This window comes from Rattus norvegicus, chromosome 19, assembly GCF_036323735.1.
Source record: "Rattus norvegicus strain BN/NHsdMcwi chromosome 19, GRCr8, whole genome shotgun sequence".
In the NCBI taxonomy this organism is placed as follows: Eukaryota; Metazoa; Chordata; class Mammalia; order Rodentia; family Muridae; genus Rattus; species Rattus norvegicus.
Genome location: NC_086037.1, coordinates 69,371,648 through 69,496,667, shown reverse-complemented (window position 1 = coordinate 69,496,667; position 125,020 = coordinate 69,371,648). Strand labels below are relative to the sequence as shown.

Sequence of the window (125,020 nt, the reverse complement as noted above, 5' to 3'; positions counted from 1 at the left end):
ATACTATGCCAGCTGGCTCTGCTCAGAGATCCCCGAAGCCAGAGATGATTCTAATGGGGTGACGTGTCTGGTTCAGAGGCTCAGGGCACACACAGTACGTTGCAGACATATGGGTTACAGCTGGTCCTCCTCGACTTGGTTTCCTCTTAGCTGTGATGCAGGACAGGCAGGGTGAACACTGCTCTGTCCTCAACCACAGCCAAGGTCCATGTGGAGACAGGCAGACCTGTGACCTAGAACCTGAGAAGGCTTGTGACAGCCAGGCCCTGGGTGTCATCTGCACAGATGGATCAGAATGTTATGGGAACTGTCAAGGTCAATCAATCTGTGCCCTAACAAGCCAGCTCAGCCACCTGTCCTCAACAGACCAATTATGGAAACAGACACGTGACAATGAGAAGTGGCTTTGGAGAGCTGACTTAGTGGGTAAGAGTATTTACTTTGCGAGCCTGAAGATCAGAGTCTCAAGGCAATAGTGTAACTCACCTGGCAGAAAAGGTACCGGCTGAGGGGAACTTGTCTCCCAGAAAGAGATTTCACACAGTTCTAACCATCATCAGACCACCTTACAGAATGAGATTGATACCTAGACAACGATGGATCCGTGGTGGGCAGTGCTATTTAGAAGTTCATGTCCTTGGCCCTCTATTTAAATGTTGATCTCACTTCAAGACCAGGAAGTTGGACTTGGGGAATGTGGCTTGCTGGGTCTCTTTGTCCTTGTTCCCAATGTGACTACATTTGATACTCTTTTTTTTTTTTTTTTTCCTACTTCCTTTTTTGGTTCCTTCAACTGGTTTGTGAGGATGGATGGCCAGACCTCACTTGGAGGCACTGGTTGTGACCCTCAAGTTGGATAACAATAACACAGATATTGAGAGAAGATACCCGGTACCCTATTCTGACCTCCACATATTCACACACGCGCACACACACATGCACAAGCATACACATGCACACACACACACACACACACGCCATGCCCATACACACATATCCCACACACTAGTGAAAAGCAGAGAAAGATTTTTCATGGTGGCCACAGTGGAGTCTATGGTCAGGGTTCCTGACACGAGCCTTGAGTTCGGGTAGCTTTTTCTTGGTTTCTGCAGCACTGGGCACCAAGTGCTGGGCTTACAGTCCACTGGGCAAGCGCTCTACAGGTAAGTTGCACTCCCAGAACTCTTTTTTATTTCCAACTTGGATACAAGGTCTGTAGTGAGAAATATTAAAAATCCTGACGTGGGGTTTCTTCCCTGCCTTCGATCCTTGAGTCCCAGATAAAAAGCACACACGCAGCCCTTGTATTTTTAAATATGCCTTAGGCAGCACAACAGCTGGGCAGCTGCCTATGGCTCAGCTAACCCATGGCGGCTCTCCTTTCTCCTCTCCTGCGTGTTCTTCTTCCATGGTGGCTTTTCTCTGCTTCCCCGAAACCCACCAAACCTTAATCCCTCCTGTGTCTCTTTGGCCCAGTTATTGGCTGTTGGCATCTTTATTCACCAATCAGAATTCACGTGGGGGCTGGATCCCAGGGGCCACTACAGACTCTAGGTCTTAGGGGCCCACGCTTAGCGCTTAGCGTTAGAATGAGAACAGCATTAGGTCAGCCCACTACACTTCCCCCTTTAAGTTGCCAGGCTGGTTTTGAGTTAGTGACGCCCCCTACTAGTCTCCTGAGTAGCTGGAATGACAGGCTGGTGTTACCAGGCCAGGCTCCCTCCAGGCCTCTTGTTCCAGGGAGATCCAAGCCACAGAATGTGTTAACAAATGGAGAAAGCCTGGGGTCTGGAATCGGGGATGGGAATTGTGAGATCCCTGCCACAGACCTCATCATGGTGGCACTTCCAGAGCTACAGGCCAGTGAGCCTCTTCCTAGGCTGAGGCCAAGCCACCTTAGACAAGCAGTTTCCTTGCTAGACTTAAGCTAGGCTATTCTCACTCCACCGGGAGCCAGCTCTTCACTGGCTTCCAACAGGCTGGCCTCCTGGATTGCCACTGTGGGTTGAGAGGTGTGAGTTTTGTATTCCACTCTCAAGCTATGAGCCAATACTACCCTGCAACCCTCTGGAGCCTGGTGGGCCGTAGTTTCCTGGGGCAGGTGAATCAGAGGACCCTCTAGGACGGTCCAGAACTTGTCGAGATGGCTATGACCTCTACACACTATTGATGCACACGACCTGTTCTGGCTTGTAAAGTCTTCAATCTTCTCTCCCTGCCCCTTAACCCCCTCCTGTTTTTTTGCCACCCTGGCTCCCTGCCCCCATAAACTGAAACAATAGTATCTTCTATTCAAACAATGTATCCATTTCTATTGCTTCAAAAACACTTTACAAAACACGGCCAGAATCCCACACTAGACACAAGCAAGCATACTGAGCTCTCTGTCCCCTGGGTCAGGGGCTCAGGATCCAACAAGACTCTCTGAGTCTCCCGAGCGGCTCATGTGGCGGTCAGCTGGCTTGGAACATCAGTGACTAGCTGTATGCCTCTCCTGTTCCCCGGGGGAAGGAGAGTCTACTGGGTGAGCGGGTTCTCAGGGCAGTGTCCAAGGAGAACAAGGCCACCCCCATCTTCCACTAGGTCCCAGTGGCTGGTCCCAGAGCCAAAATGGGGCCACTCTAACGTAGCTCCAGGAACTCGTGGGGGAAGGGTGGAACCTTGTGCACAGCCCCAGGGAGAACAGGTCCCAGGGAGGAGGCCCTAGTGTACCCTATTAAGTACCTGCCCCTCCACACTCACTATGCTCCAGTTCCCAAAGCCAGCCAATACCTGCAGGCGATGTCATTTTCAACCAGCAAATTTGTTTTTAATCCCATTTGGCTTCTCTCTGGGCCTTGACAACCAGCTGCTGAGTTCTCTGTCTGTGGCATTAGGCGAGTTCTCTTCCTAGAGATTGGAAGACTCAAGCTCAAGACTAAGAAAGAGCTGGGCTGACGGCTTGCATTTTACCCTGGAAGCCGGGAAGGAAAGTCGGGGACATGGATTCAAATAGACCACAGTTGTCATGTCTTCCTTCCACTCCAACCAGACCCCAGGCCTGTGACCCTTCTCGGTCATCTCAGCCAGCCCCTTACTTTAGCTAATCCCATTTATTGTTTTTAGTTTTAAAATTAATTTATCTTTATGTGTGTGAGTATTTTGCTGGCATGGATGGCCACACATCATACCGTTGCAGTGCCCAAGAAGGCCAGAGGAGGGCATCAGATCCTCTGAAACTGAAGTTCCTATCATGTGGGTGCTGGGAATCAAACCCAGGTTTTCTGAAAGAACAGCTAAGGGTTATTAAAATTCTTATCACATTTATCAAATGTCTCCATCCTGCTGGGGCTGATGACATCAGCTACTCAGGAGACTGAAGTAGGAGGATTCAAAGTTCGAGGCCAGAGTTTAAGACCAGCCTGGACAACCACCTCAACATGGAAACAAAAAAGAGGGTTGAGTTGTGGATATAGGTTCATGGCAGGGTCAGAGACAGAGAGAAACAGGAAGAGAGAGAGAGAGAGAGAGAGAGAGAGAGAGAGAGAGAGAGAGAGAGGAGATAAAGAAAAACAGAGAGACAGAAAGACAGAGAGACAGACACACACCCACAAGAGAGAGAGAGACAGAGATAGAGAGAGACAGAAAGACAGAGTGACAGAGGCAGAGAAAAACAGAGAGAAAAGAGACAGACAGATAGACACACACACACACAGAGAGAGAGAGAGAGAGAGAGAAACAGAGAGACAGAAAGACAGAGAGATGGAGAAATAGACAGAGAAACAGACACACACACAAGAGAGAGACAGAGATAGAGAGAGACAGAAAGACAGAGGCAGAGAAAAACAGAGAGAGAGAAGAGACAGACAGATAGACACACACACATACACAGAGAGAGAGATACAGAAAAACAGAGAGACAGAAAGACAGAGAGATGGAGAAATAGACAGAGAAACACACACAAGAGAGAGACAGAGAAAGAGACAGAGATAGAGAGAGACAGACAGAGAGACAGAGAGACAGAGAAATAGACAGAGAAACAGACACACACACAAGAGAAAGACAGAGCTAGAGAGACAGAAAGACAGAGTGACAGAGGCAGAGAAAAACAGAGAGAGAAGAGATAGACAGACAGACAGACACACACACACACACACACACACACACACACACAGAGAGAGAGAGAGAGAGAGAGAGAGAGAGAGAGAGAGAGAGATTTTGATAAAGGTAGAAGGAAAAAATGTGCCAAGGTTAATCTAACAAGGAGAACCTGGGTGACGAGTAAATGAAATCTCCCTATGGAGGCTGTGGCTTTGCTGAGTGACACTTCCCAGCGTTACCGGGCTCTTTGAGACCCTACTCCATCAGAGTTCCCACTTTACACTCACTGTGAAAGCTTGGCTTTTCCAGGGTTTACCTGAATTGCGTGACTCCCATGTCCATCTGTCTGGAGGCTTCACAATGGGTGTTGTGTAAGGAACCATCTGTCTGGTTCACCCAGTCCCTAGGAATTGCCGTTCTCCTGTCTGATGGTCACAGATCGGCTGTCCTGTTCAGCCCCTGTTCTCTCCTCTCTCAGCTAAGTCTGACTCACCGTGAATTCTTTCCTCCAAAAGGCAGAGACCTCAGTGAGCAGACCCCCACCCCCAATCCGGGCTTTTCTGTGGGGAGCTTGTCCCGGACAGAATTGCTGCTTGATTTCCTCTGCCCTTCTGTGAGGAATCGTCTCCTCCTCGCTCCATTTTGTTAGGCATTCACAATTCTAAAATGTCCCACCTAAACAGCTAGCCATTCTTCAGTGTTCCAGAATCCTGGAAAGCTGGTGACCTCTGCAACAAACACCTCTCCCTATTCTTCAGTTCTATACAACAAAACTCACACAAAACTTGCAGTGAAGTTCAACTTACAGAAAAGTAACGCAGGCCCACAGGATGGGTTGGTGCGTTAAACACACCCCCTTGGGGTTGGGGATTTAGCTCAGTGGTAGAGCGCTTGCCTAGGAAGCGCAAGGCCCTGGGTTCGGTCCCCAGCTCCGAAAAAAAGAAAAAAAAAAAAAGAATTTAAACACACCCCCTGCCAAGCCTGATGACATGAGTTCTATCCCAGGGCACCACACGGTAGAAGGCGAGAACTGCCTCTCACACGTTGTCCTGTGACTTCTGCACAAGGTGCATGCATGTGCATAGACACGAAATAAATCAATAAATAAGTGTAATGGGGCTGGAGAGATGGCTCAGGGGTTAAGAACACTGACTGCTCTTCCAGAGGATCTGAGTTCAATCCCGGCACCCACATGGTGGCTCACAACCATCTGTAATGAGGTCGGTGCCCTCTTCTGGTGTGTCTGAAGACAGCGACAGTGTACTCACATACATGAAATAAACATTTTAAAAAAATAAATAAATAAGTGTAATTTTAAGACTTATTTAGTTTTTGTGAGTGTTTTGCTTGTGTGTATATCCTTGTACCATGTATATTCCTGGTGCCCACAATGGGCCCAAGAAGGTGTCAGCTCCTTTGGAACTGGAGTTACAGACGGTTGTGAGATGCCAGGTGGGTGCTGGGAACTGAACCCTGGTCCTCTACAAGAGCAGCCAGTGCCCTTAACCACTGAGCCATCTCTCCAGGCCTGTAAATATTTTTTTTTTAAAAAGAAGAAACAATATATCAGATTTCAGCAAATCTGACCCAACTAGACCCAAGAAGTCAAAGCCAGCTGCAACGTCCCAGCTAAAGTGGGGTGAGGAGGGGTGCGTGCTTTAGAAGCCCACTCCCCAAGGTGGAGCGCAGGTCAATAGTTCATTGAACCTTGACTCTCCTCTCCTGTATCCTGTCTTTCGAGCTTTGAGCAGTCAGTGGGTTATTGGTCTGGCACTAGTCCTACCTGTCTGAGAACAGCTAGACTTGCAGAAGAACGGCGTAAAATGCTGGTTAGTTTTTGTCTGGCTACATTCTTGTCTACATAGTTAAGGCATGAGGAGAGGAAGCAGGGCAGACCAAGCAATGAGTGGCCCGTCCTTTCCTCTTTCTGTTGGAGGGTACTACCAGCTCTACACCTATAGCGAGGGACCTTTGGGCCTTTCTACAGTCTTACACGGAGAGGCAGGAAGAGCCTGGGCTTCCTTCTAGCCCTGGCACAGTGTTTTCTAGAACATTATCTCATATGTTTTGGTGAAGGGCTGTTTCTCAAAATGCACACTTCATTTTCCATTATTTAATGGACACGTGGTGTCCTAGCTTCCTTCCGAGTGAGTTCACTCCATGTGAATGTATAGATCGTCCCGGGTCACGTGGGCATGCCCATAAATCTCTACACATTCCTTTCGGCACAATGGCAATAAAAACACAACAAGCCACATGTGTCTGGATTTGATTGAGCTCAGGAAAACAAAAATCTTATAAATAAGGGTCCAGCAGAGAGGCTGTGCACTGGCAGCCGTGTGTGTGTGTGTGTGTGTGTGTGTGTGTGTGTCTGTCTGTCTGTCTGTCTGTCTGTCTGTCGAGTCTGGCATGAGCAGTCTCAGAGCACAGAAACACAGCACAGGAGGGATGGAGCTCAGCTGGGAGGTCATGTGAAGGAAGTTCTATCCTTGGCACTTGTTAAAGACAGCCTAGCAGTCAGACTTTGTTGAAGGGACTGGGCAGTGGGGTGTCACCTCAGAGAGGACATTGAGCTCCTCCCCAAATTCAAGGGTGGGAAAGTGAGAGGTCACAGCCCAGGGGTGGATAGTCAGGACTTGGAAAATAACTGAGAGGAAATATTGCAGGAAGGGGCATGCTAGGTAAAGTGAGCCAGCAGGCTAGAAGGGAGGGGTGTCATGTAGGGGACAGTAGAGGAGGAACTTAATCTGAAATAGAGGTGGTCAAATATGACTGTGGAAGGGTTCTTGCTGAACAGACCAAGCAGCCTGGAGGCCCAGTGTAAGAGGCCTCACTTTGAAAGGGCCTCACTCTGAAGAACCAGTTCTCAGCCTTCTTTCCCCAGCTCTGCACATCCCCTGCTCCCACGGAGATGTTTGCTACAAAACCCACCCTTGCTTTGTCAGCTCCCCATAGGAGGCTCTGCCATTGAGTGGCTAGAAGGGAGATCCAGAGACCCATGGAGGGTGCTCCCCTCTTCCCATCCATCTCCTGTCTATGCGCTTGTCTTTAGAACACTGTCCGAATTGTCCCTTTCACATTGAGCCCTCTTATAGCTGTAGCAGAGGCTAGTGTGCAACTCTCTCGGCCCTCAAATTATTGGTCTAAAGAGACGCTGCATCTTCAGCTCCAACCTGAATCACGCTTGCCCTCCGTCTTCCCGGCGATAAATACATCGGGCTCTTTGGTCATCCCTTGGTTGCAGCCCTCTGTGCACCGATTCCGCTTCCAGATCCTAAGAGGGCAGAAGAGTCAATCACAGTGAGACACACCACACTCCACAGGGCCGAGTGAGGGATCTGTGAACTACAGCGCATCGACATCCTGCTCCCTGCCAGGGCCTGTCAATCAGAGAGAAGCCCTGGGAGAAAATGATGGAGCAGTGAAAAACCATCTTTTCTGACCTGATGGTGAGACAGCCTAGCATTTGAGCAGAGTCAGGCCTGATCTGAATTCTAGGAAGCCAGCAAAGGCAGTTTTCATTTGTCTTGATACAGCAGGAAGTGTGGACTGGTGAGGGGTAGTTTTTCTAATGAAGGGGACAGAAATAAACTTGGGGGGAACAGAACATGTAGTTGACCTAGCAATGGTCTCTAAAGGCCTCCAGGCTCTGATCCCAGAACACTGAAGACACTGTATTGCCTGAAAAGGGAAATTAAAAATTATAGGCCTTTAGGGCAAGAGATATAGCTCAGTTGACAGGGAGAGCTTGATTTGAGTATGGGAAGCCCTGGGTTCCAGCCCCACACCGTGGAACCCGAACTTGGGAATGTTCGTCTGTGATCCTAGCACTTGGGAGCTAGCAGGGAGATCATCAGAACTTCAAGGCCATTATCAGCCATGTAGCAAGTTCCCGATTGGCCACATACGTCTGTCTCAGGAAAGGGAGAGGGAGACTGGAGGACACTCAAATTCAAATCCTGCTTCCAGCATCTGCATGGTGGTTTATAAATATCTGTAACTTTGATTCTAACACCCTCTTCTGGTCTCCAAGGCCTCCTGGATTCACTCTGGAAGACACCCATACACATACAATTAAAAAGATAATCTTAAAACAAGATTAGAGGGGGTTGGGGATTTAGCTCAGTGGTAGAACGCTTGCCTAGCAAGCACAAGGCCCTGGGTTCGGTCCCCAGCTCCGGAAAAAAAAAGCAACAAGATTAGAGATCTTAAACTTATCATGTCATTCTGGATTTTTCTGAGACCTCAGCAATGAGGAAATGAACTCAAACGTAGACACTGTGTCGGACCCAGGTGGCAAAACCTAAAATCAGGACTGAGCGTGATTGTGCTGGTTTCCAGTCACCTGTGTCCCCGAAGAGCCAGAGAATATTTATGGGAACGGGGAAATATTTAGCAACCAAGCTAAGAGTCAGTCAATAAAAACGCCCACTCATGCAGAGAAAGCAGGAAGACACAGCCCATAACGAGGGGGAAAATCAATCAGAACTGATCCATGGGATGGATTAAGAGACAAGGGTGTAAAAGTGTTCTTCAGTGTCCTGTGCGCTCACAAAGCCAGAGGGAAGATGGGGACGGGGACAGGGAAAACGTAAGCTGCACCTGGAGAGATGGAAACCACAGGGCTGGGGTGGGAAAATGAGCGGGAAGGAATGGGAGGCAGCAGAAATAAAGTACAGAAAAGTTATATAACAGAACACTGGAGAAAGAAAATAAGCAAGGGCTATCGGGTTGGCTCAGCAGTTAAGAGCGCTTGCTGCTTTTGCAGAGGACCTGGGTTCAATTCCCAGCACCTACGTGGTGGCTCACAACCAGCTGTCACTCCCAGAAAACAAGTAAATTCTCTTCTGACCTTCATGTGCACCAGGCACACGCACAGTGCACATACATACGTGTAGGCAAAGCACTCCTAGACATACAATAATAGAATAAGTCTTTTTTTTAAAAAAGGAAAAAACAAGGGAAACGCTTACAAGGCCGGAGAGATGGCTCGGTGGTTTCGAGCACTCGAGCTTGCAGTTCAGTTCCCAGCACCCACAAGACTGCCGGCGACCGCCTACAACTTCAGTTCTAGGAGATTGGACACCCTCTTTTGACCTCTGCAGGCAGTGATCGAATGTATACATCCATCAATTCAGGCCAAACACAACACACAAAACAAAATAGAATCGCGTACAAGCTAGCTGATGGGTCAAGCGCTCTTAGAATTGCCCAAGGCAGAAACAGAAGTGGAGAAATAAAAAAAAAAATGCTTGAAAGAAGGAACCAATTTTAATAAAGCCCATAAGCTAGGGGAGAAAGAAAGGAGCATGTAGGTACAGAGAAGACAGGAGTTGATCTGGAACCGCAACAAGGTGATGTCCTAGGAAGTCCTGCCCACACAGAAACATTGCTCACAACAGAGCACAAGTAAGGATTACAACAGGTTTCTCATCAGAAATAATGTAATCTATAGGAAAATGGAACAACACCTTTAATTGATTGAAAGAAAAAAGAACCATCTGGAAGCGACACTTTGTATTGAACTGTGGTTCCAATGTGTCCCTGAGGCTTCCTGGGTTGAATTTAATCCTTACTACAAAGTATTGAGAAGGCAGAGATGGGTCTGGAGAGATGGCTCAGTGTTTAAGAGCACTGACTGCTCTTCCAGAGGTCCTGAGTTCAAATCCTAGCAACCACAGGGTGACTCACAACCATCTGTGATGAGATCCGATGCCCTCTTCTGGTGTGTCTGGAGACAGCTACAATGTACTCATGTATAATAAATAACTACATCTTAGATAAAGAAGGTAGCGAAGAAGGGTCAGGGGAGATGGCTCAGTGGTAAAAACTTGCTGTGCAAGCCTGAGGTCCTAACTTCGATCCCCAGTGCACACACACAAAGCTATAATCCCAGCCCTGGGGGGACAGAGCCAAGTGGATTTGAGTGTTCACTGGCCGGTCAGCTCAGATGGAGAGGCTAAGGTAGAGGTGTCCAGTGTGACTCCATTGGGTGGACACCCCATCTCCTGTGGTGTTCAGATAAGGAGAACAGCAGGACAGTGACTGAAGCTACAGGACCCTTAACCAGGAATGCAGAGAGACTGAGAGGAGAACCTAGAATGAGTGTGCCAAGGAGACCATAAAGAGGGGCTGGATGAAGGGGACAGCACTGTGCAAAAAGAGTCAGTGTCCCAGTGTCAGGACCTGGCTGGTGGCTTGGGCCACAGACCTCACATGGATCCAATGGACACCCACTTTTTCAAGTGGTTGGCCCTGTCCCTGATGAGGTGTCCTGAGAACAAATGTGGACAAATCCCAGAGTGTAGGAGGTAGACTCTGGGGTGCTGGGGGTAAGAGACCCGGCTAAGTCCTCATAGCGTGTAGGATGTGGCAAAATCCTAAGATGGCCGTTCCCTTAGCTGTGCTAAGAAGCTAAGAGCTAAGAAGCTTCTGGAAGCCAGGCTGTGTGTGGCAGGGTTTGCTCTTTAGACAAACCTGTCACACTCTGTCAGAACTCTGAGCTATCTGGGAATGGGGCCATTCTCTTCTTCCTCTTCCCAGCCCCTCCATGGCTCAGTTAGACTAGGAGATGCCACCTGGCTTGGCCTTCAAGCGGTGGCCCTTGAGGACTTCAGAAAGATATGGTAGAGTTTCAGAGGGCACAGGAACACTCAATCCAACGCCGTTTCCGTTTCCATTACACTATCTTGTATTTGCTCCCAGAGGCTCCAGGGCCTGCCTGGTTGGTCCCCCTCATTGAAAGGAACAAAACTTCCCCTCAGGGCACAGCCCTGCAGACAATAAGCTGGGTTTTGTCCCCAGGAGCATTCCAATTCCGTTCAGGTACCATGGGAGTCTCTCGACCTCTTTCTTCCCTTTCATCCCTTCTGAAAGGCCGAGGGGCTGGGAACATGCCCCATGGTGCTGGAAGCTACCACAGCCTTCTACTGCGGTGGTAGGCAGCCTCCACACTGGTAGTTGGCAGGGATTCTTGGCTCTCTGTAGACCAAGCCTTTGTTTTCACAAAAGACTCAGGGCCCTGAATTGGGCTGGCACCAGTGAGCTTGGTACCCTTACCCGAGTCACATGCCCTGTTTTTCTGAAGCCCTTGTCTCTCATTGGACCGCAAGGCTCTGAGGTGACAGGGTGGGGGGAGTTTGGAGCCAGCTCCAATTTTTGAATCTCAGGGGCTGGTTCTGTAATTTACACCAGACAGAGCCCAGGGGATTCGGTGTCAGGACCTATAGAGACACCCAGGATATTCAGTGTCAGGACCTATAGAGACACCCAGGGGATTCAGTGTAAGGACCTATAGAGACACCCAGGGGGTTCAGTGTAAGGACCTATAGAGACACCCAGGGGATTCAGTGTCAGGACCTATAGAGACACCCAGGGGATTCAGTGTCAGGACCTATAGAGACAGCCAGGGGATTCAGTGTCAGGACCTATAGAGACAGCCAGGGGATTCAGTGTCAGGACCTATACGACACCCAGGGGATTCAGTGTCAGGACCTATAGAGACACCCAGGGGATTTGAAACCACTCTGTGGGAAGGAAGTTGGTGGCAGGTGAGTGCTGAGACTTTAGCAAGAACAGTTCATGCTCTTAACCCCTGTATCATTCCTCCAACTGGAGAGTTGTTATTTTAAAGTAATGCTGGCTGGAAGGATGGCTCATGGGTTAAGAATAATATTGCTGGGGAGGCCTGGTGGTGCACACCTTAAACTCCAGCACTGGGGAGGCAGAGGCAGGAGGATCTTTGTGAGTCTGAGCACCCCAGAGCTACATAGGTGAGACTTTGTCCCCCCCCCAAAAATACATACTACTCTTGCAGTTCCCAGCATGCCTCTCAAGAGACTCACAACTACCTAGAATTCACTCCTGCTCCAGGGAATCCACGCCCTCTTCTGGACTCCTCAGGCATCTGCATTCATGTGCACATTCTTACACATAGACACACACACAGACACACACACAGACACACACACAGACACACACACATAGACACACACAGAGACACACATACATACACACACACAGACAAACACTCATAGACACACAGACATACACACATACACACAGACACATATACACACACAGACAAACAGACACACATACACACACAGACACACATACACACATACATACATACACAGACACACACACAGACACACACACAGACGACACACACACAGACACACACAGACATACATACACACACAGACATACACACATAAACACACACAGAGACACACATACATACATACACACAGACATACACACACACAGACAAACACTCATAGACACACACAGAGACACACACACACAGAGACACACAGACACACATACACACAGACATACATACACAGAGACACACAGATGACACACACAGAGACACACACAGACACACACAGACAAACACACAGAGACACACAGACACACAGACACACATACACACAGACATACATACACAGAGACACACAGACGACACACACAGAGACACACACAGAGACACACAGACAAACACACATAGACACACACACATATACACATACACACACAGACACACACACACGGACATACACACACAAACACAGAGACAAACACACACACACACACACACACACACACACACACACACACACAGAGTACTGTCATCGGTCTCCCATAGTAGTACCTCACAATAATCTCCATGCTACCCCGGAGCACTTTAGACTCAGCATCAGCAGGCTTCTTTTCATGAGACTAACATTTTCAATAACCTCCCCTTGAGTAAAGAAAAACATCGAGTGTGTGTCTTGATAGCATGATTGGAGCACTCAGAAGCCAGGACTCCGGTTGGTGGAGGAGGGGCAGTGGAGGGAGGAGCATACAGCAACCCCAGGCCTGAGCACAGACACAGGCAGTGCCATGAGTTCCTGTGGAGCAATGATCTTAGAAGAAGTATCACTGAATCGGAGAACATGGCCAATCCCTTTTTGATTTAAATCTCGACAGGGAGGGAAGGAGGGTGGTGTGGAGTGGGGAGAGAGCAATGGGCGGGATGGCCCTCCAATAAAAATTCTGAGGTTCATGGTCCAGCAGCTGAGTATCAGAGGGGCAGACGGCATCAGGTCAGTGCAAGCTCAGATGTTCATGGTCAAGTTGATGAACTGGAAGAAAAGAGAGAGATGGGGCTTAGGAAACCCAGCCCAGCAACTGAGGTGTGGCCTGGGATTGTCTGTGTCGCAAGAACTCTGCTGGTCATCTTGCACAAATTTGGGCTTCTGACTCAACGTGAAACCATTTATTTAAAATTTAAATTAAAACAGATTGCTGGGTGTGTCTCGTGTATAACTACATGCATGCGTATGTGCGTGTGGTGCAGACCAGAGCTCGATATCGGGCGTTCTTCTCCCCATTTTATATTTTGAGACAGTCCTTCACTGAAATTGAAGCTCACCAATGGACCACACTGGCTGAAGCCAGCGAGCCTCAGAGATCCACCTGCCTCACCCCCACACAGTGCTGGAATTCCAGATACCATGTGGAGGGAGTGCCACCAAACGTGGCTTTTCCCAGGGACCATGGGGCAGGTTCAAACGTGGGTCCTCACGCTTGTGCAGCAGGTACATCTCCCCAATGAGATAAACCTTGAGAAGGCTAAGTGAACTTTCAGTAGAGGGCAGATAGGACAGAGGGATACAATGTGTTCTGTCCCTGTTGAAGGGGACAGCCTTGTAGAGACAGCTTGGGGCAGGGTAGTGTGAGTTGGGCTTGCTTTTTGGCAATTCACCTTTCAGAGAAAGCTGAAAGCTGACCCTCTACCACGGGAAGGGAGGTGGGGATGGGGTCAGGCATCTCATTTCTCCCTTCTTCTCACTGGGTTTGCTCATGTTTATCTGGAACGTTCTGTTTCCTCCCCACCCTCTTTCTTGGGGCTAGCATGAGCAGACACCAGGGCAATGGAGACACCCACAGTTCACAGGATTACAGCGCTGGTTATGCTGACTGCCAAGTGGACAGAAACACCGGCCTCCACACGGGGTAATTGCCCACAGCGAGCTCTCGCCCTGCCTGGGGCTCCACTTAGAGTGTTCATACTCTGCCAGGCCCTGGTTGGGGTCTGCTTGGCCATACCTCGTTTATGTTGAGATGGATGAAGTCCTTGTTCTTCACACTGAGACACTGGAACACCCCTGGTGGGAGGGAGGAAGAAGAGTCACAGTAGAGCCAGACCCTTGGGTAGGTTTCAGGGCTCTTGGACCACTGGGAAACCTGTGGGCAGCTGCTCCCTCTGGTGGAGATCAGCCTGGCAGGGTGGAGACCAATTCAAGGCTTCAGCTCCTGGCCTGGATGACATGAGAAGGGACTTTCTTCTCTGGACCTCAGGTTCCCACCTCCAGAAGAGACACAGCCAAACCTTGATTAGCAAGGTGGAGGAGGGGCTGTCCCAGAGTGAGTGAGCGAGCGAGCGAGAGAGAGAGAGAGCAAGAGAGAGAGAGAGAGAGAGAGAGAGACAGAGACAGAGAGAGACAGAGAGAGACAGAGAGAGACAGAGAGAGACAGAGAGACAGAGACAGAGACAGAGAGACAGAGAGAGAGAGCAAGAGAGAGAAACAGACAGAGAGAGAGTAAGAGAGAGAGAGAGACAGAGAGAGCAAGACAGAGAGAGAGACAGAGAGAGACAGAGAGAGAGAGTCAGGCAGGGGGTTAAATAAATGTAGCATGGATCTTCTTAGATGCTGAGTCCCCCAAGAAATGGTGACAACATCCTGTCATCACACTGGGACACTTCACTATGAACTGGGCATCCCATGGTTGTGCAGGTGTGTAAAATTACTAGGTGTGTAGAATGCATGTCAATTATAAAACCACAAGACAGTGGGACATGTTTGTTTGCAGCTGAAAGGACACTGGATGACTGAGCTGACCTGGATGCATTTGGCCACCCTTCTGGGCTATTTTGGGAGAGAGTGTGACAACGAACCTCTCTGTGGAGTATCCGCACACACGCCTTCCGTCTTTCCTGTATAGCAGACCCTGCTTAAGTGGCCGTGTCTGTGTCTGGGGCTTTCAGGAGACAGCAGAGGGACAGAGATTTCTCACTCTGAATTTTGTGAGGGGACTTGGCCTTTTCCCAGTAGGAGGCACAAACCCTGCCCAGTCACAGCCCTTCACAGCCTGTAGGTGTGTAACAAATGACAACCTCAGGACATTGTTTGCACACTCTATACCCTGTCTCTTAGCTGACCACAGGGCTCGGGTGTCTGCACAGACATCCACAGTGGCCCTCTGCGTCCTAGATCTGCCTTCTTTTCCCTGGGTTGTTTCTTATGTGCTCTTAGATGGTGACTGGAGACCCTGAGCTGGGCACTCTGTGTCCCCAGGGGTCCCCCCAGGACACACTTGGCTCCCCTGCACACTCAGGGCTCCCCCGTATGCTCTCAGCTCGCCCGCACACTCAGGGCTCCCATGCACACTCACGGCTCGCATTCTCCAGCCGCACCAGGCAGTTGAGGTAGTCATCGAAATCCAGCTGGAGGTTCTCGTCTGCATACCTGAGGACGATCAGCTGCAGGAGATGGCTACCCAGCTGAAAGCCTGCAGAGCAACAGGAGGAGACTCAGGACCTGCCTTGACTGAGCCCCGCAGTGAGCCAACATCTCTGGGACCCCCCCAGAGGCACAGAACTCTTCAATGTACAAAGCCCGTGTGCATGTGTTCATGTGGATGTCCATGTGCAAAAGTGTGGGCGGCGGTCAGAGGTCAAAGGCAGCTCTCATTCCTCAGGGTCACCCCCCTTACTGGTCTAAAACTCGCCAAGTAGGCTAGGCTAGCTGACTAGCAAACTTCAGGAATCCTCCTGCCTCCACCTCTCCAGTGCTGGGATTACAGGTACAGGCTACCATGCCTTACTTATCTTACATGAGTTCTGGGATTGTATCCAGGTCCTTGGGCTAGTGGTCAAGCCCACTGGTATTTCTTAAGATTCTTAAGAGCAGGGGGTGGAAGGGGTGGGGGCATCCTCTTGGAGACAGGAGGGAGGAGGAATGGGATGAGGAACTGTGGGTGGGCAGACCAGAGGGGGAGTAAACGACTAGACTGTAAAAGAATACAAGTAATAATAATAATAAAAAGAGCCTTAAGATCCAAGGTATTGGAGACATCTTGTAAGGGACTGCTGCTGCCTTCAGTGAGCGGTGCTGTGTAGGGACTCATTCCTCACATCATGCTGGAACTGTGCACACTGGAGGCCAGTGTGGCTCTGGAGATGGCCTGGCCACCACAGGCCATGGCTCCACTTCTGCAGCCTCATTTTCCTCATTCATCGGTGTGGTGGTTTGAATATGTTTGGCCTGGGGGGGGTGGGGTGCACTCTTTGGAGGTGTGGCCTTGTTGGAGTGGGTGTGGTCTTGTTGGAATGGGTGTGGCCTTGTTGGAGTGGGTGTGGCCTTGTTGGGTGGGTGTGGCCTTGTTGGGGTGGGTGTGGCCTTGTTGGGGTGGGTGTGGCCTTGTTGGAGGAAGTGTGTCACTGTAGGCATGGGCTTTAAGACCTTTGTTCTAGCCACCTAGAAGTCAGTCTTCTGTCTGCCTTTGGAACAAGATGCAGAACTCTCAGCTCCTCCTGCACCATGCCTGCCTGGATGCTGCCATGTTCCTGCCCCGATGATAATGGACTGAACCTCTGAACCTGTAAGCTAGGCCCAATGAAATGTCCTTTATAAGAGTTGCTTTGGAGGAAGCGCAAGGCCCTGGGTTCGGTCCCCAGCTCCGAAAAAAAGAACCAAAAAAAAAAAAAAAAGAGTTGCTTTGGTCATGGTGTCTCTTCACAGCAATGAGAACCCTAACTAAGACAGTCAGACAGTTTGGATGAGTGGGAATTTCATCTGGGTCTGACTTTTCATCACTCTGCCTCCCAATCTGTGGTTTGAGGGTGGTATTGTGTCCCCACACTAACTCTGGGTGCATGTCTATCCACGGGAGCATTTGGAAGTCCACCAGGGGTGGAGGCTGCTCTGGCTCAGGGCACTGTCTTTGGAACACACACATCAGGCCTGGCCTCAGCTATTCCTAAACCCTGGATCTGCATCTATGGGACTGAGGGAGCCTGAGCAGCTCTCTCCGTACCAATTTAGGACTGCAAAGACTCGGTTAGGTTCTGTAGTTCCCTGCTCAATCCAGTCTGCCCTGAAGATGGGGTCACAAGTCCCTAAGAGAATCAGGCACTGTCTTGTGTGTATGACACTGTTTGTTCTTCCCAAAGGACCTGAGGTGTCACCCTGTGTTGTGCCTTCTGCTATGGACAGTGGGAAATGACTGTTTAGAATGCAGCATGGTGGGCCAACCTCAGTCCCCACTGAGCCCAGTTCAGGTTTTTGATGTTGATTCTCCTTCCATACCTTCTCCCCTCCCCCATTTCCCCTTTCCCCTCCCCCATCCCACCCAGACTCCTTTCCCCACAACCGTCACCTGTTCACCTGGCCTCCCCACCAGCCTTGACTCCTCCTCTTCCCCTCTATGGTCTTTCCAGCTTTATAACGTGCTGCCCCCACTTACATACAAACATGAAAATGTCTGCGGGAATACACACCCGACTTGTTTCTTTACCTGCAGCTTTCAGTGCTGTCCGCAACTCATAGGAAGACATGGTGCCGGACTTGTCCACATCGAACTGGAGAAACAGGTCCTGGGGCAGGAAGTAGAGCATTGAGAAGCCAGAGCCCAGGGACCAGTGACAGTTTGCAGCTGCCTAGGGATGACAGCGGCCTTCTAGACAGACAAGGTTGGACCCAGCCCTTTCTCTTTCCTTTCCTCCTCTTTTCCTTTTCCCTTCCTTCCTCTTTTACTTCTGTCCCTTTTCCCTTCCTTCCTTCCTTTTTTCCTTCCTTTTCCCTTCCTTCCTTCCTTCTTTTCTTTTTTCCTTCCTTCCATTCCATTCCTTCCTTCTTTCCTTTCTTTTTTCCTTCCTTCCTTTTTCCTTCCTTCCTCCCTTCCTTCCTTTCTCCCTTCCTTTCTTCCTTCCTTCCTTCCTTCCTCCCTTCCTCCCTTCCTTCCTTTCTCCCTTCCTTTCTTCCTTCCTTCCTTCCTCCCTTCCTCCCTTCCTCCCTTCCTTCCTTTCTCCCTTCCTTTCTTCCTTCCTTCCTTCCTTCCTTCCTCCCTTCCTTCCTTCCTTCTCTTCCCTCCCTTTCTTCCTTTCTTCCTTCCTTCCTTCCTCCCTTCCTTCCTTCCTTCCTTCCTCCCTCCCTCCCTCCCTCCCTCCCTTCCTTCCTTCCTTCCTTCCTTTCTTCCTTCCTTCCTTCCTTCCTTCCCACACTGACAGGGTCTCATGTAGCCCAGTCTAGCCTCCAACTCTCTACATAGAAGAAGGTGACCTTAAACTTCTGATCCTTTTGCCCCTACAAAGATCAGAGTCCTTGGTCCTAGAGGTTGGGATTATAGACGTGCTCTACCAGGCCTCGTTTCCCGCTGGGACCAGACCCAGGGTTTCATGCATGCTATGGGAGCACACTACCGACCTAGCCACCTCCCCGCCCAGCCGTGGGTCCCCTTCTGTCTCCTTCCCTTGTGGTGGAAGCGCCGTGGTCCCTCGGCCAGCATCGGGATGCACTGTGGTCCCTCGACTCCCTCCTAACAGCACTCTTAGCCTGTAGCCTGGGTCCTGGCCCGGCTCCGCTGGGCGTCTGAACCAGACCACGTACCATCCAGTACCTCAGCTTGTCCCAGAACACCCGGAACTCTTCGAACTCCATCTTCCCGTTGCCGCTGGTCTGACCACACCAGCTAAGGGCCTTTCAACTCAGAATCCTTGTGGGAGCCCAGCCTTGGGATCACAGGAGGAGGCTAGGGCGGTGTGGCATGAGTGGAGATTTGGGGTCCTGGGAGAGTAACCTGGGGACAGGAACCTCTGAGGAGGGAACATGGAAGATGATATGGGGCAAGAACCTTAATATTTCACAATGCAGGAAAACAGATGCATTATTCTCTTAGGGGACCCTCACCCCAGCCCTGTTCCATTCCATTCAGAAACCCTCTCTCTACTGCATTGTTCTGGCTCTGTTGATCCCGACCCAACCCTAGTTAGGTTGACAAAGCCTCCTATCCTTAGAGCTGCAGTGCCTGACCCGGGAGAGTGAGCGCCACAGGACTCCTCTGCCCGGAGGGACCTTGCTGAGAAGGATACGTCCATCAGGGAGATAATGTTTCTGCAGGAAAGCAGGCTCAGCCTCTTGAACTTGAGGGCTGTTTCTGCAATCACAAAGGTAGCCAAGTGATCAATGACCATGATAAGACAAACGTGTTTTCCCTTCTTCTGGGAGCCCAGTAATGTAGACTGATCAGGCTTTCTAGGATGGTGATTCAGACATTGTCATAGGAGGTCGACAGTAGGGGCTGAACTTACAGAAGGAAAGTTTGCAGAAAGCCTTAGAGATGAGCTGTTCCTGTGCATTTAATTTAGCATTAGGGAATCCCAAGATTTTACAATATGTCTGCTTTTTAAAGATTTGTTTTCCTTTAATTTGCATGTGGTGTGTGTGTATGTGTGTGTGTGCATGTGTGTGTGTGTCTGTCAGTGTGTGTGCATGTGAGTGAGTGCGTGTGAGTGTGTTGATGTAAGTGTGTGTATGCATGTGTGTGTCTGTGAGTGTGTGTGTGTGTTCGTGTGAGTGCGTGTGTGTGCATGTGAGTGAGTGTGTGTGTGTGATGTAAGTGTGTGTATGCATGTGTGTCTGTGAGTGTGTATGTGCATGTGTGTATGCATGTGTGTCTGTGAATGTGTGTGTGAGTGTGTGTACATGTGAGTATGTGTGATGTGTGTGTATGCATGTGTGTCTGTGAGTGTGTGTGTGTGTGTGAGTGTGTGTGTGTGTGAGTGTGTGTATGCTCAGGTGCCTACAGGTGCCTGTGGAAGCCAGAAAGAGGCATCAGCTCCCCCAGAGCTGGAGTTACAGGAGATTATGAGAAGCCCAACTTTGGTCTGCTGGGAACCCAACTCTGGTCCTCAGCATGAGCAGCAGTGCCCTTAACCACTGAGCCACCTCTCCAGCCCAGTCACCGTCCTGGTTAAAAATCACAATTATTATTTAGAAATTATGCCAGGCAGTGGTCAGAATGCCTGAAATCCCAGCACTCAGGAGGATCTCTGAGTTTGGGGCCAGCCTGATCTGCAGCATAGCAAGCTCCAGGCTAGCCAAGACCCAAGTTTCAAACAAAACAAAGAATAACTCTCTCTCCCCAACTGCTGAAGAAATTTGATATTCATGCCCAACAGCTGGGTGCACCAGAGGCCTGCAATCCTAGCACTCAAGATTTGGGGGCTGGAAGAATATAAATTTGAGACCAGTCTAGGCATTTAGCCAGCCCTCTCTCAACAAATAAAACCAAGGGCTAGGGAGTCGGCACCATCAATGGGGTGCCTGTCTCTTAAACATGAAGACATGTGTTCAGTCCTCCAGAATACACAGGAAAAGGCTGGAACACTGGCTTGGATTTTAACTCAGCGCTGGGGAGCTGGGATCCTGGGACTCACTGGCTCGCTAGGCTCATTTACTTGGTGAGTCCCAGGCCAATGAGAGACTCCATCCAAACATAGAAAACAAGGTCACTGGCCCCGAGGAGCCATAGCTGAGGTTGTCCTCTGGTGCTACATGTCATCGGTACATACCTGTACATATAAACAACACAAACATGCACACACACTCGAACTCACACACATACACATACACTCAGACACACACATACTTACACACTCATTTGCACACACACTCATACACATACACTCACACACAATCACACATATACTCATATTCACACTTTCACACACTCACACACATACACACACTCACAGTCATGCAAACTCACATACACTCACACTTACACACACACACACAAACACATACTCTCACACACACACACAAACCCACTAAATAGTATGCTAAGTGCAAGAATTCAGTAACAACCACATGATGTATGATTCTTTGATATAAAATGTCAGTATAGTAAGTCTGAGCAGAAAGTGGGTGAGAGGCTCCCAGGAGTCGGGGAGAGTAGAATATGAAGTGACTGCTGTGGTAAAGATGGACCTTGTACACACATGTGCAAACATAGATGCATATAAACATGTGAGAATATAAACATGTATACACAAGTGCACACACGGTACAGGAAATATATATATATATATATTCATGCACATGTGCATAACACAGACATATATACACACATGCACAGCACAGATACACACATACACATATGTGCACACATTCATGTCTGCAGAGCACAGGCCACACATACAGTGACAGTGGTTTCTTGGGCATGATGAGGTGCAATGATTTTTCTTTGCCGCTAGCTTTTCTGTAGAAAAGTCTATAGACCATTCTGCTGGAACCCGCATCCGTGTCACAGCCACGGGAACCGGCATCCGCGTCTCAGCTAGGGATTAAGCAATGAGACCAGATGGTCTGCATACCCATCAGCCATGGCGAGCAAGTCTGATGCTCCAAGCAGAGCCTGGAAGAATCCTGACAGGGTGGTCACTCTTTCTCTCTAGGGAGCCCTGTCCCCTGTGGGAATGACACTTACTCTTTTGCAGAACAGCATTTAGAACATATTCAAGCTCTTCTGCTGACACCTCCATGTCCTGTGGAGTGGAGACAATTGTTCTTTACGGTCCTGACAATTCTAAACTTCCCTGGGCTCCTGGGAGAGAATTGCCCTGGGGACACTGTGCTGGGAACTGAGTTCATCTCCACAGTAGCTGCAACCCATTGGCTTCTCAGGGAAGGGCCAGGAGAGACAGCAACCTGGAAAGACTCGGGAAAGGGGAAAAGCAAGCTGCGGTGTTCTCTGAGAGTGCTTCAAAAAGCTGCCAGAGACTTTAAAGAGTCAGAAGACCTTTGGAGAGCAAGCAGCTTCTCATACCTCTCCACAGGAGACAGAACTCACTGGGGGAGTGTGTGTGTGTGTGTGTGTGTGTGTGTGTGTGTGTGTGTGTGTGTGGTGTGTGTGTGTGTACAGCATTCGTCATTAGCAACAACAAACAAAAGCGCCCCGCCCCCCAGGTGAAGTTCTACCTGCTCAGTCCGGTCTTGCTCTCTACCAAACTGGGTGGCTGGCTGTGCCACTAAATGCCTGTTTTCCCTGGTCAGGGCAGCCATATCCTATACAATTTACTTGCTTACCAGAGCTGGACATCCCAAAGACCCTTCCCCAGGCTGGAAGCTTCAGACTGGCATATGTTATAATATTGCCAACTGTGACCATGTTCACATGAGCTGGTTCAACCCCCAGGTGTGCGGAGGAGCCTGCCAGACCTCCTTGTGCAAAAAAACACTTAGGGAGCTGGGTGTGGTGGCTGTCACTGGTCCCTTTGAAGTTTTCTGATCTACAGTAAAGATCTTTGGGTCAGTTCTGAGCTCATGTGAGTAACCCTAACCTTTTTTTTTTTGGTTCTTTTTTTTCGGAGCTGGGGACCGAACCCAGGGCCTTGCGCTGAGTAACCCTAACCTTAACCTTAGTCCCACCCCTAACCTGAGTCCCACCCCTAACCTGAGTCCCACCCCTAACCTGAGTCCCACCCCAACAGAGGTGAATTGATTGACACTTGTCAGCAAGCTGGTGCTCAGGCTTCTAGGGACCAGAGCTGGCTTTACAACAAGCCCACTGGGGAATGGGGAGGTGCTGTTGTTCACGATCACTGTCTTCTACTGGGAAGCCTAAGCCAGGGCAGGGGCGGAGGTCGGAGGAGACCACGGCGGCTGGCTGCATCCTACCTCACCAGCAATTCGACGGAACAGGGCCCGGAACTGCCGCTCCTCTTCGGTTTCCTCCTCCTGTGGTGTCGGCTTTGGAAGCTGAAAGAACCAAAGAAGGTTGTGTAAAGGGCAGAGACGGGCTCACAGAGAGAAGTCTGACACACGCCTTCTCACATAAATAACAGAAGAGAAGAGCCCACACTGGACACCACGCTGTCACTGAAGGAAAAGCCAGAGAGGTCTTCCCTAGCACGTGGAAGGACCCGCCTGGTTCAATTCCCACACAACAGAAGAAAGGAATGGGACATACCCGGCAGGGAACATGCAGGTGAGCAGCAAACTGCTCCGGAGATTTAACTCGGGGGTTAAGGCAGGGGGCCTTCCGAGTGGCACGGATAGAGCTAGCCTGTCAGGCTCATTCGGCATCTCCTGACTTCTCAAAGCTAGATGAACAACTTGCTTTCATCTTGGGGACGTGAGGTTCAGTTTGAGTGACCACATGTTGGCCAGAGTGGGAACATTTGACATGGAGGTGAAGGCTAAGGGTGTCTAGGCCTGACAGGCACAGGGCTGCCATGCTCCAGCCTCATCACCTGATCCATTATCTCTCTCGGTAGAGAAGAGCCTTTCAAGAGTCTCTCCAGCACCCAGAGCTGGCAAAGGGTTTCTGTAGATTTCGGCCCATTTATAAACTGCGGCCCTAGGGGGCAGCACAGAGCAGCAGGCTCTGCAGCCCAGGAAGTTCTGACTGTTTCAGAAGTGCTGATCGTGTCTCCCTCACCCCTCGGATATTCAATATTCATCGTACAGCTTTGGATTTCACAGTGACGTTTTGAGCCAAGCATATCATATATGTTTTGACCTTATTATTTCCTCCTTTAGCCTCTCCTGTAGTAACGTCTAGACCCCTTCCTCTTTCCGGTTAGCCCCACGTCTAACTTCATGACGTATATACGGCACATGGACATATACATGTCTGTAGATAGAACGTAAGCACATCTTCACGATCCTCACAGCCCTCCTGCCATGACTCCTGGGTTCCCCAAATCAATCCACCTCATTTGTCTTACCTTCTTCTTCTCTTCATCCCCCTCCTATCCCTTCCCCTTTCCTTTATCGTCCCCTTTCGGTGTGTATATTCTGAGACAGGGTCTCTAATCCCCTGTAGGTCTTATTTACATTCACCCAGTAGCCCAGACTGTCCTAGCTGATCCTCCTGCCCCCCACCTCTGATGGGCTGGAATTACAAGTGTGTTCCACTGTGGTTATCTTCTTTTATTTTTTTAAACATTTTTATTAATTATGTGTTTGTGTGTTTAATGTATATGAGTATGAGGGTGTTGTATCCCATTACACATGGTTGTGAGCCACCATGTGGCTGCTGGGAATTGAACTCAGGACCTCTGGAAGAGCAGTCAGTGCTCTTAACCACTGAGCCATCTCTCCAGCCCTGTGGTTATCTTCTTAAGTGAAGTAAATGTGAAGGTGTTTCATCGCCATCACAATTAGCAAGGGGTCTCTTAGGAGAGAGGGAAGCCCCTCAAGAGAACTTTATCCCAAGCATCCACCTGGCCACTGTCCAGCCCCATGGTTTGTGTGGGCTGAGAAACAGAAGCTCTGGGCTGCAGGTTAGAATCAGCCAGGGTGCTTACCCAGTTGTCGTCTCTTGGATTCGATCCCCTACCTTTTGCTTTATTTTTGAGGCAGGGTTTCTTTGTGTAGCCTTGGCTGTCCTGGCACTCACTCTGTAAACCAGGCTAGCCTAAAACATTTAGAGATCCACCTGCCCCTGCCTCCCAAGTGCTGGGATTAAAGGTATGAGTTACCACTGCCCAACCCTGAGTTCAGTTTTGAATTGGTGTGAAGAAGAGTTCTAGAACCTTCAGCGGAACCCCATTCCCCTAGAGCCACAGCAGAGGACTCACCTCAGGAAGGTCAATGTCTATGTTCTCATCCAGGTCCCTGCAGTGGCAGAAAACACAGGGTCTCATTTGTTGATGTGCACCTCACTGGACTAGAGCAAGGGTCTTGCCTGTCAGAACCTGTTCAGTGTCACTCATTCAACTCCCCTTGTGTCAATATCCCCTCCTCGGCCTTTCAGCCCTGTCCAGTGTGCCACAGAGAGCGAGACTGACATGACCCTAACCCAGGGAAGCTTGCCATTCAGACCTTGAAAGCCAGAGACTGTATCAGTGGCCCCTCTTTTCCTGATAGACTCTGAAGAGGGTGCTCGAGGCGAACTGCAGAATCACAACACCTCTAAAACCCATGGAGAGGTGACACGCTTGGTCAGAGATGCTGGTAGGCCTGCTCAATGCTCATCCTTCTTGGATTGGGTCACAGAAGGACGCAGCCGCCAAGCAGCACCCTTTGTCTCTCACTTGGCTACCCATGCGGCGTGACCAGGTGCTTCAAGCTTCTACTGCCTTGATTGCCCTACCAATGTGCCTAGAGTTGTTAGCTGAGAATGAAACCTCAAATTGCTCTAGCCAGGGCATTTTATCACAGGGAAAGTAACCAAGACACTATCCCCTCCCTCATTCTTCCCTGGACACACAGGACATCATCTCTCCAGAAATGCTGATGGTTAGGGGCTGTGCTCGAGAGCCACACTAACAGACACAGCTCGGTTTGTCCTCTCTGCAGACACAGCTCAGTTTGTCCCCTCTGAAGTGAACACAGTGTTGGCTTGGGCCCTGCTTCTTTTTTTTTTTTTTTTTTTTTTTTTTTTTTCGAGAGCAGAGGACCGAACCCAAGGCCTTGTGCTTGCTATGCAAGCGCTCTACCACTGAGCTAAATCCTCAACCCCTCGGGCCCTGCTTCATTGAGGGACTATCAGGACTCAGCTTTTCAGTCCTCTGATGGGATAGAAAGCTTAGGGTAGGTTGTTGCAAGATTTGATTACACTGTGAACCTCAAGACTGTGCTATTTATTGGGGGAAAAATGTGTTTCTGGTTGTGGGATGATGGCTCAGCCCTAGCGTACACCTTTAACCCAAGAGCTTTCTGTTTTTTTTTTTTTTTGGTTCTTTTTTTCGGAGCTGGGGACCGAACCCAGGGCCTTGCGCTTCCTAGGTAAGTGCTCTACCACTGAGCTAAATCCCCGGCCCCGAGCTTTCTGTTTTTTGTAAACAGGATTAAATAAAGTTAACCAGAGATTAAGAGGCAGAGCAAGCGACCAGTATACAGGGAGAGAATATAGGGAAACAAAAAAAAAAACCATAGAGAGCAAGAGGAATGGACAGAAACACAGGAAGTAGAAGGGAGGGGCATCCGGTTTGAAGGGTTTTTGAGACAGCATGGAGGAGAGCCTTGCTTTCCCTTTTGGGACATCGGCTAAGAAGGAAGGTTAGCTGGATGCTGTCTCCGCCTCTCTGAGCTAGCATCTGCCTCCCAAGTCTTTACTGATAAAATCAAACGTTTTAGATTTTGTCGAGAACAACAGTTGGTGTCGCCCGGCTCTGTTTTGTACTGGATATGTTTGCCTCGGACTTATCTAGGTGTTCTGTGAGAATGGACGCTGAGGAACCTGTGCTCGACTTGTGTCAGCATCCAGGGAAACGCGGGAGAAATGTGAAGACCTCCTCCCTTCTGTTGATGGAGCCTACACTGAAAACCCTAACCAGGCTTCACAACTGCCCCCCCCTCCCACCGCCCATTACCCATGGTGCAACAGTCCCGTTCTGCCTCACTGCACAGAAGGTAAAGGTGGATGGGCAGCTTCTTGACAGATCTGTGCATGGTCTCTTCTTGGGCTGTATTTGGAATTCTCTAGCTCAGTGGTTTTCAACCTTCCTGATGCTGTGGCCTCATGTTATGGTGACCCCCAACCATAAAGTATTTGTGTTGCTACTTTGTAGCTGTAATTTTGCTACTGTTATAATCTATGTTTTCTGGTGATCTTAGGTGACCCCCATGAAAAGGTCATTCAAGCCCTGAAGGGGTCATGACCCACAGGTTGAGAACTTCTGCTCTAGCTAGGTTTTCCTCTAGATTAAAAAAGTGAGTTTTTATATCATGAAGCATTTCCCCTGTGTCATACACAAGGTCACTGACAGCAGTGGGGAATGGTAGCAAAAGGAGGCATCCATTTAAAAAGACCTTATTTAACACTCCATGGTGTGAGGCGGCAGCGTGAAATGGTTCACCCTCATCAGGAAGCTGAAAGAGGGCATGATTCTGGAAACTTCCAACAGTCACCTCCCCATGGTGTAAGGAAACAGGTCCAGATTCCTTATATGAACCCCTGACTCTAGAAGCTTCTTAAGAATCGGGTCTGAGACATGAAGGGCTTCATCCAAGAAGGCCAGTGAGCAGGACTCCAGGAGCAGATGGATCATCACGGGTGTGCTGGAGAAGGGATCTGGAGAGCTCTGGGATGCAAGTCTCTCTTCCCATTTCACTCTCTGAGCAGGTGACCTTTGCTAGACTCCCCAGTGGCCTTTTGGGGGTACAGGACCCAGTGAGGAAAAGGGCTCTATGACCACCACAACTCACTGAGTAACAGCTTTCTTCTCAGAGAAGATTCTCAGGCAGAAGTCAGCCTCCTGGTGTGGCTCAAAGGTGCTGGGGATGAGGATATAGTCTCCCGGGGGCAGCTGGAAGCGGCCTGAGACTTCTCTCAAGTTGATGAATGTCTTACTTCGGGCCAGAGAGGCATGGTACCTGAAAAAGTCCCTATTCAGGTGTCCGTCCTTGTCTGGGCACTGCAAGAGAAAGCAGGGGTTGTCAGGAAGACATGACTGTTCTTCATGCTCAGTTGGACGATTGACTTTTGATCATGACACAAGGTCCAGAAGCCACAGGAAGCTCAAAGCCACTGCAAGGATGCTGAGAAAGGCAGGTCCCTTACCTGGTAAATGGCATAGCCAATGGTCAGCATGTTGGCACCAAACCTCTTGAGCCTCCTGCGGTCTTTCTGCATCAAGGCTGCTAGGAAAGTGCAGCCCTCCTGGCCCTCATCCCTCTCTGTCAGAGACAGCTTTATCTGTGGGTTGGTCCAGAAGGTGTCTGCCATTTGAAAGGGGGCAGAATTACTATCACGTCCTTAAAAATACAAAATCAGAGCACAGATGGCCAGGTGCTTGATGTACTGGCACCTGAGTTCGATTCCCAGGAATCTACTCCCAAACCCCACAACTGACAAAACAAAAATAAACAAACAAAAAGCCCGGCAAGAAGGCTCAGTAGAGAAAGGCATTTTCTGTCAAGGCTGATGACCTGGGTCCTCTCAGGGAGAGGCAGAAAGCCAACTGCCAGCAGCTGTCCCCTAACCTGCGCGCGCACACACACACACACACACACACACACACACACACACACATAAACATGCACACAAACACACACACGCATGAATGCATGCACACATGCACATACACACAAACACACACATGCATGCACATACACACTAACACACATGCATGCATGCATGCACACACATGCACATATGCATGCATGTGCACACATGAACACACATACACAAACTACACATGCACATACACATAAACACACAGACAAACACACATACACAAACACACATATGCACACACATGCACACAAAGACAGGAGCCTGCACACACAAACACACACACACATGTAATACACACCAACACAAACACAAATACGCATGCACGCACACACACACACACACACACACTGAATAAACGTGGTAAATGGAAACACAAGGTGTCCCAGCGTGCATTTAGTGCTCAGATGTGGAGCCAGGCAGCCTGGTGGTCACTGGCCAGCCAGACTAGCCTACTTGGCAGGCTCTTCTGAACAGGGAGAAACCCTGTGTCAAAAACATTTGAGGACTGACAGCCAAGGTTTGCCTTTGTCTCTATACTCAAATGAACGCAGGAAAAAAAAACTGACAAAAATAAAAGTAAGATGCATGAGTCCAGCACACCTAACACCGACACAACGAAGAAAGTTACAAGATCCAACCTTTTCAGGACACACTCTCCCTGGTACCTCATGAACAGCTTCTAATCCCGAAAAGGTGGTCTTTTCCCTCCCTTTTCCCATCAGCCCTCTCACCCTACTTCCTTCATCCTCAGCAACCTTCCAAGCTCCTGCCTCATACTTCCTCCAACTTTTCTGTCATCACCCACGCAGCCTTTAAAGACTCCAACACCTGCCCCACCTCTCTGAGGTGCGGTTGGACAACAGACCCTCGTTCCCGCCAGCCTGGTGTGACTTGTCATCCACTTTATGTATGTTCCTGAACCTCATAACAGAGCATTTCCCGAGCTCCCCTACCAGCGTCCTGCCTAAGGCTCAGCTGTTGTCTCCCTGGTCATCCCAACTTTGCTGTCCAGCTCCACACACACTACCCCTTTCCATGTCCCCAGACAGATTTGCTATGGGGATAGGAGAGAGAAGGACAGAGAAGCCACCCACCCAGGAAGTTGCGGCAGCCGCCGGCGGTGGAGCCACGAACCCAGCTTCCTTGGTGGATGGTCACCTCCCACTTGTGGAGGGTGTTGTCCTCCAGGGCATCAGGCGTGAGGTTGCAGATCTCCACTTTGTCAAAATGGGTCTTGAAGTCCTCAAATGCCATCCTGAGACAGAGGGGAGGATGGGTGCTCCGGAGTGTTATGATGATGGCACTGGTCAACCATCTAACACCCTTCTTGGGAAGGAGACCCAGGGGTCCCTCCCGGGAAGAGGAAGACAGGGGGAAAGAGGGGGTAGGGAAGGGGATGAAGAAGGAAAGGGGACAAGGATGGTGGGTGTTGCCCCATGCACCCCAATTTCAAACAAAAATGGAAGGATGACACTACCAGAATTCTCCATCGTCAAGGGCGGTGTGACCTAGGCGCTTCTGCTCCTCCAGGCTCATGGAGCGCCACTCAGGAGAGCTGAGAGGACAGAGCCACAGTTCAGCCTGGGTGCTCCACCTCTCCAGGACCACACCAACTAAATATGCATGGTGTGGGGTTCATTACTCTCTTTAGTGAGGTTCACTGGGCCCAGGGACATGAAGCCAGCTCACCACTGGCTCCGGCAAGATGGTGGCTAGGAGGTGTACTTCCAAGTGCTGTGGGTAAGCGGTCCTTTCATAGGTCATTATGGGACAGTCACAAGGAACTGTGAACGCAGTAGCCCAGCTGGAGGTTACAGTTCATGAATGTCCCTAACTCACAGCCTGCCTGTGACCTGGAGCATGCCAAGGTCCTTCTGGTTTATAAACTGACCCTTGGGTAGTGCTTCTAATGCTTGTGGTGGCCATTTGAAATATGGAGTGCCCTGTTTATGTGACCAGAAGCTCAGAAAGGGTCTGCCATGGGTGAGTCCAAATTCAGGTCCCACCGAAGGCTCAAGCAGGCGTAGAACTCACTCTCAAGGAGAGCCGTGAAGGAGAAACGCTGACACCTTCGCCAGCTCAAGCTTGGCCTTGCAGTCTCAGTGCTGCGTGTTGTGATTTCCTTGCTGCCTTCTGACCCAGGAGTCTTCTGGGTCGGTTCTAGGTGCCCCAGGGGATGCTAAATCCACAAGAACAGAGTCCTGTTCATGTTTTCTTATATATTCACAGATAGTGAAGTTTGGTTTATAGATACACAGGAAGAGTTTAGCAATAATGCCTACTTAAGAGGGACAATCAGAGCAACGATGTGGCAAAAGTTACATGAGTGTGTTATCTGTTTTCTATTTACTCTCCAACTATACCTATCACTCATATCCATCTATATCATTTTGTGATATATCTGTCCATGCATTCACCCACCATCCATCTACTCACTCATCCATCTATCCATCCATTAATCCAGCATCCATCCACCCATCCGTTAACCCAGCATCCATTCAACCATTTTCTACTCATCCCTCATCTACATACCCATCCTTCAAACGTCATCTATCTGTTCACCCATTAACGTATCCATTCACCCACCTGTTGCCTATCTACACCTTCATCAGCCCATCATTTTCCATCTATCCATCCAATCCATTATCTAACTATGCATTCATCCATCATCTGACACTCGTTTCAGTTCACCATCCCAACTTATCACTGTCTAAGCATCCATTCATTAATGTATCCACCCATCCTTTATTGTCCATCATCCATGCATCCATCTTTCCATCATCTGTGCATTTGTCCATCTGTCACCAGCCTATTGTCTATCCATCAATTTACCCATCACCTGTTCATCCATCACCTATCCATCGACTCATTTGACATACACTGATGCTTCTTTTATCTACCATTCATCTATGCATCTACGTATGTATATATCTATGTATCTGTGTATGCATCTGTGTATCATCTATGTATCTATGTATCTATGTATGTATCTACGCATATATCTATGTATCTGTCAATGCATCTATGTATCTATATATGTGTCATGTATGTATGTATCTATCTATGCATCTATGTATCATCTATGTATCTATCCATGTATGTATATATCTATATATCTGCCTATGCATCTATGTATTTACATATGTATCATGTATGTATGTAACATCTGTGTATATATGTATCATGTATGTATGCATCTATCATTTATCAATCTACATCTGTCATCTATTGCTCTAATTATCCTGAAGATCTTAGAAAACCCAACATACAATGCTTTTCTTTCCTAAGTAAGCTGAACACTTTTATGTTTTTACTCCAGGGGTGAATTTTCTGGTTTCTCTGACTGTCTAAGCAGCCAGTGTCACTTTTCTCACACTTGGGGTTGTCATTAAGTGGAATAAGGTTACTTGAACACACTTGTACTGGTCTATAATACAGTGTAGGATTCACCACCCCACAAAGAATGGTGTGACAGTTAACATTTATTTCTAGAATTTTCCACATGATACTATATTTTCAGACCTCAGTCGACCATATTCAACAGAAACTATGGGTGGCGAAACTTCAGGTAAAGGGTGTTGCCATCATTTCAATCTCTTCACTTCTGTGGTGGTGCTGTGATGGTGTAACAGGTCTGTGTTCACTTGGGCAGGGTTCATGGAATCCAGAGAGGGCCCGGCAGGACAGAGAAGAGAGCTGAGGGCCTCGGTTTGCTCACTGAACCATTTTCTTCTAAGTGGGTCACACCCAGTGATCAGACAGAGTGACTAAGCTATGTCTTTGATGGGCGGCACTGGACACCAGCTCTGGTCTCAATGTCAGTCTTATTACTTCAGGTTTTCTCTCCCTCAGTTCTTCCCATTTCCACAGGCAGAGGGAAGCCAGTCTTGCCCTTCCCTTGCCGTCCTGGTCAGAGTCCTTCCCAGCCATTCCCCTTGAGATCTGGACAGGGCAGTGCAGACCAGCAGGACAAGAAAGTTGCAAGAGGGTGGAAAGGCCACAGCTTCTCAATTCCCTGTCACCTGGATCACTGTCCAAAGGACAGGTGGGCACAGCCCTGAAAGCACAGCCTTCCCATATTAGCAGAGCCCAGTAAGGGGCCAACTTCCTGTTCTCCTTCTGTTTCTGTGTTAGACTGTGGGCTTTTAGCCAGTGATCAATGGCTGATAGAGAACCTAAGAGTGACCTGCAGTGTTTCAGGGATTCTTGGCCTCAAAATACACATGTACACCCTTACACACACACACACACACACACACACACACACAAAACATGTATGTGCATGTGCACATGCACACATATACCCTAACACACATATATACATGGGCACACATGCACACATGTACATTCACACATACCCTAACAGACACATACACATATGTGCACACAGGTGTACACACACTTGCACACACATACCCTAACACACACATACATGTGCACACAGGCGCACACACACATGCATGCACATACCCAACACACATGTACACATACATACACACATGCACACACAGTCAGTTATAACTGGAGCCATATTCCTTCCTGTTACCCCAGTGACAACAACACATCCATCAGCAACGTGATCACGTGACAGGGAAAGAGCCATCCTGAGAGTTGTTTGTCAAGGATCAAGTTTGACATAGGTGTTCTAAGTGATGAAGTAGGACGCAGAGGCAGTGCAGAGAGTTCTGGGACAGGCCAGTCCTCACAGGTCACCCTGACTATGTGCGCCTGGGAACTGGCCACAGAGCAGGAATGGAGGGGAACCACTGACCTGTCGCTCCATGGCCCGTTCCATTCCACCTGGCCCCAAGGGTTACGGACTCTGATGAGCTTGATTCTCTGGCCGTGGAAGTTTACCTGCAAGGAAAAAGCATCAAATAAACATGGTGTCCTCACCATGAAGCTTTTAGCAACCCGTGATGCCCAGGGGTCCATCTGTATGTACAGCTGTCATTATCCAAACTCTTGTGGAAAGCACAGTGAAGATGTGTCACACACACTCATGTCCCCCTTTGTGCCCACTCCTTGCTTTTCTGAGACAGGGCTCACTATATAAACCTTCACCGGAGTTGGTCAGAGAAGAGTCTTGCTGTTGGTGTAGGTAAGCCTGAGGCAGTAGGAGATAAATCAGCCATTCCTGAGGACTGGGTAGGGAAGGGAGACTCTGAGGAAGGTTTTAGAGGTTACAAGGTATCCAGAGACCTCAGTCTACTGTCATATGCTGAATGAGAGTGGAATTGTGACATGAAAGATCAAGTCAGGTGGGCTGGAGGCGTGGCTCAGTCAGTAGGCTGCTCCAGTGAGTAGACTGACTGCTTAGCATGCAAGAATTCCTGAGTTTGATCCCCAGAATCGCATAAACCAGGTGTGGTGGCATGCACCTGTTATTTCATATTTTCATCTCTTGGGTGGTAGAAGCAGGGGGTCAAAAGGCCAGCCTCCACTACATAACAAGTTCAAGGCTAGCCTAGACTATATAACAAATTTGAGGCCAGCATAGGATTCATGAGATTCTATCTCAAATAAACAAAACAAAACAAGTCTCAGAGGTTAGAAGCTCAGAGCTCTGTAACCATACAAGCCAACTCTTGTATGGCATGATCAAGCACCTTACCCAGGACGGAACACAGAAGCAAGTGGACCAAGGTGAGGAGAAGTCATGGGGCTGACCTCAGATTGACCTGCCTACTCAAATGAGCAGGTGTCTCAGCATGGGTGATGGGAACAGATGCAGGACCGATCTCAATACATTCATATAACAATCGCACATCTGTATGCATATCTGTATAGTGAATATGTACAGATGTGCCTGTATACATAGTTCATGTGTTTATACCTATATAAACTTCATATGTACATAAAGAACATGAATATATGTGTGAATATGCCTAGTCTCTACATACATGTGCATATATAATGGCTATACATATCTGTATGCATTTAGAACAAATATGCAAAAGTGTGCACATAAGCATACATGTATACATGCATACATGTACATGTATGATTATATTTATTGATTTGCTCCTGTAATGGCTGTGTTCCCCTTGTATATGACTGCTGTGAAATTGGGAAATGATTAATTTATAAACACTAAATCTGCAATTCCCCCTACGATGAGTGTGGTGCGTGCATGGACTGCCCTCCTCCTCCCTGGCTCCTGTCTGCTGTTTCTTACCACAGCTTACCCGTGTTAGGTGTGATGTCCTCTGCTGCTCAACACACCTAATCCCCCACCTCTGTCCCCTGCAGTAGGCCCTGCCCCTACCTGGTCGAGTCCAGTCACAGTGTAGGCATGGCCCTTAATGAGGCCCAAAGGTGTGCGGGCTTCAGATTCTGAGGCATTCAGGGTCTAGAACAGAGGAAGACCAGAGTTAGGTCCGTCATCTATGCCAGCTTTCCCCTGTGTCAGGCCCAGCCTCATCCCACGCCTACCTCAGCACATCCCAGCCCTCAGCTCCTCAAGGGCAGCCATGTATGTAGGCCTTAGAAACTGGGAGGACAGGACTCGCTAATAGGCTAATCAATGACGCACAGCAAAGCTAATCTCTTTCCAGAGTGGGGGACTCCCACAACTGCAATGAGTCTACCTTTCTGACCCCAAACAGAAACCAGCCACCCGAGTGATAGTTTAGTGACTGACACCCACAGTCACACGGGGAGAGGCCTTCCTTGGTGACATGTGATTTGCTCATGAATGTGAACCTATAGGAAAAGTGAATGATTCACACACACACACACACACACACACACACACACACACACACACACACACACACACGATCTTTGCAGTTAATCCAAGAAGAAAGGGGAAACTTGATTAGATTTCAAAAACAGAGGGTATGAAATTTTATCTCTATGTGTATTTCTATGCATAGGGGAATTAGAAAACCCCCCTTAGCTTTCTTTCCAGTGGATTTTTCACAGTGTAGAAATAAAAGGAACATGTTTCAGAAGAGCTGTGGATTCCCTTCAGTGGGTAAATCCTGCCCAACAGCAGTGGTTCTGAGGGCGGCCAGGGCCCTGGCTGGTGTGGTACTGGGGAAGCAGCCCCGAGCATGACAGGAGAGACAGACAACTCTGCCTCCAGGCACCATGCGGAGTTCCACCTGGCAGCAGGTGTATTTGCCCATTGCCACCCAACAAGTGTTAATACGAGTTTGTGTTTGCTTGTCCGTTAGAGACAGTCTCGTGTCATGTCGTGTCAGCTCGTTCTGGCATGTAATGGAAGACGACTTTGAGGTTAGGGCTCTCCAGCCACTGTCTCTTGAGTGCTGGCAATAACAGGTATATTTCACTAGCCTGGTTTACACAGTGCTGGGGCTGGACCCGAGGGCTGCCTGTGTGCTAGGTAAGCGTTCCACCAACGTGTGTTTTAATTAAAGATGACCCCCTTCCAGATACTCATGTCCCCTCTGGGTTGCTATTTCTGTCTGTTGGTGTTTACACAGGGCCGGCCAACCCCTTACATCTATGGAGCAGCCCAGCAAGGAACCACGCCGCAGGGCCTTCTCCAGAATCTCGTAGAAATCCTCTGGTGCCTCTCGGATTTGGAAGTTCTCAGCCACACCCCCGGTGAAGTCCTCCATGGCTTCGATGGCGCTGCCCCCCTTCAGTGCCTCGTAACTCCCGTTCAGCCTACAAAGACGGCAGAGAAGATTGTTTGAGGGAGTGGAGGGACAGGAAGAGGGGCAGGATGTGGTCAGCTCACACAGCACCATCCAGACTCGGTGAGGAGGGGTGGTGGGGCAAGCCCTGGTACTAGCGAATATCGACCGAGGCTGACACCTCGAGGGGACAGTAGTCCGTGCCAGTCCCGCCATCTTCCTCACAAACATCGTTTTTTTATGTTTAAATGCTCAGTTATTTATTCGTTCTCCTGCTTCAGCCTCCCAAGTACTGAGATTACTTTTTTATTGTTGTTGTGGTGATCTTGCCTTAGAGCTGGGCATCAGTCACAACGCCAGCTTCATCTTGGGGTGTGTGTGTGTGTGTGTGTGTGTGTGTGTGTGTGTGTGTGTGTGAATGTATATGATTGTGTGTGAGCCAGACTCTCACTCCATAGAGCAGGCTGGCCTCGAACTCATACCAATCCTTCTGTCTCAGAATCTTCAGTTCTAGGATTGTAGGTGTAAGTTACCAAGCCTGAGGGGGGAAAATTGGAGACAGAATATTGTTGTATAGCTCAGGCTAGCCTGAAACTCAATATGCAGACCAGGCTGAGCTCAAACTTATGGTCATTCTCCTGCTTCGGCTTCCCCGGAGCTGCAGTTACAGGCATTCATCACCATGTCCAGCTTCCTCTTGATGTGTGTGTGTGCACACGTGTGTGTGTGTGTGTGTGTATGCGTGCATGAATCTATGTGAGTAGGTATGGTGCATATTCACATTTGTGTATGAATGCACATGCCTGTGTACACACACAGAGGCCAGAGGAGGACATTGAGTGTCCTGCTCTATCATTCTCCTCCTTATTCTGAGACAGGGTCTTTCCCTGAACCTGGAGCGAGGCTGGAAGCCAGCAAACCCCAGAGATCCTCCTGTCTCTGCTCCCCACAGCACTGGGGTTATAGGCATTCATGACCTTTTGCGTTTGTGTGCATAGCCTATGTACACACACATGCACTTCTCGTCACTGCTCTGGTGGGATCATCACACATCTACCCTGTGTTCTGGTGCCCTCCATTAGCATGTGTAGAATCCCTTCCACACTGGTGAGTACTATTACCCTCCAACAGCCAGCAGCTGGCTTCTCTACCTGCCCTCCATTTCACCAGTGCTCAGTCACTGTGTGGACCACTGCATCAGCATGTTCTGCCTAAAGTGAGATATGTCCTTATCTACCAGAGCACGTCCTTTGATCTCTCAGATGTGTGTTTCTAGGGTGATGAAGGCGCCCACTGTCTTCCTAACTGAATCAAGTTTCATTTTATACATTTGTGATGTGGTTGGAACTTAGTATTACTAGCAGGCTAGAACTGGAGGTCTGAGGGAATTGGGACCATTTGGCTAGGGATTAGACATGACTGTGCTACTTATGCGAAGTTCCTGGACTGGTTCAACAGCAGAGACAGGAAGTGGAGGGTTCGAAGCTGGGGCTGGAAGGAGAGGGAAGGGGCTCCAGTGTCTTTCGGGGACTGGGTTTTACTTTTGCAAGGTAGTCACTGCTACTGAGGGCAGGTGCTATGGTTGGTCACATGGCAGCGATGCCCTTGAAATGTTATAAGGGCGAACTTTATGACAAATTTTAAAAGGAGGGAAATGAACACTTGGGGACAGCTGCTGTCTTTCCACTGGCACAGCTTAAAGCCACACAGCTGAGCTGTGGCAAACCCTGGTATGAGACCTGAAGAACCATTGTCCCACATGGGCACAGCCAGGGGCCTTCCTTCCTCCTAGCATCTCTCCTGCCAGCATTGCCAAGGCCAGATCAGCAAGGCAGAGAGACAGGAAACATGGCCACCATGTTTGAAGCTGGAAATGTCTAGGTCATCTCATGAGAATGGCCTAGTGTACAAGTCCCTGAGCACTGGTGACCATTCTTCCCTACCTATTGATTGCATCCCAGTCTCTCCACCAAACAACCCTGTGAGGGGATGAGTCCAGGCTTCTAGGAGCAAGGGGAGGGAGCCCCACTTACTTGGCATAGGCTTTCTCCAGCAGTGCGCTCCAGAACTCATTGTGGTCGGCAGAGTGGAGGAAGACCAGGCGATCCCGAAAGGTAGGCAGGCGGTCATCAATCACCACGTCCAGCCACTCACTGTGCTGCCAGAACTAGTGCCCAGGGCAAGACATGGTGACAAGGGTGAGTCACACTGAGGTGTGGGCCCAGCAGCAAATGCTAACTCCATGGTTCTTCCCCCTGAGCAAACTGCCCTAGTGTTCCAAGGAAGATCTCATCTGCTGCCACATCAGAGCTGCATGGATGTTGTGACAAGGCCATCTGGGTCTCACAGCAGGGTAACCTGGGCTTTGTTCACTCAGCATATACTGGGCCTTCACCCACCATGAAAATCAATTCCAGGACTGTGTCACCATGGAGGTGGGTAAGGGAGAAGTCAAAGTAGACACACATGCCTGTGCTCTGAGCTAATGCTGGTGGGCAGATGTGAGAGAGAGGATGTAAGATGTGAGATTAGTTCTGTTCACACCCAGTCCAGTCTCCATTCACGCTTCCACTCTGCTTTTGCCTTTCACCAACCCACATTTTCCCGCCCACGTAGGTGGAGCCCCAACACGAATGTGTTTGGATTTGGTTTTCCTGTGTGCCGTGATTATAGACATGAGGGGCATATGGGTAATGCACCTGAGAGTTTGCATATGTGAGCACATGTGTGTGGGGGCGTGAGTACCTATATACATACATGTAGTTATGAACCTGAATGTCTATGTTCATGTACATGCATGAGATATGTGTTCATGTGCATGTATGAGATATGTGTCCGTGTGCATGCACATGTATGCACATGCACATGTGAGTGTGTACATTTAAAAGTGCATTGTGTAGGTGTCCTAGCCAGTATCAGCTGTCAACCTGACAAAGCTTAGAGTCATCTAGGAGCATCTTCATAGGGGAATTGTTCAGATCGGATGACCCGTGGCCATGTTGGACTGTGACTGACGGGGGAGAGCTCCGTACACTGTGGACAGCACTGTCTTCAACAGAGAGTCCTGGATAATATGAGAAAGCTAGTGAACTGGTGCGCAAACAGTAAGCGGCACTCCTTCATGGTTTTTGTTTAAGTTCCTGGCCTGACTTCCTCTCAGTGATGAGTTATGGGTTATGAATAAGGAATATGAGTTCTTTATGAATTAAGGACAGCCTTATGAAACTGTAAGCCAAATAAACCTTTTCCTTCCCTAAGTTACTTCTCATCCAAGTGTTTTACCACAGAGACAGAAAGAAGGAAACTACAACAGTGGGTGAGTTTATCTGTGAATATGCAGGTATGGGACAGAATGTGTGTATGTGAATATGTGGGTGACTATATATATATATATATATATATATATATTACACATACACCTACATGTACTATACATATACTACACATATACATATACAATACTACACATATATTACACTTATACAGAGTATACACATGCATAACATACTAAACATACTATACACATACATAAACATATATACATATTATATATATGCATATACACATACATATACCATACTATACTATACATACATATACTATACATATACTATACACATACAGACACATACACACATACTATATACACATACATATACTATATACATATATACTACACATACACATACATATACTATATCCACATACACACATACACATGCTATATACATACATATACTACACATATATACACATATACATATAATATCCATATATACACAATATATTATACTTACACATACTATACATACACATACATATATTCTATACATATATGCATATACATACACATAGACATACATATGCATATATATGTGTGTGCATATATGTGACTTAGCACATTTATTATGTGTACTGTGTGTGAGTCTATAGTTTTGTTAAGAATGTGCATTGCTTACATGCATGTGTGTGTTTGTGAGTACAGGTATATGTGCCCATGTGTGTGGGTGTATACACAAATGAACATGTGTTTGTGCTCATCTATGTACTGTGTGTGTTTACGTAGGTGGAAAGAGATGGGCAAAGGAAGCAGGAGCACAGCAGGGACAAGCCTCCCTGTGCAGCTCAGTCATACGAGCTCATGGCTGTTTTTCAGTTCTATGTTTGACTTCTTTGCTTATGAGAAGAGCTCTGGAAAGTATACTGTATACTTCCCTCTCCCTGTGCTTGCTTCCTCTGGAAGTCCCCCAGGGAGATCCCATGTGGATTGGCACCACGACTCATACACTGTCATTGAGCTTCCGGGTTGTCAACAGCACACAGCTGTACACACTGTCTCCTGGGCCACCTCCCATCGCAAGCAAACCCAAGGTTTCCCTCACCTGGAAGTGAAATATCCCAGCATAGCCAGAACCAAATCCTTGGTCCTGGGGTACCACTCTGGCCAGTGCTTTCTGATTGAGGGTTAGGGAGGCAATGGCGGCCAGGAGCCAGCAGTCTCCTGCAGAGAGAAGGTCACGTAACATCACTCTGATTCCCAGGAGTCAAGAAAAAGCGATGTCCGAGGGGTGTGGAGCCTCCTCTGTGATAGCAAATATCTCTGTCCCTCTGCCTGCCCAGCCTGCTCTTCCACCCTGTTCTGTGGTTGCCTCCTGGATACTGTGGCGACGTTTGCTAACTTGTTTCAGACACAGGAGCCACTGCATCTCATCATCATAAGGTCTCAGAGGACTAGGGTTACGCGATGTGTCACAGTAGCTCTGTGGCAGTGGGTGGGGAAAGGGTCTCAGAAATGACCTAGTGGTGCCTGTTGCAATCCTGAGCTGTGAGCAGCAACAGCTCCAAGGTGGCTCCTTTGCCTTCCTTTACCCCTTCTTGGCTTTCCTCCTTCTTTCTTTCTTTCCTTCTTCTTCCTCCCTTCCTCCGTCCCTCCATCTCTCTTCCCTTTCCTCCCTTTCTCCCTTCTTTCATTCTCCTCTTTTGTGACAGGGTCTCATTCAATAGACAGGCTGGCCTGGACACCAGCCTATAGCCTAGACTGGGCTTGGACTAGTAGCAATTTTTTATCTGCCCATCAACCCATCCATCATCCATCTATCCATCCATCCATCCATCCATCCATCCATCCATCCACCCACCCAGCCATCACTAATCTACCCACGCATCATCCACCTGCCCACTTCTTCCATCCATCCACTGACCATGCATGTACCATTTATGCATCAATTGTACTATCTACCACCTGTCAACCATATGTCATATCTGTCTAATTGGTATGCTCTACTGACTTTTTATGGTCTATCTATCAATCTATCAACCATTCATCTGTATTATCAATCATACATATTTACTATCTACCATTTATTGTCATTTATCATCTAATTATCTACTTATTACATGTGATCTGTCTTTTACAATCTATCTCTATATATTATGCTTTCAATTTATCTGTCTTCTATCATCTATATATCATCTATCTATTGACTATTAGCTATTGTCTGTCTTCAATCCATCATCTGCATATCTCCTTCCTCCCTCCCTTCCGTCTAGTTAGCTGTCGCTAGTTTGGGAAGCTGGCTTTGGGATTCTCTATGGAGACAACTCAGATTCTCCTTGAGATTCCGGACGATCTGTTCTCACTACAGTGACCACAGTGTTAGCCTGGGCTCTGGGTAGCTCGATCTAAACAACACCCTTCCTTCTTCAGCACATACCGTGCAGTCTTTGTTTGGCAGAGTCAGCAAGAATAAGCTTCACCTATTTTTTTTTAAAGATTTATTCATTTTACTTATACGAGCACACCGTCGCTGTCTTCAGACACACCAGAAGAGGGCATCAGATCCCATTACAGATGGTTGTGAGCCACCATGTGGTTGCTGGGATTTGAACTCAGGACCTCTGGAAGAGCAGTCAGCGCTCCTAACCGCTGAGCCATCTCTCCAGCCCCACTTTGCCCAGTTCACCCTAATTCCTGATGCTGCTGTGAGGGTCACCAGGGTCCCCTGTAGGAGGAATATTGTGAGCATGGAAGCTGCTGGCTAGAATCACGGTCTCTGTGGCCAACACGGTTTTGCAATCTGACTGCCCATCTGTCACTAGTGACCTTGGACATACTCCTTGGTTCCCTTGCCTCAGTTCCTCATATGCAACATTGGGAAGGCAGCTGGGAAAAGGGGCAGAAGTGTGCAATCTTAGGGAGAGAACATGACAGGGAACAGGCTTACAGTGTGGGCGACACTGAGCTATAAAACCATGAGCCACCATTGTGGGGCCAAAGGGTCAGGAGCCTCTGAATCAGGTGCTCTCTGGGGAGACTCACCTCTCTGGGAACTTTTAGACAGGCCCAGAGCCCAAACACAATGCTACCAGAAAAGCAGGAGTGCGGGGGCTAGAGAAGCCTCTGGACTCTATGCAGGGAAGGCACCTGCAAACCAGGGAGGGAGAGGCCCAGGTTGGGCCTTGTTCTGCCAGCCCTGTATCCTGATCCTCAGGGGCCTGAGTGACTCTGGCTCTGGTGGCACTTAAGTGTGATCCCCGGGCATCCCTCTCCTCTCTACTTACCCAGTTCCCCTTGGCAGATGTCGGTCCTGGTGGCCCCTCCCAGAATGAATTCTGGGTTTTCCACAATTTCCTGGAGGAGTGAGAGCATCTTAGGGAAGGCTCAAAGCAGCCACAGCCCTGCCCAAGGGAGACTCATGCACTTGACTTTTCCCTGAAGAAAGCCCCAAGGAGACAAAAGCTGCCAGGGTTTATGCTCTGGCCTTTCTGGGCTATGCTTAGTCCAGGGGACAGCCTGACTCCACTACCTTCCTCTGTAGAAACTCTCGCCATGTCTAATGAGGAAGTGGGATGTCAGTCAAGTATCAAGACCCCTGCCTCAGTCCTGGGCCAGACACAGGCAGGAGCCAATCAGTCCTTGACCATGAGAACTGCCAGTTCTGGGCCTTCAAACTGTTCACCATGTGATGGGCACGTGATCTGGCCCCTCAGGCAGGATTGCCACACCCTGCCCAGCTGCCCTCTTTTTCCCCAGTGGATTTTCTATATCCTCATCCCATTGAGAGGGGTGTTCGTATATCAATCAGAATTTTATTCACACGTACCATGCACACTTTATTACGTATTACTCCCCCATTATTCGATATTTTATGTCATCATGTATATTTTGTGTGTATAAATATAAGTATGTAGAAACAACATGGAAAACTACTTAAAATATTAATAAGTAAAAGCAATTATATAAGGCGTGGGTTTTAGGAGACAGGGTCTCACTAGGTAGCTTTAGCTGTCTTAGAACTTGCGATGTGGATCAGGTGGCCTCAGACTCACGGCAATCTTCACACCTCTGCTGCCCAAGTGCCAGAATTAAAGGCACGCACCACCGCCTCTCTAATATGTGAATATGATTGGACAATGCTGCTTGTTTTCTAATTTTGGGCCCCAGAGCTGGTTGCCCCAGAGATAAGGAGAGAGTCTGCACTGACACCACGTGACCCTGCCAACTTATTTCTGATTGGTCAATAAAGATGCCAACAGCCAATAGCTGGGCAGAAGAGACATAGATGGGGTTTAGATCTCGAGGGCTTGGGGTGGAAGAGGAACCATGAGGAGGAAGAGTGCAGGAGGAGGAAGGAGAAGCCGCTATGGGTTAGAAGTCAAGAGAACATGGCCGCGTGCGCTGGCCAATTGGGGTTAAGAGCAGCCCAGGGGAAACACAGTAATAACTCGGGGTTATCGATAGGAAAATAGATTCTGACAGCACAGAGGGTAGACATCTGCCCGGCTCTTGAGTTGTTTAAGGCTTGTTGTAAATATAAAGTTTGTGTGTTAAATAGCGAAGGTGGAGTAGAAACCTCCGACTGCGATTAAATACTTTCAACGCCATATGTATATGAGAAGGAATGAGGTCACATGATAGGAAGCAGATGAGCGCAGTTCCCTGTTACTCCGCACCAGTGCAGCGGGGTTCTGAGGACCCCTGACTTGGCAGAGGTGATAAATAGTTCCAATGGGAGCCGTCTCTGACCAACCATGTCTGAGCCGGCCCCCCAGAGCTGAGGTTGGAATCCAGGTTTCACACAGGCTAAGCAAGAGCCCCGCCACCGATCTACATCCTAACTTTATTTTGCTTCTCATTTTGAGATAGGTCTCTGTACGTTATCCAAGCCGGCCTTGCACTCCTGAGTAACCCAGGCCAGCTTTGAACTTGGGATCCTTCTGTCTGAGCCTTCTGGTAGCTGAGGTTATCTCACTGGCACCGCCTCCCGTATAGGCTGCTGTCTGTCCTTGGGTGGGGCCACAGCATGGGGGCTTGCTACCCATCCTGCTTGTTCTTTCCCCACTGTGACACCTGAGCCCTGCAATTTAGAGACACTGTTTCTGGGCAGAGAGAACTGGAGGATTTGTGCTAACTCCAGAATAAATCTGCTCCTACAATCAGTGTGCCTCAGCTTGCCCTAGGGTTAATGTCCTGATTTCTTTCTCTCTCTTCCCCCCCCATCCCCCTTTCTTGCTCCCCCCTCCCCTTTCTCTTTCAGGATTTTTGAGACAAGGCCTCAAGGTGTAGCTTAACCTGGCCTCGAACTTGTGATTCTCCTACTTATGCTCTCTTCTGCCTTTCTGGGTGTCAGGCTCTGTCCCTGGCACTTCAGCCCAGCACAATCCTGAGAAAGAGGAAGTCCGTGTGATCTCCAGGAGAGACCATCAGTCAGCTGTCAGGGCAGGGAGGAGAGCACTGTGTGAGCAGGATGCTGGACCAGAAGCCTCACCTTGGGCCTAGGGGAAGCTAAAGTGAACAGAAACCTAAGCCTGTGCAGGAGGAATCCCCTAGGAGGTCCAGGAATGGGAAGAGCCTAGCTGGAGGCCTAGAAGGACATGCTGGACAGACAGAGGGAACTCACCTTAACCGGAGCAGGGTGACATCAGAGAGGAAACAGAATTGCTAAAGCTGAACTGAGGATTGGCCAGGGGGGTGGGGGTGGGGGATGGGGGTGGGGGGAGGGATGGGGGAGGGGCAGAAAGTCCCAGGAATCTCTAACCTGATGCTTGGGGTATCTCCAGCTGCAAATCTCCCTAACGGCCAGAGGTGCCTGCTCCCTCTCTGGGCTTGCATCCTAGGAGCATGATGGGAGTGAGGAGTCTATAAGGCCAAGGGCATCCTAGACAAGGCTGGGGTGAAAGCCATGAGGCTCCCAAGAGGTGGCAGTGGTGGTGGTGGTGAGGGCGGGGAGAGCAGCCTCCCAGGTCAGGGCTGTGTGTCTTTATTTGTTTCTAAAGTGTTCCCGTGACCTTAGGGGGATGGGTTCAGGGACAGGCTGTGCTGTTGGCAGTGCCAGAAACCCAGGCCTGGCAGAAGAAGAACTCAGGAGGCCAGCTTCTCCCAGAGACACCCGTCGCCTGCAAAACCCTTTGCACGCACACACACACACACACACACACACACACACACACACACACACACCATACAACCCTTTTTTCCCCCTCCCCTAGCACTGGCTGATGTGAGTCTTTTACTGAAGCTGGGCCGGTGATCAAGGCGATGATTAATTTCTTGTGCCCATTTTTCCCCCCCTCAGATTCCTGACGTGACTTAATTTAAAAAATTGGTAATAGGTAGATGCGCACCCTGAGGATTTAAAGTAGAAATAATAATTGATTATTTTTAAATTTAAAAGTTTATGTTTGTGGGGTTTTAAAAGAGATTCTTGTAAGATTACTTTTTAAGACGAATAACGAAAGAATCGATCCTTTTCTCTGTAACTGCAGATGGCAGCCTGCCAGTGAGAAAGTGGCAGAGAAAAATTGCCTTGCCTGCTTACACTTTGCTAGTGTACAGGACACGCACAACTTCTCGTACCGCTGTCAGCCCCAGCAGACTTGGAGTCTACCCATTAACTGACCCCACCCTCGATGCCCGGGACAGACTGTGAGGCAGCAGAATGGCTCCATTTTTGTGTCTCAGAGCGGCTGTGTGGTCCTGTCTATTCAGCAAGGCACAGATGAAGGTTGTCTCCAACTGCTGTCCCCTCCTGAGCAGAAGTCTGGTATGTCCCCTCCCACCCTGCCCCACACTGGCTTCTCCCCACCCCCATTCTTCTCCACTCAGTGGTTCCACCCCTGGGCCACCTGAGGGTGAGTCTAACTGCCCACCCCTCTGATGTCACATTGGCTTTGCCTTCCCTTTCCCCAAACACAGCTGTGTTTGACAAGAAGGAGGGTCACTCTGCCCACAGCAGATAAAGCGGCCTGGCCTTTGCTATTGAGACGGCCTCTGCAAGAGATTTGTACTCCGCCACAGGCTTTCTGGAGGCTGAGGAAGCTCGGACCTCTCTGTACCCCTCTGCCCTGCCTCAGGTCTTACACTTCCGCATTAGCAGGACAAGAGGAAACTCGGGGTTCACCACAGTCTGGAGGGCCAAATGCAGAGAACAGGCTCCCTGACTAGGAAATAGATGAGTGTTTTCAGGGGACCACACACACTGGAGAGGGCAGATCCAGTTCTGAAAGAACCCACAAGGAGAGGCTGTGTGCAGGAGGCTGAAAGACTGAATGGGATGATGGGAGGCATGGCTCAGCCTCAGCTTCAGCCAGGGAAAGGCAGGGAGACAAAAATTTTGGGCACCTTTGCAAGGGGCATGTGGCAGTCAGTTAGGGCCGTGCTTCAGGGCCTTGGCCTATAAATAAAAACTTCCTGGTGTTGGTCAGCTCTGGGTGGGCAGTGGTTCTCAAACTTCCTAATGCTGCAACCCTTTAATGTAGATCCTCACGCTGTGGTGACTCCCCACAACCATACAATTATTTTCATTGCTGCCCCATAACTGTAATTTCCTACTGTTATGAATTTTGGTGTAAATGTCTATGCTCCCCAATGGCCTTAGGCAACTCCATGTGAAGGGGTCATTCGACCTCCCAGAGGGGATCATGTGACCACAGATTGAGAAGCGCTGGATAGAGCATGGCCACATTGCAATGCAGAGGATTCTGCCCGCTGGGCCTGAAGTCCGGAGCAACTCTATAGGAGCAGGAAGGCCTTGGCAGGGCAGAGAGTACAGAGTGGGAAGAGGAACAAGAGCTTGGGCAAGCTGAGGATGGGGAGCAGAGGGGACCGCATCTGGGGACACCCAGAGTCCTGGTGGTTTGCTGAACCTGCACATCAAGCCTTCTGCTGCACCCAGGCCCTAGGCCAGACTCCCACATATAGCAGAGTTGTTAGAAATCCATATGCACAGGATACATGCCAACACATGCGTGTGTGTACACAGACCACATGAACACACAGCCACACATGCATAGCACATGCAAATACACATGGGCACTGTATTCACAGAGGCATGCATAGCACACTTGCAAATATGCACTTGTATGCGCAAAATATACACACATACATATATATACATACACACATATACACACATATACATATACACATACACACATATATACATATACATACACACATATACAAACATATGTACATATACATACACACACACACACATATATATACATACATGCACACACACACACATGTGTTGAGCGTGTGGCTAAGGCGGCCCCGGTAAGTCTGCCCCCAGAAGCTTCTAGAGCAACTCCTTCCAACCGTTCCTAATCAGGCAACACAGGAAACATGAGTGTGCGTGGCGTCCTGAGGTGGAAAGAAATCTGCCCAGGGCCGGAAGTGAGCAGGCCAAGCTGTAACTCTCCTGGGAGGAGGCATCCACATCTTGAGAACAATTTCTCAAGACCTTGGTTTTCAGCAGTTCCCAGGACTGAATGAACTGTACCTGCAGTCCCTGGCTGGGGCAGCAGCTCCTCACTGGAGGAAATGCACCCACAGCCCGGGCAGCTGCTTCCCACTGGGTACAGAGCACTCACAGCCTGGGCAGCAGCCGTGGGTCTGCTTGTCCTCGTCCTGAAGGCTGGAAACAAGCCTGAGAAGACTCAAGGGCTACCAAAAGCTATCAGAGGACACATGCTTTTCACATTAAAAATGTCCATTTTCTTACAGAGCAGTGGGCGTTCCACTCATTCACCCACATGGTCCACCTTTACTGCCATTGGCCTCATGCAGAGAACCAAACTAACTTACAGTGACTGCCAGGTGTTGAGAGAGAGAGAGAGAGAGAGAGAGAGAGAGAGAGAGATATCCTGAAAGCCATCACTAGGTTCTACCAGCACTGAACGCTGCTTGCCGTCCCCCCCACCCAATTAAGACATCAAAATAGTACTCAAAACCACACCCTCCCAAGACCACACCCCAAGACCACACCCTCCCGTGAGGATCATTGCCTCACTGATGGAGGCTAGTACCACCTGTGTACACAGATGCACACGTATACACGGGAATACATAGGCACACACAGATGTGCACCAGTGCGTGGACACAGCACATTTACACGATCTAATACAAAGACATGTGTGTATATGCATAATGATGTGCAATAGGAGGAGGTGGCTATAGAGAGATGAGATCTGAAGGCTGGCAGGAAGGCTCAATGGGTAGAGACACTTGCATATAAGGTGCAAAAATATGTCACAGTAGGTATAAGACACTAGCAAACTAAGGACCCGAGTTTGACCCCCAGACACCATGAGGTAGCAAGAGAAAAAAAGATCTCAAAGACCTGTCCTCTGGCTGCAGCACATGTGCTGTGACACATTTGAGCCCACACACAAAATAAAGGAGATAAGGGTGGGTGAGAAGGCTCAGCAGGTGCAGGAGCCTGCAGCCAAGGCTGATGGGCTGAGTTTGATCCCTGGGGTGCACATCACGGAAGGAGAAAATCTGTTCCTGCAAGTTGTTTTCTGTCCTTTGCCTGACCTCTGTGCCACTTGTGTGTGCATACACAAATAAGTGTAATAAAAGTAAATGAACAAATGAATTTTAGAGACGAGATTCTGGCCAGATGGGATGGTACATTCCTTTAATTCCAGCACTGGGAGGCAGAGGCAGTTGGATCTATGAGTTTGGGCTAGCCTGGTCTACAGATTGAGTCCAGGATAGCCATGGATCTATTACACAGAAAAACCCTGTCTCAACAAACAAACAGATGAGATCCTGAGCTACCAAGGACAAACAGAGAAGTATACAGCAACAACAGGGAGAAAATGTCATATATTTAGGACGCCTGTGTGCTGCCCTGGACCTACCTCAGCCGTCTCTAGATGAGGAGGTGAAGGCCGCCCACTTAGACCCAGCAGCTGGCACACGGCCCCTCCCTGCACACACACCAGCTGTTCCCACCCAGAAGGTGCAGCACCGTGGCTCACAGGGACAGCCGTGACTAGCCAGGTACCGCAAATATTGACCTTGTATCTTGAGCACCAATCGGGGCCTCTTGGGGACATCAGGGGTGGGTGCTGCTTTAGGAAAGTAACTCTGCTCTACCTGGGGCTCAGACGTCACACACACTGAGAACTTATGCTAATATCCAGCTAACCCCACAGTGCCCCCTCAGCTCTGGGCCAAAAGCCAGAGCAAGGCTGGCCGGCCTCTGAGTATGTCACGCTCATCTCATTACCCCGTCACCCGCCATCCTTAGCCTTTGTGTTCTGATGGAGCAAGCGGCCAGAGATTTATTCTTGGGTTAGAGCTCTGGTCCTGCTCACAAGTCAGAGGGGAGAGACCTCCTCTCCGTGTGTCTCTGAACTCAGTGGAACTCAGAGCTTTTGAAAGGCCGGAAGGGTCTAGCTGTATACGCTGGGGACCATGTCAGGGTGTCTCTAGCTAGCACATTCCAGAACATCTCCTATAAATGGGGCTCTTTCCTTCCACCCCCCTCCACCTCCCCATCTCTCTCCTTCCCTCTCCCAACCCTATCTCTATCACCCCTCCCTGTTTCTCTTCCTCCTCGGAACCCTACTCACCCCTGGCCGCTTCCACACAAAGGGGACCTGGGGCCTCTCGCTGTAGAACAGTGAACTATTGCTGGCAGGGAAGTCAGCATCCTCAAACAAGGTGCCCGACTGCAGACAGCTTTGCCTCAGCTGCTCAAAGCTGTGGCCCGAGGAGTGGACAGTCCTGGCATCCCTGGGGACTGGCTGTGGCTGGGGTCTCAGGGACCGATGCAGGTAAGGCATGACTACTTCTCCACAGCCTAGCAGAGGAAAAGGATGTGAGAGGCAAGGAGAGAGTAGCCAGCAAAGGGGCCCTGGCCCTGGCCTCCACCCGCATTCTGGGCACCTCCCTGTGAAATGAGATCGGGCCCTCCCGGATGGCAAACACTGAGTGAGACCTCTGCCCATTCAGGGCTCCAAGGAACCAGAGGCAACTCTGGACATGGCTGAGTCTGATTGGAGGGAGTAGATACCTCTGTCTGACGCACTGTGGAATCCCTGAGGGACAGACAGGCAGGGTGGCTTCGTAAGGAAGGATAGCAAGCAACCAGATTGGTTCAGGAGGAGGTTGTGGGATCCAGAGTCAGAGCTGAGGGCTGTAGTTGGAGGGAGCGGGGTGTACCACAACGTGACATTGCAGGCAGAGTTCCCAGGGATGTTTGAACCCATCCCCAACCCACAGTGGGGTTCAGCACCCCTCCTGACAAGCCTTTAGGTCCCTGGGCCACACCATCTGTGTTCGAGCCACTCACTGGCTTGACTGTCACAGTTGCCAAAGCAACCGTGTGGACACAAAGATGAGGTTACATCCCCACCAAGCCTTCCCTACAGACTGGGGAATTGGCTCAGGTGGGAAAGCGTTTACGCTACACTCATGAGGACTCTGAGTCTCCAGGATATGCATAAAAAGCTGGGCAGAGTGGCATCCCCTTATAATCCCAGCACCGAGAAAGTGGAGAGAGGTGGATCTCTCTGAGGTAGCTCTAGGCCAATGAGAGACGCTGTCCCAAAAGAACAAGGTGGCCAAGCTGTGGTGGCACAAGCCTTTAATCTGGGAGTTCCAGGCCAACCCTGTCTACAAAATGAGTTCCAAGACAGCCAAGGCTATTGCATTGCATAGAGGGGACAAAAAATAAAAAAACAAAAAACACACACAAAAAAAAGAAAAGAAAAGAAAATGGTTGAGGCCTGGAGAGGTGGCTTAGCAGCTAACAGCACTGACTGTTCTTCTAGAGGACCCTAGTTCAATTCTCAGCGCCCAGTCGGCAGCTCACACACATCTGCGACATCAGTTCTAGGGAACCAATGTTCTCTTCTAGCTTCTGTAAGCACTACAGACGTGCGGCTGATATGCATGTATGTATGTAAGTGTGTGTGTGTGTGTGTGTGTGTGTGTGTGTGTATACACAAAACACCCATACAGATAAAGCAACAAGAACAAGGTATATGATGTGGCATCCGAGAAATGACATCTGAAGTTGACCTTTGGTGTGTATGTACGTACACACACACACACACACACACACACACACACACACACACACACCTTCCCTACAAAAGCTTGAGGTCCTGGTGGTTTGGTTCTGAGTCCGGTGAGCTCAAAGGACAGTTATAAAACCCCCTCCAGCCCTCACGACATCCCTCACCACATCACACTCCCCATTCAGGACCTTGCGAGCTCTCAGTGGCCTTGAGCAAAGACGTAGACTTAGGCGTTGTCTGGCCCAGCCTGTCTCGCTGGAGCCAGGACAATGGCATCTGAGCAGCTGGCAGTGTCTGCAGCAGGGTTCCCAGGTCTCAGGTAGCCACTGGGAAATGCCAACCAGATAGCTGATTGACCTCTAACATCATAGTGTTCTCAAGGAGACGCTGTCAAACCGGTTTGCAGGAAATAGGGCTGAGTCTATAGCTCCATTGAGAGAGCACGTGTGTAGCATGCAGGACAGTGCGTTTGATTCTCAACACCACGGAAACAGGCATGGCGGTGCATGTCTGTGATGTCAGCCCTCGGGTGGTGCAGGCAGCAGAAGTTAAAGTCATCCTTGGCTACTTAGCCTGGGCTAGAGACTCTGTAGAAAAATGGGATCAGGGAGGAAGGAGTGAAGGAAAGAAGAGAGAGAAAGGAGAAAAAGAGATTTCCTTAACCCCTCCCTGTCTGAACTCCACGGTCAAGTTCTCCAGAACACAGAGTCCCTCAGGAGCCTTCTGTTTTCACACACCATGGATGACATTTTGGTGTGCCTTACTGAGCTGCAGCAAGTGAGACAGCCTTCAGGGTGCAGGAAGACGAAAATGTATGTTGCCAAGTATGAAAACCTGCCTCATAGCTGAGGGCTGCGAGTGGGATTTCCTCCCGTGGGAATACAATTTCCGATCCTGTGCTGATCATGTCACCTTGACACGGCCGTGCAGTAGGACAAGACAGGAGTGGGGCAAGGAGGTGGTTGCAGAACTCTCTGCAGGAGCCCAGACCTGTGTGATCATGGTGCATAGTAGGGAACGAAAGCATCCTACTGTGCTGACAACAGACGTGAGCTCACTGTGTTGGACCAGGGGTCAGGAGACAGGTGTTGTGACTACAGAGAGAAGGAGGGTGCCCTGCATGGGGTTGCACACTAACTGAGAAGGCAGCCTCAGGAAAGCAGCTCTCTGGGAGGGGGGTTTGACAGAAGTTTGAACAGAAGAAAAAACTCACTTCCGGTGGTGTAGCAGGGCCAGGTAGAGAGAGCTGAACTCTAGAGTCATGAGAGCATCTGACCACCAGGGGGCACTGTTGGAACTAGACCCGAAATCAAGCCCTGGTCCCAGGCTGGCTGCTTCCACAGCGGCAGGGGTGCTCACCAAGGGACCAGATGATGCAGGGGCTTAGCTGCTAAGATCTCAGACAGAGAGGAGCTCAGTGGCTTCATCCAGAGGCAAGGCAAGCTTTCGGCCTTCCTGCTGGAGGGCTTGGTTCCTTGGGGCAGATGCGTCCCACAGAAGGGTGGCCTCTTTCCCACTCTGTCTCCAGAGATGGCCCAGGACCCTAAGGAATATTTCTGGTTCCTACAACTGTCTAAGCCTGACTAGTCCTTGAAGAGATATTTCATACCCACAGGAGAAAGGTCCCATCATGACAGGCTGCACACAGTTCCTCATGAAAAGGGAAGTAGACTTTTCCCGTCTTCAATAGGAAGGGTACATTCTTACTTTATCTAGTACTCATCTTGATCAGACAGCATTCACTAGGGGTTAACGTTGCTGGAGCTGGGAGAGGGTGACAGGAGGCTCTGGTCTCCAGGCTCTGGTTTGGGTGAGTTTGGATGAGAGCAGAGGTATTGGGTAGCAAAGGACACAGTCAGAGGGAGGTTACCTCAGGCCAGGGTCAGGTCATCTTTGCTCTTAAACAAAACAAAACAAAAACCCAAGCATTTACTTGGTGTGTGTGTGTGTGTGTTATTTTGTCTTTTTTTTTCCCAGAGCTGAGGACCGAACCCAGGGCCTTGTGCTTGCTAGGCAAGTGTTCTACCACTGAGCTAAATCTCCAACCCCGTGTTGTGTGGGGGTGGGGGTGGGGGGTACATGTGGAGGGTGCATGAGTGTGTGTGGTGCATGTGGAGAGTGCATGTGTGTGGGGTGCATGTTTGTGTGTAGGTGCATGTATGTGTAGGTGCATGTGTATGGGGTGCATGTTTGTGTGTATGTGCATGTGTGCGTAGGTGGATGTGGAGAGTGCATGTGTGTAGATGCATGTGTGTAGATGCATGTGTGTAGGTGCATGTGTGTGTAGGTGCATGTGTGTAAGTACATGTGTGTGTAGGTACATGTGTGTAGGTGCATATGTGTGTGTAGGTGCATGTGTGTAGGTGCATGTGTATAGGTACATGTGTATGTAGGTGCATGTGTGTATAGGTACATGTGTGTGTAGGTGCATGTGTGTAGGTGCATGTGTATAGGTACATGTGTGTGTAGGTGCATGTGTGTGTAGGTACATGTGTGTGTAGGTGCATGTGTGTAGATGCATGTGTATAGGTGCATGTGTGTAGGTGCATGTGTATAGGTGCATGTGTGTAGGTGCATGTGTGTGTAGGTACATGTGTGTGTAGGTGCATGTGTGTAGATGCATGTGTATAGGTGCATGTGTGTAGGTGCATGTGTATAGGTACATGTGTATGTAGGTGCATGTGTGTTGGGGCTGCACATGCACACCAGAGGTCATAAGTACAGAAGTAAACCATTGCTGTCCTTCCTTAGGTGCCATCTTTTTTTTTTTTTTTTTTGGTTCTTTTTTTCGGTGCTGGGGACCGAACCCAGGGCCTTGCGCTTCCTAGGTAAGCGCTCTACCACTGAGCTAAATCCCCAACCCCAGGCGCCATCTTTTTTTAAACCTCGGGGTCTCTCACTGGCCTGCAGCTCACTAAGTGAACAAGGGTGGCTGTTCAGTGAGCCCCAGACATACACCTGCCTCTACCTCCCGAAGGCTGGGATTACCAGTATGCACCAGTATGTACCAGTATGCACCAGCCTGTTTGGCTTCCTTCCCCTCACCCCCCAAACTCAGGTCCTTGTGCCTGCAAGACAAGCGCTTCTGTTTTAGGCACTGTGAATGGTCTCCTACTGGGGTCATCAGTGCAGCATCCCTAGCCGCAGGGCTGGAGCACTGCCCCTGACTGTATGCAAGGCTGCTGCTACACGGCTGTTACACGTCATCACTCAGATGAGCTCAGCATCCATTGTGGCCACTTCCACATGAACATGCAGGCAGTGTGAGCTGCTGAACTCTCCACACGGGCAGCTGTCACGACTTAGTGGCAGGCAAGGAACACCAGCAAACAGTGTTTCCTGGCAGTCCTCCAGTGATGGCCTTTGCTCCCTCCTCCTCCTCCTCCTCCTCTTCCTCCTCCACTTCCTCCTCCTTCTCCTCTTCTTCCTCCTCTTCCTCCTCCACTTCCTCCTCCTTCTCCTCCTCTTCCTCCTCTTCCTCCTCCTCCTCCTCCTCCTCCTCCTCCTCCCCCCCCTCTTCTTCTTCTTTACAGGGTCTTACTCTGTAGCCCACACTGGCCTTGAACTTGAGGTGTCCTCCTGGCTCTATCGCCCTAGGATTGGAATTGTAACCTGCCCCACCACGCCCCGTATCCACTCCGCCTTGCCCCCTCTCTTCCTCGTCTGCAGTGGAAAGACACTAGTGTTTGTGTTTCCAAATTTCTTTGCTATGTTTTCCATAGGAGAACGGACCATTGTGTAAATATTATTTCCAGAGCTCAGCTTTCGCAAGAGACAGCCTGCCAGACCCACGGGACAGCTCTTCGACCATTGCTTGGAGCTCTGGTGGCAAGAGGGTGATGACATTTTTCCATAGGAAGGGCCATGACTTATCTAAACTCACAGCCGGGGCAGAAGCACCCTTCCGTAGACTTTCCTAGTACCTGCGCCAAGGCAAACATGGAGTTTGGACCAGCAGCATGAAGCTGTGGCTGTGGGCACGAGTGCTAATGAGCTAGAGTGGAGGGAAGGGTTGGGAAACCATATTTTCTGTCTGCCCCGTGGCCTCATTCGGCTCTGACGGAAATAGTACTCTGTGTGTCACAGGACAAACAGGCACCCTGAGGACATCCCCAGAATCTGCCACTTTAAATAGGAGACTTAGTTTCGACGTGCGTGACTGCTGAGGGATTCTTATTGACAAACAGTTTCGGGAATTGACTCCGTTAAGCTTTCTGAGAGTTGCTCAGTGGGTAGAGTACTTCCTGGCATGGCCGAGGCCCCGCGTTCCCTCTCCATACACCAGGCACGGGCATGCATGTCTGTAACCCCAGCACTAGAGAAACAGAGGAAGGAGATCGAGTCATCCTCAGCTACATTGTGAATTTGAGGCCAGCCTGGGTTATATGAGATGCTTCCTTAAAAACGAGAAAGCCACTAAAGTCATTTTCCTTAACTAGTTGATATATTTTTAACAATATTTTTCCTAACAACCCATCCTTCGTTTTTACTTCTGTCAGGATGTCAGGTCTACAGTGGGGGTTGGGAGGCTGGCATAGCTCTATGGTACCTGTGCAAATCCACCCCCAACACCATAAAGAAAAGGCCCAAACAAGCAGCAAAACCAAAAGACAATAGAGTCCTGACTTCCAAGGCCCTGGTAACGTTTATCCCTGTCATACACAAACATGCATGCATGCATAAAACACACACACACACACACACATACACATGCAAGCCACTTGGATATGCAAACACACACAAACTGAGCAAGGCATGCAGCTATGCACAAGCCAACACAGACAAGAAAATAAAACAAGTGCACGCATGCACCGATCATGCATAAATGCTTGTGGGTACAAGCCACGTACATGCACACACAAGCACACAGACGACAACATACACATACATGCACAGCCTTTCTTAAAGACAAAAATATGCCCATTAGTTTTCCTTTTAGTGCAAGGCTCTCGACTATACTTGCACTGACAGGGATTCGGGAAGCTCCAACAGTTGAGTGCAGGCATGTGTGTGAGCCTCTGTGCTCTGAGCCTGGGCTTGTGGTTTCATAAACGTAGCAAACCACAGTGAGACCCCAGGAGAGCTGTGGTACCTAGCAGGCATGGTGTGGGGCCGGTGGCTGGCAGCTGTGAGGGGGCTACTGGGGAACCCAAGCCAAGGGATAAGCCTACCTGTGGATAGGCTTAGGTCAAAAAGAGATCTGGGAAGACACTGTGGAGGAATGGGAGAGACACTAGCCGTGAGCTGGCACATGCTTGTGTGGCAAGGGAAGCCAGCCATGGAGGTCCCAGGATGCAGATGGAGGAAGCTCTGCCTCCCTCTCACACTCTTTCCTAGAGAGTGAAGGAGCAAGGGACCATGGGGGCTTCAGGCCAGTCAGCTAACCCCCTCAGAGCAGACGGAGGCTACACAGCCAGCCTGGACCAAGAGCCCTGTTGTCTGACTTGCCACTCCAGGTGGAGTAAATAAGTCTGTGGAGTGATGACCAGCCAGCAGAGACTGACGCAGAGGAGGCTCGTGCTCAGACAGCCTTAGTAGCAAGGGCTACCTGCTCTCAGTACAGTGCGGTTACACCTCAGTCTGGTCCCAGGCTTCCTCACGCTGGACAATTGGCTAGAACAGCTCCAGCAGTCACGTTGCCTCTGCTGACTGGTTTCTCATGAGGCCCACAGAAATAGCCAGGGTCAGAATGGCTGACAGTACAGGACCTCGTCAGATGGCAAGTACATCTTCATTCCTGGCTGTGTTCCTCAGCTTGGGAATTCTCCAAACCCCAGGGCAAAGGCTCTTTACTGAGGCTCCCCTGCATACAGGGCTGGCGACATCCCTGCCATCACTGGCCAGCTCCATAGCCGCCCTTCTCTCTTCGCAGAGGGCTGAGGCTGAAAGTTCCTTTGGATCGCATGGCCAGTCTCTCTGGTCACTACCCATCTCCTGAGATGACCGTGAGGCCTTCATCTCCCAGACTTCTCACAGGGGACAACAAGATGTTCAGTGAGCTTAAGAATCCAGCCATCTAGTGCTTGCCTAGCAAGGGCAAGGCCCTGGGTTCGGTCCCCAGCTCCGAAAAAAAGAAAAGAAAAAAAAAAAAAAGAATCCAGCCATCTGTGGTCAGAAACAGAGAGGAGAGACCTATCTATCACTATACTTGGGAACTCTACTCTTGTGTCCCCAGCACAGGGCCTCCTGCTGAACCCCAAAGCTACTAAGGCATCCACACACTCCTCTAGGAAATCTATGCACCACTGCCCTTTCCTGAGCTCTTACTCCTTGTACATCCCTTGGTCCTCTGGCATCCTTAGTCCTGAGTGCAGACCGTCATGGCTGCAGCCTGGAGTGCAGACCGTCATGGCTGTAGCCTTGATGCCTCCAACAACTGGCTTCCCACTGAGATAGATCTTCTGGTAATTATTTTACATCTGTGCGCAGAGAAGGTCACTCTCTAGAGCCCAGCTCAGACACCATCAAATCCTGCATGGTCCATCTAGTTTCTTCTGAGCCAGGGACTGCTCTGCCAATCCTCCCTTTCCGCCTTCACTTTCTAGTGCCACTTTAGGGTAAAGGCAGGTTGTGCCTGTGTCAACTCCATGGCCAAGAGATTACTTGACGTACTGGATGCAAGGCAAGTTAGTCGCCCACCCATGGTGGACTACAGGGGCAACCGTCTACCAGACCTACTCCTGCTGTCTTCTCAGCTCCCACCCTTCCTTGGGATCCACCCGTCTCATTCTCTAAACCTCCATGACTATTCCACACTCAAGGGCGGTGCTCTGAAACCTCCAGCCTCCAAAACAGCCGCCTTCCATCCACAAGCCCAGAACATTTTGTTTCAATATGGCTTTACCACAGTTGGGATTTCCCAACCTGACCAGATGTGCTAGAAGTTTCCCAAAGGTGCGGGAAGGGACTGGAAGCCCCTGTGCAGAACAGACAACTAACGTAATTACAACCATTCAAGGTCGTCCATCCTGAGAGCCGCTGATGACTTATGAGAGGTTCATCTCCTGCAGGTAGGTCCCTTCCTGGCATGTCCTGAGAGGCTTATAAGCAGATCACGAGGGGCTTACGTCCCAAGGTCTGCATGGTGGCTTCAGTTGTCACAACCCAGCCAGTCCTGTGACTGTGATCCCAGCTCCGGGGAACTGGGGTAAATATGTAACTCAACGCCAGCCCTTTTTTTTTTTTTTTTTTTTTTTTTTTTGCCTGAAGCTCATCTGCCACTAGGGCTTCCTGGAAGGGACCCAGCGGAACATCGCCCTGGCCTTGCTCCATCTTGGCTAAGCCTGGATTCCCATGGTCCCCCGACCTGGGTCCTCCCCCAGCCTCTGTACAGAGTAGCCTGGGAATAGATCCATCTTCACCCCCTCGAGTATAAATAAGGCTGCTTGGTTCACCAGGGGATAGCTGTGCTTGTCTGGGCTGGAGCTAAAGGTAAGCAGAGCCCTCTTGGGTCCTTTCTGGTCCTTCGTGGGATCTGACTGGGCAGGAGCTGAGCTTCAGGGAAGAAGAGGAGGCAGGGGTTGGGTAGAGACACTGGAAGGGGTTGGATGGCATTTGTCCTGGAGTGAGGAGCTAGAAGTCTGTGGTGGCAGGCGCTTCAGATGTGACCACTGACTTGTGTCTCCTCTCCCGAAAGGCTAGATGTCCAGGTAAGCTGTCCCCTGCGGGTCACCACTCTGGGCTCACCGGCAACTGCTTGTGTTTTGTTAGGGGATGGCCAGGCCTTCTGCTTCCCGTGAGCCCAGATGGGTCCTCAAAGGCAGAGGGACTTTCACAGGCTCAGCACTAGAGTGGCTGAGTCCGCTGAACCTCTTCCAGCTCGAAGGGAGAACAAGGCTCCATTGTTTGGACTGCAAGCAGCAAGGAGGGACAGGTCCCATGGTCATCTCAAGTAGCATCTCTGTCCAGGCTCAGTGCTGGGGCCTGGGTCTTGTGGCTTCTCACCACGTCCTGTAGCGTCTCAACTTACCCCTCTGCAAACAGGCTCCTTGTGGTTCGAAGGTTCTCTAGGGCTGGGGATAAGTTAGGAGCACCCAGTAGCAAGGAAGAACTTTGATAATGTCAAGCTAAGCAAAAAAGGTAGCTCCTTATTTTCAGTGTGTGTGTGTATGTGTATGTGTGTGCGTGTGTGTGTGTGTACATGTGTGTGTGCATGTGTGTGTGCATGTATGTATGCACGTGTGTGTGCATGTGTGTGTGCATGTGTGTGCATGTGTGTGCGTACACGTGTGTGCTGTGTAGTGTATGTGCATCTTATTTATTCATTTATTTTTGTTTTTCGAGACAGGGTTTCTCTGTTGTAGCCTTTGCTGTCCTAGAACTCACTCCGTAGAGCATGCTGGCCTCAGATTCGGAGACCTGTCTGCCTCGGCCTCCTGAGTGCTGGGACTAAATGATTTTTTTTTTTAAATTTTAAGACAGGGTCTTACTGTGTAGCTCTGGTTGCCCTAGAACTCACAAAATTCTGTCTGCCTCTGCCTCTGATTCTATCACCATGCCCTGCCCAAGGTATGTGTGTATTTATATGAATGTGACATATGTGTATGATGTGTGTGTGTGTGTGTGTGTGAAGTGTGTGTGGTATATGGGGAGTGTGGAGACTCAAGAGCCATGAACACAGATAGAGGCCAGAGGAGGACATCAGCTGTCCTGCCAGGTACTGTCCTCCTTAGTCTCTGGAGACAGGGTCCCTTACTGAAGTTGGGGCTAGGCTGGCAGACAGGAAGCCCGGGAGATCATCCTGTCTCCTCCGTCCACGTCTCTGGAGTTGGGGGATTATGTGGTCATGACTGGTTTGCTGAGCCTGCCCCGGGCTCCTCAGTTCCTTCTTTCTTTCAAGAGGAAGTGTGCGTCGTGTCTAGATACCACTCATGGAGTCAGGTGTCAGGTCTGAGTCCCAGCTGTGTGACCTGGTGCTGGCCACAAGACTTGTCTGTTCCTCTACAAAACAGCACTGACGACTCCACCCCTGGCTGTCCCAGGATGACCTTAGGGAGGTGGGCTAACCTGTGGCTGCTCGGTAGAGAGAAGGCGAGGGAGGGGTGTGGGAGCCCAGGGTAGACTTTGAGAGGTGAAGAGGATGCACTTAGGGTGAACTTGACTGGCAGCAGCTTATGGCTGAGAGCAAACAGTCACTTGTGCCTGAGGACAGTGGTGACGCGCTTCCTGGGACAGTGGCTGTGGCACAGCTTCCCCCTCCCCCCCTGGACAGAGGCCATTCACGGGGACAGCAATATGGGAAGCATTGTTTTCACCTCGATGGCTCACCCTGCCCATGGGGGACCGAGGCAGGCTCGACCCTACTGTGCCTTGGTTTATAATAGCACAGTGAACAGGATGCCGTCATTCCTGGGAGGAATGGGAGGGCCAGTGGGTACAGGCAGAGTTTTCTACTCTGCTTTTCAGAACCACAGAACTTTGGGAACATTGAGTGGATCAGATGCATGTGCCAGGAGGGTAAAGTGCAGGACAGTCAGAAGCCAAAGGTGACCAGTGGGATGACCAGAGCAGAGCAAAGAGTACCTTGCCTGTCTGGAGGCAATATTCTATGTGTGGCCCAGGCCAAGTGCCACGACCCGGGTGTGGGGGGCCAGGGTGACCTCGGAGCTTTGCAACACCAGAGTGACATCCTGAGATCATTAACTTACCAAGAGAAAAGTTTTGTCTTGGCTCGTGGGACTGGAGTCACAGGTCAAATTCAGACAGACTTGTTGCTCGGGACCTTCTGGGGGTGTTGGCTATCAACAGCAACAGTGGCATTTGGCCAAACAAATTGCTTCCCATGTAGCAAGGAAGCAAAACCAGTGAAGGAAAGACGCAGGTCCTGAGATCACTCTTTTTTTTTTTTTTTTTTTTTTTTGGTTCTTTTTTTCGGAGCTGGGGACCGAACCCAGGGCCTTGCGCTTTCTAGGCAAGCGCTCTACCACTGAGCTAAATCCCCAATACCCCTGCGATCACTCTTAATGGCATGGCCCTAGTGGCCTCAGGGCCCCCACTAGGACTTACATCCTAAATGTTTACAGCACCTCCCACGGACCAATGCTGGGCATTAAGATTGTCACACAGGGGGGTTGGGGATTTAGCTCAGTGGTAGGGCGCTTGCCTAGCAAACGCAAGGCCCTGGGTTCAGTCCCCAGCTCCAGAAAAAAGAAAAAAAAAGATTGTCACATAGGAACCTTGCGAGGGTTTGCCGAGCACAGCGGAAGGTGGGAGAAGCAGAAAGGAAGGGTCAAGGTGACCTCCAGTCAGGGTTGAGGCACCAAGGCCCAGCGGTGGTCGCCATAGTGAGGTAAGGGGTAGGAAGCCACACATCAGGCTGGTTCCTTCTATTGAAGCAAGAGCACGTGGTTCACACGGTCAGAACTGAAGGGCAGATAGAGCTCGCCTCCCCACACCAGGATCAGAGGAGTAAGACGTGGGTTTTTCAGAGTCAGCTCAGGACCCTTCTGCTAAGATCGCAGGCTAACTCTATGAACTGTGTGTGGTAGCTAAGGCTGGAGCTGAGGTTCAAGGAGAAAGGCTATCCAGTTCAATGGACCACCTCATCCTTGGTCCATGACTGGCCAGAGCCCCAAGCCCTTCCTGTGCTCCACAGCCATCTGGGCAGTTGGCAAATCAACCCCCGGCTGAAGATAGACTGTTGAAGTGAGCAGGCTGGGCAGACAGGCCAGTCATGGAGTCTTCTGTAGCTGCTGTGTGGGATCCAGTCTGCCTGGAGCACGTAACGGGCAGGAAGGGTCTGGCCTTGGGCAAGGCCTTTGGTTCCCAATTCTGGCTGCAGGCTAGGCTCTAATGGACACTAAAGTCAATCAATCCTAGGGCACACCCATGTGGGTACAACGGCTCCACAGAGTGGGCAGTCCTCATGTCCTTCTCTAGGGATGAGCTTATAGCCTTTGTCACTTGTATGCCTGGTTCCACCAGGACTATGCTACGGTCTAGTATGATAACAAAAGGACCTTCAGAAACCCAAAGCAAGGCATGGTCAGAGCCAAGTTCTTCTGAGGCCTCTCTCTGCCTTTGGCTTGCAGATTCCCTCCTCTCCCTGTGACTCTAATAGATTTCTCTGTTCCTGTATCCTGATATCCCTTTGTGTGTGTGTGTGTGTGTGTGTGTGTGTGTGTGTGTGTGTGTGTGCATATGTGTGTTTGTGTGTGTGCATATGTGTGTATTTGAGTGTGTGTGTCTGAGTGTGTGCATATGTGTGTATGTGAGTGTGTCTGTGTGTGTGTATATGTGTGTGTGTGCATATGTGTGTAGAGCCTGGATGACCACCTTTTGTGTCATGTCAAAATTGTGTCCATCTCCTTTGAGACAGGGTCTCTATTGGCTTAGAGCTCACACATTAGGCTAGATTAATTTGCCAGAGAACCCTGGGGAGTCAAACCCCAGGAATCTACCTGTCTTCGGTGCCTGAGCACGGAGGTTACGTGCATCTGCTGCCATACCTAAAGGTTTATTATTTATTTTATATATATGAGTACACTGTCGCTGTCTTCAGACACACCAGAAGAAGACATCAGATCCCATTACAGATGGTTGTGAGCTACCATGTGGTTGCTGGGATTTGAACTCAGGACCTCTGAAAGCACTGTCAGTGCTCTTAACTACTGAGCCATCTCTCCAGCCCCACACCTACTAGTTTTACATGGGTCCTGGGGATCCAGCCCAGGTCCTCAGGCTTGCGATAGAAGTACTTCAGCACCTGATCTGTATCCCTGTCCCTCCTTGCCCTCTGTGTAGAAAAATGCCAGTCAATTTACATCCGAGCCCACCAGGAGGGCCTCATCTTACTTGGTCGTGTCTTTAAAGGCTCTGTCTCCAAATACAGTCACATTCTGATGACCGTGGTGGAGCAGGCCTGGAATCCTGGCTATGGCGGGGGATGAAGCAGAAGGGTCACAGGCTCAAAGCTGCCTAGAAGAGAGAGTGGTTTCAAAGTTAGCCAGGGCGACTTATTGGACCTTGTCTTAAAAAAAAAAATTTTTAGTCAAAAGAGTGCTAGAGGTGTGGCTCGTTGGGAGAATGCTTTCTGATCATGCGTGAGAGCCCAGGTTGATCTCCAGCCCACTTATAAACTACAAGGGGTGGGGTGCAGGAGCTGGAGGCAGGAGGATCAGAACTTCCAAGTCATCCTAATCTATCTAGGGGTTCAAGACCAACTGGGTCTGCATGAAATCTTGTCTGGGGTGGGATGTAACGGTAAAGCACCTACTTAGCAACTCAAGAGGCCCTGGGTTCCATCCCCAAACAGCCACACTCCAGGGTCCCGGAGGTGGGAGCAACTCGGCGGGTGACAGTGCGTTCCACACGGATCATCCTGGGTTCCCATGGATCTCTGACTGCACTCCTCCTCCTCCTAACTGACCCGAGCTGTAGGTGCCTCCTCCTGGGTCGTCTACAGTAGCCTTGCTTCGAGCCTTGAGTGAGTTCTTAAGTACATAGCAAACAAAAGCAGATAGCAAGGGACGGGTAGAAGCACCAGAAATACAGCAAACATCGGATCAGGCTCTCAAGACGTCCAGCAGAGACGACTGAACAAGTGCACCCACACACCCTGGCATGGGGATGGGGAGTCAGCCCTATTTCCAAAAGCCAGTAGCTCAGAGAGCGGGAGCAGCACATGGCAGTTTAGCCACAGAGTGCACATTACACACAGTCATGGGGAATACCAGGGCAACTAAAGGTTTGGCTTCAGGGCTCCAAATAACCACTTTTCACTCTCACAAAAAACCCATTATTCCAGGACACACAGAAGCAAGTCCACAGATCCGTGATGACTCCCACGGGGGCAGGCCTGAAGGCCACCATCTTCTGCATCCTGACCTGGGTCAGCCTGACAGCTGGGGACCGCGTATACATCCACCCCTTTCATCTCCTCTACTACAGCAAGAGCACCTGCGCCCAGCTGGAGAACCCCAGTGTGGAGACGCTCCCAGAGCCAACCTTTGAGCCTGTGCCCATTCAGGCCAAGACCTCCCCCGTGGATGAGAAGACCCTGCGAGATAAGCTCGTGCTGGCCACTGAGAAGCTAGAGGCTGAGGATCGGCAGCGAGCTGCCCAGGTCGCGATGATTGCCAACTTCATGGGTTTCCGCATGTACAAGATGCTGAGTGAGGCAAGAGGTGTAGCCAGTGGGGCCGTCCTCTCTCCACCGGCCCTCTTTGGCACCCTGGTCTCTTTCTACCTTGGATCGTTGGATCCCACGGCCAGCCAGTTGCAGGTGCTGCTGGGCGTCCCTGTGAAGGAGGGAGACTGCACCTCCCGGCTGGACGGACATAAGGTCCTCACTGCCCTGCAGGCTGTTCAGGGCTTGCTGGTCACCCAGGGTGGAAGCAGCAGCCAGACACCCCTGCTACAGTCCACCGTGGTGGGCCTCTTCACTGCCCCAGGCTTGCGCCTAAAACAGCCATTTGTTGAGAGCTTGGGTCCCTTCACCCCCGCCATCTTCCCTCGCTCTCTGGACTTATCCACTGACCCAGTTCTTGCTGCCCAGAAAATCAACAGGTTTGTGCAGGCTGTGACAGGGTGGAAGATGAACTTGCCACTAGAGGGGGTCAGCACGGACAGCACCCTATTTTTCAACACCTACGTTCACTTCCAAGGTGAGGCAAACGCTTGGGTCATTGGTCCTGGCTGGGTTTCTATGGCATCCCCATGGTTCATGCGTGAGAGGGACAGAGATGACAGGTTTCTGCCTCTGTGTTACCAGTGACTCCCTGGAGGCCAAAAAAGATAACCTGACTCAAGATGGCATGGCCCTGCCCAACTGCCCTTCTGGGCTGGGTGATGCTCTTGAGGCTAGAGTGGCTGACCCACGCAGGAATACCCAGCTTACTCCCTCCCTCACACGGGGAGCTGCCGTATATCCCTGTCTGAGAAGTTGCCCATCTGTTCTATGGCCTCTTACTACTTGTAAACCAGGCAGAGGGCTCTGAGGGGCAGGAGATCCTGACCCTCCTGGTTTCTCAAGAGACGTCAGCAAGTATGGAGACACCCCCCCCCCCCGAGCAAATGCCTGGGGCAGTACTGCAGGGAACAGCACTAACTGAAGAGGAAGGGAATGAGTTGTAACAGGCTGGAGAAGGCCACAGGCAGACATCCTTGCAAAGCCTTGGGAGACCAGGTTAGGAGTGTGCAGGGGCTGGGCTCAGAGAGGGCAGACCTTGGGAGGATGCTCTTTTTCCAGTGGGCTGAGGGGGACAGTTTTATTCCTAGGACATTGGACCTTGGCCCACAACAGCATGGCAGGTGTGTGTGTGTGTGTGTGTGTGTGTGTGTGTGTGTGTGTGTGTGTATGTGCAGGGTGTGCAGTGGTCCAGGGACACCATCCTGAGAACATGTGCCAGGGCCCCAGGTCTTCAGATTGATGGTTACTAGGGGAGGGGTGACCAATGGGGCCAGCAGCAGGGAGACATCACAGTCTGGGGTAGATGTAGAAGGATCAGGGATGACTGGGCCACTCTGACAATATCTTTGCAGCCTATAAATTCATGTGGGGAAAGACCTTGGCCTGCTTTGAGACTGGGAAAGGTGTGGGGGGTAGAATGTGGACGGAAAGAGGTAACCCTGAGGCTGGTGGAGGGTGGCTACACCCATGTGAGTCGGAAAGGAACCCGGAACTGAGCCACAGTCCCTGTGGGAAACCCTGGGAGGACTATCACTGAGAAAGGAGCACTTCTACAGGGCATCAGTGTCAGTGATGGCTTGCTGTAGAGAATGCCTGTTTTCACACCCCAGACTCTGGAGCCAGCAGGGAACAGAGGAGGGCGAAGGGAAGGAGTGGAGGAGGGGGGGGGAGAGGGAGGTGAGGAGGGAGGGGGAGAGGAGTGAGAACAGGAACGGGAAGGAGGAGGAATGGGAGGAAGAAAAGCAGAGGAAGGGGAAGGAGAAGGAAAAGAGGAGGAGTGGGAAGAGGGGAAGGAGGATTGGGGGAGGGAGGGAGAGGAGGAATGGGAGGAGGAAAAGAGGAGAATGGCAGGAGGAAGGGGGAATAAGGGGAGGAGGAAGAGGAGAAAGAGGAAAGGGAGGGGGAAGTGGAGGAAGAGGAAAAAGAGGGTGGGAAAATGAAGGAAGAGGAAGAGAGGGAGAGGGAAGAAAAGAAAAAAGGAGACGAGGAAGGAAAAGAGGAGAGGTTGGGGGTGGGGCAAAAAATGAGTTGTGCCAGCACTCAGAGGCCTGGATGCTCACTTGTACTCTGTCCTGATCTCACTGCTGTTTGGCCTTTCCTGCCCATCTCCATCCGCCAGAGGCTTGTCCTCTTCCTCACACCCATGAGGCTGCAGACTGCCTCACAAACTCCAGGTCCCCTTAGCAATAGCATTGGGGACAGTTAAGCATTTGTATCTAGCGAAGCCTCAAGGCCTTGGGCTCGTGGTCTCTACAGTGTTCTTTGCCCAGTACTTGATGTCTCCAGAGCTTGAATAGCCCTGGTGGGTTCCATGACACTAAGGGACATGACCAGGGGAAGTTTACTCAGTCCATAATAGGACTGCTGAACAGGGAAGGATCCGGGGAGCATAGGGAGAACAGGAAACAGACAGCTTCACATCTCTCTCAAAGCCTTGTCCTGTTTCACATTTCTCATTTCTTTTTTCTTCATTTATTTATTATGTATAGAGTTCTGCCTGCAGGTACACTTGCACACCAGAAGGGGGCATCAGTTCCCATTACAGATGGTTGTGAACCACCATGTGGTTGCTGGGATTTGAACTCAGGACCTCTGGAAGAGCAGTCAGTGCTCCTAACCGCTGAGTCATTTCTCCAGCCCAATGCCTGGCTCTTACGAGGGACTGGGGCTGTAGGTGCAGGTCATCAGGCCTATAGAGCCAAGTTACCATGGAGCCATCTCTCCAGACCATAATAATGTCTGAGGTTCTAAAGAGTGAGTTTGCAAACCAGAACAGGTCTGGGTTGAGCTTGTCTGTTCAGGTAGGAGCAGACTGAGTCCCTCGGGTGTCCCATGTGAGACCTCAGACTCCACACCAACATGGGCTGTGTTTTTTGCTGCTCTTGGGGTCTCTGCAGGGAACTCAAGTGGCTACAATTAGAAGTAGCATCAGAGAGCACCTGAAGGTGACATCTCCAGGTCAGTACAGCATCACAGAGGGAGTAGAGGTGAGGAAGCTGAGGCAGGAGCCAGGGTGGAAGAGTCCCAGCCCTGCCTCCCCATCCTACCCCCGTTGAGTTTCCTTTGGTCTCTGTTGCTTTCAGGGAAGATGAGAGGCTTCTCCCAGCTGACTGGGCTCCATGAGTTCTGGGTGGACAACAGCACCTCAGTGTCTGTGCCCATGCTCTCGGGCACTGGCAACTTCCAGCACTGGAGTGACGCCCAGAACAACTTCTCCGTGACACGCGTGCCCCTGGGTGAGAGTGTCACCCTGCTGCTGATCCAGCCCCAGTGCGCCTCAGATCTCGACAGGGTGGAGGTCCTCGTCTTCCAGCACGACTTCCTGACTTGGATAAAGAACCCGCCTCCTCGGTAGGAAGCATGTGGGACCCTTGGGAAGTAGATTTGCATCCAATGCACGCTCACACGTCAGCCTGTCCAGGTCTGTCCTGTCACCACCCCTCCCACATCCTGCCATCGGGAGCAGTGTGGTTGCGGGTATGGCTGTTATCTGTGAGGTTACGGATACTACCTTCCTCCACGGGGAGGCAAGGACCCAACTGGGGCTGTTTTTAGGGTTAATATTTGCTGCAAGGAAGCATCGTGACCAAAATGCAAGTTGGGGAGGAAAGGGTTTATCTGGTTTACACTTCTAGATCATAGCCCATCACTGAAGGAAGACAAGACGGGAACTCAAACGGCAGGAACCTGGGAGCAGGAGCTGATGCAGAGGCCATGGAGGGGCGCTGTTCACTGACTTGTTCCTCCTGGCTTGGCCAGCCTGCTTTATTATAGAAACAGGACCACCATTCCAGGGTGGAACCACCCACTATGGGCTGGCCCCTCCCCCCATCAATCATTAATTAAGAAAATGCCCTACAGGCCTGCCTACAGCCTGATCTTAAAGGAGGCGCTCTCTTAGTTGAGACTCTAGCTTGTGTCAAGTTGACATAAAACTATCCAGCAGGGGTGGGCACTATCTCATTAGCATTTTGGTTTTTAGAGAGCATCTAGAGTTTGTGGTAATTCCCCCACCTCTGCTTCTCAAGCGCCTGGATGATAGGGTTGAGGTGCTCTGTCTGTCAGGCTAATAGCCAGTTACTCAAAAGCATCTTTGGCTTTTCCAGGGAAGGTGTTCCTCACGCAGCCGGGCTGAGAACGAAGGGCAGACAGCTGCCCACCAGCCCCGAGCTCTCCACAGTAGATGTTCCAGGTTCTCCTCCTGTTTCAGGAGGTTTTGTTGTGTTTGTTTCCAAGAAGTTCCTTGGGGTGACAACGTCCTGTGTTGTGTGGCCCGTCTGGGCATATACGCAAGCAAATATGTATTCACCCCAGATAGGGCAGGGACTTCGGAGCGAAGAATCAATTCCCTCCGAGTAGGATTCGGTCATTCAGAACATTCATTGTGGTTACCTCCGTGAGGCAGCATGGGCGACCACCCGTGGAAGCTGCATCCTTGGAGCTCCCTGAACAACCTGAGGCATCTCTACCAGTCCTCCTACCCCATCCACTATTTCCTGTTTATACAATTCGGGGAGGAACCCGTGGCTCTCCCAGCTTCCAGATGTGTCTTATGCAACTGTTTCAACTCGGGACACAGCTGCACAACACTGGCTGGCTGAGCAGTTACTCTCCTTTCTCAGTGGGTGGGAGCTCCCCAGCACCCTAAAGGCATTATCTCCACAGGGCCATCCGTCTGACCCTGCCGCAGCTGGAAATTCGGGGATCCTACAACCTGCAGGACCTGCTGGCTCAGGCCAAGCTGTCTACCCTTTTGGGTGCTGAGGCAAATCTGGGCAAGATGGGTGACACCAACCCCCGAGTGGGAGAGGTGAGTGCTGCCCTGGCTGTGTCTCAGGGGAGGGCGGGCAGGCGGATGGCCACATGGAGGAAGCTATGCGCAGGGTCAGCAGGGCAGGAAGGAAAGAGCAGGCCCAGTAGGCACTGCCAGGGCTCTCTGGCTCCCAGTGGCATGGGTCACAGCAGTCTCCCTCAGCTCTCTTGGCATCTCTGTTCCTGCTTAGTCCAGCTTTGCATCCTCCACGAAGCTGAGGTAGATTAGGACGGGGATGCCTCGATGCCCTGATCTGCAACTTCTTTGGAGAGCATCTCTGCAGAAGACAGAGAACTATGTAAAACAGAGGAGGTGTCTGGATACTGTTGACGTTGCAAAGGATGCTGGGAAACAGAGGGGAGTCACTAGAGAAAGCATGGCCCCGCCGTGCTGATTAGCCAAATATTGGAGAGTCCCCTCAAGATGGCAGGTGGAGACGGGGCACGCTGAACAGGGGCACGACACCCAGGTGGGAGCTGGGTGTCGGTGCGCAGCCCCCACGTAGAGGACAGTGTGTACACATTGCCTTCTGGCAGGCTGGACAGCGTCCCCCCTCGGGGCAGTTGAGCCCAGTCCCTGTCCTGTAATCCCTCCTGAAGGAGAGATGTCTCTGCTTTGCAGGTTCTCAACAGCATCCTCCTTGAACTCCAAGCAGGCGAGGAGGAGCAGCCCACAGAGTCTGCCCAGCAGCCTGGCTCACCCGAGGTGCTGGACGTGACCCTGAGCAGTCCGTTCCTGTTCGCCATCTACGAGCGGGACTCAGGTGCGCTGCACTTTCTGGGCAGAGTGGATAACCCCCAAAATGTGGTGTGATGCCTCCTGTGTAGCCATGGAGACAAGGCCAGCGTCAGAGAGCTATCCTGGGCAAAAATCAGTGCCTTCACCCCTGGCTTCCCGTCACTCCTTCCAGCAAGGCAGAGGCCGTCTCCTTGGAGATGGCGCTAACTGAGAATAAATGATGAGCAGCAGCCTCCTGGGGTGTGGGTTTGTTTGGACACTGGGGTGAGAGCCAGGAGCTGGCACTCTGTATAGGAGGACTGCCATCCTGGAAAAAAAAAATGGACCAAACAACTGTTTGTGAAATAAAAAAAAAAAAATTCCCTTTTTATTTGAGAACACAAAGTGGGTTTTAACATTAAAATGCACACTGTCCCCTTGTTTTGGGTTTGCAATTAGCTGAGTGTGAGACCACGACCTCCGAGTCCCCTATGCCCTGAGTTCCTATCCCTGGCACCACTCATTCCTCACTTAGCTGAGAGTTCCTCTCAGTGGTAAACTCAGACATGGTGTTACCACTGGCAGAACAGACAAGCTAGTTTCCCTGACAGACTGAGCAATGTGACTGCAGCTCTTGACAGGGAGGCCAACGTATGCTGGCTGGGTGGTGGACGAGAGGGCTGTCACTAAGTGGCACTGAGAGACGACCTGGGCGGAGGGGGCTTCCTTTATATGTGTCCAAAGACCACACAGGGTTGCTACTGCTTCTCTACCTGTCCGCTTGAGATTAAACCTACAGCTTCCAGATCTGGGACTGTGCTGAGGAAGGAGCGAGACAGGGTGAGGTAGTGGTGTGTCTGTGCGTGTCTGTGTGTGTACGTGTCTGTGTGTACGTCTCTCTCTCTCTCTGTGTACGTGTGTGTGTGTGTGTGTGTGTGTGTGTGTGTGTGTGTGTGTGTGTGTGTGAGGGTGCCTTCCTCCCTGTACAAACTGGGAAGCAGGTGAACAATGTAGTGTGTTAACCACAGGAAAAGACCAGAGTGCCTATAGAATCCACAGGGCACAGACAGTGGGAAATCCTGTATTAAAACATGGAGTTGCCTCTCTGGCCTAAGCTGGAGTTTTGACTCTGCATGAGCTTAGCCTAACCTTGAAGGCAGGGCTGCTCTGAAGCTTGGATTGAGACTAGAGGGTCCTGTAAGGACAGGTAGAGCCTAGAACATGTTCCTGTGACCGAGGTCCACCCGGGGTTGGGGGTGGAGCTTAAGACGGCCTGCCACTCCCAGTGAACACACACACATGGACACCACACCACACCCACATGGGGGTCGGGGGAGAGGCTGGGACTGGTGTACAGCTCACTTTCTTAGCCCACGGGATGCTGCCGTCAAGTCTTAAGAAGGTTCCCCACATCTCTTCGTCCCACATAGAAACCCTCATACATGCCCAGGGCTTTGTTTCTTGGATGACTGAATTCCATCGGGCTGACAAGACGAGCTGTCATAGGAGTCTGTGGGAGACAGTAGCAAATGGACATCCGGCCAACATTAGGGTTAGTCCTTACCAAAGGCTACTGTCTCCTACAGCAGCCAGGCTTGCCAAGGGTTGGTTGTTCCCCACTCCTCGCTATACACTTGAGTCTGGCCTGCACCGTCTTGCTAACCAGCCTGGTGTCAGTGCCCTGGTGGGACACAGCACAGCTGAGCTCTGTCTGTGACTGCGCTGGAAGCCAGCACAAGTCCTGCTGCTCACAGAGAGCCGCCGTCCTCGGCATGAGCAGCTCGTCCACCCCAGTGCTGCTGGCTTGGCCCCTCAGCCATGGGTCCTCCCAATGGAGAACAGCTTGAACCACAGGTGGTAGTAAGGACCCGCAGGCCCTTAGGGGAGGTGACAACACACATTGATTTTGAACTTCTGCCTCTACGACAGAATCATTTCTTCCCAATCAGCTGCCATATTTGCGGTCACTGAAAGCCGAGTGAGAAATGAATGCATGTCCTTTGACTACATAGGAGGGAGATGGTGGGCTTCAGGTCCCTGAATGACAGACTGGCCTCCTCCTCACAGGCTTCTCATACTGGAAAGCAGTAAACTGCGTGGAGACGGGTTTTTAGTGTGAATGTTGAAGCTGGGAGAATGTGTAACTTCAACTTTAAACCTGTCTGAATAAAACTGGCTCTCAGCGGGGAAACCAAGGAAAGGTAACAAGGGAGCTGTTTTGGGGAGCCAGATTCAAGTCTGAGACCGTTAGCTTTTGCCTGAACAACCTGCTCTCAAGGACAGAGACATCTTAGGGAGACTGGAATTCAATGGTTTGGAGTCAGAGCCAACAGGGTAAGAGAGGCCCACTCTTGACCTCTGGCTCTCTAGGCTGAGGCCTGTGTGTATGTTGAGCACACAGGCTGACAACTGGATTTGGGGCTATTTTGCCTGGGCTTAAATCCCAGCTGCCAGTCACCCACCCACAGACGGGAAATAGCAATGCCGCAGTTGGACTGGGCACTGTGCTCTCCCCTTTCTGGGATCAAGTGGCAGAGCCGTTGCACAGGGGTAGGCAGGGATCCTTGGGTATGAAACTAACCATGTGTGTTCACGACGTAGCTAGGACCTCGTGACTGTCAACAGCATAGCAGCCAGAGGGAGATCTAGAGACAGGATCCTTCCATCTGTGCCACAGGCATGCGTGTCACTGAAGGCAGGCATGCGAGGGCCACTGGGACTGAACTCACAACTTAGATGTGTACAGCAGGTACTTCTTTTATTTAGGGATGAATCTTTACTGCCACGCTGGCTCTGACAGAGGTGTGGACAGCAAGATCAGAAGTGCTCTTCCTCTGTGCCTAGATGGGCGGCCACTTTGTGCCCTCTAAGGAGGCGCAGGCCTGGGGTATCTCCCGGGTCAGGACAGCCCAGTAGCCACATTGTAGATTACTTTTACCCTACTGTAGAAATCAGCTTGTCTACACCAAGATTTACAATAAAAATAAAACAATTTGTTCTGTAAACTATAGCGAAAAGCTTCGAATGTCATAAAACTACCTTCCATACGATGGAAAAGCTTTGGTTCTTTCTGGGTGAAAGACGGCCCCACACGTGGGCAGCGGTGCAGGCTGTTGCTAGGTGACTCGGAGGACAAGGGTTGCTTTTTTCCCCACTCCAGGACGCCTAGGGCTGCTCTGCAGCTGCCTGGTCCCTGGCGGCAAGGACAAGCTCCGTGAGGGCCGGGAAGCTCTTGATGTCACTGGTCTGCAAGCCCATCTTTTGGATCTGCAAAGGCCATGAGAATGAATTGTCACCGTGATAAGGCCACCATTAAAGCCAGGACAAACCGACCCTGCCCCACTAAGGTGGAAAGTGTTCCCAGAGGAAGGAGGGGAAGGTTTTCTGTTAGAGTCAAGGGCTGGCTTAGTGCAAACCCAGTGTGGGTCCTGAGCTTCCCATAACAGGAAGCTAGCACATCTGAACCCCTCAGCCCACCACACTAGACTCTAGCCAGGGTAGGAGTCTCTTCTGTGGGCTTCAGGAAATGCTAGGAGAGAGAAACCCACGTGCAGAGGACAGAGAAGCAGATTATTTTTAGTTGAAGAGTTTTCCACAAAGCATGTCTGAGCTCTCCATCTTCTCAGCACCTCTCAGAGAGCAATGGGCCAAGACACGCAGCATGGCAGTGCTCTGTGGCTGCCGTGTGTCCCACCTGAACAGCAGCAGGGACCGCACATCCCTACTTCTTGCTCTGCCCATGTCTCGCTTGTGAAAAACTTCAAATTCCTTACACAGTAAACATGGCGGCAGGTATCTGCAGGCTGCTACCTCACTATCTGCTTTTGATATGGGGTCTTACAATCCCACTCATGGCAATCCTCCTGCCTAGGCATCCCGAATTTGGGATAACAGGCAGTTTCCCACATTTGTAAAGGGTGGAACTGTGGACATCGCTGCACCCTCTTAGGAGGTCTTAGAGCTGCCGTCAGCCATCCCCCCTGACGTCAAAGTCGGTGCTTAACACGGCACAGGGCAGGAGGCTGCAGGCCCTGCTGCTGGCTCAGGACTGCAGGCAGCAGGGGCAGCTCTGCTGACAGCATGGGCGAGAGCTGAAGCCACCGGTCACCTGCTGTTGGGTGGGAGAGGACACGCTGGGTCCCTCTGCCTTTTCTACCGCCCACTTCCTGGCATACACCCTTCTTCACAGCAAGTTGGGCCTGACTCTGTTCTATTGTTGGCCCTAGGGGGGGTGACACCCAAGCCTTGGCTAGCCTGGCCCTCAAAGCGGGCGCGCGTTGCGGGCACCTGTTCTCCCAGGTGCTCCACGTCCAGAGCCAGCTGCAGTCGGATCTTGTCGTCATCACTCATGCCGCCACTGGAGCTGACAGGGTTGGTGGCCGGGGATCTCCTGGCTTGTTTGAGGCGCTTCAGGCTTTCCTCCATCTTCCTCACTGAACTCAGCACGTCTGACACAGTCTCAAAGTACCTTGGACACAAGATGGCAGTGACAGGCTGGGAACAGATACTGGTGACACCATGCAGGAACTCGCTTTGTAAATAAGAGGTTCCTAAGATGGCCATCACATACACAACAGCTCAACTGGAAAATGTGCTGCCTGTCATGTTTCCTAAGTCTCCATCATGGCAGACAGCTTCCCTCTTTTCTGTGCTAGAGATGGAACCCAGGACTGTAGGAGTGCCAGACAAACTCCACCCAGGAGCCAAGAGGCCATGAGGGAAGAGATCCAGTCAGCTAACTTCCTGCCTGGGTCTTCTGCAGCCATCACCTTTACATGCACGGTCCCTCCCTCCCATCATCTCGGGACATCTGGAGGATACTTTGTTACAAGTGGTAATTCTCCTGCAAATCTAATCCTACTGAGGAGAGGAAGGACCTGGCTGTGCCTAGCGCAGGGAGGGCAGTAAGGGTGGATCAGTGGCCCGCTCACACCTTGTCCATTACAGCTGTGATATCTAAGAGCAGCCCACTGCTCCAGCAGCCCTTGTCAGAGTGCAGCAGGCAGCTCTCAGAGCCCACGAGCTTACTTGTGTGTGCTGTCAGACAGAGCTTCCTGTAGCCAGCGCTGCATCACTGCTGGCTGCACCTTGTCCCCATGTCCACTCTGAAGCTGGTACAGTGGCTTCAGGGCACTGTCCACATATGAAGAGGCTGTGCTGGGGACCTCCTGGAATGCCATTATAAACAGGAGTTAGGGACACAAAGAAATAAAGTCTTCAGACCATTAATGCTCAGCAAACAGCTCTATCCCTCCCAGAAGCGACCAGAGGGCCACAGAAACCACCTGGGGCAGCAGTGCCCCAAGAAGGCGACCCCCTGCCTCTGCTCCACATCAGGCTTGATTCTGAGGCAGGATGCACAGGGCTGAGTCCTGACTCCTCCCACTAGACAGATGCCCAGGGCTAGTGCTACAACCTGTTTAAGTAGCAGGACCGCACAGAGAGAAGACTTGGTCCCCTGCCCTGCCAGTGAAGACTGCCCTGGGGCTCAGGGGGGACTGATGTGCTGTGCACATTCACACACCAAACAGAAGGAAAAAGGAAGGCACCTGGAATATGCCCAGGCCCCGCCCAGCTAAGGGGCTTCAGGCCCAACAATAAACAGCAAAGCAGGATACTTTGTTACAAGTGTTAATTCTACTGCAGTCGCTAACTCTCCTCGGTCTGCTCATTTGAGTCAGAGCCTGACTTTGCAGCTCTGGACCGCATCAAACTTGTGACCTCCTCTCAGACTGTGGGGATTACAGGTGTGGCTACCACAGAGGGCTTTGCCAGTCAAACTTTAACATGAAAAGGGACAGCTGGACACGGTGGCTCACACTTGTAAGCCCAGCACTTAGAAGGCTCAGGCATAGGACTGCCACGTACTTGAGGGTAACCTCAGCTACATAATGAATTCTAAGTTAGCCTGGGATACAGAGTAAAGCCCTGTTCTCAAGGTGTCGATGACAATGAGATGACAATGGTGATGATGATGATGACAACAATGAACAAGAGGAAAGCCACCTCACACAAACTGTGGTCAACAAGGGATCCCTCCCTATACTCCAGAAATCTTGCAAGAAATCTTGCTAACGGTAGCTGGGCCCCTGCACGTAAGCAAAAGGAAGGCCATAGGTCATTGTTACAGTTCCTGAGAGTCTGGGGAAAACAGAAAGGCACTAAACTAGGTCTAACTCTTCACCTGACTGTGAAAGACAAGCGGAGGAAGAACCAGTCACCAGAGGGCGAGAACACGGGGAGAATGCATGAAGATGGGCTGGGAATCCTCAGTGGCTCTGCCACAGCCCCAGCACCCACCAAAGCCTCTGCTGCACCGGTGCCTGTGCTCTGGGCAACAAGCGCCCTACCCCGGGCTACCTCACTGGCCGCTGACATAGCCTTAATGCTACTGTGTTCACTAAGGGAACAAGGAAAACCAGGCATTTCCAATAATGATTTGCAGGACTAAGATTAATTAAAACTTGAGGGGAATCTATGAAGACAAAATACATTTAAATGAGTAAGACTTGGAAATGCTTTAAATGGTTCCTTGGTGCTGGAAAGAAGACTCCGTCACTGAGAACACTTGCTGCTCTTGCACAGGACCCAGATTCCCAGCATCCATCTGTAACCCCAGTTCCAGGGAATCCAACAGGCAGGCACATGGTACTCATACGTGCGCGTGGGAGAAAGTCGTATACAGCAAGTAAAATAAAAATTTAATTGCGGGGCTGGGGATTTAGCTCAGTGGTAGAGCGCTTACCTAGGAAGCGCAAGGCCCTGGGTTCGGTCCCCAGCTCCGAAAAAAAGAACGGAAAAAAAAATTTAATTGTTTCCTTAATTTTTAAAGAAAGTACTTTTCCAGGCTGGTGTGGTACTGCACACCTTTAATGCCAGCACTCAGAGGCAGAGAGGCAAGCAGATGTCTGTGGAATTGAGGCCACCCTGGCTTATGTAGTGAGTTCCAGGTCAGTCAGGACTCACACACATACAAAAGGTAGTTTTCCTTAAAATCGAAAGCCCACAGGGCCATGCGCACGCTGTGGGTTGTGCCGGCAGCTGGCTCCTGACCCTTGACCTCAGTTCACCCTAAGGTCTGACTGCGATCCACATTTCCCTGGCCCTGCACACCACAGAGCTTCCCCACGAGTGACACTGACCTTATTGGTCCTGCGGTAAAGCCTGGGCACCTCCAGGGCACTCTTCAGATAACCGAAGCAAGACTCGCTCAGGTCCTGCACAATCCTGCTACTCAGAGCTGGCACATGGGCAGACAAGGCACTCTGGGAGTCTTCCAGGGCCGCTGTAACACAGGGCAGTGGAATGAGGCACTGGTCCAGCTTCATTAAAACGTGACCATGGCGTTTAGAGTGTGCTAATAAATCAGGTCATTCGTATAAAACAGCAATCTGGTTTATAGAAGTCAAATCAAAGAGCAACACACAGAAACAGCTAAGGATTTACGGCTGGAGTGGAGTGGAGTTTAGTCTAAACTCTGAGTCTACAGCATTGCACGTTAAGGTATTTCTTATCTGGAGTCGGGTTCACTCTTACCTGAGATAGATGAGAAATTCTTAAAGCCGACCATCTCAAGTTTCAGCCTGACTGTCTCCAGGAGGTCTGGAAGCTGAAACACATTTTGGACACTAGTTCTTTCTTTTAATCAGAACGAGCAGCTTTGCACCCACAACCTCAGACAGGAGTAACAAGTGTTGAAGCCTGTGTCAGAGCCTGTAGGTAAAGTTCCCACCAGGCTCTCACTTCCGCAGCCACTGGGCACAGCATGGGGCAGCTGGCTGCACGGCCACTGAAGGCAGAAAAGCAAAAACTCATTTTACAGCTCTCCATGACACCAGAACTGTTCACAGTGAATAGGCCATGTTTTCTCTGAACACACAGTATATTTGTTCAATCACACAAAATGTAAACTGTGAAAAGCAGAATCTATCTGAAGGTGTAAACTCTGTCCATAAAGTTCTCTAAATGCTGGGAGCAAACCATGGGCCCACAGAGAAGGTGGGTGGGGACTCTCATTCCATTGACTCTCTCAGACGGCGGGGGCAGTGAATTGGGAGTAACTACAGGTCAGCCCACCATAGGCCGTGCCCACGATGGCTGAGCTGATGATGGTAGAGCCTGCGGAGGCCGAGGGTTAGCCTTTTCCTGAGAGCAAGGAGCAGTGGGCACAGCGCTCTCAGAGTACCAAGGAGGGAAACATCCTGTAGGGTCCTCGTGGGTGCACAGGACCCCACGGTTCACAGATCCATGCATCTACCAGGGCAGCGAAGCTTACCCATTCCTGCAGCCTGCCCAGGTCTGAGACCACATACACCAGCTGAGTGCTGGAGATGGGCACAGCGCCTGCTTCTGAAGGATGGCTTCCATGGTCGTCCGAAGGGTCTTTGCTGCCTGCCAAAGGCTTTTTAGTCTCCTTGGCAGTTTCATTAGAGATGGGCCTGACAGAAAGCTGAAAAAGAATTTTAAGGATCAAACACTCCTGCCAAGACATGGGGCGTTCATACGCGCTCAGGAGCTCTGCACACACACACTGGCTGCAGTGGACAGCAGTCTCTCTCAGGCAGCCTTGGCCCTGCTGTTCTTACTGTTGTGTCTTCTGGACAGCCAGTGGGGCAGGGAAGCCTGAGGAAGTCTGTGAGCAGAGGGGGTGAGGACAGGTACGCCCCACCTTCCACAGAGCCTCCCTTCCTCCTGGCACCCCAGCTCACAGGTACATCCTCACCACAGCCACACACAGAGGCCATTTGGCCAATGTACAAAGAACTCAAGGTGTTGACTGTCCCAAGTGCACAGGACTTGTGCTGGACCTCAGCTGCTCTAAGCCTGTGCTCTGCTCCGGACACAGGGTGTGACTGCCACTGCACTGCCCTCCGTGTGGTCTGCTCCTTTTTGAAGACTGTCTCCCTGTTTCTAGATTTCTGTACCATGAGGACTGGCTTATGTGTGTCACTGAGGGTGTCCCTAAGGTGGCTCTGAACACCGATGTCTGCAAGGACCTAAAGCTGTTGCTCAGTTGTTAGTGACGCCAGTCTCCTGGGGACAAGAGCCTTGGGCATGCCCATGTGCCAGTAACAGCGAGTACAGAGAGCTGATGCACTTGACTGACTCAGGAGGATCCGGAGAGCCCAGAACGGAGGGTAACAACGTCTGGTTTGATGATCACCTCACTGTTTACAACTTAAACCTATTTACTTTTGTTTCTGTTCTTTTTCATTAAAATGAACATTTTTTTCAGGGTGCATTAGGAATCTGGTTTTGAGATGAGAAAATTACTAGGGTGGGACCTCTCAGTATTAACCCTGAGCATGTGTCAGGTGCCCACAGCTGCATCTGACACCACGGGACACTCTGGACCCCTGTGGGGGTTTAGCCACATGCCTGGGACACTCTGGACCCCTGTGGGGGTTTAGCCACATGCCCCTCGAGGTCCACCCAGGGATAGCTGGGTTGAGGGGGGCTGCATGGTGCCCACTCACCTCACTGACAAACACAGAGAATCGGGCCAGAATCTGCAGCGTGAGCCTCCACAGACGATGTGCCAACAAAGGCAGGAACATCTCATCGGACCAGCATTTGCTCAGACTGATCCATGTTCTGTGAGAAGCCAGAAGGCAATACGGACTTCCAGCTGGAGAAAAAGCACGGACTCAGGGCACGCTATCCAGTTAGGCTGCTGTCCAACTCTAGGTACTGGTGCACAACTCGAGTACAGAACAGGGCACGCTGCCCAGCTGTGGCCAGCAGAGGTCTAGAGCGGCCCAAGACCACAGGTCTTCAGTGTGGAGTTTGCTAACTCACCTAACACAGTTTCCAGGCATGGGAGCTAGCATCAAACACGATGCTCGACAGCTGCATGGTGAGTGGCAGTGTGCGAGCTTACACTTCAGCTTTCCCTGCCTCAGGCTGGCTACTACCCACAGAGAAGGTCGATCCTTATGACTACTGTAGAGATGGACAGAGACAACTCTATGACTCAGAAAGAAGGTTCAGGTCAGACTGGGCTGCGCCAGAGAGGAGCCTGTGTGCCACAGAAATGTGCTGTATCTCAATGGCTACCAAGAGTGTGTGTCACGAGTCTGAGCGCCTGCAGCTGCCACCTACCCAGAATCCCAGAAGGCCTGGCTTGTGTCCATCTGAGTCACCCTTAGAAGGGAAAGGGGCACACAGACCCAGGAGCTGCCTTCCCATAGCTGGGTTGGGGGCAGGAAGAGGGTGAACCGCAGACGTCTACAGATAACTGATCGAATCTACAGCCATTCCACACCAATGTGCCCAATCTCAAGAGCTGATCACAGAATCTGGAGGGCACAGCAACTGCACACAGGAGCACGGCCCTGACATGCTGCATCCTGGAGGAAAAGATCCATTTGGAACTTTATAAAGGGTCCTTTGCCGTCATCTCTGTAAGGCAAGGAATTCACGAACCAGGACTGCTTTCTATTTGTTGAACACAAAGTGAAATGTCTGGGAGCTTAGCTCACTACAGAGCGCTTGCTCACCGTGTTAGCTTACTACAGAGTGCCTGCTCAGCCTGTTACCTTACTACAGAGCGCCTGCTCAGCCTGTTAGCTTACTACAGAGCGCCTGCTCAGCCTGTTAGCTTACTACAGAGTGCCTGCTCAGCCTGTTACCTTACTACAGAGCGCCTGCTCAGCCTGTTAGCTTACTACAGAGCGCCTGCTCACCGTGTTAGCTTACTACAGAGCACCTGCTCAGCCTGTTAGCTTACTACAGAGCGCCTGCTCACCATGTTAGCTTACTACAGAGCGCCTGCTCAGCCTGTTAGCTTACTACAGAGTGCCTGCTCACCGTGTTAGCTTACTACAGAGCGCCTGCTCAGCCTGTTAGCTCACTACAGAGCGCTTGCTCACCGTGTTAGCTTACTACAGAGCACCTGCTCAGCCTGTTACCTTACTACAGAGCGCCTGCTCAGCCTGTTAGCTTACTACAGAGTGCCTGCTCACCGTGTTAGCTTACTACAGAGCGCCTGCTCAGCCTGTTAGCTCACTACAGAGCGCTTGCTCACCGTGTTAGCTTACTACAGAGCACCTGCTCAGCCTGTTACCTTACTACAGAGCGCCTGCTCAGCCTGTTAGCTTACTACAGAGTGCCTGCTCACCGTGTTAGCTCACTACAGAGTGCCTGCTCAGCCTGTTACCTTACTACAGAGCGCCTGCTCAGCCTGTTAGCTCACTACAGAGTGCCTGCTCACCGTGTTAGCTTACTACAGAGCGCCTGCTCACCGTGTTAGCTTACTACAGAGCGCCTGCTCAGCCTGTTAGCTCACTACAGAGCGCTTGCTCACCGTGTTAGCTTACTACAGAGCGCCTGCTCAGCCTGTTAGCTCACTACAGAGCGCTTGCTCACCGTGTTAGCTTACTACAGAGTGCCTGCTCACCGTGTTAGCTTACTACAGAGTGCCTGCTCAGCCTGTTAGCTTACTACAGAGTGCCTGCTCACCGTGTTAGCTCACTACAGAGTGCCTGCTCAGCCTGTTAGCTTACTACAGAGTGCCTGCTCAGCCTGTTAGCTTACTACAGAGTGCCTGCTCACCGTGTTAGCTTACTACAGAGCGCCTGCTCACCATGTTAGCTTACTACAGAGCGCCTGCTCAGCCTGTTAGCTTACTACAGAGTGCTTGCTCACCGTGTTAGCTTACTACAGAGTGCCTGCTCAGCCTGTTACCTTACTACAGAGTGCCTGCTCACCGTGTTAGCTCACTACAGAGTGCCTGCTCTGTCTATTACCTTACTACAGAGTGCCTGCTCACCGTGTTAGCTCACTACAGAGTGCCTGCTCAGCCTGTTACCTTACTACAGAGTGCCTGCTCAGCCTGTAACCTTACTACAGAGTGCCTGCTCACCGTGTTAGCTTACCACAGAGTGCCTGCTCAGCCTGTTAGCTTACTACAGAGCGCCTGCTCAGCCTGTTACCTTATTACAGAGCGCCTGCTCAGCCTGTTAGCTTACTACAGAGCGCCTGCTCAGCCTGTTACCTTACTACAGAGTGCCTGCTCACCGTGTTAGCTTACTACAGAGTGCCTGCTCTGTCTATTACCTTACTACAGAGCGCCTGCTCAGCCTGTTACCTTACTACAGAGCGCCTGCTCAGCCTGTTAGCTTACTACAGAGTGCCTGCTCACCATGTTAGCTTACTACAGAGCGCCTGCTCACCATGTTAGCTTACTACAGAGCACCTGCTCAGCCTGTTAGCTTACTACAGAGTGCTTGCTCACCGTGTTAGCTTACTACAGAGTGCCTGCTCAGCCTGTTACCTTACTACAGAGTGCCTGCTCACCGTGTTAGCTCACTACAGAGTGCCTGCTCTGTCTATTACCTTACTACAGAGTGCCTGCTCACCGTGTTAGCTCACTACAGAGTGCCTGCTCAGCCTGTTACCTTATTACAGAGCGCCTGCTCAGCCTGTTAGCTTACTACAGAGCGCCTGCTCACCGTGTTAGCTTACTACAGAGCACCTGCTCACCGTGTTAGCTTACTACAGAGCGCCTGCTCAGCCTGTTAGCTTACTACAGAGTGCCTGCTCAGTCTGTTACCTTACTACAGAGTGCCTGCTCAGCCTGTTACCTTACTACAGAGTGCCTGCTCAGTCTATTACCTTACTACAGAGCGCCTGCTCAGCCTGTTACCTTACTACAGAGTGCCTGCTCAGCCTGTTAGCTTACTACAGAGTGCCTGCTCACCGTGTTAGCTTACTACAGAGTGCCTGCTCAGCCTGTTAGCTTACTACAGAGTGCCTGCTCTGTCTATTACCTTACTACAGAGTGCCTGCTCAGTCTATTACCTTACTACAGAGTGCCTGCTCAGCATGGTATGGGGGCCTTTTTTGTTTTGTTTTGTTTTGTTTTTGTTGTTGTTCTTAAGATTGTATGCCAGTGTCCTTACAGCCCAAATCCCTGCCTGGTGAAAAAAGGCAGGAGCATGCTCAGGACCAGGGCTGAGCTGGCTGGTAAGCTCAACAAGTCCCTTCAGGACGCCTGCTGTTTCCTGTTGAACTTACCTGGGGCGTCTTCTAGCCCATCTGTGAGGGATGCTTCTAAGGATCCTGCCACTTCTCTGAACCTGAGGAAGAAGGACCTGGGTCAGTGTCATGTTAGGGTGCATCTGCAAGATGCCTCCGCCTGCGTAGCCTCCTTTCCTGCCCACGGTGGCAGGATGGCCAGGTGCCCTTTTCCTCTTTACTGTATCAGAGATAAACTCCCAGATGAAGCCGCTGCTCTGCAGGGTTCTTTGCTATCTGCAGTCAGTCTCCATACATGTCATCCAAGCCTTACTGAGAGGATCCCCTTAGTTCCACTCTCTAGTAACAGCTCAAGGCCATGCAGTGTTGTCTCCAATCCCCTGTGTCAGCAACACCACAGTGAAGAAACACCCTATGCTAAGACACAGAAAGCTGGCTTGGCACCTGCCTTTGCCACCTGAGGAAGACCCCAAGGCCCAAGTCAGCCCTGGGCTCAGTGCACGTGCCCTTCAACCTCTGCTGACCTTCCTGCTGCAGCTACATCCTGATGGCAGCAGACCCAGCGTCCAGCCACGCATCAGACCGGCATCACTAACAGAGGCAATATTTTTGACAACTGGCTGTTTCCCTGGGCACTGTTTCTAGGCTGCAGTCACTTGCTAATTCCCTCAGTAACATTCAAGATGAGTTCATCTCAGTGACAGTCAAGAGTCATCTGTGGTAATGACCTGAGTAGGTGCCAGGGAAGCCAACAACAGTCTGGTCTTGGCAACCGCAGCGGGAAGACACAGGAGGAGCAGGAAACAGAGAGAGGTGGTAAGAGCCTGAGAGCAGCCTAAGAAGCAGAGATCAGGTGCAAGGACCAGAGAAAGGGCTACGGGGGTTGGAGGTGCACAATCTAGAACTCTGCCTCAGCCCCACATCATCTTTCAAATTCTACACAAAACACAGGTAAGCAGGCTGATGCAGGCCAAAGGCCTGGCTCTACTGTCCACAGTGGAAAGGTAGAACCATGTAAGAAGCCCGAGTGAGGATGCATCCCTGCTACAGTTGTCAGTGGACTAGAACACAGCACCCACAGAGAGCCTGAGGCTGGAAAGGAAGCCAGGCTTTGTCAGCAAACCAGGTAAAGGCTTGAGACCCCAAGTTATGTGAGTGCTGATGACAGCTCATGGAAACAATGGGTGCGGAGCCCTGATAGCTCGCACTCCACACAGCAGTGAGACACGTGCTGCTGCTGAACCGAGCATCCTGCAGAGCTGCTACACCAGGGTGAGCCCCGAGCGAGCAGCCCCGAGCGAGCAGCCCCGTTGTGGCCTTCAGATGTCACTGTCTGTGGGAGCTCAGGAGAGGAAACATCTAACCTCTAACATTTAGGTTTGGGGAAAGATTCTACTCACATCTTCCCCTAAGCATCATGGTCTATAGGGAAATAAAAGCACTCTGACAAAATGGCACTGTGGCCACCCAGTGTGGAAGGCGCCGCTTTCCTCTGCTCTAACTACCAGACAGCATGAAGCGCTTAGGTGCTGTGGACATGCAGCTCTGAGAAAGGACAGGGAAAGGCAGTAAAGTTACCTAAACCTTCACGCCACGGAGTCCACATAGTAGAAGGAACTGCACGCTGTACACTCACACGAATGTCCTAGCACCACACTCCAGAAACCTCACTCCTCTGTACAACCCACAGCTATGTGGGTCATGTGGGCTTTACTTTCCCGCCAGGGACTGAACATCTATTTCCCAGCATCCATGGAAGGGGATGCGGTGAGGGATGCGGTGAGGGACCGACCTTATCTGGAAGTAGACAGGCAAGTTCCACTTGTTGCTGAAGCTGTGGTAGGCAGGATGGGCTCGCAGTCGCTTTACGCTGGCCTGGGATCCACACTGCCGCTCAAACCTCCTCACGAAGTCCATGCTCACCGTGTATTTCTAGAACAAGAACACACGGTGGGATCTTCTCCGTCAGCCAGCGAGATAGTCAGACGCTGCCTCAGAACTGCACCAAGACTGCAAAGGTCAACACAGAAGCAGGCGGGAGTGACTGTCCTAAGGGCAGCCTCCTAACAACTCCAACTTCCCCTTCATTAGAGCTTCCGCCATGACCAGACTGCCACTCCCCAGGTGGGAAGGAAAAGCCTATCTGAAGCCGGGTGTTCTGCTACAAGGCCAGGGCTTCCTAAATAACACACTGCTTCCCGGCAGCCCTGTCTTCCCATGGGATCACGGACAGAAGATTAAGTTGAAGGATGCAGAAGTCTTTTAAAAGGAAACGAGGAAAGAAAATGAACTGGAGGAAACACTGTATGATTCCTGTGGATGAAGACAACAGGACAGATGGACACACTAAACATGTGCACCGTCACCATGGCAACCAGACACAGCGAGGAAACACAGCAGGCTACACTTGCCTTCTGTGGAGTCTCCATTCTCTAAGTCCCAGGCTCCCTGCAAACCGTGCTGGACTTTCTCAGTCAGATAGGGCTCAATCCCATGTCACCAAATCCCCAAACATAGTTCCTGTCACACAGACAGGACCTTCACTGGAGACTAAGACACAGATCTTGAATATTTTTAACTAGTTCAGGGACCTCTTATTCTGTGGGGTGTTCTAGGTTTATGGAGCTGAGACAAAGGTACCTGAACTGTCTCTGGAAACAGCAAGGCTGAAGAAGTACAAAGGCCCACTCTTTCAGAAGAACTGTGGCATGGGCTTCAAGACGGAGGCATTTCTTCAAAGAAGTGATGGATATCCACGGAAATGCAGCCACTAACCTTGGGCCCGGAGGCCTGCTCAGCCCTGGTCTAGAATTTGGAGTTCAGGTTCTCTCAGAAAGGTTCCCTTCTGAGCCCAAACCTCTGCAGAGCCACCATGGTCCACATGAGTGTCTGAAGAACACAACAATTCAGGAAGACCCCTGATCGGCTCACGTACACACGCTCCTTCACCCCACGTATAGTATCCAGTCTAAAATACACCGTTTCTAAAATCATGAGGCCTGCTTACACAGCTCATGGAAAACATAGGTCACCACATCATTCAATATTCTACATGCAGGACAAACAGCACAGTGGACAAATGGGTTTCTCTGGTACAAGCTCCAAACCTGTGTGAGCCAAAGTCTCAGCTAAGTTTCCTGTGCCTCTCTAGACAGTGGGGAGCACTAACATGAAACAATGGGGAGCACTAACATTAAACAGTGGGGAACACTAACATGAAACAATGGGGAGCACTAACATTAAACAGTAGGGAGCACTAACATGAGACAGTGGGGAGCACTAACATGAGACAGTGGGCAGTACTAACATTAAACAGTAGGGAGCACTAACATGAGACAGTGGGGAGCACTAACATGAGATAGTGGGGAACACTAACATTAGACAGTGGGCAGTACTAACATTAGACAGTGGGGAGCACTAACATGAGACAGTGGGGAGCACTAACATGAGACAGTGGGCAGCACTAACATTAAACAGTGGGGAGCACTAAGATGAGACAGTGGGGAGCACTAACATGAGACAGTGGGGAGCACTTACATTAGACAGTGCGCAGCACTAACATGAGACAGTGGGGAGCACTTACATTAGACAGTGCGCAGCACTAACATGAGACAGTGGGGAGCACTAACATGAGACAGTGGGGAGCACTAACATGAGACAGTGGGGAGCACTAACATTAAACAGTGGGCAGTACTAACATTAAACAGCAGATTAGAACACCCACAGAACCAGAAATGACCAGGAAGGTAATTAGCATGGAGCCCTGAATGCTCAGGAGAGACAGACCATTCAGGCACAACCAAGGAGACCATCGCTGCCCAGAAGGAAGATCCTGAGCCATGCAGAGTGCAGCGACGACAGCAAGGGGCTGAGGAGGATCCAAAGCCTGAGGAATAAAGTACCAGCTGGGAGACAACACACGCGACCACGCCAGAATGGATGAAAATACTGGTCTTCAGTCGAGCTTCGGAGTTTGACCTCAGAGCAAACTACCTTCCCAAAAGAAAAGCAGGGTCGTTATGTACAGACAAGCCAGCTGATTGTATTATAAATGCAAGACACATGCTATCAGAAGCCTTACTATTAAAGACATGATGCGTGTTGTCAGTAAGCCTCACTATGAGGCAGTGGTTCTCAACCTTCCTAATGATCTGACCCTTTAATGGGGTTCCTCATGTTGTGGTGACCCCAACCCCAAAATAAAATTATTTTGCTGCTACTTCATATCTGTAGTTTTGCTACTGTTATGAATCATAGTTAAATATCTGATATGCAGAATATCTGATATGTGACCTCTGTGAAAGGGTCATAGGACCCCCATGAACAGGTTGTGACCCACAGATTGAGACCTGTTGCTATAGAGCCTTCCAAGAGAAACACGATTAGGAAGAGGGGTGTGCTGACCCCCCAGGGAGCAGCAGTCAACAGCAGGAGGGGAGCATTCACAGAGTGATGACTCCAAACACCAGGAAATGCCTAGTGTTAAACACCACACAGGAAGTGGCAGGGAGCAGCACCAGGAGCTCCTGTGAGGAAGACAGCACAGAACGTGAATCCTCTCTAAGTTTATTGAGTGAAGAGGGAGCACACGCCTGCCTCTGTAGATGGGAAAAATCAGTATAAAGGAGAAAATCCTCCAAAGCCTAAATTACTAGAGGGCAGGAAGAGAAGGAGAAAGAAAGGGGAGAGGAGGTAAACACAGAAGTGAAGCAGAGAGGAGCAGAGTACATCCCACTACGCCTTTAAAGTCACTAACTGAAATAAATACAGCTTATGAGAAAGAGCCCGCCCAGCCAGGCTCCAGAGCAAGCGCCCCAGCAGGGCTCAGCAGCCACCAGCTCAGACACCTGTGGTGCACGCTGTCAGCTACAGTGGGCAGCAAGCACACATGCGGCTCCTGCGATCTTCACGGCTTGCTCCTCTCCACCACGGTACACGTCACACGGTGGGAGGTGCTGGGGATCAGAACTCAGGCTCCCATGCCTTCCCACACGGGAGCTCTTACCCAGCCCTCAGCTGAGTTTTCATGAAAAACAACTGCATGGATTTGGTTTTGTGAAGTTTTAAGACTTTTTAAAGAAATGTAGAAAGTGTCGTGTGTATCTATACACAACGGCCTCTAGATTGACTTATGACTGCAATCTAAGATGAGAATGGGTTGGAAAGGCAGCTCAGCAGTTAGCTTCCTTCTCTGTAAATGGCTGTGATGTTTGCCTGTATGATGTCTGTGCCAATTGCAAGTCTGGTGCCTGAGGAAGTCAGAAGAGGCTTCAGACCCCCTGGAACTGAGCTATAAGCAGTTGCAAACCGTTATGTGGGTGCTAGGGACCTATCTTTGTTCTCTGGAAGAATGGCCAGTGTTCCTAACCATTGAGCCCTCTCTTGGGTCCCCTGCATATGGTTCTTGTAGAGGGCCTGAGTTTGGTTCCCAACACACACGTCATGAAGCTGACAATCTACTGTAAGTAACCCCAGCTCTGGGGGCCTGACGTTTTCTGAATACTGCACTTGTGTGCACAGACCCATCTACTCACACATACATAGAAATACAATCTGAAGGTGAAACGAGAGCATTCTCATAGCCACACTTGAAAGAAGCAGTGTGTGTTCAATGAAAACACTCCATCGACAATCACAGTTTGCCTTTCAGTAGCCTGAAACTACATCAGTGAAACTGTGACTTTCCCAAGGCACAGGGTATTTTTCCAAGTGACAAGCCATTACCTGGTGAAAGGCGTCAGGGTCCCCAGGGTTGAAAAGTGAGGGTAGCTTTTCCTCTAGTCCTCCAACTATTTCCGGCCACACAGAATTCACCAAGAAATCATAGCCAGGAACGATAGTGCCTTTCTCACTGTGGGACAAGGAGACAGGAGCGTCAGGTCACTCAACTTCTACTTTCTGCACTGTGCCTACTAAAAGAGCCTCAGCCTCATCTTATTTTAACTGTTTTGAAGACCTTATTTTCTGTCTTGATTATTTAGATTTCACTTCTGTGTCTCACTGTTACACTGACCTTGACACCCCCACCTACCCTTCCCCACACTTCCCCAGCCCTGTAGGATACAACTCTCCTACTCACAGGCCGCCACCCAGACTCCTAGCTTGGGAAACAACAGTCGTAAGCCAAGAGTGGCACAGGTCAGCTTTCTCAGCACCCAGGAGGCTGAGACAGAAGAGTTAGGAATTCAAGGCCAGCCTGGGCCACAAAATAAGACTTGGTATAAATCAGCAGCTTATACCACAGGAAAGTAATCTTTGCATTCAAGAAACTGACTATAAGGCGTGGAGGTTCACTAACTTATCTGTGTTTCTCACGCGTAAGTGGGTTTGGCTCTGAAATTCTGTTACAGTTCGTGTAAAATCTTGGCCACAAATCCTGATATGAGAAGACACTAAGTTAGCACGTGTGCTTTGTTCTGTAGTGTCCTACACTACGTGTTGGTTTTCTAATTTGAAAACTTAGCACAAGTTCAGAGCGCACTCGAGCTCACAGAGAACTTCTGAAGGATACAGTCTGCCCGCAGTGTGACAGACAGCTAAGGCCTCCTCCACTGTGCCAAGGAGGCTGCCCCATCCCCATGAGCAGTTAGGAGTCCTGAGAACCGGGAGAAAGCTCAGTATGCTAGCCTGAGAAGGTCTACGGCTGGAACCAAGAGGCCTGGAGCCTGAAGCCTGCTTAGGGCCGTCCTGAGTCAGATATAGAATGGTCAGAGGACAATAGTTAAAGCAAATCAGTGTTTATTGAAGAATGGGAACTGACCAAAGAGAGAACTGTGGACACTGGGGCAGCTGGATGGTGGGTAGAAGGTAGGGAGGGGAACTGTGGACACTGGGGCAGCTGGATGGTGGGTAGGAGGTAGGGAGGAGAACTATGGACACTGGGGCAGCTGGATGGTTGGTAGAAGGTAGGGAGGAGAACTGTGGACACTGGGGCAGCTGGATGGTTGGTAGAAGGTAGGGAGGAGAACTGTGGACACTGGGGCAGCTGGATGGTTGGTAGAAGGTAGGGAGGAGAACTGTGGACACTGGGGCAGCTGGATGGTTGGTAGAAGGTAGGGAGGAGAACTGTGGACACTGGGGCAGCTGGATGGTGGGTAGGAGGTAGGGAGGAGAACTGTGGACACTGGGGCAGCTGGATGGTGGGTAGGAGGTAGGGAGGGGAACTATGGACACTGGGGCAGCTGGATGGTTGGTAGAAGGTAGGGAGGGGAACTGTGGACACTGGGGCAGCTGGATGGTGGGTAGAAGGTAGGGAGGAGAACTGTGGACACTGGGGCAGCTGGATGGTGGGTAGGAGGTAGGGAGGAGAACTATGGACACTGGGGCAGCTGGATGGTTGGTAGAAGGTAGGGAGGGGAACTATGGACACTGGGGCAGCTGGATGGTTGGTAGAAGGTAGGGAGGGGAACTGTGGACACTGGGGCAGCTGGATGGTTGGTAGAAGGTAGGGAGGAGAACTGTGGACACTAGGGCAGCTGGATGGTGGGTAGGAGGTAGGAAGGAGAACTGTGGACATTAGGCCTGGGCAGCTGGATGGCAGATAGGAGCTAGGTCTGGCACATACATGGCCACTCTGTATACAGAACAGGATGTGGGCCATGAAAAGAACGCACTTTCAGTTTAAACTGGACTTGGGAAGAAGGCAGCTGAGAAAAGGAACATGGAGGAGTGCGGAGGGCTCCAGCCAGAAACCCAGCCTGGGCCTTGGCTTCATCCTGCACTTAAACTCAGACTGCTTTCCGCCAGCAGGGGAGGGGCAGTGACACACGCGGCCTGCTCACTGGGCTAGCCTGGGGTGCAGCTCACCTTGACACAGCTCCTCCTGTGACTTCCCGGAGAAGGCGGCAGTGGTGAGGGACGAATTCCAGGAGTTTGTTGTACATGAGCTGCAGGCCACTGGGATGAGAATCAACGACCCGCTCAACAATCACCTTGGACAGACGGAAACTACTTAAGGATGGCATTCAGAAGCCATGAAGTAGACACCACAAAGGTGGGAGGGGCACTTGGGCCGCTCTCTGGTCAGCTGTTACTGTCTGTTAGTTTTTGTTTAAGACTCTCCCTGAGTAGCTAGATGGAACTCACTAAGGAAATCAGGCTGGCCTCAAGCTCAGAGAGATCTGCCCGCCCCTGCCTGCCCCTGCCTCCCTGGTGCTGGTAGGCTAGAGGTGTGGATCCTCACCTGCAGGTCGGCTGTATATTTCCTAAATAATAACCCTAACTGTCACACTCAGAACCATTGCTATGTTTGCCTGTAGCTCTGACCTGAAGTGGGGAAGGAGGAAGCAGAGATTGGCCTGAGGATGAAGAACTTGCTTTCCCCAGAACAGGCCTAGGTCAGAGCAAGGACCCATTTCAGTTCCTGCAGCCTGGCCTCTCCTGTCACTACGGGGCTTAGGACAGGGTCTGAGGCAGACAAACAAAAATATTTCATGCCTATATTTTATTTTTGGCTATAAGAACGAAACTCAAAGTATAATATAACAAAAATCCATTAAGTTTTAAAAGACAGGAGGCTACAAGTTACTTGTTGGTATCCGCAAATGAGAAACGCTGCCCACAGGTTCATGTTCGAGTGCTGGGCTCTCAGCGGCAGCGCCTTGTAGAGAAGTATTCACTATGGGCATCCTTTGAGGCTCGCAGTCTTACCCACCTCCTGTTCCTGCCCTCTGCCTCCTGCACCAGATAAAAACGCAAGCGGCCATCTTCCTGCTCTTGTCAGCACTGCCCTCTCTGCCTTTACAAACTCTGTCCCTCTGGAGCTGCACGTTAAAATCTTTCTTTTTCCTGAACTTGATTTTGATCATGGTGTTTCACCATAGCAACAGAAAGCAAACTAGTGTACTCAGTATACCACAAACTCCAAACTTCTTTCCTTCAGACTCAGCGAGTGAAACACTCAGGCTCATATCTGTGTCTGAGATGTCCGTCTCACTGACTGACAAATGCCAGCACGGTGTGTTCTCTTCCCTCCACAGACAGTTACAGGGTGTAACAAGGTAAGAACATGGGGAACTGAAAACATATTTTAGCAGTTCTAAGGCTGTCCAGGATTAAAATCAATCTCTGTGCTTAATAACAAACACGTACAGTAGCAGGTGGGAGGACAGGCCAGCCGTCTGGCATCACAAATGCTGACGGTTCCCAGCAGGATGCACAATGCCCTACCTGACAGTTGACCCAGCAGGTGAAGGACATTATCTCTGAACATCCCACCTTCCCAGCCCCACAATCCCTCCCCGTTCCTCAAGCCTTGACCAATGTCTTCTGTTCCCTGAAGAGCTGTGGGCAATTACCCCACCCACCCTCTGGCTGCCTCACTTCTCTGACTGCCAGTGCTATTCCGGCTGTTTGCTTAATCTATTCCGCCAATAAGACCGGTGTTTTCTTGTGACGTAATTGGGTAGAGTTCACCACAAACAAAGCTGAAATGTTCTACCTATGCCTTCCTTCTGGGTGGAATTCACAGCAGACCTGAAGCCATATGCAAGCTGCATCGTGAACATCCATCGGAATGCACTCAGTTCCAGTTGCTAACAGGACCCTCCCACAGCTAGCATGCAGAAACAAGCATGCAGAAACAAGCATGCAGAAACAAGCATGCAGAAACAAGCATGCAGAAACAAGCATGCAGAAACAAGCATGCAGAAACAAGCATGCAGAAACAAGCTCCTTGCTTCTGCTGTACCCAGCTCTGTCCCTACACAGACCTCACTGACATATGGCTTCACCAGGACTTGGCCGACCAGAGCTTCTGCGTCCCGTGTCTTGTCAATGGTGGCGTAGGTCCGCAGGCAATGGCGGATGATGTCCACATTTGAGGTCTGCAAGCCCTCTAGTAGGAGGCCTTCCAGAGATTGCTGCAGCATGGCTGTGATCCCAGCTATGCGCTGTGGGAAGACAGCAGACAGTTCACGCTCAATGGTTCCCCAACTCCAAAGGTCTGTATGCACACTGGTGCGTGACCCCACCGAAGGCAGCCTGTGGACATTTAAGGGGGAAACCCTGCCTGGGTAACAGCCAATCTCTTCCCGTGACCGGTTCTCCAAGTAGATCACTGGCTGGAGACTGTCAGAATGAGGAATGTCACTTTTCTCTGAAGTTACAAGGTAAATTAGTTTCTGACAGACATTTGAAGAGTTCAGTTCCCCGCACCCTCACTGTGTGATTCACACCCACCTCTAACTCCAGTTCCAGGAGACTTAGAACCTTCTCCTGGACTCTGTGGACATCTGCAGACCCACACCCACACTAAATGGTTAAAAAAAACGCTCAGTCTAGGGCTTCGGGAAAACTCAGTGTTATCTGTGCCATCTGGCGCCAGATTTCCAGTGCTTCCCCTACGACTTGTAGCATGTGACTCAGTCTCCACAAAGTCTGTAGGGATTGACACTTGGAAAATAGGAGTTACAAAGCCACAACCCAAGCCTGGGGTCAACATCCTGAAACTCTCCATCAGGGCCAGGCCTGCTGCTAGATCAAACCACTCACTGAGATTCTCTGCAACCCACAGCCCAGCCCCAGCCCACACTTACGGGTCTCACTTTGTCCAAAAGGGGCATGCCCTTGCTTTGCACAGCGTGAAACTGAAGCTGGTTAAACTCTGTGGCAATTCTCTCCAAAACCTGTCCAGTCAAGAGTGGGCTGGGAGAGACAAGCAGAGAATATGGCTGCCCAGGTGTTGACTTCCCAGAGAACATGGCAGTTGGCTGCCCATGAGTTCGATCCACAGTGCTCAGCTTTGAGACAGTGGCCACCTTGCCACAAGGTCAAAATCAATCTTTATTTCCTCCCCAGGGCAGGCCCAGCCCATTCCAGCCACAGCAGCGGCTGCCCTGCTAAAGAAGTACCCGTGAGTGACTGGTGCTGCTAGGTTTTGTGTCTCAGGGCTGCCAGGCTCACAGGGCGCCCTGTCCCGCCACCTCTCCAAGGCCACCCTCTCCAAAGCCTGTGCCCAATGCCCTTGCTGTCCCTGCCTGTGCTGTCCCCACTCTGACTGTATGTCTCTCTGCTTCTGTGATCCCTCAACCTTCTCTTCCTGTTATCACATAATTCCCTGCTTCTAAATTACCTGATCCTTCTTTAAGCTTTAATACCTTTATCATTTATTGAAGCTTCCTTCTAGTAGAAATAAACACAACCTCTGAGATACCTTTCAGTTTACACGATAGCTCAAAGTTAGAAACCAATAGTTAAAAGAGCACGCTCTGTATGCTGCAGGTCCTGCAGAGAAGGCATTCAGCAAGTATCTGGCAGGAAATACAATGTGAGCACCAGCCCCTAACACATGCTATAGCACCAATGTCATTTGGGGAGGATGAGAGCAGCAAGGGACAAGTGCAGCATACAGGAGGAGCTGAGTTAGGAAAAATGTCCCTAGCATAAGGGCAGGGGAAACAGCACAGTGAGGCCATTGGACAGCCTGACCCTGGACTGTACCATCAAAGCTAGTTCACACAGAGGAGAAAGGCTGCCCAGAAGATGCTTCTGTCTTTAGCTCTTCTCCTGGAGCCTGGATTGCTTCTGTCTAGTATCTAAATACCTCTCAGCCTAACTGTTCACTAATACTTCCTTGCCTTCCCTCTGCAACAATGACAAGAGCTGATCTGAACTAAGCTAACCTCCCAGAGGTGACACAGAGCAATGTCACAATGTCACAGGTGTAGTTAACAGGAAATCTACTCTTTCCTAAGGGGCACTGAGGGGAATCTTTATTGGGAACCTGCCAACAACTGACATTGGTAGTGAGGATGGAACCCTGATGCCAGGGACCCAACAATCTGACAGGAAAGGGCTCAAGTCAGCTAACAGCTTCTGTTCCTGTTGGGTGATCTGCAGCAGGAAGGTGGAGGTCAGGGGAGGCTTTCTGTGGTAACTTCCGTGTGTCCTGTGTGTACATTCTGATTCAGAACGCATCAAACTTTCCAGAGCAGGAGAGATCAACAGTCTCCAAGACAACAGAGGGAATGTCACCAACACACAACGGAGGGAATGTCACCAACACACAACGGAGGGAATGTCACCAACACACAACGGAGGGAATGTCACCAACACACAACGGAGGGAATGTCACCAACACACAACGGAGGGAATGTCACCAACACACAACGGAGGGAATGTCACCAACACACAACGGAGGGAATGTCACCAACACATAACGGAGGGGATGTCACCAACAAGCCCCACACTTTAAGCTTTCACTTCTAGTTACACAGTGTCACACAGCTTGTCATGCCTTATGGGCAGTCAAGGAGAAGTTAGAATGAAAGAAAGGCCCTGAGAAAGGACGGGTCTGGACTCTGGGTTCAAGTCCCAGACCTGCTGCCGTCACAGAGCCACAGCAGGCTCCAGTAACTCTGGAGAACTGTATAGTGAAGGGGGACCTGGGGATTTGAATTCAGACTGACAGGGTGGGAGGCCAGGCCTAATCTGGCATGGAGGGGAAGGTAAGAGGAGGCAGGTGCAGCCATGACACGGCATCAGCCTGCAGAGCCAGCCTTGTGCATAGTGGGAGACTGCTCCTCCATGACTCCAAGCTGGCACCGGGGCGAAGGAGGCAGTTCTGGGGATGCGAGACAGAAGGAAAGGGGAGAGCAGGGAAGGACAGAAGCACTCCCTTCCTGGATGAGGGAGAAAGGCATGAGTGGAGCTCTCCTGCCTTGGGCAGAGCAAGGAGAAATACAAGAGTCAATGTCTCCTCCGTGACGGCACTGTCTGAGGAGCAGCTGGAGAGCCTTGGTGGGTTGCAGCACCCAGGCGGAGGCTGGAAACCTCAGTCGAGGGTCTCTTGCACGGTCCCAGCGGCCTCCAGGGTGTGTGCTAAGTGCAGAGTCCTGAGGCTGTGCCCTAGACTGAGCAGGAACGCCAGGAAGGGCAGCAGAGCAGGTGTCCGGGAAAGAAGCTGAGGACAGCCTGGGAAGGACTGTCCCAGTGTGGTGCGGAGCAGGCAAGGCAAAGTCAACACCACCGGCCCCTCAGCATGACATCTGGCCCCCAGTGCTGGTGTCATGGGCATGCGCCTCCACACCTGGCTGAGTCATTTTTAAAAACACTAAACTGGACTCAGATTTTCTCTTTATTTTCCAGAATCGAGTCCCACTCAGAACGAGTTTTAGGCTGGATGTGAAGAACTCGGCAAGGACACGTACCTGCTTGCTTCTTGTGAGGACGCATCCTTAGAACTTTGGGAGTTCAAGATTTTTTCAATTTTCTCAACCGATCGAATGACTTGTATAAGTCTCAGCACGCTCATCTGTAAAGCCAATCAAGAACACACCGAGATGAAACACCCATCAGGCTGCTGAATCTTAATTAGTTATTTCCTCGATTTAATAGGGAGAAAAGGTCGGCATCACACATCTCGGATATTCCTACACAATTCTCAGTTCCCAAGGTGTAATTCGATTCTGGCTTTCCTACAGTAAACTTCAAAATTCTACCACAGTTAAATGACACAAAATAAGACGGTGAGCTATCCTGCTGGCCCTTATATTTATTTTCTTAAAATGCATCTCCACATTTTAGTTTCCAATATACTTATCGTCTTTAACTACCTGAGCACAGTAACCTACACCCTCAAGTGTCAGGTCAATAAACGCACTTACTACCGACAAGACTGCCCGAAGCGGTCACAGGGAACACAAGCTCCATCCACTGAGGTGATGCCCAGAGGATGAACTACGACAGACACTGAGCTGCCATCTCTCAAAGTGCACAGGAACACCTCTGTGCTGGGGACAAATGGCATGCTAAGCTTCACTTTTGCTACCTAACTGACTTAATCTGGTCCCTCAGGCTCGTCTGCAGTTCTGTCTTACTTCAGTAAGTCCTGACTGATGAACATGTGCGACCTGGGGTGGGGGTGGGGGTGTTTGTGGCATGTAATACACTGCCTTAAAGTTAGCATTATCCTCTCTCCTTAGGGAGACCAGCAATGGGAAAACCCATGTGCACAAGCACTGATGTCATCATTGTACTCAGCACGGTACCCAGGGAGAGGACCACAGGCCCCACAGTGGCGATAGGGCACTAGACTGAAGCAAGGTTTAGGGTAGACACCACAGTGTACCTTCTTCTTCCTGATGTCATCTTGCTTAGACATCCGTTCCTCTACTGCCAGAATTCCTTCACTGACTGATGACCTCAGACTCTTGAAAATAATAAAGAAAATATTTTGTAAAAATGAACTGTAACATTATAAAACCAAGACATTCAATTCTATTTCCTAAGACTTAGGACACCCAAGCCAATATCCAGACAGCAACAAAGTTACCAAGCACGAGACAGAACAAATCCCTGTAAGGCACCAAGGATATGGAGGCACAGTGAACACAGGGCCAAGGTCATGGCAGATTAACGGCCAAAGAGGTTACATACGAGACACACCGCAGTCAGCTGCAGTGGAGGAAGGACAACCAAAGCCTGTGTTCCTGAGCATCTGGGATTTAAAGAGGGTGAGATATGGGGAAGACCTTGCAGATCTGCAAACAAGCACGGGGGGGATCCACGGAAGGCTAGAGAGAATGAGGGGAGCCCCACTCCCAGTAGGAGGGGCACATCTGGCATCTGCAGGCTTCCTTTGAAGAGATGGAGAAATTAGGGGGCAGGGGGGCAGGGGGGCAGGTGTTAGCCTCTTTAGACCAGAATCTACTCAAGTGATATGGGAAGAGCATGGTAAGAATGGGGAAGTTCAGGACAGGAGGCTCGGAGGGAAGGCCAGAGGAACAGAGGTCACCGCGTACCCAGGAGCTTCTGAACTAGGCCAACTGGGAGACAGAATGGATGACGGTGATGAAACCTAGGGTAGGTGGGGAAATCACAAACGTTCTGTAGAAAAGCAAATTCATCATTCACTAAAAGTTACAAAATACTGTAGTACTAACAAGCCAAATAATAAACCCCCATCTCAGGATCTCAAAGGCCAGCTTCAGGGCTGAGGACCAAAACCAGCAGAGCCTGACTGATGTGTCCAGGATACAGTGGCAGCAAGGCAGACGGTGGGACAGAGGGAAGGGCTGAGGGAAGGAAGAACAGAGAACAATCGGCATGAGAGCTGGCCACTGGCACAGTCCATAGAAAGCTGAGAGATGGCGCTGTGGGAGCTCCAGGCAGTCACAGGGATGTGGAAGCCAGCAGTGGACCACAGAACCACTCGCTTTCATTCTGTGGAGAGTATTCAGAAGAGCTTCAGAAAAGCCAAGCAGTACCCCAGCAGCCAGAGCTCCTCGAGAGCTCAAAGCCACACTCCGGTAGCACTGCAGGCTTCCTTCCTGGTCTCCCCTCTTACGGACGCCTGCTATGAACTCTATTTCCCCAACACTGCACGCACACGTCACATGTTCAGACATGGTCTAAGGCTTTTCACGGTCAAGGTGACACACAGGTCACTAGGGACAGAATGCCAAGCATGTCAAAACCTCACAGTACCCAAGGGTCTGGCGGTCAGGGACATGAGACTGTGGGATGAACCAGCAGGCAGAGGACAGGTGACACCAACCTCCCCGGTAGTATTCACCCAGAAGTCAACCCCAGTGGCTTGCTGCACCGCACGGAGAAACATTTAAATTCTTGTGCGTACGGTATTCTGTTAAATTGGTGTCTTCCTTCAGTTGCTTGGGGTTTAAGAGCTCTGTGGGCTAGGACCCTATCCACACACTGTTTATCACCTGGGAAAATACTTATAACAATTATTAGGATACAAGCCAGTCCCAGGCGAGTGGCTGGTCACTAACAGGCTGAGTCTTCAGCCTTTCCCCTCCTCCAACTACTTTAAAGCCATGTACTTGAAGACTGCCCTCACGTCAGTCATGCTGCAGATGGTAACATCACATGGTACAACAGAGAATCACTCATCTGCAATGTTTAAGATGAAAAATCAAACACTGACCACTTAAACCAGCAGACGAACTAGAATCTTGAACTCCTAAGCAGACAGAAGCGTCGTGCTTTATAACAGAACACTGAGTAACAGCCGGGGAACTTACCAGAACCTCTTCCCGTAGTTGTCCCAAAGGCACAGAAAGCTGGTTGAGGGCTTTGTCCATGCCGACCTAGAGGCAAAATCGTGACAGCTCAAATCATCAGCCCTAATCCAGGGGAATGATCTAAGTGTCCAGGGCCACTGCTGGCAGAGCATGGCCACTCATGAAGACTGTGAAGAAGGCCGTCACATACAAGCCTCCTTGCACACAAGTTTTCTTTGGGAGATTTGGGGTTTCTGCGATGTTGGGGTGAGCTGAGGACAAGTGCTCACTGCTAAGCCCTGGCTGCCACAGCGAGTACAGTGACTGTTATCCGAACACTGTGGTTTCCCATTGGCTGGTGCCAAAGTCTACGAAGGAGCATCTCACCTAAGTCGGATAAGTCGTGGGGAAATCAAACTATGCACAGGGCCGTAATCTTTGAGTTTCTAAGTCTATTGGAACAGTCACCTTAACGACTGCAGAACTCTCACAAAGCAATAATCAACCACACTGGCATGGTAATGCTCACCTACTACCTACACTCCAGAGGCAGAGAGGCAGAGAGGCAGAGAGGCAGAGAGGCAGAGAGAGGCAGAGAGGCAGAGGCAGAGGGGCAGAGGCAGAGGCAGAGGCAGAGGGGCAGAGGCAGAGGCAGAGGCAGAGGCAGAGGCAGGGGCAGAGGCAGAGGCAGAGGCAGAGGCAGAGGCAGAGGCAGAGGCAGAGGCAGAGGCAGAGGCAGAGGCAGAGGCAGAGGCAGAGGGGCAGAGGCAGAGGCAGAGGCAGAGGCAGAGGCAGAGGCAGAGGCAGAGGGGCAGAGGGGCAGAGGCAGAGGCAGAGGCAGAGGCAGAGAGGCAGAGGCAGAGGCAGAGGCGCAGAGGCAGAGAGGCAGAGGCAGAGAGGCAGAGAGGCGCAGAGGCAGAGAGGCAGAGAGGCAGAGAGAGAGGCAGAGAGGCAGAGAGGCAGAGAGGCAGAGAGAGGCAGAGAGAGGCAGAGAGAGGCAGAGAGAGGCAGAGAGAGGCAGAGAGAGGCAGAGAGAGGCAGAGAGAGGCAGAGAGGCAGAGAGGCAGAGAGGCAGAGAGGCAGAGAGGCAGAGAGGCAGAGAGGCAGAGAGGCAGAGGCAGAGGCAGAGGCAGAGGCAGAGGCAGAGGCAGAGGCAGAGGCAGAGGCAGAGGCAGAGGCAGAGGCAGAGGCAGAGGCAGAGGCAACCTCGTGCAAGTTCGTGAGCAGCCCAAGCTGCACAGTAAGTTCCGGGACAGCAGGAGAACAGGCTGAGACCCTGTTTCAAAAGTCAGGTAGGGCAGCACACACCTTTACTCTGGTACTTGGGAGGCAGGGGCAGGTGCATCTGAGTTTCAGACTAGGCAGGGCTATACAGAGTCTCTGTCTCGGTGACAGCAGCCACAAAGCCCATCTCAGGAAACCAGAGGCACACAGAGAATCCTAAAGCCACCGAGTTTTATGTGAGCAAGAACTGAAATCAAACACTGCTCAAGCTCGGCTCTTCCATGACGGACTGACTGACGGACTGCTTGAGCCCTGAGGCTGACTGTACGGTCTCTGAAGCGCTTTTGAGCACAGGGAGAGCCTGTGCGCTGCAGCACTGGAGGGAGAGGCCTGTGCGCTGCAGCACTGGCAGGAGGGAGAGGCCTGTGCGCTGCAGCACTGGCAGGAGGGAGAGGCCTGTGTGCTGCAGCACTGGAGGGGAGGCCTGTGCGCTGCAGCACTGGAGGGAGAGGTCTGTGCGCTGCAGCACTGGCAGGAGGGAGAGGCCTGTGCGCTGCAGCACTGGAGGGAGAGGCCTGTGTGCTGCAGCACTGGAGGGAAGGCCTGTGCGCTGCAGCACTGGCAGGAGGGGAGGCCGCTCACCAGGTTTGTTGAGAGGTTGACGAAGTCGGCATAGTCCTTGTTGATGAGCTCCACCATGGCTGTCTTGAGCAGCTTGTAATACAACTCCAGGTCGTCTCTCAGCTCCTCCAGCTGCACCCGCTTCCTGCAGTCAGACACAAAATGGTCCACATCGAAGTCCTCCTGGAATGAGCAGGAAAGCCAAGTCAATGGCGCATGAAGACAGGGGCGAGGGACCCTCCACCACTCACACGGCCTGTAGCTTGTGCAGGCGCCCACAAGGGCCAAGGCGGCCTCCTTGTGATCTCGTTCTACAGGCAACTCAAGTTTCTAAAGGGGCACAACTCAGTCAAGGCTCTTCTAAAAAACAGAGGCTGTTTTCTCCCCTTAACTTTAAAGGTATTAAATGTTCAGTGTGAAAATTTCAAGCCAATAGACTATGAAAACCAGTAAAGAAAGAAAAGACAATGAACTCTTCGTGCCTTACAAGGTACGCACTGGTCTATTTTCCACCACTCAGCACTGCGCTTCACATGCTCACACATGCACCTAAAGCCTCTCCCAGACAGCCACACGCCTCCGGTGTACTTTGTAACACAGCAGTGTGCACTCAAGTGTCCACAGCAAGGGCTTCCAGGGAGCAGGCATGGAGCCCAGCACTTGTCACTGCAGTCTCTCAGGCCACGCAGGCCCTAAGTCCTCCTCCCAGCACCAGACGCTCCTGGGAGGCTGAAGCACCTACAGCTTAGCAGGTCACTGTCTAGTTCACCTGTGACTGAGCCTCTTACCCTGGACCTGCTCCACCTCTGAGATTCAAGTGTAAGCTTCCCAAACTTGTTCAGGCCTCAGATGGCACTGTTATGACAGCATAGTTCTGTATATAAACAAGTATATATACTCACAGTGTATAAACCAAGAATATGACTGAGAAGAGGCGCTCACTGCCGTGAGAAGTAAACTAGCGCTGTGGGAGACTGGAAGCAGGTAATTTGCTAAGACCCATTTTATTGAATCACGTGAGGGTGATGTCCTCAGGCTCTCCCGCCACCGAGAGAAACAAAGTGAGCATGGGCACCGAAATGGAGCCGGCAGAGTGACTTCAGAGTCACGGCAGTGAAGAGAAAATGGATACTCATCAGTCTTTTTTTTTTTTTTGGTTCTTTTTTTCGGAGCTGGGGACCGAACCCAGGGCCTTGCGCTTCCTAGGTAAGCGCTCTACCACTGAGCTAAATCCCCAGCCCCGATACTCATCAGTCCTAAACTGAAGTACTAAGGTCTGCACACACCACTTCTTTAGATATGTTAACACCAGCCAGCCAGACAAACACCCACACCCAACACTTCAGCCAGCCAGACAAACACCCAGCGCAATCATCTAGACAAAGAGACTTCCTCCGAACCAAAGCATCGCAGCCACCTGCAGAGAAGTCATCCACCTGCAGAGAAGTCATCTGCTTCTCCTTCTGCGCCACGGCCAGATGCTTTGGGAGAGCACGGCCCCCAACCCCAGCCAAGTATAAGCAGGCATGTGACCTTGGCAGGACATCTGACAACTAAGGGTCTTATTCCAAGTGACTTTTATTTAGGCTTGCTTGTTGTCACAGCAGAGCGACTTGATATAGAATCAAAGCTATTCTAAGCAGCTTGGTTCTAGCCTTGTCCTTAGCCAAAAGGCTAAAACTCAGTAGTAACTTAGTTTACTGAGGTAGCAGGAACGAGAGTTCAAGGCCAGCTTGGGGTAGACAGCAAATCACTGTTTAAGAAGGGGAAAGAGGAGAGCAGAGGGAAAGAGCTTCAGTCTGCGAGGTCGGGCAAAGGAGTGCTTGGGTGACTGTGCCAGAGCTGTGAGGGGACGGAGGGGTGAGGGCGACCTGCTGTGGTTTAGGAGGGAAGATGAGCATGAAAGTTGATCCTGTCAGCTTGGTGGGATAAGAACCACGGAGGAGACAAATGTTGGGGCATCTCTGTGAGGGGGTTTCTAGAAAGTGAGCTTAGCATTACCATTCACCACTGTCTGCTCCCTAGCTGCGGGTGCAAAGTGACCCACAAGCAGCCTTAAGCTCCGCCCACCACCGTGCTTTCTGCCATGATGGTCTGGCTATGACCCCTCAAACTGTAAGCTGTCGCTTCCTGTCAGGTGTTTGGTCCTAGGGTTGAGAACAACGCAGAGAGACAGCAATAACACCTCTCCAGCCAGAAACTGTGAGCAACAGGGACTAACACACAGAGAAGGAAGCTGGCTAGAACCAGGTAAGGCAGAAAGCCAGCAGGAAGGAAGGCGGAAAGCTAGTAGGAAGGTGTAGCAGAGAGAACAGAGTGGGACTTGGGTATGTGTGCTGTGGAAAAAGAAAAGGAAGGGACAATCAAGCCTGCGGATGTCTCAGGGCAGCTGAAGCACAGGAGAGGGTCAGGCCACAGCAGTCACGAGGAGGGAACACACAGATGCAGGACTGGCGACGTCATCAGCAAGGTGAGGGTGTTCTGTGTTTCCTGAACAGGAATGACGTCACGTGCTGACACAGATGGGAAGGAGGTGATGTCAGCGTGTGCGAGCACATGGTCTGACCTCTGTCAGCAATACCACTGCCTTCTAGTACCAACGCCTTCCATCCTACTTCACTGGCTAGCCGGCCATCACCAGCCCCCTCTAACACAATGCCATAATCCTGAGGCCCATTCAAAGGTGGCCTCGGCTTCACGAGGAACACTGGGCAGAACACGAATGCCCCGTATGACACTTGGGAGACACTGCAGTTCCCATCCCGTCCCACCTACATTTCCAGTCTGGGTCCTGATGTTGCTCCACACCCCAACCACCACTGACCAAGCACAATTTCTGAACCCACACGTGCTTCCCCTCGCTCAACAGCCAAGCCACACCTTTCAAGACTTGTAGTGGCACACAGTAGGGCGGCCGATGTGTGAGCAAACAACTGCTACCACTGCACAGTGGGCTGTCATCATCTTGGCAAGGCGTTTCTAATCAGATGACCGCAATCCGTGGAGCCTCAACTCTCCTACTGTGTATCTGATATGCTAACCTTGTAAAAAAGAATCTATGCCACTGGAAAACATGTTGAACAAAATACAAATGTATGCATACAGTCTGAACAACAGGCATTCCTCCTGCCCTTTCTGCCACCAGGCTAACTCATAAAACGTTTCTTTAAAGGAAGCACAAATAACAAAGCGCCTTAACTTCTGGCTCCACCTAGAAAAACCAACATTACACACAACGGCTGTTCCGTGTCGTTTCCTCTACAATCAAACTGGTCCCATCAGCAGAACTACAAACTGTGTGGCACACTCAGAGAGCTGACAGCATAAAGAGCACGGAGCAGCCCAGCCATTCCGTCCCCAGTTTGCTGATGCTGTCTTACTAACTTCTCTCGTTTTGTGGCATTGACTCTCAGACACTGCATTTAACAGAGGCATCACGTCAGCATAAGTGAGGAGGACACAGGCAATGCCCAACGCTGAGGCAATAGTACAGAGAGGCTGCTGCTGTTGCTAGGCCTGCAGGAGGCCTGAGCTAACGGTGAACACTGAGTTTTCTCACCCAAAGTCAAACAGGCCATGATACCTGGTCAAGTTTTCTTTCTCTAGACTCCTGTCCCTGTCAGGTACCTTCCACTCTTCTCACCCTCTCTCCAAGGTATTTGTAAGTCGAGGAATGAAAGAGTGGCTTTCTGAATACTTCTTTCAAGCATCCCATTGGAACTCATACTGGGGCTGGAGATGGCTCAGCAATTAAGAGCGTTACTACTCTAATAAGAGGACCAGAGTCTGGTTCCCAGCACCCACATGGCAATTCACAAGCATCTGTAATCCAACAGTCTTCGGGCCTCTGAGGGCTTCTACACACACTCTGCATGTAAATTCAGGAAGGCAAACACATGTACACATCAGAGTGCTTCATCCCTGGCTCTAGAAAAGCCTATCACACACGAAAACCTATGTGGGCACGGTAAAGACGACATATACAAATTAAACCACATATAAATTAAAACCAAACCCCAAAACCCCAGTGCTTTGGTCATGTGACCTAAAATGCAAACATCAAAACAGAGATAGGGCAACTAAGTCAGAGGGAAAAATTACCATGTGAAAGGGGAGCAGGGTATGCCCACGTGCAAACACACAACACACGCACACAATCATGTAAGACGTAGACTCACTTGCTTAATATTTTATGTTCCAAAAAACAGAATTTCTAACTTCCTAGCCTTGGAAGCAGCATTGAAATGGTCCCTCAAATCTCAACTGTTAAGTGACACAAACTTTTGACTCACATTTGTCATGTCAGTCTTGGGAGGCTTGAGACAGGAGGATAGAGACCTGCGCGGGCTACAACTCAAAATCCTCCCCGTCTCAAGAAAGAAACTGGGTGTAAATATGTTTTGGGGTTGTTTGAAGTGACAACAGCGGAGAGGTACAGCTAACAGGCTAAGCTCCTTCAGTTCCGGCTCAAAGCCTGCGCCGTTCCGAGGCTGTGCCTGCTTGGTGAAATGCTATCAGCGACGTGTTTTCGGTTTGGATTTGTAAGCAGAGACGCTGCTGGGCTGCAGGGTGGGGAGGCTGTCAAGCTCCCACTCCTTAATGTCAGAGCGATTTCAGCCTGGACACCCCTGACCCCCGCCAGCTTTCATCCCGCGTCCCTGACACCCGCTCGAGCCTCCGGGAATCGCAGGGTCTCAGTATCTGATCTGCCGGGTGCCCTCACCTTCATGAATTCATCCTTATCGAAGCACAGCGTGTCCGGCCCGGTGGGCAGGTTCATCCTGCGTTTCTCCATCGCGCTGGCCGCCGCCCCTCAGCGCCAAGACCGCTGGGGACGCGGCAGTCCAGCCCCCTCACCGTCCCAGCTCCACTTCCGCTTCCGCCCCTATGGCGGCGGCGAGCGGCAGCCAATAGACGAGCGTCGCGGGCGGCTGCGCACTGTTGGCGAGAAGAGCGGCGCACTGGAGTCCGACGCTCGCAGCCCAGCGCTACTGCCTCGGGTAATCGAACGTGGTACTGCAGCTTCGGGCACGCACCAAGGCAGCTGTCCCAGAGAAACGTCAAGAACAAGGACAGGGACAGCCTTGTTCTTTTCTCCTGGGGAGAGCCGCAGAGCGGGCGCCTCCGGGGAGAAAATGTCACTGCTCTTAAAGTTGGCCCTTAAAGATGGTCCGGGGAAGGTGATCCCTCTGCATTTCAGTTTAGCCCAGATAGGAAATCAGCCCTCTAACTGAATGTTGGGGTAAAATTCTCCTGAGCCTGTGCTGGATGGACAGGCCTTCTTAGAGAGACTACAAGTCCCTAAAGAAGACGTGTGTGGGAAAGGATACAGGAAGAAGACTGCAGCCTATGTCCCTAACATGTTGGTTTGTGTGTAGCGAAGAAACCCTTGTTTTCTTGCTAATATTTTATTATTACCAAGTCTTTCACCCTCACAAGTCTAGGCAACATGAGTTCCCCACGCACTGACCACTCTCTGATAACCCCAGCCTGTCTCCAGGACCTCTTTACCCAGGGCACCACCACCGTCGTGGCTGTCATTGGAAGATACTGTTAGAACAGGTCACCAACAGCTTGTTTAGCAATTCCTCCTGTAAAAGAACAAATAAAGCCCTTCTTGCCAACTCTGAATATTATCACCATACCTAACAGGGTGAACAGTTCTCTGCAGATACTGGTCTGAAAGATGTGGTCTTCAGCCTCTAGCTATAATTCCAGAGTGGCAAATTGGAAGCATCAAAGTAGGGACCCAGGTGCTGGCCGAGAGAGAAATGAGGACTCCTAGGAAACCTGCCTGATTCCTAGAAGCTTGGAGCCAGAACTTGCCGTTCTCTTCTGACACTGTTCTCCATCCTTTATCAAAGAAAGTAACCTGATCATGTACAGCCTGGTGTGCTAATCCTGGAATTGCTGAAGGGACTCAGTCGTGTACTGGCTGGCTTTGTGTGTCAACGTGACACAAACTAGAGTCATCAGAGAGAAGGGAGCCTCGGCTGAGGAAATGTCTCCATGAGATCCAGCTGTAAGGCATTTTCTCAGTTAGTAATCATTGGGGCAAGGGTCCAGACCACGGTGGTTGGTGCCATCCCTAGGCTGGTTGTCCTGGGTTCTATAAGAAAGCAGATGAGCAAGCCAGGGGAAGCAAGCCAGTAAGCAGCACCCCGCTGTAGGCTCTGCATCAGCTCCTGCCTCCGGGTTCCTGCCCTGAGTTCCTACCTTGACTTTCTTTGATGATAAACTGTTATACCAAGCTGTGAGTGAAATAAACCCCTTTCTCCCTAAGTTGTTTTTTAGTCACGGTGTTTCATCACAGTCTGGACATCCACTCGGAACTGCCCCTCAACTGGCATGACCATTGTCTGCTGTGCTACAATGGTGCACACGGCACCTCCTCAGAGGTCAGCGGACTGTGCATGTCATGTGACCAGCTGCCTCGGGCTCCTGCCAAGTTGGACCGAACACTCGAAGCTCCTCCTTTAGTTAACTCATTATTACATATTTGGCCACAGCAACGAGAAAATTAATGGACACGATACCATCTCTAGTAATAATGAGGCCTCTCTCGCTGCAATTGAAGACAGAGCAATTAGGACATGAAGTTAATTGAGCAGTGGCAGACCCGGTAAGTGGCTGACATTTCTCATGTCCCATCTCTGATTTACACCTTCCCTTGGGGGACTTTATGCTGACACATTCCTTTTCCTGTCTTGTTCAGTCTCTTCAGTTCCTTGATCTCTCCCTTCCCTGTGAAGCATGCACCTGCGACTTTATTTCTAAGTAAACAGTCGCCCTGCATCCACTTGCCATCTCTGGAAAATTCTTAGTTCCCCGCTTCCAGTGGCACTGCGACAAGTCCCGCTTCTTTCTTCCCACTCCGTCCTATTTATAGGCTCCCCGTTTTTGGCAGGTTTGCAACTGAACACTCAAAAACTGCAAAGAGAAATATCACACTCAGGAAACTCATGTGGGCATTTTCTTTGGTCATCGCCACACAGAACCAGAGGCCTGCTCGCTGCTGATGACAAAGGATTTTCCAATTTTAAAGAGATTCTATACCCACCCCAAAGACTTGAGTGTGTAACCTGACCTCAGAGGTCCTTAGAGGCAGTCGGGCAAAGTGGGTGTCATAGTTAGGGTTCCACTGTCGTGAAGAGACACCGTGATCATCATATCTCTCATGAATACAAACATTTAATTGGGGCTAGCTTACAGGTTCAGAGGTTCAGTCCATTATCGTCATGTCGGGAATCATGGTAGCGTGTAGGCAGACGTGGCGCTAGAGGAGCTGAGAGTTCTACATTTTGATCTGAAGGCAGCTAGGAGGAGACTGGGTGTGTTTCACATTGGGCACAGCTTGAGTGTTTAAAACCTCAAAGCCCCACCTCCACAGTGACACACTTTCTGTAACAGGGCCACGCTTCTTCCAATAAGGCCACACCTCCTAATAGTGTCCCTCCCTAGGGCCAAGCATTTAAACACATGAATCTGTGGGGGCCATACCTATTCAAACCACCACATGGGGCTATTAGGGGGAAGATCACTCTCAGCTCCCATGTCCCCAAAACCTTGGAGAGCTCACAGGATACATCCAATCAATATGTAAAAAGTCTTTCTCGGATCCTACCAGGTCTTCACCCAACTTAAGCAGTAGGGATTAAATGAATTTATGTGCTGTATCAATAAGCTATATCCTCACTCTTACATCTACTTTTTAAAAAAGTATTTTATTTTTAATTGTGAGTGTACATGTGTACACATAAGTACAGGTGTCCACTGGCTGAGGCTAGAGGTATCAGATCTAGTTGGAGCTGGAATCATAGGCATTTGCAAGCTGTCTGACATGGGCCCTGGAGCTGAACTTGGGTCCTCTGCAAGAGACGTGTGCATTCTTAACTACTGATCAATTCTCCAACTCTACACACACACACACACACACACACACACACACACACACACACACACACCTTTTTTAATTTGAAACAAAGTTGCACTAAGTTCCCAAGGCCTACCATGAACTCACTGTGTAGTACTGGGAGCTTTGAACTTGTGATGTTCTACCCCAGCCTCCCCACAGGCTGTCTGTCCATCCTTTGACTTGGCTTGACCCTGCATTTCCCCAGTATCTCCTGTATCTCTCTCTGTTACTCACAGGACAGCTGCTAAAGCAGGCTGTAGTTGCCGAGCTGAGCTGTCCCTGCAAGCCCCCTGCAGAATGGTGTGCAGAGATATATTTGAGTGAGCCCCACTTCAGAGCTTCTGATTCTATGTACAGTAGTCAGGAAAACTGGCAGAGATGAGGCCAGGTGTTTGTGTGATGGTACACACTTGTTAGTTCTAGTGCTCAGAAACACGAGGAAGGAAAATTGGGAGTGCCAGACTGGCTTGAGTTACATAGTAAATTCAAGTTGAGCCTGGATTTGCAGAGAAAGACCTCGTTTCAAAAAAAAATCATAAACTAACAAAATTGTTTGCCAGAGAACAAGCAGAATGGGAGTCTGCCCAGCTCATGCCCTGGGCTGATGGTAAAGGTGAATTGATGCTACATTCCAGGTAAACGCCCTCTAGAGGACGATGTCGGTACTGGCAGCCCTTGCTTCTGCATCGCTCTCTTTAAAGTGATAAACAAGGTTTTTTACTATTATTAATAATCTTTTAATCTTTTTTTTTTCTTTTTTTCAGAGCTGGGGACCGAACCCAGGGCCTTGCGCTTGGTAGGCAAGCGCTCTACCACTGAGCTAAATCCCCAACTCCTCTTTTAATCCAGTCCAGTCGCTATCCTCCTCCCATTCTGCCCTCCGACAGTTCCTCATCCCATTCCTCTTCCCCTTCTCCAAGAGGATGACCCTATGTCTACCATACTTCTACCCCACCAGCCCCCTCCATTCCCTGGGGTTAGGTGTGTCCTCTCTCACCGAGGCCAGACCAGGAAGTCCTTTGCTGTATATATGTCAGGGGCCTCAGGCCAGCTGGTGAATGCTGCCTGGTTGGTGGCTCAGTGTCTGAGAGATTTCAGGGGTCCAAGTCTGTTGAGACTGCTGGTCTTCCTATAGGGTCCCCCTCCTCCTCAACTTCTTCTGGCCTTTCCCTAATTCAGCCACAGGGGTCCCCAACTTCAGACCATTGCTTGGGTGTAAGTGTCTGCTTCTGTCTCAGTCAGCTGCTTGTTGGGCCTCTTGGAGGACAGCCATGCTAGGCTCCTGTCTGTAAGCACCCCATAGCATCAGTAATAACATCAGGCCTTAGAGTCTCCCCTTGAGATGGTCCCACTTTGGGCCTGTCACTGGACCAGCTTTCCCTTAGTCTCTTCTCCATTTTTGTCCCTTGTTGTTGTAAAAAATATAAAAAACAAAAAAGGTAAGGTTGTCTTTTACCTCACTTAGGTCCAGCACCTCAGTGCCCCAAGATATCTGCTTGATATCTTGGCGGAAATACATCCCAACTTCATGGTGGCCCAGACCAGCCACCCCACACTCCATTACACTTAAATTTACCCATGAAAGACCACAACAACACAATAATCTTTGACCCAGTTGGTAAGATATAATTGCCCACATAAACATACAAAGCCTGGTACCATCCATCCCTTAAGAACATTAATAACGGGGTTGGGGATTTAGCTCAGTGGTAGAGCACTTGCCTAGCAAGCGCAAGGCCCTGGGTTCGGTCCCCAGCTCCGAAAAAAAAAAAAAAAAAGAAAAGAAAAAAGGAAGAACATTAATAACAACCTGTAAATACCCAGAGTAGAATCTTAACGTCAGCCTCCCTTTTCCTGCCACTGCTTCTCTCCTCCCTCCTGTCTCCTCCTTTCCATTCCAGTCTCCTCCTCTTCCTTCAAACTTCTCTCCCGCCCATCCTTCCTTCTCCTCCAATGACAGGCCTCCTTCTATCCTGTACCTGCCCCTCACCTGTATTTTACAAATTCAATGGGCAGAAGGTTGTGCTGAAGTCACCTGAGCCCTGAGTATGTGCCTGTCCTTGGGGCAGTGGAATTAGCATCAAAATACAGATAACTCCGGGTTGGGGATTTAGCTCAGTGGTAGAGTGCTTGCCTAGCAAGTGCGAGGCCCTGGGTTTGGTCCCCAGCTCCGGGGGGGGGGGGGGGGGGGGGGGGAAGAAAAGGAAAAAAAAAAAAAAGAGAGAGAATACAGGTAACTCCAGGGCAAACCACAACAGTCCCTGCAGTTAGTTCTTTTAGAAAGGAACAATTCTGGGTCAGAGTTTTGACTGTGGGAGGGCAACCCCATCCCTCTACTTCATGCTCTGTCTTTCTACTGGGGGGTGAATTCTACAAATTCCTTCTCCCAACTGTTGGGCATTTCATCTAAGGTCCCTCCCTTTGAGTCCCGAGATTCTCTCACCTCCCAGGTCTCTGGTACCTTCTAGAGGGTCCCCCCACTTCTTACCTCCTGAGGTTGTATATTTTCACGTGGTTTCACTCCTGGTCCCCCTCTCCCAATACCTGACAATGTTCCCTTTTCCTCCCTGCCCCTCCCTCTTCTCTCCCACCCACTTCCTTCCCTCCCTCTGCCCTCTGCTTTCTTCTCCCTCCCAAATGGGATTGAAACATCCTCACTTGGACCCTTTGGCTTGTTAACCTTTGAGTTCTGTGGATTGTATCCTGGGTATTTTGTACTTTTTTGGCTAATATCCACTTATCAGTGAGTGAGTACATACCATGCATGTCCTTTTGGGTGTGAGTTTCCTCACTCAGGATGATATTTTCTAGTTTCATCCTTTTGCCTGCATAACTCATGATGTCCTCATTCTTAACAGCCGAGTGTGTAAATGTGTAAATGAACCACATGTTCTGTATCCATTCTTCCGCTGTGGGACATCTGGGTTGTTTCCGGCTTCTGGCTATTACAGATAAGGCTGCTATGAACATAGTGGAGCACGTGTCCTTGTGGTATGGTGGGGCATCTTTTGGGTATATGCCCAGGAATGATATAGCTGGGTCTTCAGGTAAATCTATTTCCAATTTTCTGAGGAACCTCCAAACTGATTTCCAGAGTGGTCGTACCAGTTTGCAATCCCACCAGCAATGAAGGAGTGTTGCTCTTTCTCCACATCCTCGCCAGCATGTGTTGTCACCTGAAGTTTTGATCGTAGCCCTTCTGACGGGTGTAAGGTGGAATCTCAGGGCCGTTTTGATTTGCATTTCTCAGATCACTAAGGACTTTGAACATTTCTTTAAGTGCTTCTCGGCCATTTGCAATTCCTCTGTTGTGAATTCTCTGTTTAGTTCTACCCCCCCCCCATTTTTTTTTTACCATATTGTTTTGTTTTTTGGAGTTTAGTTTCTTGTGTTCTTTATATATTTTGGCTATTAGCCCTCCATTGGATGTGGGGTTAGTGAAGATTTTTTCCCAATTTGTAGGTTGCTGATTTGTCCAATTGACCTTTGCTTAGGAAATCTTCTTGTTCCCATGAGTGTCAGGCTGTTTCCCACTTTCCTTTCCATTAGATTCAGTGTGCAATCCCCATCAAAATTCCAACACAATACTTCACAGACGTGGAAAGAGCAATTCTCAATTTCATATGCAAAAAACCCAGGATAGCAAAACCAATTTTAACAATAAAAGAACTTCTGGGGGAATCACCATCCCTGACCTCAAGCTGTATTACAGAGCAACAGTGATAAAAAGTGCCTAGTATTGGTACAGAGACAGACAGATTAATTAATCAATGGAATAGAACTGAAGACCCAGAAATAAAAACCATACACTTATGGACACTTGATCTTTGACAAAGAAGCTCAAAATATACAAAGGAAAAAGGAAAGTGGGGTTGGGGATTTAGCTCAGTGGTAGAGCGCTTGCCTAGCAAGCGCAAGGCCCTGGGTTCGGTCCCCAGCTCCGAGAAAAAAAAAAAAGGAAAGCATCTTCAATAAATGGCGCTGGCCTAACTGGCAGTTGGCAGGCAGAAAAATGAAAATAGACCCGTATTTGTCACCTTGCACAAAGCTCAGGCCCAAGTGGATCAAGGACCTCCACATTAAAAAAAAGCTTCTGCTTCTCTTATGAGTTCGAGTTGAAAGTTCGGTGGCGAGTGTCGAAATGCTTCCATTCAAGCGATGGATAGCGGTCTTCTAATATTAAAATGAATTTTTTGTTTGGAGGGTTTACCAAGTTACCATATTTTCATACACAATAGAAAAAACCCCCACAAGTAGCAGTTTCAATTTGTCCAGGGAGTATAGTTCATGAAATAATTGGGATAGAGATTGTTAGTGTCTTTAAAATCCTAATTATTAGGAACGTTTTATCCCAGCGAAGTTATTTTCCCATATTGTCTTGATAAAATAACATTTTCAATCTCGTGTTCATGAACACTGAGCGTCAGCTTCTAGGAATCACCTAGGAAACAAAGCCCCGGGCACGGCACATGAGGCGTTTCTGGACAAGATTAAGGGAGGCGGGAAGAGCACCCACCCAATGTGTGGTACCATCCTGTGGACTACATAGAAAGGAGAAAGAGATGCTGAGCACCAGCATCAAAGGGCAAAGTAGCCAACAGCTTCTCTTAAAGAAGACAGTCCCGGGGTTAGGGATTTAGCTCAGCGGTAGAGCTTGCCTAGCAAGCGCAAGGCCCTGGGTTCGGTCCCCAGCTCCGGGGGGAAAAAAAAAAAAAAAAGAAGACAGTCCCAAACCTTAAAACCATGTCAGCCCTGCTTACCCACATGCTTCTCCTCCCACACCCCACAGATCCCGTGCTGTAGCTTTGCTGTTCAGCTCAAGTCTCACCACCCCTCCCAATCTGCTTATTCACCACCCTCATGCTGGCTCCTGCTCAGTGAGAAGGGTGGTGTCCCCCACCTCAGATTTTTGGCAAAGACTGGAGCCATTTAGAACCAGCACCTCCAGAAGTCAGACAGCAGAGATGCTGGCTCAGGCCCCCTGAGGAAAAATCGCCTGACCCATATACCCATAGTACAGCATATGAGTCACCTCCTAATGGCTCCTGCCCTCCAGGCTGGCCCTCCACCAGAGCCTGAAGGATGCTCTCTAATCCCCCATGGCAGTCTTCCTTGGATTCAAGCATCACCCTTGTGGCCTCTGTGGCATTTCTTCCTCTCTTACCTGCTCCCAGCACTGTTTCTTGGGCTCTCTTTTCTCTCCTACACTGGCCTCTGTGGCTTTCATTACTGCACAGGTCTTTCCTGGCCTTGTCTCTGCCACCCACTCTGAGATGTGCTCCTCTAAATCTCATCACGGCTTCACCTTATCTCCCTTGGACCTTATGTAAATGGCGGAAATCTCCAACTCCGTTCTACTTGCCCCCTTGTAGTCCACCCTCTCTGCCCTGAGTTCTGCTTTCTTTTCCTTTCAACTCCTGAGATAGGAGATGGACAGGAAATAGATAAGTAGACAGACAGATATACAGATACATGCATGCATACATACATAAATACATACATACATATATACACACACATATATGTACAGATATGTTGTGGTTTGCCCTGGAGTTATCTGTATTTTGATGCTAATTCCAATGCCTCAAGGACAGTCACGTACTCAGGGCTCAGGTGATTTCACCAGAACCTTCTCTTCATTGAATTTGTAAAATACAGGTGAGAGGCAGGTACAGGATAGAAGGAGGCCTGTCATTGGATAGATGGAAGGATGGGTGGGAGAGAAGTTTGAAGGAAGAGGAGGAGACTGGAACAGAGAGGAGAAAGAGACAGGAAGGAGAGGTAGAGAAGCCATGAGAGGTGATGTTAAGATTCTGCTCTGTGTATTTACAGGTTGTTATTAATGTTCTTAAGGGATGGATGGTACTGGGCTTTGTATGTTTAGGTGGGCAATTATATCTTACAATAGGATCTAAGGTTATTGTGTTGTGTGTTCTTTTATGTGAGGGTTTGAGTGTAGGAAAGTGTGCAGTGGCAGGAGACACTGGGCCGCTGTGGCAGAGTTGGATGTGATTCCGCCAAGACATCTAGCAGACATCTTGGGGCACTGCGGTGCCGGACCTAGTGGGGGATAAAAGACAACCGTACTTTTTTATTTTTTATATTTTACAACAACACAGCCACATAAAAAATAGATAGATGGAAGGACTAGAAACAGCATTCAGAAGCACATGCTTAAGGCCTTGGGTTTAATCTCTAATACTGTAAAATAAAACAGAAAATATGATGATAGGTAGATGATAGGTAGGTAGAATGATATTAGATGAATGGATGGATAGATAGATAGATAGATAGATAGATAGATAGATAGATGGGCAGACACATGGACAGACATGGATGAATGGGACAGATAGCCAGTGGATGGATGGATGGATGGATACATGGATGAATGGGACAGATAGCCAATGGATGGATGGATGGATGGATGAATGGATGGATGGATGGATGGGCGGACGGACAGATGGACACGTAGACGGGTGATTGACAGTTAGAAAGATGGGTATTTGTTTACCATTTGTCTGACACCTCCAGAAGACAGCAGGTCTGCCAGACAGCACCTTGACCCTCTGCTGAGTTGTCCTTCTCTGTGGTCTCTGTGGCAGCTGCTGCCCAGCAGGCGCCCACAGACATCGACTAGTGCCCAGCCTCCTCGTTTCTGCCCTGCCTCCACCCCACCTACTCCCCACAAAGCAGCCAGATTGACCTTTTAAAAAGCAAAGGCAAAAGGAACCCTCCGTGTACACAGTGAAAGCCGCCTCGGCGTCCTTTCCTGTTCTTCAGCTGCCTGCTTGCCAGCCAGATCCCCCCAGATCCCACCAGATCCCACCAGATCCCACTAGATTCCACCCCAAAGCCCCCAAATGGTACTGTCACTGCCACTGATGTCATTTGTTTAAATTTTTAAACTTCTTTTAATGTTAAACTCTAAAATAAATGCACAAGAAGCCCATTAGCCTAATGGTTTCTAGCCGCTCATCCTCCCCTCCTGCCTCGCCCCTCTGCCAACGTGACTCTGCACTTCCAATTTGCCTCCCACCTCCAGCCATCTGCCTCCTTTGCCTCTCTCCCCACAGACTCCAAAGGGATGATTCTAGAATCCATGCCCTTTACTGTTGTCCTGTCCAAAGTCACTCAGTTCCCTCTCAGGTGTCCATGTCTCCTTGGTTAAGGATCTTTAAAAACACAGACAGACAGACAGACAGACAGACAGACAGACAGACCATCATCATTTGCTGTAGCTGTGTATTGGCTATTCTTCTTGTTGCTAAGGCCAAATCCCTGATGAAGAGCAACTGAAGGAGGGAGAGCCTATTTTGGTTAACAGTTTGAGGACACAGTCGGTACTGGCTGGGACAGCATGGCAGGAGAACAGCTCTCAGCTCTGGTGGGAGAAGTGGGTGTCTGCTTGCTCACATTTGGGTAACCAGGAAACAGAGACAGGAGCGATGCTACTCCGCACCCCACACTGCCTCTCAGAACAGAAACAGAAATAGTTTATTGAGGAAAAGAAAGCATTCCCGAGGCTGGAGTGGCCAATGACTGAGGGACAATCCTCCTAAGCTCCTGCTTTACTCAGTCTGGAACCCTATGGGATAGTACCACTTCCCTAGCTGTGGATGCCCTCATGGGCATGCCCAGAGATGCGCCTCATTAATGCTGTAGATATTTGTTCTTATAGTATGTTTGTATGAGAGTGTGTGTATGTGTGTGTTTGTCTATGTGTGTTTATATATGTCTGTATGTATTTATGTGTGCATATATGTGTGTATGTATATATTTATGTGTGTGTCTGTCTGTATGTGTGTATATGTATATCTGTGTGTATGTATCTCTGTGTGTGTATACGTGTATGTGTTTGTATGTATGTGTTTATGTGTGCATATATGTGTGTATGTATTTATGTGTATATGTCTGTATGTATGTGTGTATATGTATATCTGTGTGTATGTATCCGTGTATATGTATGTATGTGTGTATATGTATGTGTTTATGTATATATGTGTATGTTTGTATGTGTTTGTGTGTGTTTATATGTATGTGCTTATGTGTGTGTATGTGCACATAGTGTATATGTGTATGTATGTGTATTTGTATTTAGTGTGTATATATGTGTGTGTTTGTGTGTATGTGTATATATATGTATTATGTGTGTCTGTGTGTTTTTGTGTATATTTCTATATGTGTGTGTATATGTGTGTATTTGTATTGTCTGTATATATGTATGTGTATATATATGTATGTATGTGTGTATGTGTATATATGTATGTTTATGTGTATGTGTGTATATGTGCATATGTGTGTATGTGTATGTATGTGTATTTATATTGAGTGTATTTGTATATATGTGTATATATATGTGTGTTTGTGTGTATATTTGTGTATGTGTGTATATTATATATGTGTGTATGTGTGTATATGTGTATCTGTGTATTTATCTGTGTATATGTACATGTATTTCTATTGTCTGTATATATATGTATGTGTGTATGTGTACATATATGAATGTATGTGTGTCTGTGTGTGTTTGTGTGTATATTTGTGTATGTGTGTATGTATGTGTATATATGTGTATCTGTATGTATCTGTGTATATGTAAGTGACTGTGTTTGTGTGTATATTTGTGTATGTGTGTAAGTATGTGTGTATGTATGTGTGTATATGTGTATCTGTATGTGTGTATATGTGTATCTGTATGTGTGTATATGTGTATCTGTATGTATGTATCTGTGTATGTGTTTATGTGTGTGTGAGTGTGTGTATGAGTGTGTGTGTATGTATATGTGTGTATGTATGTATGTGTGTATATGAGAGTGTGTATGAGTGTGTGTCTGTGTATGTGTCTGTGTGTGTGCATATGGAAGCCAAAGGTTTGGTGTTGATAGTTTTTCTTTTACTCTCCACATTGTTTTTTGAGATGGGGCCTCTCCCTCAATTTGGAGATCACTGTTTGGCTACACTGGTTGACCAATGAACTATCTGCTTGTCTCTGCATCCCCTCAGTGTCACAAGTGTGTCATACCACACCTACATGGATGTTGTGAATCCAAACTTAGAGCCTCATGTTTTCATGGCTGACAGTTTTTCCATGGAAAGTCTCCACAGCACTAGGAATTTGTTTTTCTTTCTTTCTCTCTTTCTTTCTTTCTTTCTTTCTTTCTTTCTTTCTTTCTTTCTTTCTTTTTCCCTCCCCCTCTCTCCTTTTCTTTCTTTCTTTCTTCCTTTCTTTCTTTTGTCCTTCCTTCCTTCCTTCTTTCCTTCCTTCCTTTCTTCTTTCTTTCCTTTTTCCAAGACAGGATCTCTCTGAGTAGCCCCGGCTGTCCTGGAACTCACTCTGTAGACTAAGCTGACTTTGAACACAGAGATCTGCTCACCTCTGCCTCCTGAGTGCTGGGATTAAAGGTGCATGGCACCATTGCCTGGCCCCGAGAATCTCTTAATCCAATCAAGTTGACCATGGAAGGCCACCATCACAGACTCCACCCCTTATCCACATCAATTGTCGTTCAAACATACTTCTTCGAATGGTACATTTCACCCCAGGCCTTATTTTCCTTTCATAATATAAAATGTATTGAGCCCACCTTCAAAAGTCCCCCCCCCCAGGTTTTTATAGGGCCAACACTATTCAAAACTCCAAACTCTATTCTTTTTTTTTTTAAGATTTATTTTATTTATATGAATACACTGTAGCTGTCTTCAGACACACGGGAAGAAGGATGGTTGTGAGCCACCATGTGGTTGCTGGGAATTGAACTCAGGACCTATGGAAGAGCAGTCAGTGCTCTTAACCTCTGAGCCACCTCTCCAGCCCCAAACTCTATTCTATGACTCAGAGTAAACCCTTAACCGTGAGCTATAAGAGAAAACCAAGGCCCATACTTTCATGCACTGGAGAGATGGTTTAGTGGCTAAAAGTTCTACATTCAAATCGGCAGACAACAGAAGAGAGTGCCACACTTCCCAGCCTGGGTATCTGAGACCTCAAAGCCCACCCAGTGACAGGCACTTTTTCCAGCAACACTACTCCCACTCCAACAATGCCACATCCCCTAGTAGTGCCACTCTCTGTGAGCCTATGAAGGCCATTTTCTTTCAAACCACCACAGCACTGTGGTATTAAGTGTCCTTTTTATGGGGTCCAAGTGAGGGTGTGGCACCCTTTGTCAGGTGACTTGGTAAGTTCTCAAGTGTTTTTTCTTATGTACTGGCTGGTTTTGTGTGTCAACTTGACACAAGCTGGAGTTAACGCAGAGAAAGGAGCCTCAGTTGAGGAAATGCCTCCATGAGACCCAGCTGTAAGGCATTTTCTCAATTAGTGATCAAGGGGGGAGGGCCCAGCCCATTGTGGGTAGTGCTGTCCCTGGGCTTGTGGTCCTGGGTTCTATAAGAAAGCAAGCTGAGCAAGCCAGGGGAAGCAAGCCGGTAAGTGACATCTGTCCATGGCCTCTGCGTCAGCTCCTGCTTCCTGACCTGCTTGAGTTCCAGTTCCTTTGGTAATGAACAGCAATGTGGAAGTGTGAGCTGAATGAACCCTTTCCTCCCAAACTTGCTTCTTAGTCATGATGTTTGTGCAGGAATAGAAACCCTGACTAGGACACGATATAAATGTACCATCATATCTGTGTATGTTTACCATCTACTTTGATAAGTCAATAAATGATAACTGTTTACTAATATATTATCACAGCAATAACAATTACTACATAGAGGAGACTCTGATGACATCACCTGTGTTCAGGGAGCCTCAGGGATGCAGCTTTCGTATGTTATCACCAACCAGAGCATGCCTTTTGGTGACACAGCTGGCTTGGACTTGCCTATGGTCTATAAGTAACCTCAGTGAACTCACTGGTTCACCAAGATAGACTTGGGCAAATTGTTTCTTTGCTCCATGTTGGTACCCTGTCTTGGGTCTGTGGTGGTACCCTATCTTGGGTCCATGGTGGTACCCTATTTTGGGTGAAGAGAAGTTTGCTCACATGTTCCCAGCCCCCATGAAATCATCAGAATGCCCTAGATAAGTGTGTTCACCACAGTCTTTTCTGGCAGTTTCAGCCTCTTTCCTTTAATCAAGTTTAGCCATCCATCCTTGTGTTTCCATAATCCATGTGCATACTACCTGATTGCAAAGGTGGCAGGCCCAGCTGCAGCATCTCAACTAGCAGCCCAGGAATTATAGACCGTTAACTTCTTCTGAGAAGTAGGTAAAAGCTAGAAGCATTTTGTTTAGGTTGAATGGAAATGGAGACCTACTTTTAGTCTATCACACAACATATTAGTGTACCTTTGAATGTCTCAAAACTATACTCTTTACTATTAAAGTGACAATACCAACACTCTCAGGTGTATTGTCTAATGAATTGACAGGGATTAGGACGTCTGGCTTTGTTAGAGTCATTGTGGTCTTGTCGGAGGAAGTGAGTCATTGGGGGGTGGGCTTCGGGGTTTCAAAAGCTCGAGCTGGGTCCAGGGTCTCTGTTTTCCTGCTGCCTCTGGATTCAGTTGTTAAACTCTTAGCTACTTCTCCAGCACTGTGTTTGCCTGCATGCATTGCTACCATGCTTCCTGCCACAATGATAATGAACTGAATTTCTGAAACTGTAAGCAAGCTTCAATTAAATGCTTTCCTTCATAAGAGTTGTCATGGTTGCAGCAATAGAACATAGATTAAGACTGAAGTTGGAACCAGGAGTCAGGTATTGCCATGACAGGCCTGACCATGATTCTTGTTGGCAGAGTGTAGACTTTTGGATTTTGGATTAGGAAACCAGCTGAATGCTTTAGGTGGAGGCCAATGGGCCATACTAGCAGGCACATGGATGACAGTGGTGCCAAGAGCAATGTAGATTATAGTGGCCTGGTTCAAGAGGTTTCAGAAAAGAAGGACATTAGTAAGTAACCTAGAGACATTTCTTGTGGTATTTTTGGCAAAGAATGGCTGCTTTCTGCCCTTTTTGTAAAAAAAAAAAAAAATCTGCCTGAGACTAAATTGAAGACTTTTGGATTAAAGGCATTGGCAGAGGAGATTTCAAGACAGCCTAGTGTTTGTCAACTGTGTTGTTTGGTTATTAATAGCAGCTCCCATGCAGATCTTTAGTAAAAGGAGAAAGTGAGCAAGGAAAAATACAAAATACAGTTTTAGAAGGAACCACACTCTGGGAAGTGTAATGGAGCTAAGTCAAGTGCTCAAGGAGATAAAAAGTCTAAAAGACAGTCTGAGGCCAAGTAGAATAAACGGAGTATTGGTCCCCGGAAACGTCCCTACCCAGTTAAGCTTCCAACTTGTGGAAAGGAATTAAGGAAAAGCCATAGAAATCAACACTGGTGAAAATATATTTGAATAAGGGGCCAAGTTCCAGCCCCAGAAAGCAGAAGAACTTGACAGTTTTGGCCACGAGGAAATGGCTTTAAGGTCAAAGATAAAAGAAAGGGGTGTGGAATCTCCTTCCAAGGCTAAGGAAGCTGCTGAGGTCAGGTGTGCATCACGGGTGTTCCTGCATGGAAGCCCATAGAGGCCATTGTGTGAAGCCCTGAAGGCCAAGCCGGGATTGCCTTGGAAAACCCACCATGTTAGAGATGCAAGAGTCATGGGATACTTCCAAGAAAAGCTGCAGACCAGGAGTCAGCTCAGGAGAGAGAAGTGTGTTTCATCTAACAAAGCTAAAAGGAGTTATAGATCTAAAAAGCACTTGGACATCAGTCATGGGGATGCAGAGTTTAGAGTTTTCCTAGTTGGTGTTGGGTCTTGCTTTGGCCCAGTATTTCTTCCTTTTAGGAATACTCATCATATACATTCTGTGCTATTGTATGTTGGAAATATGTGATCTTTTAATTTTGATTTTACTGGGGGTTGCCATAAGTCTCAGAAGAGATTTTGGACTTTAATCAACGTTGAGACTGTTAGAGACAGGAGCTTTTGAAGTTGGACTGAAGGTTTTATGATATGGCTATGGGGGCCAGGGAGTCAAATGTGATGCTTTGAATAAGAATAGCTCATATTGGGGTTGGGGATTTAGTTCAGCGGTAGAGCGCTTGCCTAGCAAGCACAAGGCCCTGGGTTCGGTCCCCAGCTCCGAAAAAAAAAAAAAAAAAGAAAGAAAAAGAAAAAAAAAAGAATAGCTCATATTAATATATAGGCTCAAATATTTGACTGCTTTATCATCAGGGACTGGCACTGCTTGAGAGAGATTAGGAGGTGTGGCCTTGTTGGAGTAGGTGTGGCCTTGTTGGAGTAGGTGTGGCCTTGTTGGATGAAGTGTGCCACTAGGGGTTTCAAAAACTCAGGCCAGGATCTCTCTTTTCCTGCTGCCTTCAGATTCAGACATTGAACTCTCAACTGCTTCTCTAGCATTGTGTCTGCCCGCACGTCACCATGCTTCCTGCCTTGATGATAATGGACTGAACCTCTGAGCCTGTAAGCCAGCCCCAATTAAATGCTTTCCTTTATAAGAGCTTCCACAGTCATAGTGTCTCTTCACAGCCATAGAACACTGAGTAAGACAAACAGTGATGAGACCTGCCCTTCTGAGCTCACGATTTCCCCCTCTGGTGTTTGTAACAGAAATGAATGGTAGGGTATGAGTGGTAGATTGGTCTATGAGCCCCTCCTGAGATTGTTTTTTGTAAAAAAAAAAAATTACTTGCATATGTGTGGGTCTGTGCATGTGAGTGCAGTGCTCACATAGGTTAACAGAGGATATGGGACCCTTGGGGCTGGAGTTAAAGGCATTGTGTGCTCCTACAAGGGTACTAGAAATAGGGCTCAGGGCCTACGGAAGAGCAGTATGCACTCTTAACTGCTCAGTCATCTCTCCAATCCCCTAAAACGTCTTAATCTTTAGAACATCTTAATTTAAATACCAAAGGGTTCCTTCAAAACCATCCACAAGTAAGGAGGCCATATGCAAAGGAAACTTAGACGGAATGACCTTCCAGAAGGTTGGGGATGGGAGTGGAGACCTCACAAGGGAAGGAAAACAGTGTTGGTGGTCTAAACTGTGGAGGGCTGTGATTTTTAGAAAGTTCTGGAAGGATTTCAACCTCCTTTCCCGTAGTCTTCTGGACATTGCTGTGAGGTTTTCAGGCCCTCGGACTCTGGAGGGATTCAGGAATATCCTAGGATGTCTGCTCCCAGGGCCCTTCAGGTTCTGCTTGCAAATGTCAGCCTACTGACCTGTGCCAAGGCTTCCGGAGGCTTCTGAGGTCCATCCTGCCCAGCCCTGCTCTCAGCAGGTGACTCCATGATTGCTTCAGCTCCTTTGTTAATTGTAATGGTTTTTCTTCACCCCTATGATATGTGCTCTGCCACTGGGTCCCTAATGACTGAAATTAGTGCCTCCCATGGTGCACAGTGACAGGGCCTGTGCATCACTAAGCTGAGGTCTCCTGTGCCCCAGCTTTTCTGTTTTTCTGACATCCAGGGACTGAGCTAGCAAGGTTCCTTGGATTGCTTCATTCAAGGCATTCTGTGTCATCACACTCCAGGGCAGCAGAGAAGAGGAGCTGGGGTTTGGGAGGCTACACTGAACTATCAAACACCCCAAATTATCAGCCATATCGCCTTACTCCAACTCACAAATAATGTTTAAGTGCAGACACTGTATTCCACATGGATTCCCCAAAAGCCTGTGTTGGAAATGTAGTCCCCAGTGCAGTGATGTCTAGAAGGAGTGGGGCTGGGCAGGGGCAGGGCCTGGCCTGCCGAGAAGGGGGTCTAGAGAGAGAAGGGGCGTTGGGGGTTGGTCTGGTGGTAGTGTAAGGGCCCATGACTCACCGAAGAATGATACCCTGGACTCAAGTAGTATGCAAATGCAAAAAGTGTTTTATTCTGCAGAAGTCCAGCATGCTGGGGCCTCCCCATACCAAGGTAGAAAGAGATCCCCAAATGAACTTGCAGGCCTGACTTAAAGTACATTAATTCTCGGGTAGGTGACCTCTATGTGAATCTGTTGGGTCCATCTCTATGGACATTCCATTACCTGGTTGTGGGGGCTGGAAACTTGCTGGGGAGGTCTAGAAACTGCTGCTGACCCATTGCCCCTGCTTCAGACCAGGTGGCTGGGACATTCCATTACCTGGGCATGAAGGCTGGAGCCTGGGGTTTTTTCCTTTAGTAACTAGCTTGCCTGGACTTGCCCAGTTTTTAGACCCAGTCTCCTTACCTGCCAATTTGAAGTCTGCCAAGGGATCAGCCTAGCCTTCTCAGTGTTATACATTCAAATGCTAAATACTGGCTCCAAGATTCAGCTGCAGTCCCAACAAGCACCATGTCAAGTGCACCAAACGATGCTGTCTGATCTGCTCTGACTGGTTAAACACAAGTGGTTACAGCCAAATGACTGGGGAGAATAGAGGTAATCAGGGTTTCAGTAACTGGGTTAGGGGGTCACAGGTAGGGACCATGAGTTGAGAAGAATGGGAGAAGGGAGGGGAGAAGGAAGAAGGGGAGAGGAGGAGGAGGAGGGCTCCACGAGAGGAGATAGACCACGAGCCCATGGCCAGGAGCAGTGCACGCAGTAGACAGGCTGGAGTGGAAAGGTGAGACTCAAACAGTGAGTAATTTAGGGAGCGCAGCTGGGAACTAGTCTAGCATATAGGAAAATATATTAGGAACACTCACACAGTGATTGTGCTAAGCTGACCTAATAATCCGACAGGACTCAGTCTCAAATATCGGGGGCCTGGCCAGGTCCTATTAAGAATATCGTTAATTGTTAATCATTAATCATTAATCGTTAATTGCAAGGCCCTGGGTTCGGTCCCCAGCTCCGAAAAAAAGAACCAAAAAAAAAAAAAAAAGAATATCGTTAATTGTTAATCATTTCGTACAGCAAAGAGGTGGGGCCTGAGAGGTCATTAGCCCTGGGGGTCTAGCCCCACAGTGAGCAGTTCCGGCCTTGCAGGAGTAGCTTCTCATGAAAGGATGGGTCTTTAGTCTCTGCCTTGGTTACCTTTGTCATTGCTGAGGCCAAATACCTGACAGAGGCAACCTGGGGAGGAAAGGTTTAAGTTAGCTTGAAGTTTAAGAAGGCATAATGTGCCACGGTGGGGAAGACGGCTGTAGGACTGGAGGCAGTCCTGAAGCAGAGAGAGATGAATGTCGGTGTTTGGCTCACTCTTTTTGACTCCACGAAGGACCCCAGTTCGTGAAGTGGTGTCACCCTCATGCAGGGTGTGGCTTCCTACCTCAGTTAACCTGATGTATAACTCCCTCGAAGGAGTGCCCAGAGGTTTGTTTCCATAGCGATTCTTTTTTATTTTATTTTCTTTTTATTGGATATTTTCTTTATCTACATTTCAAATGTTATCCCTTTCCCTGTATCCCATCCCCCTACCCCTGCCTCCAAGAGGGTGCTCCCCCACCTACCCCCCTCCCCACCTCCCTGCCCTGGCATTCCCCTACCCTGAGGAATCTAGCCTTCACAGGGCCATTCAAGGCTACATATTCAGCTGGCGACATGGGTCACTTCATGTGTACTCATTGGTTGGTGGTTTAGTCCCTGGGAGCTCTGGTTGGTTGATATTGTTGTTCTTCCTATGGTGTTGCAAACCCCTTCAGCTATTTCAGTCTGTTCTCTAACTCCTCCATTGGGAACCCCGTTCTCAATCCAGTGTTGGCCGTGAGCATCCACA

The 125,020-nt window shown here is 49.9% G+C and overlaps 3 protein-coding genes across 7 annotated transcripts; 1 reads left to right on the top strand and 2 right to left on the bottom strand.

The window, feature by feature from the left end:
- Nucleotides 1–12,857: 12,857 nt before the first annotated feature.
- Capn9 (calpain 9) lies at nucleotides 12,858–49,821 on the bottom strand. The gene is made up of 20 exons (NM_001271140.1): nucleotides 49,578–49,821; nucleotides 42,273–42,342; nucleotides 40,094–40,212; nucleotides 37,745–37,878; nucleotides 35,574–35,742; nucleotides 34,373–34,456; nucleotides 32,876–32,961; nucleotides 29,582–29,659; nucleotides 29,199–29,359; nucleotides 27,649–27,806; nucleotides 27,294–27,502; nucleotides 24,722–24,758; nucleotides 22,815–22,895; nucleotides 21,625–21,682; nucleotides 19,226–19,290; nucleotides 18,744–18,812; nucleotides 17,653–17,731; nucleotides 15,529–15,645; nucleotides 14,182–14,240; nucleotides 12,858–13,214 (listed from the first exon to the last, which is right to left on the bottom strand). The coding sequence occupies exons 1-20, from the start codon at nucleotides 49,788–49,790 to the stop codon at nucleotides 13,188–13,190; spliced, it is 2,073 nt and encodes a 690-aa protein (NP_001258069.1). The 5' UTR covers nucleotides 49,791–49,821; the 3' UTR covers nucleotides 12,858–13,187.
- Agt (angiotensinogen) lies at nucleotides 49,651–70,128 on the top strand. Of its 2 annotated transcripts, none has more exons than XM_039097466.2 (5): nucleotides 49,651–49,781; nucleotides 63,775–64,633; nucleotides 67,242–67,509; nucleotides 68,824–68,968; nucleotides 69,593–70,128. In XM_039097466.2, exons 1-5 carry the CDS (start codon nucleotides 49,776–49,778, stop codon nucleotides 69,782–69,784), a joined length of 1,470 nt encoding a protein of 489 aa, XP_038953394.1. In that variant the 5' UTR covers nucleotides 49,651–49,775; the 3' UTR covers nucleotides 69,785–70,128. The 2 variants fall into 2 exon arrangements, with proteins under 2 accessions (XP_038953394.1, NP_602308.1); NM_134432.2 differs by lacking the exon at nucleotides 49,651–49,781 and adding an exon at nucleotides 58,291–58,460 and having other exon boundaries at nucleotides 69,593–70,084.
- Nucleotides 66,596–105,363, bottom strand: Cog2 (component of oligomeric golgi complex 2). Of its 4 annotated transcripts, XR_001842215.3 has the most exons (19): nucleotides 105,197–105,363; nucleotides 100,495–100,656; nucleotides 98,650–98,715; nucleotides 96,735–96,815; nucleotides 95,815–95,918; nucleotides 93,202–93,310; nucleotides 92,377–92,556; nucleotides 90,473–90,597; nucleotides 88,391–88,517; nucleotides 84,459–84,598; nucleotides 82,706–82,767; nucleotides 79,165–79,316; nucleotides 77,964–78,137; nucleotides 77,225–77,297; nucleotides 76,831–76,973; nucleotides 74,717–74,856; nucleotides 73,976–74,156; nucleotides 72,728–72,955; nucleotides 66,596–69,248 (listed from the first exon to the last, which is right to left on the bottom strand). XR_001842215.3 is itself a non-coding variant. In NM_001110494.1 (18 exons), exons 1-18 carry the CDS (start codon nucleotides 105,266–105,268, stop codon nucleotides 72,854–72,856), a joined length of 2,193 nt encoding a protein of 730 aa, NP_001103964.1. In that variant the 5' UTR covers nucleotides 105,269–105,336; the 3' UTR covers nucleotides 72,394–72,853. The 4 variants fall into 4 exon arrangements, 3 of the variants coding, with proteins under 3 accessions (NP_001103964.1, XP_006255878.1, XP_063134369.1); NM_001110494.1 differs by lacking the exon at nucleotides 66,596–69,248 and having other exon boundaries at nucleotides 72,394–72,955; nucleotides 105,197–105,336; XM_006255816.5 differs by lacking the exon at nucleotides 66,596–69,248 and having other exon boundaries at nucleotides 72,430–74,156.
- Nucleotides 105,364–125,020: the final 19,657 nt, after the last annotated feature.

Coding starts and splice junctions, on each gene's coding strand:
- Agt (XM_039097466.2), top strand. Junction 67,510..68,823: donor ATAAAGAACCCGCCTCCTCG/GTAGGAAGCATG, acceptor TTATCTCCACAG/GGCCATCCGTCTGACCCTGC. Junction 68,969..69,592: donor CCAACCCCCGAGTGGGAGAG/GTGAGTGCTGCC, acceptor TCTGCTTTGCAG/GTTCTCAACAGCATCCTCCT.
- Capn9 (NM_001271140.1), bottom strand. CDS start 49,790: ATGCCTTACCTGCATCGGTCCCTGAGACCCCAGCCACAGCCAGTCCCC. Junction 17,732..18,743: donor ACAAGCTGAGGTACTGGATG/GTACGTGGTCTG, acceptor TTCCTGCCCCAG/GACCTGTTTCTCCAGTTCGA. Junction 14,241..15,528: donor GCGGCTGGAGAATGCGAGCC/GTGAGTGTGCAT, acceptor CCCTCCCACCAG/GGGTGTTCCAGTGTCTCAGT.
- Cog2 (XM_006255816.5), bottom strand. CDS start 105,268: ATGGAGAAACGCAGGATGAACCTGCCCACCGGGCCGGACACGCTGTGC. Junction 78,138..79,164: donor TCTCTGTGTTTGTCAGTGAG/GTGAGTGGGCAC, acceptor ATTCTTTTTCAG/CTTTCTGTCAGGCCCATCTC. Junction 77,298..77,963: donor TGGGCAGGCTGCAGGAATGG/GTAAGCTTCGCT, acceptor AATGTGTTTCAG/CTTCCAGACCTCCTGGAGAC.